Source organism: Mesoplodon bidens (genome assembly GCF_964165515.1).
Source record: "Mesoplodon bidens genome assembly, contig: HAP1_SCAFFOLD_312, whole genome shotgun sequence".
NCBI classification, from domain to species: Eukaryota; Metazoa; Chordata; class Mammalia; order Artiodactyla; family Ziphiidae; genus Mesoplodon; species Mesoplodon bidens.
The window spans coordinates 385,405-529,583 of NW_027672635.1; the positions used below are offsets into that span (position 1 = coordinate 385,405).

At 38.1% G+C, this 144,179-nt stretch overlaps 1 protein-coding gene and 1 pseudogene across 2 annotated transcripts; one reads left to right on the plus strand and one right to left on the minus strand.

Moving 5' to 3' along the window:
- The first annotated feature begins 17,577 nt into the window (after nucleotides 1-17,577).
- On the plus strand, nucleotides 17,578-21,115 carry LOC308609868 (UDP-N-acetylglucosamine--peptide N-acetylglucosaminyltransferase 110 kDa subunit-like). Its single transcript, XM_081259152.1, has one exon. The coding sequence runs from the start codon at nucleotides 17,751-17,753 to the stop codon at nucleotides 20,889-20,891; it is 3,141 nt and encodes a 1,046-aa protein (XP_081115278.1). The 5' UTR covers nucleotides 17,578-17,750; the 3' UTR covers nucleotides 20,892-21,115.
- An 11,128-nt stretch (nucleotides 21,116-32,243) lies between these two features.
- LOC308609866 (ferritin light chain-like) lies at nucleotides 32,244-61,938 on the minus strand (annotated as a pseudogene). The gene is made up of 2 exons: nucleotides 61,877-61,938; nucleotides 32,244-32,934 (listed from the first exon to the last, which is right to left on the minus strand). The product of its transcript is annotated as a ferritin light chain-like (transcript).
- Between the last annotated feature and the right edge of the window lie 82,241 nt (nucleotides 61,939-144,179).

The following is a 144,179-nucleotide window of genomic DNA, read 5'->3' on the forward strand; positions in this document are numbered from 1 at the left end:
ACAGAAAGTCGAGGGGAAAACATGTCAATATATACATTGCGGTAGGGTGAACTAAGCCTTAGGCTAGCAACAGTGTGGACGAGCTGACCCTTAGATACTTACAACTAATCTGGAATCTTCAAAAAGTTCAACTATTTATAACTAAAAAGATTTCTTAAAATTAATAACCAAGTGTTTTAATTGACATCAGAAGAGTAAAACAATAAACCCTGAGAACATAGAAAAATAGATAATAAATATATGAGCAGAACTTAATAAAACAGAAAAAAGTATAAAATTGAGGTGATTTAGTAAGTCAAAAGAATATTCTTTGAAAAGATTTAAAAAACACACTTTGATTAAGCAAAACAAAAACATAAGTAAATAATATACAGAAAGAATCAGGACAATGTTAGAGCAGAGAATATATGAAATGCCAGTAAATTTGAACATTTCTGTAAAGTGGACAATTTCCTAGCTCCTAAAGTTTACCAAAACTGACACAAGAGGAAATTTATAGCTGGAGTTCTTTCACCAGTAAAGGAATTATGTCAATAGTTTACAATCTTTCACCAAGAAAACACCAGACCCAGCCAGATCATTTGGGAGGTGAATTCTATGGAACTTCTATTAAACAGATAACATCAATATGAACAAAGAAAAACTTCTAGAGATAGCGAAGGAAGAATTCTCCTTTATTCATCTTATGAAGTCTATAAAATCCTAATACTGAAAATAGATTAGGACTGTAAGGAAAAAGAAATTTACAGGTCAAATTTACTTGTAAATATAAAAGCAAAAATTTTAAACTATGATATTAGCTACCCAAGTTCACTAGAGTAAGAAAAAGCATGAGCAAGTTAGGTAATCCAATGAATGAAAAGGTAGTTTAATGTCAAGGATATATATCAATAGATTGAAAACACCACATTTTATTTCTTTCATCTGTCTCTTTAAAAAATGATAAGTACTGGGCTTCCCTGGTGGCGCAGTGGTTGAGAGTCCGCCTGCCGATGCAGGGGACACGGGTTCGTGCCCCGGTCTGGGAAGATCCCACATGCCGCAGAGCGGCTAGGCCCGTGAGCCATGGCTGCTGAGCCTGCGCATCCGGAGCCTGTGCTCTGCAAGGGGAGAGGCCACAACAGTGAGAGGCCCGCCTACCGCAAAAAAAAAAAAAAAAATGATAAGTACTTATATTGATCTCTCTTGTACTAGGCACTGTGCTAAGTCACTTACATATTTACTCCTTTAAACTTTCTATCATCCCTGCGGGAAAGTTCTATTTTGCTTCCATTTCTTAGCTAAGACTCTAACCCCCAGGAAAGTGAAGCAACATTTGTAAGTTTTTGTGGATGGTCAGTGATGGGACCAGTACAGGAACATCCAAAGTCTGTGCTTGGAAACAGTGCCCCATGTTGACACTCACATTACAGATGAAAGGAAAGGAACCATGCACTTACCATATAGATTAAGTCTCACATTACAGGTTAAAGGAAAGGAACCATGCACTTACATTATAGATTAATACCCCCATAACAGGTTAAAGGAAAAAGAAACATGTGCTTCCTCAAAAGTTGTAAAGAAAGCATATCCATTTCTTAATATATTTCCCAATTTCTTTTGCTTGTTTTCTGACCTTTGTAGTGCATTTTGCCATGAGGCAAATTTTATTTCTTATATAATTAAATGTATCCTTTTTTCTTTGTATCTGAGAAAGGTATTCCTCATGAATACTTTATTTCATGTCTCCCAGGTTTCTGATACTTTTACAGTTTCATTATTTTTTAACTTTTAACTACTTGCTGTATCTAGAATTTAGTAATGATAGCCATATTTTCCCACTTTTGTTGAATAATTTTTGCTACTGATCCAAAATGTGAATTTTATTTTAAACTCAATTCCCTTATGCTCTTGCATCTAATTTTAAGATGCTTCCTATTCCACTGGTTGTTTTGCCTATCTAAAACAAAATGCTACCTTAGTTATAATGTAATTATAATATAATAAATGTAATTAGTAAACATAATACGACATATAATAAATAGCATATATAAAATAACAAAATATAATTTACCATATAACAAGGTCCAAGGAGAGCAATACTATACAATCACTTGAAATATCCCGCAAAAGATAGTTTATAAAATTCAATATTCATTTGTAATTTAAAAGAAAGAGTAAACTAGGGATTGATGAATGCTTCCAAAATAAGAAGAAATTATATGTCTACAAGAGAAAGAGGTAAATGATAAACTTTAGTAACACTGGCAATAAATGCAGGACAAGATGAGGATGCCTGATATAATGTTAAAGAAAAAGTATTATGTAACATTGTTTTTGCAGCACTGATGAGTTCAGTGAAAAGAGAATCTCATAGAAAAGAGTATCTCGTTCTTCTTAATGTCTGTACACTTGTCCATTGCATGAACATAACAGCTTATTTAGCCACTATGTTACTGATCTGCATCTGGATTTCTAGGTTTTCATGGAGTATTTTATTATGCACAATTGTTTCAAACACTAGGACTTCCTCTTATGTTTATATCTTTTGAAAGAAACAATATCTCCACAGATGATTTATCTGTGCTGGCTGCTAGCTGACTTTGGGTACTTCTCAGTTCTTCCCTTTACCTTCCTTGTCAATATGAAAACGGAAGGCAAGAAGGTCTCCTGTTTAGAGGCTGTCAAGATAGATCTTGGTGATAAAGTCTTGGTGGTAAAGGCTAAAAGTATCAACCCAGAACAAACGTTTTTCCAGCTGTAACTATGTGTGATTCCCTTGGCTTGATTCCGTAGAGGATGTCAGACAAGACTGTAGAATCTGCCGTCAAAGTGCTTCCAGTAGGATGAGCTAAGTCAAGTATGGTGGCATATGTAATTCAAGATAAAATATAATGTCTCCTTTTCTCTCCTAGCAAAACTTGGTGGAGTGAATGTAGAAGTCACTGTATGCTTTGAATTAAAGGAACACAATAAATCTTGTTTTGGAAGGTAAGTATTCTGGTCTCTTTGTGGAGATGAATTGGAAATTGTCTAGAAGAAGGAAAATGAGGTTAACCAAAGTTAAACTCATAAATAATTGAGCATTAATTAGATATCTGTGGTCTATGTTTGTCTTTGATCATAACTTCTCCCAATTTATAGACCTCTTTGATACTTGATGAATCCTTGTCAAAGATGCACTTAACAATGGTTATCACTTGTGTATTAGGTTTGGCCTGGGCCCTGAAGAAACTATCCTAAATTACCAGCTATGATTGTCACTTGATTTCCTCACAGAGAACAATCAGAACTCCTTGTCTTAAGTGGCTTGGAATGTGAAACTAGTTAGTCTCTTAGATATTGTTAGAGGACCCTACAGAGCCCATTGGTGAAAGTTTGGAAAACATGGGGCTTCTTAAAATTGATTCTTGTAGTGCTATAGGAAAGATCACTGAACCAAAAGGATAACGGTGTTTCTGGTTCTGTTGTTAGCATTCTCCATGGAAACACTGCTGAAGCTTCTGGACTCAATTTCCTTCCCCATATGTGAATGTCACTGAAAATATCCAACTCCATTCTATCCCCATATAACTTCAGGAACTAAGCAAAATGAAGACTCAAAATTCATTTCAAATAATGAAATGAATATATAACGTAGAATGGAACTGGGAAAATACCTGGTTTAAATTCTGGAAAGTACCAACTATACAATTCTGGATAAGTTGCTTACTCTTGCTTAGTCTAATTTAATGCCCATCTCACAGGATGTTATGATGATTAATTTAATATCTTTGTATAACACAGAGTGTTATGTAATTTCTTCTTGTTTTTCTTGAGTAAATACATATCCTTAAGCAACTCACTGTAAACAATAGTTACTTACTTGCTTAAATTACTCTTATCTTCTATTATCACCTGAACTGTGTCCTGCTCAAGTTAATATGTGGAAGTCTTAACCCCCAATACCTCGTAATCTAACTGTATTTGGAGATAAGGCCCTTAAATAGGTAACTGAGTTCAAATGAGGTCAAATGGGTGGGCTCTAATTCAATATGACTGGTGTCCTTATAAAAAGAAAATATTAGGACACAGACATGCACAGAGAGAAGACCATGTGAAGACCAAAGGAAAACATGGCATCTACAAACCAAGAAGAGATACCTCAGAAGAAATCAATCCTGTTGACACCTTATCTCAGATTTCTAGCCTCTACACCCGTGAGTGAGTAAATTTCTGTTGTTTAACCTCCTCAGTCTCTGGTACTTTGTCATGGCAGCTCTAGGAAACTAATACAACTTTTTATGGCCTCCTTGTCTCAAGTTGAAAGTTCAATATTTGGCATCATAGCTAAGAAACAAAAATATCATCTACATTCCTTGTTGTAGTCTTTCTTCCCCATTCTCATTGCTAGTAATTTCCATATTTGGGTCTGTTTTCTGTATCTTGTAAACAGAGCATTATGCTCATTTCTTGTCTTACTGCTAATATACAATAAATGTGCAGATACGAAATAGATTTTGGAGGAGTGCAACATATAGTTGGTACATGTGTGATATGTGTGTATTCATATAATTTATACTTTTTCTCTATTTTCTTCCTTTGGTGTGAGCTAAGATTCTCTGCTTTTGTGACTAGCGCTCCTGAATACTAATCCCTGAATTTAATTCACCAAAAATTGTCAAAAATAATAATCATATGGGGAAAGAGAGAGTGATAGAGGGAGAAGAACAAACAATCAGGCAAGGGCAGTACTGTGAATTATTAGGCTCTTATTAATAAGATTATTTTAGTCTAGAGGAAATGACCGTAAGTACCATCAGTGAGCCCAGTTGGTCTTTACTGAGTGCTAGACACATCCCTGAGTTCTGTTCTTAGTCTCCAACTGTATGATGACTACTGTCTGGAAGTATTATCTGAACAACTAAAGTCACTTAATGGAAAAGGAATATGTCTTTAGAGAAGCAACAGTAATTTTTCTATCTGATTAAAAAGCAATGTTGACTGTCTGGAAACCTCAGTCATATTTGTAAGCAGAAAAGCATTGGCTATTCAAAGTGGATGACGTAAAGAGATGAGCAGAAACTTTGGCGATAGGTATACCTGGATTTAATTCTCACTTCTACCACTTGGCAGCTGGATAGCCTTAGGCAAGTTTCATACCTCCCTGAAATTCACTTAATTCAGTCTGTAAAATGGCATAATAACTTATTATAGCATCCTTTTAGGAATTTTAAATCAGTTATTGAAATAAAAGTACACACTATATAGACAAGTATGGATTCCTCAATAGGTGTTTGACCTTTCATTTCTCCAGTATCCCACCCCCATCAAATAAAGAAAAATACTTTTTTAAATTTACGAATATTTCATTATTCTAAAGTTAAAGCCATAAAAATAAAAATAATCAAATGGCCTACGATCATACCATTAGAAGAACAAAAGAATAGGTGTTCATGAGAGTTCCAAATTAGAATACAAGTTTTCATTAGGCACCTGTTTATGTATGCTATTCTGCTCTTTAAAATAAATAATTAAATTTGAAAGACTTATTTCCTCACTTTTAAGACTTTATTAGTTTACAAATTACATATCGACCTATGCTAAATATTATACCAACCCATGCTAATGAATTCAGTACAGAAAACGAAAAACACTGCACTCAAGCAAACTACATATATATGTGTGTGTGTGTGTGTGTATATATATATATATATATATATATATATATATATATATATTACTTAAATGCATTTATATCCTAGCGTGTCTCATAAAGCATTGTGGTAACTCACCGGAATACAAACAATCAAATATAATGGCAAAAGCACTTAATATAAACAGGGCCAAGGAAACATAGACAGAAGATGAAGAAAAGATGAGGGAAATGTGAACAGGAGGAAGTGTAGTTAATCGAGTTGTATGTTTTGACCTTAAGATTCTCTGTGCGGGGACTTCCCTGGTGGCACAGTGGTTGGGAATCCACCTGCCAGTGCAGGGAACATGGGTTTGAGCCCTGGTCAGGGAAGATCCCACCTGCCGCAGAGCAAATAAGCCCGTGTGCCACAACTACTGAGCCTGTGCTCTAGGGTCCATGAGCCACAACTACTGAAGCCCGTGTGCCACAACTACTGAAGTCCCAGCGCCTAGCCCATGCTCCACAACAAGAGAAGCCACAGCAATGAGGAGCCCGCACACCACAACGAAGAGTAGCCCCCACTCGCCCCAACTAGAGACAGCCTGTGTGCCACAACAAAGACCCAACACGGCCAAAAATAAATAATAAATAAATTTATTTTAAAAAAAGATTCTCTGTGGATAAAACAACATGTAAATAATTGGTTACAAAGCCACATTATTTGAAGGTGCCAGACTGCATATTAACAGTCTGACACAAAGGGACAGCACAGTAAAACGATTCAAAGATAGAGATTTTTAAATATTTGCAGTTTGAAACCTTTTAGAGCACGTGTAATGAGCTCGACACACATTTCAACACTCAACATGTTAATCACATGTTCAAAATATGTCTCAAAGTCATTGGAAATAGCTGTTGTCTCTGTCCCTGGTATCCAAAACTGATCTGTGATGTGTAAAACTCAGGAGGTATTGATATCCACTTTTTGGCATCTGAACAGGAAACAAAGTTGTTTCGCAGTGATAATAAAGAATGAACTAAATGCAAAAGGATACAAAAGACAAAGTACTGAGGGAATGTATTAACAGAACGAGTCAAACTAAATTCTGGTGAACTGGGGCCTACGATTGTACACACTCCATGGAAATACCCCAGCCTAAATACTGGCATAGGAGGAAGGGTACTGCGAAGCCCATCACAGTATAATCCTTTAAAATGTCCCTTTCAAGGTTGGCTCCACTCAACACTGAGTATAGGAAATCTTCCCATCAGGCAGAAACACTGGCTGCCCAATGATTGACCAAGAAATTAACACACTAATGAATAAATGATGCTAATTTATTTCTATCCCTGACAATGGGAAACAGCATACACTCTGTGTCAATGGTATGTCCTCCTTCCCACTTTTCTAAGTGGTAAATTATGTTTTTCCCTTCATTGCTTTATATCATGTGTGGCAGGCATGATGGGAAATGGCTATCAATGGTTCTGTTATTGATTTCTACCTTCCTTTCACTGTGGCTAAAGAAGATACTTTGTATGATTTCAATTTCTTAAAAATGTATTGGTACTTGTATTGTGGCCTAACATATGGTCTTTCCCGGAGAGTGTTCCATGTGTACTTGAGAAAAAGGTGTATTCTGCTGTTGTTGAGTGGAGTGATCTATATACGGCTGTTAGGTTTAGTTGGTTAAATGTGTTATTCAGTCCCCCTACCTCTCTACTGATCTTCTGTCTAGATGTGTTTTCCACTATTGAAAGCAAGGTATTGATCTCCAACTATTATTTTAGAACTATCTATTTCTTCCTTCAATTCTGTCAATGTTTGCTTCACATATTTGGGGGTTGTTTGGTACATATATGTTTATAGGTGTTCTATGTTCTTGATAGATTGAACTTGTTATCAACATATAGTGGCCTCCTTTTCCTCTTGTGATAGTTTTTGATTTAAAGTTTATTTTGTGTGATAGTAACATAGCCATCCCAGATCTATCTTCCTTCCTTCCTTCCTTCCTTTCTTTTTCTGTGTCTCTTTCCTTCTTTTTTGTTACTATTTGCATGGGATATTTTATTCTATGCTTTAACTTTCAAGCAACTTGTGTCTTTTGAAATCAAGTGAGATTTTTGCGGACAGCATATACTTGGATTATGGTTGTTTTTAAAGTCCATTCTGCCAATGTTTATCTTTTCATTGGAGAGCTTAATCCACTTACTTTTTCAAAAATTACTGATGAGGAAGAACTTAATTCTGTCTATTTCCTGCTTGTTTTCTGTATGTCTTATGCATTTTTTGCCCCTCATTTACTCCATTACTGACTTCTGTGCTTAGCCGATTTTCTTGTGGTGAACTCTTGATTCCCTTTTCATTTCTTTTTGCATATGGTCTATTGATATTTTCTTTGTGGTTATCAAGAAGATGACATTTACCATTCTAAAGTTAAAACAATATAATTTCAATTGAAACCAACTTCAGTAGCACACAGAAACTCTGTTCCTCTACAGTTCTGTTCCTCCTCTTTACATTATTATTGTCACAAATTACACCTTTTTACTTTGTGAGCCCAATAACATGGATTTATGATTACTTTATACATTTGTTTTTTCAATCATGTAAGAAATAAAAAGTAGAGCTACAAGCCAATAACACAATACTAGCTTTAGTATTTGCCCATGTATTTATCTTTACTGGAGATTTCTATTTCTTTCTACAGCTTCGAGATGCTGTCTAGTGTCCTTTCATTTCAACCTGAAGGTTCAATTTAGCATTTCTCATAGGGCAGTGGTAGGAAGTTGTAAAATAAATGCCCTCAGCCTTTGTTCATCTGGGAATGCATTAATTTCTCCCTACGTTTTGAAACCAGTTTGGCCAAATATAGAATTCTTGGTGGACAATTTTTTTTCTTTCAGCACTTTAAATATGTCTGGCCTCTTGCTTCCATGGTTTCGTATAGGAAATTAGCTCTAATCTTTTTGAGGATCCCTGCTTTGTAACAAATTTCTTTTTTCTTTCTCCTTTGGGAGAAAAGATTCTTTCTGTGTCATTTGGCTTCTGAGAGTTTGATTATACTGGTTTTTGCTGTGGGGTTCTTTGAGTTTCTCTTAGTCCTGAAATCAGCCAAAGATTTATAGCAACCAAACACATAGTGAACCAGGGAAGAGGCAATTTGAAAATGGCAGGAAAGCTTTGTGGCATTTTTACTTGCCCTTGCCCCATCCACTGTTAGTGTAGTGATGGTCTTAAAGTGGTGGAGTCTTAATGCAGTGATAGTCTTAAAGTAACAGCAGACCATTCCTAGAATGGGACCCTCAATCCTGCTTCAGGAGGGAGCAGAAGAGACTGTACTCTCAGATTATTATGTGTATCTGTTCTAACCTGTCTGGGAGCTACCTGAAGGACTGACACAAGATGCTTATCTCTGTCTTAGCTAACTTGGAACACAGTCTGGAAAAGCAGCGGTCAATGCTCAAAAAAGTGCAAGTTGAACTAACAAAGCACAGATGGCTGGGGCAGAAGACTGTGCATTGAAATACAGTAGACCACAGAAGATGCAGGAGCCAAAGTTGGGGGAGATTCTTTGGGAAATTAGAACCTACAAAAAGTACACATGTGTCCAGAGAAATTAGGAAAGCCACATGCATACTCGAGATAAGATGCATGTTCTGAAAACACCAGAGGAGTCTCTAAGCTTTTACCATGGGCTGAGCCCTGAACTCAATGCAGGTCAGCTAAATGTTGAAGGAGTGATCCAGCAATCTGCACAATGGGCAGAGGTGTGTGGTTTTGGGTGTGCATGTGGATGTGCTTGTGTGTATTTATTTTTGTTTGTTTTAGGTGCAGGAATTCAAGGAAATCTCTGTCAAAACATTAGCTAAACATGAACTAAAGGAACAGAGACTTCGGTGCATACATACGATAAGGAAAACAGTCATTGCAAAAATAGTTTGGAAAGGTCCCTAAACAAACAGACTACTACAGCCTCCAACAATCAAAAGCCCAGGAAACCCTGGGAAAGTGGGAGAATCTGATTTCCATAGATACCACATTATAATATTTGAAAGACAAATTTTCAACCAAAAAAATCACAAGGTATACAAAGACATGGAAAAGTATGGTCCATTTAAGAAAACAAATTAATTGATGAAACCATCCCTAATGAAGCCCAGACATTTCTCCAGTGCATATTCTTGCCTCCTTTGTCATAGATTCATTGACCATAAGTGCATGGGTTTCTTTCTGGGCTCTCTATTCTGTTCCAGTGATCGATGTTTTTGTGCCAGTACCATGCTGTTTTGATTACTGTAGGTTTGTAGCATAGTCTGAAGCCAGGGAGCATGATTCCTCCAGTTGTGTTCTTCTTTCTCAAGACTGTTTTTGCTATTCAGGACCTTTTGTGTTTCCATACAAACTTTAAAATTATTTGTTCTAGGTCTGTGGAAAATTCCCTTGATATGTTGATACAGACTGCATTGAATCCATTGATTTCCTTGGGTATGATGGTCACTTTAACAATATTAATTCTTCCAATCCGTGACCATGGTATATCTTTCCAGCTGTTTGTGTCATCTTTAATTTCTTGTATCAGTGTCATATAGTTCCCTGGGTACAGGTCTTTTACCTCCTTAGGCAGATTTATTCTTCTGTATTTTATTCTTTTTTACGCGATTGTAAATGGGATTGTTTCCTTAATTTCTCTTTCTGATAGTTCACTGTTAGTGTATAGAAATACAGTAGATTTCTAGATATAAATTCTGTATCCTGCAAATTTACCAAGTTCATTTTTGAGCTCTAATAATTTTTGGATGGTGTCTTTCAGATTTTCTATGGATCATGCCATCTGCAAACAGTGACAGTTTTACTTTTTCCTTTCCATTTTGGAGTCCTTTTATTTATTTACTTTTCTTGTCTGATTGCTGTGGCTAGGACTTCCAAAAGTACCTTCAATAAAAGTGGTGAGAGTGGGCATCCTTGTCTTGTTCCTGATCTTAGGGGAAATGCTTTCAGCTTTTCACCATTGAGTATGTTAGCTATGAGCTTGTCGTATATGGCCTTTATTATGTTGAGGTATGTGTTCCCTCTATGCCCACTTTCTGGAGAGTTTTTACCATGAATGGATATTGAATTTTTTTCAAAAGCTTTTTTTTCATCTATTGAGATAATCATATGGTTTTTAGTCTTCAATTTGTTACTGTGATGATAAGAGACCTAAGAGAGCTACAGAGGCTAAGTGACCTATCCTTCCCTGAATGGGTAGGTATCCTTGTTCTGCCTTCTAATTGAGTTAGTATCTGAGTAAAGAACTGCCAGGTGTCATTTAGTTCACAATACACTGTTGTGGCAATATAGAAATGAATTTGTCTAAATCATTTGGCTTTTCTAAATTATAGTAAATGAATATACTGAATGAATACTTCAACTTAAGGAAATGCTCTTAAAGATATATTAATGTAGGCACTTCAGCGGAGAATTGAAAACAAAACAAATAATTCAGGTAAAATTAAAGTACACTCAGTTGTATCCAGTTTCCTCTTGTAAATCTCTCTTTTTCATTTGAGTGGACAGTCACTGGAGAATATCTGACTTGGGGCTAAGGAAATCTAAGCCTTCTTGGCCACACTGTATTCTCTTATGTCGTTTAATAAAGACACCAGTTGGGTTGCTGAAAAAATAGTGGGAAAAATCAATGCCTCACATCCAAAGGGCAGCTCTTGAAAATATGTGGATTGTTGTAGTCATTTTGCTCTTCTGGCCTCAGAAGTTCTAATCTTAACCTTAGCCCCTCATGCAGAGAGATTTTTTAAACCAATTCGCACATTACTCATTATGTGACTGTTGAATAAGAGAAACCCAGCTCTTTTCCTGTGCTTTCAAGCAGTTATCTTCTTCAAAACTTTGTTTGGATTGTTATACCTTAATCTTGCCTGGCAAGGGACTTATGGGAAGGTTGTTATTGTTTGAAAGTTTGGTGCCAGTATCTGCAAAGAAAGAAGAAAGTAAAGAAGGAAAGGTGTGTTTATCAAACATCCCAATAGTGAAAGTGTGTGAAAGCAACTTTTGAAAAAGTGAATCTGTCAGAGTTCAGCCGTATTATTACATTTTATTTTATTCATTGAACATAAATAATTATCAGTGAATCCTTTCTAGATTTTCTAGTTTCCCAAAGTTCCCTGTATTCACATTCTAAGGTGAAAAATGGTATTTTAAGTCACTGCTCTCCACCTTATATTATTTATAATCACTCCTCATGACCTCTTCCTTCAAAGAAACGTGATCCTGAGAAGTGTCCTTTGTTTGTCTTTGTGGAATAAGTGATGGGGATGCATCCTGGAGACCTGTGAGATGTTTAAATTGTGGCCTAATGAAACTAGGATGGAGAGTTCTGGAAAGATCTGGAAAGATGGCTGGTAGAGTGTGGCCAGATGTGGGAGAAGAGACACGTACCGAGAGAGGGAGAGGAAATTTTCAGAGGGAGACAATTAAACAAATAATTCAAAAAGTTTTGTTGTGTGGTGTGGGATGCAAGCCTTTCTCTCCCCCTTTCCTTCACAATCTCTTTGTTAAAGACTGTGTTTTTCATTAGTTTTACTAAGATAGGATTTGCCGTTTTGTTTGGATACTGAGAATGAACCCATGGAAACAGTTACATTTGGGTTATCTCTGACTATCTTTAATGAAGAACATAAATATTGGCCACACTATCTATGCACATGCTATCACCATGCCTTTTTTGTTCTCTGTTCATATATCTAAGTCCTCTTCTTTGAGGTCAATCTCAAATCTCATCTGAAATGTACATTTATTGATAGATTCAAGCCATAATGAACTGTCCCTTCTTTGTGCTCCTTAGGCTCTGATTATTTATAAAAACTCATTTTTGAACTTAGACACTGTCCAATATGATATATTAGTTATTTCATCCGCATATGTTATATCCTCAACACAGTTATAAGCTTTTGTGGGGCTGGGATCATACATTCTGTAATTTTTCTCAGTACTTACACTTACTTTGATAGAAAGCGCATTAATTCATCTAAACATCATTTATTGAGTGTTAATTAAATGTCTCAACTCAGTCAATATTGTTTGAGTGAATGCATGCATGAATGAGGGAGTATGCAATAGGTAGCCTAATGTACCGCCCGATGTGAAAAAACCAAAAGCATAAACACAAAAGCAAGCCGAAAAGTGGCCCAGGACTTTCTGTAAAATATCCTGCTTTTGTTGGATGAGGCCATGAAAATCAAGATGCTCCTGAAAGGTCTTAAGAGCTGACCAAGAATAGTAAACAATTGAAATTCTCTCAGGCTTATTCAACCCTATCACTGGACACATTTATACCTCTCAGGAATGTTATTAAAAGAAGAGATTAATAAAGCTTTTATAGATGAGTTGATAAATCTCTAAACATTTAAATCTTCATTTCCTCCTAGGTTTCTCTAGTTTGGGTTTCCAAAAGATTTCAAGAAACCACAGGATAATTAAAAAATTAGACATTATCTTTCTTACCTTCATGTTTTTTGATGGTAAACACATTTTATTTTCTCCATAGTGCTGCCCAATTTCCACCAGTACAGTTCTTAAGTGAATTTTGCTCTGGATGGTGGGATATATAAGATGTAAATGAATTGTTTGTATATGTTTTAGAATTCTTCTAAAGGGCCTGGCCATGGAAATGCATTGAATCTTACTTAAATAAGTAAAGGAACTTCCTCAGAATTATTATTTTATTCTGGTTAGGATACTCTCTGCCCTGGTTTGTTAAAATTTCCCTCTAGAGTGGTTTTAATTTTGTTTCTGATAGGGTCCTAGGATTTATTGCCACACCCATCCTGCATCTGGTTTTCTTTGAATTCCTCTCCTTGCAGTTTCTGATTCATACAGGGCCTTACAGGTTAGTGACAACCTGGCCATCACAACTCTGGGAAGGACAGGCCTACTTTTCAGAGGTGCTGATGTTTTCTGTACCTGAAGGTTTTCAAGAGATATCAATCTTCCTCACCACCTCCCTTGGCCCTCTTAATGGACTAAGCAGTTCCTCATGAAAGTTCTGTAGGATATCTGTACTAACTTCTCCATATTGTTCCATCCTGAGTCTAAATTCCTGGCCTCAAGGTAATGTTAGATTTCTAGCTCCAGCCCCTATATACATAAGGCCTCTACTAAGGAACAGAACGCATACACATCAGTCTGCTCTTATTTCTCTGGATTTAATTTCTCTGTTACTTTCTGAAACATGCAGGTGCTCCTTTCTTTCTTTTAATCTCAGCTATGTGCTTTTAACATTTTCAAAACTGACCCAGAATTTACATGTGTCTCCAGTAAGAGTACATTAAATTGAGCTTAGTCTGCTCTTCTACTGGCATATTTGAGATCCAAATAATTTGCTACTTAACTGGATTCAGTTACCTGTATATTTCAGGCACCTAAAACTCACCATGTTCCAAATTTCCCCCTTTATAGTTAGTAATTTTCTTGGGAATCTGGATAACATTAGATGGAATAAAGTTAGTGAGTGGCCCAGGATTGTCTGAAATTTTGTTTGTCAGAGTGGCCAGGGAAAGTTAAGCAAAGAAGCAAACCAAATGAAAAACAGAATCACATTATTATGGCTGAGACAAGATTCCATGCAGAACTCTCTGTAGAGCTGGGTTGGGTCATAACTTATGCCAGAGCTCTAGGTGGGGTTGACACCATCTCATGCCAAGCTCTCAGTTCTGGGCTAATGTCATCTCTGGTCCACTCTATGGAGTGGAAACTTTGGAGGAATGGCCAATGTGTTCCACAGTGTAGGAAGAGGGAAATTGTGAACGTTACTTTCTAAATTGTGGAGGAACTAACCACTGTAAATGTGCCTTGAACTATGGTGTTTAATTTGACCAGTCAGATCAATGACTTTCCCCTTGAATGAAATGCTGCTACGTATATGAGCAGAAAAACAAAACTGGTATAAGGAATAGATAGCTAGTGGGAAGCAGCCGCATAGCCCAGGAAGATCAGCTCTGTGCTTTGTGACCACCTAGAGGGGTGACATAGGGCGGGTGGGAGGGAGGGAGTTGCAAGAGGGAAGAGATATGGGGACATATGTATATGTATAACTGATTTACTTTGTTAGAAAGTGGAAACTAACACACCATTGTAAAGCAATTATACTCCAATGAAGATGTTTAAAAAAAAACTAGTGTAAGGAGCTGGAGAGACTGGGAGTCTTATTTTCCCAGCAATTAACTTTTCCTCGACCATGACCTTCCTTTTGAGTCTCCTAGACCTTGGGGATGATAGCAACCCCTTGGGTTGGGTGATGGCAACCCCATCTTCACTAGAACCTCTATAGTTAACTTTGATTTTTCCCACACCGTCTATCCATCCCATGTATGCAGTCAGACATTTGATCTTGGACTTTTACTGACAAAATATCATTGAATATAACCATTTCTTTTCACTGCCACTGCTACTACTTTTGTCACTGCCTTAACTAGAGCTTTAACTTTAAGTTCTTTATATAAATATCTAAATATCTATATATAAATAAAATATACAAATAAATAAAATGTAATATTAATTTTGATGATTTAAAAGTCTTTTCTTGATAAAGACTTTTCCTGATAAATATACACAATATCTTATATAAATATTTGTGTATTATCTGTTCTTTTCTTAGAATTTTAGTCATATGATTCTATCTCTTGGTATGTCTAGAACTTTTTGATTGAATGCTGACTATTTTATTTGGCTTTTAAAATTTTTCTCAGTGGAAATGTTGTTTTGCTTCAAAATATTTTACTCTACCTGGAAGTAGCAAATCTTCAAATTACAATTTGTTAAATGCTTTGAAATATCAATACTATAGGTGTCACAAAATCTAGAAAAATGACATTTGAAAATTAACTACTGCCAGATGTGTCTCTATAAAACTTTTTCCCCACTCTTGTAGCTATATATTCTTTAACTGCCTCCTGTTTTAGAAATAAAATTTTAAGAAATAAACTTTGTAGTTTATAGACATAGATTTCTTTTCACATGGTTGATTAGAGTTTGCTTTTAGTTATTAATAGTTTAGAAAAGTTTATTTCAGCATCACAATTTATTATTGATAATGTCGCATTAATGTTCATTGTTAACTTTGAGAAAACCTCTATGGATTACTTCCTCATAAATATTTACTATTATAAATGCATTACTGATTTCAGTACTGCTATAGGTTTGTGCATTACAGGAATTCTGATAAAATACTCATTCACACCATTCCATTACACACATTATTGATGGGGTATATTCTTTTATTTCTTTCTTTATTTATTTTTGACTGTGTTGTGTCTTCGTTGCTGTGCGCAGGCTTTCTCTAGTTGCAGCGACTGGGGGATACTCTTTGTTGCGGTGTGCAGGCTTCTTATTGTGGTGGCTTCTCTTGTTGCAAAGCACAGGCTCTAGGCACACAAGCTTCAGTAGTTGTGGCTCGCAGGCTCAGTAGTTGTGGCTCACGGGCTCTAGAGCGAAGGCTCCATAGTCGTGGCACACGGTCTTAGTTGTTCCGCGGCATGTGGGATCTTCCCAGACCAGGGCTCGAACCCGTGTCGCCTGCATTGGCAGGTGACTTCCTAACCACTGTGCCATCAGGGAAGCCCCTGGAGTATATTGTTTTTTTTTTTTTTTTTGCGGTATGCTGGCCTCTCACTGTTGTGGCCTCTCCCCGTTGTGGGGCACAGGCTCCGGACATGCAGGCTCAGTGGCCATGGCTCACGGGCCTAGCTGCTACGTGGCATATGGGATCTTCCCGGACTGGGGCACGAACCCGTGTCCCCTGCATCGGCAGGCAGACTCTCAACCACTGCACCACCAGGGAAGCCCTGGGGTATATTCTTGACAGAAGGAAATTTCCGTTTTGACTAAGCATTGAAGAAAACTGAATCTTTGACTTATCCTTCACATGCCTGATGATTGAAATAATTTTCCACAGAATAACTTCTGGTTTTATACTTTTCAGTTCTTTTTTTCTTCTTCAAACGCACATGCTTTGAGAGCTGTGAAGTGCAAGACATGGCTATATTGTAAGGTGGTTTTTGTCCTTACGCTTCTGTGTCTTGTGCTAGTTAAGTCAGTAGAGTAGTCAGTAAGAGTACTGGAAGTTATTCCTGTAATGGGATATTATATAGTCAGTTACATATGGTGGTGTCTGAAAATCACATAATAGCCTCACTTAAAACATCTCCTTAGCCAGATTTCAAGAAAGCCTGTGACCAATCCAATATGATCCAACATAGCAGAATATGATAGAAGGAAAATTGACAAAGAAATAGACGCTGGACTTACCTGATGGAAATAAAAATATCTCACTTTTGACAATTTTGCAAAAACCTATAATGACATGAACTAATTTCTAGGGTTCTTCGTAGGACCTAAAAAGGAACCCATAGAGTTGTGGAACAACAATAGAAGCTACTGTGATGAGAAGCCCGGACACCGCAACAAAGAGTAGCCCCCACTCGCCGCAACTAGAGAAAGCCTGCACGCAGCACTGAAGACCCAACGCAGCCAAGATAAAAATAAATAAATAAATAAAAATAAATTTATCTTTTAAAAAGTAATACTCAGGTTTGAGGCATGAGAAATTTGATGAGGAGAAATTAGCTCATGTTTGCAGAACTTTTAAAATATCAAACTCAGTCTCTAAGATTTTAGCATTCTATACAACATCGGTTACTTATTAGTGGTTTGGGAAGGCCAATTTAAAATTTTCTCATCTTACTGTATTGAAATTCACGGCCCTAATGTTCTCCACGTTGACTATATGAATGATGAAGAAAAGTCAATCATGTATTTCATTTCCAACTGGACAGAAAACAATATTTTGAAAAGTGTTTGGCCTACTGACTTTTGATTTCTTCTAAGGCAAATGGATAGGTAATTTTTATTCCCTGATTAGGAGAAAAATGGGGGAAGAGGGCAGGGTTAAGAATTAAGATTTCAAGAGCATGAGAGGTAGATGGCCAACCATAGTTCCTAAGGTTCGGTGCCTGTAACTGTTGCCGCTGCTTAAGCGTGCCAAAGCAGTGGTATGGCTGCTGCGCTCGTGTTTGCTACCACTAGAAACATTCTTGCCAGTAGTGGCGGCAGCGGGACTCAATTACTCCCTTTTTTCACTCTCTCCAGAAGCTCCAGATGGCGTCTTCCGTGGGCAACGTGGCCGACAGCACAGAACCAACGAAACGTATGCTTTCCTTCCAAGGGTTAGCTGAGCTGGCACATCGAGAATATCAGGCAGGAGATTTTGAGACAGCTGAGAGACACTGCATGCAGCTCTGGAGACAAGAGCCAGGCAATACTGGTGTACTTTTATTACTTTCATCTATACACTTCCAGTGTCGAAGGCTGGACAGATCTGCCCACTTTAGTACTCTGGCAATTAAACAGAACCCTCTTCTGGCAGAAGCCTATTCGAATTTGGGGAATGTGTACAAGGAAAGAGGGCAGTTGCAGGAAGCAACTGAGCATTACCGGCATGCATTGCGTCTCAAACCAGATTTCATCGATGGTTATATTAACCTGGCAGCCGCTTTGGTAGCAGCAGGCGACATGGAAGGGGCAGTACAAGCTTACGTCTCTGCTCTTCAGTACAATCCTTCTTTGTACTGTGTTCGCAGTGACCTGGGGAACCTGCTCAAAGCCCTGGGTGGCTTAGAAGAAGCCAAGGCATGTTATTTGAAAGCAATTGAGATGCAACCGAACTTTGCAGTAGCTTGGAGTAATCTTGGCTGTGTTTTCAATGCACAAGGGGAGATTTGGCTTGCAATTCATCACTTTGAAAAGGCTGTCACCCTTGACCCCAATTTTCTGGATGCTTATATCAATTTAGGAAATGTCTTCAATGAGGCACGGATTTTTGACAGAGCTGTGGCAGCTTACCTTCGTGCCCTAAGCTTGAGTCCAAATCATGCAGTGGTACATGGCAACCTGGCTTGTGTATACTATGAGCAAGGCCTGATGGATCTGGCAATAGACACCTACAGGCGAGCTATTGAATTGCAACCACATTTCCCTGATGCTTACTGCAACCTAGCCAACGCTCTCAAAGAGAAGGGCAGTGTTGCTGAAGCAGAAGATTGTTATCATACAGCTCTCCGGCTGTGTCCCACCCATGCAGACTCTCTGAATAACCTAGCCAATATCAAAGGAGAACAGGGAAACAGTGAAGACGCGGTTCACTTGTATCGTAAAGCATTAGAGCTCTGCCCAGACTTTGCTGATGCCCATTCAAATTTAGCAAGTGTATTGAAGCAGCAGGGAAAACTGCACGAAGCTCTGATGCATTATAAGGAGGCTATTCGAATCAGTCCTACCTTTGCTGATGCGTACTGTAATATGGGAAACACTCTATGGGAGATGCAGGATGTTCAGGGAGCCTTAGAGTGTTATACTCGTGCCGTGCAGATCAACCCTGCATTTGCGGATGCCCACAGCAATCTGGCTTCCATTCACCAGGATTCAGGGAATATTCCAGAAGCAATTGCTTCTTATCGCACTGTTCTGAAGCTTCAACCTGATTTTCCTGACGCTTATTGTAATTTGGCTCATTGCCTGCAGGTTGTCTGTGATTGGACAGACTATGATGAGCGAATGAAGAAGTTGGTCAGCATTGTGGCTGACCAGTTGGAGAAGAATAGGTTGCCTTCTGTGCAGCCTCATCATAGTATGCTCTATCCTCTTCCTCATGGCTTCAGGAAGGCTATTGCTGAGAGGCATGGGAACCTCTGCTTGGCTAATATAAGTGCCCTTCATAAACCACCGTATGAACATATAACAGACTTGAAGCTCAGTGATGGTCGACTGCGTGTAGGATACGTGAGTTCTGACTTTGGGAACCATCCTACTTCTCACCTTATGCAGTCTATTCCAGGCATGCACAGTCCTGATAAATTTGAGATATTCTGTTATGCCCTGAGCCCACATGATGGCACAAACTTCCGAGCGAAGGTGATGGCAGAAGCCAATCATTTCACTGATCTTTCTCAGATTCCATGCAATGGGAAAGCAGCTGATCGCATCCATCAAGATGGTATACACATCCTTGTAAATATGAATGGTTATACCAGGGGTGCTCGAAATGAACTCTTTGCTCTCAGGCCAGCTCCTATTCAGGCAATGTGGCTGGGGTACCCTGGGACTAGTGGCGTGCTTTTCATGGATTATATCATCACTGATCAGGAAACGTCACCTGCTGAAGTTGCTGAGCAGTATTCTGAGAAACTGGCTTATATGCCCCATACGTTCTTTATTGGTGATCATGCTAATATGTTCCCTCACCTGAAGAAAAAAGCCGTCATCGATTTTAAGTCCAATGGGCACATTTATGACAATCGGATTGTGCTGAATGGCATCGACCTCCAAGCATTTCTTGATAGTCTATCAGATGTGCAAATAGTCAAGATGAAATGTCCTGATGGAGAAGACAACGCAGACAGCAGTAATACAGCTCTTAATATGCCTGTCATTCCTATGAATACTGTTGCAGAAGCAGTTATTGAAATGATTAACAGAGGACAAATTCAGATTACAATGAATGGATTCAGTATTAGCAATGGCCTGGCAATTACCCTGATCAACAATAAGGCTGCCACTGGAGAGGAGGTTCCCCGTACCATTATTGTAACCACACGTTCTCAGTACGGGTTACCGGAAGATGCCATTGTGTACTGTAACTTTAATCAGTTATACAAAATTGACCCATCTACTTTGCAGATGTGGGCAAATATTCTGAAGCGTGTTCCCAATAGTGTACTGTGGCTGTTGCGTTTTCCAGCAGCAGGAGAAGCTAATATTCAACAGTACGCACAAAATATGGGCCTTCCCCCAAACCGTATCATTTTTTCACCTGTTGCTCCTAAAGAGGAACATGTTCGGAGAGGCCAGCTGGCTGATGTCTGCTTGGACACTCCACTCTGTAATGGCCACACCACAGGGATGGATGTCCTTTGGGCAGGGACCCCCATGGTGACTATGCCAGGAGAGACTCTTGCTTCCCGAGTTGCAGGTTCCCAGCTCACTTGTTTAGGCTGTCTTGAGCTGATTGCTAAAAATCGGCAAGAATATGAAGAGATAGCTGTGAAACTGGGAACTGATCTCGAATACCTGAAGAAAATTCGTGGCAAAGTCTGGAAGCAGAGAACATCTAGCCCTCTGTTCAACACCAAACAATATACAATGGAACTAGAGCGGCTCTACCTACAGATGTGGGAGCATTATGCAGCTGGCAACAAACCTGATCACATGATTAAGCCGGTTGAAGTCACTGAGTCGGCCTAAATAATGACTGTGTGCCCAGGAGAATTACCCCTGTAGCTGAGCCTCAACCTTCTGGGGGAAAGGGAACTACTTTTTCAATATCATGGTGCAGATGGGTGACAGACAATGATAAGAAATAGCACAGCCAGACTTGCTTCCTGCATGATCACGATAGGGAGAAACCCAAGAGATGCGAAACTGCTGTTCCACAAGGAGTCTCCATCGAATTTTGCAGCAGCCAGGTGTCTGGAAGGTCTGGAAGGTGAGTCTGGAAGGTAAGTCTGGAAGGTCTGATCTCCCTTGGTCTTCCAGGGGATGGATGGTTAATGTGGAAGGGAGATAGAGATTGCCCGGCCGTTTTGTGATTATCACGGATTGATTGAGTCTTCTGAATTAATTTTTTTCTTTATATTTTGGGTATTGGAGCTTTTAAAAATGTTTGGTTTCAGGTATTTTTATTCATGTGAAGTGTATATGATTCTCTTGAGATAAGGTTTTAAGCTAAAATATTCCTTGTTTTAGTTTCTGAACTCTACCGATAAATGGGGACTTTGCTGGTGTAGTCTTTTTATAGGTTTTATAAACCACTTGAGCCTCTATCAGTCACTTTAGTGTCTGACATAACGTTTGGAACTCTCAGTGCTTTGTTGGTCTGTAGATGATGGCTTCAATTCTTTTTCTGGTCCATTTCCTTCTTCCCTTCCCCCCACTTTAAAAATTCTCCTGTAACTTGGCTAACAAAATACCAAGTGTGATTCAAAACCTCCCAGAATGTTTCTCTTCAACACATCATCTGGTGCCAAATGAAGATTGTTAGGAGTGCTTATTAATTATGAAGGGCACAGTTGTGGTACTGTCACTGACGATAATAATAATGGATTTTTGGCCTAGAGTTTTGACCTATTTCACCAGTGTTTTACCATTGACTGCCCCTCTATGCTGCTTCCAAAAGTGAGAGTGTGTGATAAGATTTTTACTTTCATTTCTAAAGTTTGTTTTTTTTAGGTGAGTCCTGTTCTTCCTTTTTCTTTCAGCAGAAATGAAATCCCAGGTAAGTATAAGTATTCAAATATTTGATCAGTAAGTCACAGTTATCTCCAGTACATTAAATAACTTTCATCAAAAAACATGTTATAGGTGAAAAGCTCTGAAGGACCAGCTATGTATATGATAATTATGTTTCAGGCCTTCTAGGGTATTATATATAATAACTTGTCTTCTGGTCGTGGTCTTGAAGTCTTTATGGATTCAGCCTCAGTAGTAGCGAACTGCACTGCTACTTGGTTTGGAGTACAAATTAGACTTTAGCCCTCCTGGAGGTTGAGTTTTTGGTATTGAAAACCATAGGAATGAAATTATTGTATTTCATCAAAGGATCGAGGGCTTGAGGCTTAAACAAGCCAACATATGTGTGGGAAGCAGTCAGCCTTGAGAGCAGGCTACGGACATGCCAGGCATGCCGCCGCTGCTCGAAGGGACTGTCCCTACTTGTTCCCCTCCTTGTTCCATTCCACGGGAGATAAATCACCAGGGCCCAGAAATCAGAAAGAATGTAAAATGAGACAAGCCAATCTGTCTCCACCCTGCACGTGCAGGTTATTTTGGATGATTCTGGGTTTATGGGTTTTCTCCCAGGGAAGTTATCCTTGAGCCGAGACAGTCATTAGATGATGTAAACCACCGTCTGGCAACCTTCCCTTTTCTAGTCGATATAATCTGCAACTGTAGCATAATAAAACTTGCCTTGCAACCGTCAGTTGTCTTGGTCCTTCTGACCCCATTTGTCGGTGCTACTTCAGTTCCTTACCCCGTCCCTTCTGACCCTGGGCGGTGAAATCCTCTTTTTGAGGCTGGTCCGCGGCAAGTGGCGCCTGAACAGGGACCTGAAGCGTGAAGCCAATGAAAAGAAAAAGAAAGTGCAGGTAAGAGAACCCTTATGCAAAATATGTGTGGACACGAGTAAAAGTGAAACTAACAGAGGCATAAGGCAACAGTCAGAAGTAAAATAAGATGGGGCAAAAGGGCTCAAAGGAGCGTGAATTATTTGCTCCGGTTTTACTTTCGATGCTTAAAGCTCGGGGTAATAAAGTTTCTACCTCACAGTTGACTGAATTTTTGCAGCATATCCATGATGTATCTCCCTGGTTTCCTGATGGCGGCTCTGTGACATAGAAATCTGGCAGAAAGTTGGAGAAGATTTTAAAAATTATTATGAGTCTCGAGGGCCTACTCATACTGCCGTTGTTACATTTAGTTTGTGGAATCTGATAAAAATATGTTTAGGTTCTTCTCATGATAGTGTTGATTTGAATGTAAAGTCAGAAAAACATAAGCCTCTGACAGAAGAAACGACTGTATTATCAGCTACTGTGTCGCCACTTCCTAAACCAAAAGAGCTAATAAATTTAAATATTTCAGATGAAGAGGAACATTTTGACTTAACAGATGAGGCTTTTAAACATAAAAGAGAGAAGTATCCTGAAGATGATTTTCTAATGGCTATAATAGATAAGTCAGTGAAAAAGCTGCAAATTAGTAAGGACTGTCTTCCTCAAAATTCTCCATCTGTAAAACTGCTCAGTCCCTTGCAACGTGCTGTACAAGCAGCAATAAAACGAGGAGAAGATCCTATTTTCTGTTGTCCTGTCACGGAAAGACCTGATCCTAATAATCCTCAACAGGCTATTAGGGAGCATCAGGCTCTTCCTTTTAAAGTTTTGAAAGATTTAAAATCTGCTTGTGCTCAATATGGGCCCACTGCTCCTTTTACTACTGCTATGGTTGACACTATTACAGGAGAAGCTCTTCCCCCTGCTGATTGGCAGTCTATTGCACGAGCTTGTTTAAATGGTGGAGATTATTTAATATGGAAGTTTGATTTTTATGAACGGGCTGCTGAACAAGCAGAAAAGAATGCTACCCATGATATTCCAGTTGATTATCATATGCTGATTGGGGAAGGACCATATATTTCTTTACAAGTTCGATTAACTTATCCCTTTGTTGCTTATCCTCAAATAAATCATTTGGCATTACAAGCCTGGAGGAAATTATCTTCTACACACAAAACTGAGGATCTTTCAAAAATTAGACAGGGACCTGATGAACCATATGCTGATTTTGTAGATAGATTGTTACAGCCGGTGGGGAGACTCATTGTGGATGGACTCACTGGTACAATTGTAGTTAAGCAACTTGCTTTTGAAAATGCTAATAATGCATGTCAGGCTGCGATTCGACCTTGGAGAAAACGGGGAACATTGGAGGATTATATTCGCCTTTGTGCAGACATTGGGCCTGCTTATATACAGGGTGCTGCTATGGCTGCAGCATCAACTAAAGTGGGGTTTAAAAACAATCCGAAGAGAACAAAGACTAGTTTTAAATGCGGAAAGGCAGGTCATTTTGCTGGAGAATGTAGATCTTTTCACTGTAACCCTGGTCCTTCCTTCCCTACTCAAAACCCTCCAGATGGTCAGAAAATCCCTGGTTTATGCCCTAAATGCAATAGGGGAAAACGTTGGGCACGCGATTGTTGGTCGCTCAGTGGCCCACAAGGATGGAACACCACTGTCGGGAAACTCCTCCCGGGGCCTTCCCCGGCCCCAACAGATAATAGGGGCAATGTCTGTGTATCCTCCTCAAACTATCAATCAGACATTAACCAAAAACAAAAACATACAATATCTTTGCTCTCCAGAGAAACAGCAGGAAGCGCAGGACTGGACCACAGTACCTCCGCCCGATATGTATTAACTCCTGAAATGGGTCCTCAGGCCTTCTCTACGGGCATCTATGGACCTTTACCCAAGGGTTTGATGGGACTACTATTGGGAAGAAGTAGTGTCACCATGAAGGGTTTAACTATTATGCCAGGAGTCATAGATTGTGACTACGAAGGAGAAATAAAAATCATGGCACAAACTATTAAAAATATAATAATGATTTCTCCTGGGGATAAAATTGCACAATTGCTACTTTTGCCCTTTGTACCTCATGGACAAATTTTACAACATCAAAAGAGAGACACAAAGGCTTTTGGATCATCTAATGCTGCCTACTGGATTCAGAAGATAGGGAAAGAACATCCAGAAAGGAAATGAACCATTAATGGAAAGGTTTTTTCAGGTTTGTTAGACACTGGAGCTGATGTCTCTGTTATGACACAGATTCACTGGCATAAACATTGGCCCGTTAGTCCTACTATTACAGAACTTCAAGGAATAGGACAGAGTTCTTCTCCTATGCAAAGTAGTCAGTTATTATGGCAAGATAGTGAGGGCCATTCAGGATACTTCCAGCCTTATGTTTTGCCTAGGCTGCCTTTAAACCTCTGGGGCCGAGATATATTAAAAGAAATGGGAGTATTACTTTATAGTCCAAATTCTCAAGTCTCTAATATGATGTTGGATCAAGGATTTCTTCCCACAAAAGGGCTGGGAACAAATCAACAAGGACCTGTCTATCCTATTGATGTGAAAATAAAATATGATAGACAAGGTTTGTGTTTTTCTTAGGGGCCTTGGATTCTCCTCCACTCACTGCCGATCCAATTACTTGGCTGAGTGATGACCCTGTATGGGTGGACCAATGGCCCCTCACAAAGGAGAAATTAGAAGCTGCAGAACAATTAGTACTGAAACAATTAGGGCATTTAGAAATTTCCAATAGTCCTTGGAATACTCCTATTTTTATTACCAAGAAAAAATCTGGAAAATATAGGTTATTACCGGATCTAAGAGCTGTTAATAAAACTATGCTAATAATGGGAGCTCTTCAAGCAGGCCTACCCTCTCCAACAGCCATACCACACGATTATCATCTTTTAGTTATAGATTTAAAAGATTGTTTTTTTCACTATTCCTTTGTTTCCTGAAGATAGAAAACATTTTGCTTTTAGCTTGCCTTCCTTAAATTTTAAGGAGCCCATGAGGAGCTTTCAATGGAAAGTATTGCCTCAGGGCATGGCAAATAGTCCTACATTATGCCAAAACTATGTGGCTCAGGCCTTAACTCCTGTGAGAAAAAGGTTTCCAACGTTATATCTCATACATTATATGGATGATATACTTTTAGCCACTGATAATATTTCTTTATTAGAGACTGCTTTTCAATTTTTACAACAATCCTTACAATCATTTGGCTTGGTCATTGCCTCAGAAAAAATTCAAAGACAATCTCCATTTTTCTATTTGGGAAAATATATTGATAACACTACCATTAGGCCTCAGAAACTGCAAATTCGAGTTGATAATTTAAAAACATTAAAGGATTTTCAAAAATTACTTGGAGATATTAATTGGCCAAGGCCTTCCTTAAAACTTACTACTGCTCAATTAGAGCCTTTGTTTGATATTCTTAAAGGTGACTCAGATCCTTCTACTTCACGCTCTATGACTCCAGAAGCACTTCAAGCTTTACAAGTAGTTAATAGAGCTATCAGCTCTGCACAGTTAACTCGAATGCATACTCACCTGCCAATTTCTTTAATTGCTTGTCCAACACCTCATGTGCCTACTGCCATCTTATGGCAAACTGTTGGCATTATTGAATGGATTCATATGAAAACTACATCCTCTAAGGTTATTAACCCTTATTTTGAACTTAGTAGTAAGCTAATAATGCAAGGTACAACTAGATGCTTACAACTTCTGGGTATAGAACCTTCTCAAATTATTATCCCTTATTCAGTTAGTCAACAAAATTGGCTTTTTCAACATAGTAATGAATGGGGTCTTGCTCTTGCAGGATTTTCAGGTGCCTTGGAATGCCATTACCCTGCTGATAAATTGATCCAATTCGACAAAGTTAACTGTTATATCTTTCCTTCTATAATTAGGCAACAGCCTATTCCTCATGTACCTTTGGTTTTTACAGACGGTTCTTCTTCAGGAGGGGCTACTGTAATCACTGACGACGGAACAAAACTCATTAAACAAACTTCCTTGACTTCAGCTCAACGTGTTGAACTGTATGCTGTCATGATGGCTTTTAAACATTTGCCTTCTATATCTTTTAATTTGTTTTCTGATAGTAAATATCTTATCAGCTTATTATTTCTTCTGGAGACTGTGACCAGAGGACATACTAATGACCCTGAATTATCATCCTCTTTTCGTTTGCTTCAACAGCTTATTCGTTCCCACGATGGCCGTGTTGCAGCTCTGCATATCTGTGCTCATTCTAACTTGCCTGGTCCATTGTCTAAACTTAATGTGACTGCAGATGTTTTAACTCGATCTAAACGTGATCTTTATCCTGTGCGTTTTCCTCCCAAAAATAAAGTTAAAGTTACTCTTCCTCCTCAATCTCTTTTCCCTAAAGCAGGACATATCCCAAATTACCGTCCTCCTCCTTTCCGTTCGTCATGCTGTCAAGAATGGCTAAGGTATTGCATTCATTATCTTCATACTGTTGATACTCATGGTCCATGTCCTGGACACCCTCATATTATGGTAAGTTATGATCAAACTGCTTCACAAGCAGCACAGCAGTCGCATGCTTTACACCATCAGTCGGCGGCTACGTTACGCAAAGAATTTTCCCTTACTCGTGAAGCCACCCGACAAATTGTTAAGCAATGCCCACAGTGCTTACCTCACCTTCCTGTTCCACATTATGGTGTTAATCCTCGTGGATTATTACCTAGTTATTTATGGCAAATGGATGTTACTCATATCCCGTCTTTTGGGAAATTACAATTTGTTCATGTCACTATTGATACTTATTCTGGTTTCCTCTGTGCTACAGCACAGACCCGAGAAGCTACTAAACATGTTATCACTCATTTATTACACTGTTTTGCTTTTGTGAACCTTCATTTTACAGGAACCAACATTACTCTTACAGGCCCGGCTACCAGCCGACGAGAGGATCTTAAGGATACCATCATTTGGTATAAAAATGGGCAAGCTATTAATATTAGAGGTCGAATCTCATATGCCTCGCCACTTTGGGATTCCGCTATTACTATAGCCAAGGTTCCAGGTGAAGATTCAGGAAATTATTTCTGTATGAAGCATTTACTTGGAGGACAAGGGATACTTATAGTTGGACATAAGGTTACTATTCTTAACAGAAAATCAAAACCTCAATTTCCTCCTTTTATGACCATTAACTTTGCTGGATCCAATTTTGAATGTTGCAATGCATCTTGGAATAATAACCAAATATGGTGTACTACAGATCATACCAAGGGGTCAATTCTTCTCTCTTCTATTCCCATCATAGATAGGTTTATCACATTTCAAAAGAACTGGGATATATGGAAACTAGCTCTAACTTATTCCAATACACCTGTTATAACTTGTGTTGCTCCTCCATATACACTTTTGATTGGTTCTATTAACATTGGTAATTCTTCCAAAGGAGGATATAATATTAGCTGTGTTCATTGTATTTTTAGCAGTTGTATGTTCCCTTCTGCAGGAACACAATCTGTGCTTATACTAAGGCAACCCATATATGTTATGGTGCCTGTACATCTGAGAGAACCTTGGTATGAAGATACTGGAGTACAGGCATGGGTGGAACTCTCTAAAGCCTTGCAGAGAAGGAGACGCTTTATTGGGTGGCTAATAGTAAGTTTACTTGCCTTGGCTGCTCTGTCTGCTACCGCGGCTACTGCCCGTCTTGCTCTTTCACAGAGTATTAATCATGCTCACTTTGCTAATCAATTATCTCAAAATACCAGTCTTGCTTAATCTTTACAAAGTCACATAGATTTACAGATTAATAACAAGTTAGATGAATTTAAAAACGCAATTTTGAGGATTGGAGATCAGATGGCAGCATTAAAATTGAGGATGCGTTTAGCTTGTCATGCAAAGTATACGTGGATTTGTGTTATTCCTTACAAGTACAATGACTGTATTTGGGAATGGGAAAAAGTAAAAATGCATCTGCTGAATGTTTGGTCAGATAATAATATTAGTCTTGATCTTAAGAAATTAAATGCTGAAATTCAGGATATACAACATGCACATCTTGATGATATTTCACCAGAAGATGTAATTCAAACTTTACTGGATCATTTAAAGTGGTTAAACCCTTAGTCGTGGATTACTAGAGGGTTGTCAGGAGTTATTACCCTGGCCATAATTTGCCTATTATTGATAATAATCTTCTCATGTCTGTTTCGTATCCTCATGCTTCAGTATACTACTCTCGGCACTAAGCTTCATGGAATTATTTTGCAGCAAAAATTAAAAAATAAAGAAGGGGGACCTGTGGGAAGCAATCAGCCTTGAGAGCAGGCTACAGACATGCCAGGCATGCCGCTGCTGCTCGAAGGGACTGTCCCTACTTGTTCCCCTCCTTGTTCCATTCCACGGGAGATAAATCACCAGGGTCCAGAAATCAGAAAGTATGTAAAATGAGACAAGCCAATCTGTCTCCACCCTGCACGTGCAGGTTATTTTGGATGATTCTGGGTTTATGGGTTTTCTCCCAGGGAAGTTAACCTTGAGCCGAGACGGTCATTAGATAATGTAAACCACCGTCTGGCAACCTTCCCTTTTCTAGTCTATATAATCTGCAACTGTAGCATAATAAAACTTGCCTTGCAACCGTCAGTTGTCTTGGTCCTTCTGACCCCATTCGTCGGTGCTACTTCAGTTCCTTACCCCGTCCCTTCTGACCCTGGGCGGTGAAATCCTCTTTCTGAGGCTGGTCCGTGGCACATATGAATATGTTTTTGTCTTGCTGTACTGCACATATGCTGTCTAGTAACAGATATTTTGTCTGCTATTAGTGTTTTAGATTATGTCTTTCCAAAGCGCTGAGGCAGTGCACCTATTTTGATGTTGCAGCTGATGCCTGAACGTATCCTAGCTGACAAATTATTGATTAATAAAAACATGAATTTCTGAAAGATTTGTACTGTTAACCAAAATCTGAGCAAGGAGTCTCAAATGTAATTCTTAGCCAGAATTACATGTTAATGAACCATTTAACAGTGTAAATCAAGGAACATCAATGTAGGGATTTCTTTTCATTTATTTCTTACCTGCTTGAAATATCAGTTAAAGGTTGCCAGCTTGGTTGCAGATGAACAGACATTTGAAGTTCCCTGAACTACGTAATGTGGAATAGGATAGTAGACTTCCAACGCCCTCAAGGCTGTGACCTTGCAGCCATTTTACATAGCACATCATCCTCCTATAGGGATGAACCTTTCCCTGGCCCAAAAAGTAGCCACTCCGTTGAAGCTTTGCTTATTGTAACAGGCTTTTGTTTCCAGGTTACATGTCTGTGGAAGACTTAATTCTGAATAGAGATATAGATATTACTGGAAACTAATTGTTTTTGCTATTATACTCTGCTTTATCAAAAAAGTAAAACATTTAAATTGTGCTACAAAAATTCAGATGTCTTACAATCTTTAAACAATAAATGAATGAATTGCCCTTAAAAAAAAAGAATTAAGCAGTTAGTTAAGCTGTTGGTCCCACATCAGACAAATTATCCTTATACCTCCTGTCAATATTGTTAACAGAGACTGTTATTTTATTAATCCTTATGATCCCATGATTCTTTCTTTCATGTTTCGGGGCACAGCAGGTGAGAGAGTGGGTTTGTTAAGCTGGGTGGGTTCATCCTTCTTTTATGCGTTCATTCAATTTTCTGTTCATTTACTTATTGTATACATATGGCAATAGAAGCTGCTAAGGCAATCATTGCTATTCTGCAAAACAACAAGGCACAGAAGCAGATGTCTTATTTCCGAGATTTCTCCCCCCAGGATTATTATGATTAAAGATCCTTTCCCCCCACTCCCTGGAGAGGACAAGGGGCTGCTCGCTGGAGGATTTTTAATGACTTGGGGAAAGGCTCAAATATCCCCCCATTATGGTAATCCACCCCAGGGGCAAACCACACAAGAATATTATGAATTTATTTTATTTTTCTATCCTTGCAAAGGTAATACTCAGCTCATTAGAATATGAAAACTATACTGTCAAATTTCAGAATTACATGGATGAAGAAAATCACCAAAGTGGCATCATATCATGTGTGTTATAGCTGTATTTACTATATTGACTATATTAAATATGTTGTGTTATCAATGTATTGTATAACTATATATTGAAAAGGCAAAATGCTGTAACGTATTTCAGAGAAAATAATTATGTTGGCCAACCCCAAATTGTACATTGTAGACGGGTCCTAGGAAAAGAAGATTCAATTCATAGTGAACAAGAGGTTAGCTTCTGTTTTCAGCCATGTGCTATTTCAAGAATTAAACATCATGAATAATACAGGATATAAGAGGAATAGTCTAAAGATGGAAAAGCACATTTTGATTAGGAAAGAGAATTTAAGTCTTTTTTTTTTTAAGGAAAACTGCCTTATTACTATGAGATAAGAAAATTGTTTCCTTCTTTTCTTCCTTGCTTTCTTCTTCTTTTTTTTAACCTTTTTAATTTTGGATATTTGACCTCTAAGCTGAGATGACTGAAAATGCCTCCTCTGGGCATCAACCTTTTTGAAAGACTTTTTCCCCCTCCCTGAGGGCTATTTGTCTCTTGGAGGCTTTGTCTACATTACTCCTCAAGAGGCAAGCATTTGTCCTTGCACTAAATGCTGACATCTCCTGATAAGAGGGAAGCTGCAGAGTAGAAGAATTGAAGGTCAGTATGTTGATATTGGTCTCAAGCGCATTGATGTACATTTGTGTATTGGGGAAGGGGAGTGAAGCTTGAGAGTGGGCCAGTGGGGAGGGGTAAATATTTTGTGATGCTGTCTACCTATGGGCTTATAAAGTTTATGGCTGCATTAGGAGGACAAGCATTACCATTAGCATGAAAAGTAGGGCAGACCTCAGTTGCAAAAGCTTCTAGCCATACACATAGGGCAATACGTAAATGATACACCTTATTGCATTCACCCATTCACCCTCCCCTGTTCACGCTAATTGGAAATTTCCATCCATTTCAGAGAAGTAACACAACTATCAATCATTTTCCCTGGCACGAATCTTCCAGGAGAAAGAAAATGGAATACACCTAGCGACAGAGCTCACGCACTAGTAGTCCATGTGTCTTAGATTTAATATCTGATGACTAGCTGCATTGAAGCCAGGAGGTGGTTCACAAAGTTGCTGCACATTAGAATCACCTGGGGAACTCTGAGACCTTCCCGTGCCCAGGCTCCTCCCTAGACCTACTGAATCAAAATCTCTGGGGCTGGGACCCAGACACCAATGTTTTTCTTCAAAGCTCTTTAGGTAATTCAAACGAGCAGCAAAGCTTGAGAACCAGCCCAATAATGGGAACAAACTTATTTCACACAGATAAAGTGGGGCAATTCATATGTTAAAAGAACGTGAATATATGTATATATTTCTTTTTTTCACTTTATTCTGTTTGTATTTCAAATAGGCTTTTTTTTTTCCTTCTGCAAAAAGCATTATTGTTTCCATTTGGTCCAAGGCTTGGGAGAGGGCTCCAGGGCGGTTACAAAGCTGCCTAGTGGCTGCAGAGCGGGGCTTCAGGCAGAAGCTCTGACGCCAGAGGGTCTCCTCAGACGCGGCTGGACTTCAGAGACTCCTGTTTGGCTCGAGGGTGAGCCTTTCAAAGAGATACTCGCCCAGCACAGCCTGCGGACCAGCCAGCCTGCGGAGGTTGGTCAGGTGGTCTCCCATCTTCTGGATGAGTTTTACCTGCTCCTCCAGGAAGCGGCTCTCCAGGAAATCACAGAACTGGGAGTCTGCACGGGCAGGACCCAGGGCGCGCAGATCCGTTAGTGCCTGGTTCAGATTCTTCTCCCTAAGAATGGCGGCTTCCACAGCATCCTGGGTTTTACCCCACTCATCCTGAGAAGGCTTCTGCGCATCCTGGAAGAGGGCGCGGCCGCAGCACTGGTTTTGCATTTTCAAGAGGCGCTGGGCGCCCTCACACTTCTCCTCAGCCAGTTGGCGAAAAATGTGGCCCATACTGTCCAGAGTCCCATTGTTGCTGTCGAAATAGATGCTCAGAGAGAGGTAAGTGTCCACAGATGCATGTTGAACAGGCGGTGGACGGCGGCCTCCACCTCGGTGGAATAATTCTGACGAACCTGTGAACTCGTGGTTGATCAGTGATAAGGAGCTAAGCTCAAAAACTGGTGTTGGCCTGTCCTGGAGGCTGAGGATAGCTGAGTGTCTGATTCCAAAGGTTGCGAAAGGAAGAAAGGTTGGAAGGTGGTCGGGGGCTGGAGCAAGGAGCGTCCCTGGGTCTGTTCATTCCAAACACTGTTGAAGCAAAAGACAGATCTGCAGGACTGCCGAACGCACTGCCTCAAATAGGCTTTGATATAAATGAACAAGAAGTCCAAGCAAGGACAAAACTTACCCTTCCTCCCACCAAAATAGCTGGTGATACTAGAATCTAGATCTGGGAAGGGATTCTTCCATTGCTTTCTTAACATTCCAAGCCACTAGAGCAGTGGTTCTCAAAGTATGGTCACCTTGTAACCAAGCAGTACCCTATGGGGCCTTCCTAGGACAGACCCATCCCCCATATCCTCTATTGTAGTTTCTCTCTGAAGTACTCAGATAATAGTATCTCAGGCATATTTCTTGAGTTTTCAGATGCTAAAAACCACCACCCAATGGAAGAAATGAACTCCTTGATGATCATGAGCACGTAGCCCTCAGACCTCCTGGCACCTAAGGATGGATAATGTTACCTGCCTTGTGGCCTCAACATCAGCCAATCAGAGGATTGTGCACGAGCTGATCACATGCCCTGGGATGTCCCTCCCTCACCTGGCCTTTAAAAATGCTTTGCTGAAATCCTTTGGAGATTTCAGGGGTTTTGGAACACGGACCACCCCTCTCCTTGCTCGATCCTGCAATAAACCTTTCTCTTCTCCAGACTCCAACCTTTAGGTTTGTTTGGCCTCACTGTGCTTCAGACACATGAACCTGCATTCAGTAACAACTTGACCAGCTTTACCAGCGTCCCCTGATAATGTGTCAGATATTCAAGTTTTAGGGCCCTATCCCAGCCCTATGGAATCAGCAACTCTAGTGGGGCTCAGTGATCTCTGTTATAACAGGCCCTCCATATGATTTTTATTCACCTTAAAGTTTGAAAATATCTGCATTGTCAGCTGGCCAAAGTGTCCACCAGCAGGTGAAGGGGAGTGATGCCTGGAAAAGATAGGGAGTAGCCAAGGCAAGTACAGCAGCATTTGCCGTGGTAGTAATGGAGAATGCCTTTTCTCCACTGGTTGGCACAGACTAGTATCTGGGAGCAGTGGCAGGGTTATTTAGGATGCTTTACAATTCAATGTAGTGACCGCTGTCCTGGTTTGCCAGGGACTTCCCCTGTGTGAACACTTAAAACCTCATCCTGGCAAACCCCTTAGCCCTGGATTTGAAAAACTTAGGGAATAACATGAAATTTAGGGGAAACATGATCTAGGATTTGGGCGAGTCACAAGTGCTAATTACAGCTAAGCAAGTATGGTCAGCATCTAGCCTTCTTTACCCCTTTGTGGGAAGGTAAATCTGATTGGGTGAAAGGACTTATTGTTAAGAAATCTTTGTAGAAACATCCCCTTCTGCTTAGTCTGCTGGTTCTCAGTTCTGGCTAGACACTGGCATCGTCTGAGGAGATTTAAAGTTATTTTATTGGTCTAGGATGACCAACAGTCAGTGTGAGGGTTTTTAAAAAGTGCTTCAGATGATTCTAATATGCAGCCAAATTTAGGTGCCACTGCTTAAGCTTTTGAACCACTGCTACATATTTTCACCTCATCTTCCTATGAGAATATCCAACTGTAGTTGAGGTTTGTTTGTTTTTCTTTTTCTTTTTTTAACTCTCTTATTATAAGATTTACTGTCTTAAATAAGATTGAATGTACAGAAAATCCTGCTAGTCCATCTGGTACAGCTAGATACTTAGAATAATATCGTTAAGATATATACCATTTAAGTACTGTGACTGGCCTTTTTAAAATTAACATATGCATTGAATTAGTACAATCTCTTTTGAAGTTGTCATGTTGGGGAGCTATACCTGTAATCTGCTGCCATTGCTAAATATCTGGACAACTCTTATTAGGAATTGTTTTTAAAAATCTTTAGGGATTAAAACCAAGAGTGCTGTATTATTTGTACTGGGACCACAAAAACCTCACAAAGTTTCCCCACTGTACCTTCTACCCCCATCTCTAACCCTTGGCAACTTCTAATCTGTTCTCTATCTCCACAGTTTTGTTATTTTAAGAATAATACGTAAACATAATCATGAATTACTTAATCTTCGGAGATTGGCTTTTAAAAATTTTTTCTTCAGCATCATTCCCTTGAAGTTCATTTTAATTTTTGCATATATTAATAATTTGTTCCTTTTCGTTGCTCCGTAGTATTCTATCATAAGATTTTATCACAATTTGTTTCAACATTCATCCATTGAAAGACATTTGGGTAGTTGCCAGTTATTGGCTATGATAAATAAAACTGCTATGAACATTTATGTGTAAGTTTCTGTGGGAACTTAATTAAGTTTTTGTTTCTTTTGGATAAATGCTCAAGAGTACAAGTACTGCGTTGTAGGGTGAATCTACTTTTAGGATTAAAAGAGACTGTCAAGCTGTTTCTCAGAGTGGCTAAACCATTTTATTTTCCCACCAGTGACGTGATATAACTTTTCTACGTACTCGCCAGCATTTGATGTTGTCACTATAATTTTAGTTATTCTCTGATATCTCATTATGGTCTTAATTTGCATTTCCCTAATGCTAATGATGTTGAGCATCTTTTCATGTGCTTCTTTGCCATGTGTATATTCTCTTCCATGAAATGTCTGTTCCTGTCCTCTGCCTATTTTCTAGTTGGATTTTTTTAAGTTGTTTGGAGAGTTCTTTGTATATTATAGATACAAGTCATCTGTCTCATATGGGATTTTCAAATATGTTTTCCCACTGTGTAATCTGAGTTTTCATCCACTTAAAAGGATCTTCTATGAAGCATTTTTAACTCATTTTGATGAGATACAATTTATCAGTTTTTGCTTTTATTGATCATACTTTCGGTGTCAAGTCTAAGAATTATTCACCTAGTTCTAGATGCCAAAGATTTTCTATTTTTTTTCCTAAAAATGTCCTGCTTTTACATTTAAGATTATGATCCACTTTGATTTAATTTTTGTGTAAGGTGTGGAGGTTTAGGTTAAGGTTCATTTTTTGTTTGTTTTTGTCAAGGGATGTCCAACTGTTTCAGTACCATTTTTTGAAATGTCTATTCTTCCTTGATAGCTTTTGCACTGCTGTCAAAAACAGGTTAAATGTATTTATGTCAGTCTATTTCTGGGTTCTCTATTCCATTCCATTGATCTATGTATCTACCCTCCAAAATTACTGCAAAGTCTTGAAATTGGGTGGATTAATTCCTCCCATTTTAATCTTCCTTTACAAATTGTTTTAGCTATTCTTCAGCCTCTTCTTACCATACAAATCTTAGAAAAAGCTTGTCTATATCCGCAAAAACCTTGAGGGCATTTTAAGAGTAATTGTGTTAAGCCTCTTAACTTGGGGAGAATTGACATCTTTATTATGTTGTGTTTCCTAATCCATGAACAAGGTATGTCTCCCTATTTGTTTGGGACTTTAAAATTTTTCTTCATCAGCATTTTGTAATTTTCAGTATAGAGGTCCTATAAATGTCCTATTGGGCTTGTATTTAAGTATTTATTTAGGTCAGTTGTAAATGGCATCACATATTTTAATTTAAGCTTCTACACATTTGTTATTAATATATAATGTGATAAAATTGTGTTGATCTTGTACTCTAAAACATTTACAAACTAATATTATTTCTCAAGCTTTTTGTGGATTCCTTGGTATTTTCTCCATTTAGATTATCATGTCCTCTTCAGACACAGACAGTTTTACTTTTCCTTAGGCAATATAATAGGATATATTACTCTTCAACATTCAGTAGGATATATTCCTTCCTATTCAACATAGTAGGAATAGTCCTTTTATCTTTTAAATGAACTTTTTAAAAATTTAACTTTTAAATGTATGTATTTATTTATTTTTGCTTTATTTTCTTACTAGAACCTCCAGTAATACATTTAATAAAAGTGGTGAGAGCGGATATCTGTGCCTTGTTTCTGATCTTACAGAGAAAGCATTCAGTCTTTCACGGTTAAATATAATCTCGGTATAGGTTGTTTGTAGATCATCTTTATGAGTTTCAGTATGTTCCTTTTCTATTCCTAGTTTGCTTGGAGTTCTTTTTTCTTCTTTTTTTAAAATCATGAATGGGATTGGATTTTGTCAAGTGCTTTCTCTGCATTATTGGATAGGATCACATGACTTTTCCCTTTAATCTATTGGATATGGTGGATAACATTGTTTGATTTTAAAATATTTAACCAACTTTGCATAACTAGAATAAATGCCACTTGGTCATGGTATATTATTCTTTTTATATATTTCTGGATTTAATTTGCTAATATTTGGCAGAGGATTTTTACAGCCAATTTCATAAAAAATATTGGTCTGTAGTTTTCTTCTTTCTATCGTATCCCTGTCCGGTTTTGGTATCAAGGTAATACTGGCTTCATAAATTTAATTAGGAACTGTTCCTTCTACTTCTATTTCTTATCAAATCATGTAAAATTGGTGTTAATTCTTTATGTCTTGGGTAAAAGTGAAACATCTAAGCCTGAATATTCCTTTTGGGAGTTTTTAAATGAAAAACCAGTGTTTCTAATGGTTACAGGAAAACTGAGATTATCTATTTCATCTTGGCTGAGTTTTGGTAGTTTTGAGTGTAGAAGCATTGGCCCATTTCACCTACATTTTTCAATTTATAGTGTAGACTTGCTCATAACAACTTGTTCCTCATTAACCTGCAGGATATGCCATGGTATCCCTGGTTGCATTTCTGATATCTGTGATTTGTGCCATCCATCTTTTTATCTTTATCAGTCTTGCTAGATCTTTATTGATTAGATTGTTTATTTCCAAGAACCAGCCTTTTGTTTCATTGACTTTCCCCCCTATTTTCCTGTTTTCAGTTTCATGGATTTCTATTTCATCTTTATTATTTCCTTCTTTCTGCTTGTTTAGTGTTTTTTCCTCTTCCTTTTTTACTGTTGTAATATAGAAAATTAGATTATTGCTTTGAAACACTTTCTTTCCCAATTTAGTGCTATAGACTTCTCTTTCAGCATTGCTTTCACTTCATTCTGCAAACTTTGATCTGTTATATCTCCATTTCCTTTTATTCTATGCATTAAAAAATATTTCCTTGATGCTGTCTTTTTTACCCATGAGTTATTTGGAATTGTGATGTTTAGTTTTCACGTGATTGAAGATTTTCCTGTTGTCTTTCTGTTATTGATTTCTAGTCTGATTCCATTATGGCTAGAGAACATACTCTATGATTTTAATTCTTTTAAATCTGCTAACTTTTTTATGAATATATAAATGAAAGAAATAAGAAAACCTCTGAGTCTTAGCATCCAACACTTAGGCACATTACAATTTAAATCTGCTAAGGTTCTTTTTATTGCCCAGTATATAGTATATGAGTGAATATTCCATGGACACTTGAATATGTATTCTGCTGTTACTGAGTGTGTTCTTTAAATGTCAGTTATATCCTATTGATTGATGATGTTTTCATTTCTTCCATATTCTTGCTGATTTTTCTCTCTGGTAGTTCTATAAATTGCTGTGCTGAAGTCTCAAATAATAATTGTGGATTTAAAATTTTCTCCTTTTACTACTTTTTTCAGTGTTTGCTTCATGTATTTTGAAGTTCTGTTGTTTGGTGCACACACATTTTGTATCATTGGGTCATCTAGGTGGATTATTCCTGTTATCTTTATGTAATGACCCTGTTTGCCCCTAATAATTTCCTTTGCTCTGAAGTCTACTTTATCTGATATTAATATAGCCATTCCTACTTTTTCTGATTAACGTTCACATGATATATCATTATCTTCCTTTTACTTTGAACTCCCTATATCATGATGTTTAAAGTAAACTTCTTATAGACAGTATATAGTTGGATCATGCTTGTGAATTTTTAATCTACTCTTCCAATCTCTGTCTTTGACTTGGTTATTTAGATCATTTACAGTTAATGTAATTATTGCTATGTTAAAGATTAGGTCTACCATTTTATTTTTTGTTTTGTCTTTTACCTTAGTTTCTCAATCCTGTGTTTCTCTTATTTTGCCTGGTGGGTTACTTAAACATTTTTTAATAAGTCCATTTTAATTTAATTTATTTATAATCATTTGTGTATACTGTTTGTATAGTTTTCTTAGTGGTTACTTTTGGCATCACAGTATACATATGTAACTTACCATAGCCTACTGGAATCAGTGTTTTATTACTTCAAGTGAAGTTTCAAAATTTTACTTCCATTTAGTCTCTTAATATTCCCCAGTTTTAAAGTATGATTTTCTGTAGTATTTCCTTTCTCTACATTGAGAACCACATCAGATGGTGTCATAATATTTGCTTTGACCATCAGATAGTATTTAAGAAACTCATGAGGCTAATGATAGTCTCTTATATTTACCCCATTTGTTTTCACCCATTCCATTGTTCCCCTTTTCTTTCTGAAGTTCCCAGTCTTCTGTTATTGTTTTTTTTTATGTTTTCATAACATTAGGTGATATCTGGGCTTTCCAGTGCCATTGGATATGAGTTTCAGGAAACACTGAGTCTGGCTCACTTAATGCTGCTGAGTTGGAGGGTTTGTGTATGTTGGGCCTGTTGGCGCAGCAGGTGCTAGCAGATTAGACTAATGTTGATGGGACTAGTGCCACAGGAGGATGGGTTCCCATTCAGGCTATGCTGCTGCTACAGTAGATCAAGTCCCCCTCTACCCCAAGTGTGGGGCAGTGACCTGCTGCTGTCACTGCTTTGTATTAGGCTGCTTTTGCCTCAGGTGTGTGGTGGGATCCCTTGGAAGCTGCTGCTGCTGTCAATCACAAGGTTAAATTCATTTCAGAAATACTTAAGTATAAATATATAGCCTGGCTCCTGTAGGACCCCTGTAATAGTTTTTTATTGCTTTCATACAAATTACCACAAATATAGTGACTCAAAACAATTTAAATTGATTACCTTACAAGTCTGACATTGGTCTCAATTGAGTAAAGTAAAAGTGTTGGCAGGATCGACAGATGAATGGATAAAGATGTGGCACATATATACAATGGAATATTACTTAGCCATAAAAAGAAATGAAATTGAGTTATTTGTAGTGAGGTGGATTGACCTAGAGACTGTCCTACAGAGTGAAGTAAGTCAGAAAGAGAAAAACAAATACCGTATGCTAACACATATATATGGAATCTAAAAAAAAGAAAAAATGGTTATGAAGAACCTAGGGGGCAGGGCAGGAATAAAGACGCAGCCGTAGAGAGTGGACTTGTGGATACAGGAAGGGGGAAGGGTAATCTGGGATGAAGTGAGAGAGTGGCATGGACTTATATACACTACCAAATGTAAAATAGATAGTTAGTGGGAAGCAGCCGCAAAGCACAGGGAGATCAGCTCTGTGCTTTGTGTCCACCTACAAGGGTGCGATCGGGAATGGAGGGTGGTAGGGAGATGCAAGAGGGAGGAGATATGAGGATATATGTATACGTATAGCTGATTCACTTTGTTATGAAGCAGAAACTAACACACCATTGTAAATCAGTTATACTCCAATATAGATGGTTAAAAAAGAAAAAAAAGTGTTGGCAGAGCTACATTCTTTTCTGGAGGCTCTTAGGGGTGTTTCTGTTCCCTGGACTTTATCCGCTTCCAGCGGTCACTTGTAGTCCTTGACTCAGAGTCCCCTTTCTCCACCTACAAAACCCAAAATGTTGAATCTCTCTGATTCTGCTTCTATTAAGACATCTCTCTCTTTCTCTTTCTACAGTTGGGAATGGTTTTCTACTTTTAAGGACTCATGCAATTAGATTTGTTCCATGAGGTAATCCAGGATAATCTTTCTCAAGGTCTGTAACTTCAGTCATATCTGCAAAGTCCTCTTCACCATGTAAGGTAACATATTAATAGGTTCTAGGGATTAGGGTGAGGGCATTTTTAGGAGCCATTATGCTGCCTACCACACCCTTAACAAGTGACCTTGAGAAAATTACTAAGATTTTTAAAGCCTTACTTTCCTCAAACATAAAATGGAAAGAAAGCTAACTAGTTAATATCATGAAAGTGAAACAGTATATATGAAATCAACTAATTCAAAAAATGAGATTTCTTCTTTTTCTTTATGATTTACATGATTCTCAGAGTTCGGTTACTTGAAGAGTTACTTTTTTTTTAAACAGAACTAAGGAATTTCAGGGTTCAGGTGCTGTAAGATTGTCTGAATTATCTGAGTAACAATTAGCTAAGCACAGGTGTAAAGCATTTGATTTACTCCCTGGTTTTCTTTATCTTCTCATCCCAGTAAATGCATATCCCTTTTCTAGCTCCAGCCAGTAGAGTCAGAGCTTGTTGTACTGTTTAACTAAAGTTCAATTTAAATTCTCTCTACATCTCCAGATTCTCAGCCCTGGTTGCATATTATAATCACCTGGGGAGATTTCAAGAACTACCGATGCCAAATTTCTACCTATCATGGATATTTGAGGAGGGACCTGGAATGAAATGCTCTAGCTTATGGTTTTTGGAACCAAATCATAGTCTACACTGAGCCAAATTATTTGTGAGATCACCTCTAAAAAGGAATTTATCTGTGGTGACTAATGCTCTTCCTTTGTCAGTATGCTTGATTTGTCCCTCTTTGGGGGAAAAAAAGAGGGGGAAAAAACCCCCAGCAGTTGTGCTCCCTGAATTATAACCTGATGCTTTGGAATTAGTGTTGGCTTAGAGCGCACATCTTCGGATACCCATTCTCTCTCCTGCTTCCTTGCATGAACTTATATCCTTGGGCAGTGTTTCATCCACCACCCTCTTTTGCTTCTAATCTTAGCAAGTAAAGTCTCCCCTTAATGAAATAGCATTTCATGAGGCTTACTGGGAGCATAGGTCTGTTCCAGACCTATCCTATGTTAGCTAAAGCAGATATAAGTGATGTATTTTTGGCATTCATCCTTGTGGGTTGGAAAGAGAAGACAGAATTTTATCCTTTAGGTGTCATCGGACTGGACAAATGGGCTCTTTCCCTCTGCTGCCTATCATGTAAAAACCTGAGGGTGTTACCTCTAGAAGGTATCTTCTAGTTATCAAAATAGTTCAGATAAGTCAAATTTCTCAGTAAAAGATGACAAAACTATGGCTTAGGTGGTTAATTTTCTATGTCAATTTGTCTGGGCCACCATGCCCAGTTATTTGGTCAGATATTATTCTGGATATTTCTGTGATGGTGTTTTCGTGTTTTTTACAATTTTTATTTATTTATTTATTTATATTTTTGGCTGCGTTGGGTCTTCGTTGTCACACGTGGTCTTTCTCTATTTGCAGCAAGCAAGGGCTACTCTTTGTTGTGGTGTGCAGGCTTCTCATTGTGGTGGCTTCTCTTGTTGCAGAGCATGGGCTCTAGGTACACGGGCTCAGTAGCTGTGGTGCACGGGCTTATTTGCTCCACGGCACATGGGATCTTCCCAGACCAGGGCTCAAACCTGTGTCCCCTGCATTTGCAAGCGGATTCTTAACCACTGCGCCACCAGGGTAGTCTCCGTGATGGTGTTTTGGATGAAATTCATATTTAAATTGGTGTTGGACTTTGAGTAAAGCAGATTATCCTCCATAGTATGGGTGCGCCTCATCCAATCAGTTGAAGCTCTTAATAAAACAAAGACTGACCTCCCTGTCGCAAAAAGGAATTCTGCCAGAAGACTTACAGAAATTGAACTGCAACTCTTCCTAGAGTCTCTAGACAGCCTAACCTGCAGATTTTGAATTGACCAAGCCTCTATTATTGTGTGAACCAATTGTTTAAAATCTCTCTCTCTCTTTCTCTATCTTTATATAGATATGGATATAGATCTAGGTATCATTATTGATATCTAGATCTATATCTATCAATATATATGGGCACATTGTATACACATGCTGTTGGTTCTGTTTTTCTGGAGAAGCTTGACTAATATAGTGGCCCATATAAATAAAAGGATGAACCCAAGTTCACCCAGGTAGAAATTAGTACAATGAGAACTGGAACTTAAGGCCTCATGACTCATTCAGCTGTGAACACTGACCCAGAACTGGGGTCCTCAAACTCTGGCCCACTGATCAGATCTCGCTTGACTCCTGGTTTTGTACATAACATTTTGCTTGAACACAGCCACACCCATTCATTAATGTATGGTGCATGGCTGTTTCTGTGCTACAGCAGCAGATAGGCAGTTGCAACGGAGAGGTATGGTACACAAAATCCAAAATATTTACTATCTGACCCTTTACAGAAAAGATCTGCTGACCCTTGCTCTAGGATGCCATCTGATTTCTGATAACACAGAGGAGAATAATTCATGCACATTGGGGTTGATTGTTAATCTCCTGTCCTCCTTAGGTCAAAGATCTCTTAAATGCTCACCCTTGCAATAGCCAGCTTGGGGAGCATTGTCTGAGGATGCAGAAACATTTCTTGCCAGGTCTTTCCAATCCACACTGCTCCCTGACTATGGTTCTTAAAACCTATTTTTAAAAAAATTTTTATTGGAATATAGTTGATTTACAGTGTTGTGTTAATTTCACGTGTACAGCAAAGTGAATCCGTTATACATATACATATATCCACTTTTAGGTTTTTTTAGAGTCATTTCCAAATAGCCCATTACAGAGTATTGAGTGGAGTTCCCTGTGCTAATAAGAAGAGCAGGTTCTTATTAGTTATCTATTTTATGTATAGCAGTGTGTATATTTCAGCCCCAATCTCCCAATTTAGCCTCCCCACCACAATCCCCTGGTAACCCTAAGTTTGTTTTCTACATCCCTGCCTCTACTTCTAAAACCTGTCTATTTTAACCAACTACCACTCATTGCTTACTGTCTCTGGCTTCATGTACTTCATAATAAATCTGCCTCTTGTTCAATCCTGGATGACATGTTCCAAAGACTGAGATAATATCTTATTCTACATAACTTGTGCTTGATATTGTCTAACTTGGGGTCTTTATCTATGTCCCAAAGAAGACAGTCACACTCTGTCTTCTAGTACTACTAATAATACCACATTTTATGTCATGAATTTGACCCAATGCACTGAACTATCCCTTTAGAAACTGTATGCAACCTGTCACTGGGTTTTAGCACCGGGATAGAGCTCAAATTAGTGTTCATATTTAAACAAATCTACTTGACCAGAAACTTTTTGTCTCACCATTTATTTTATTACACAAGTAACTTCTCTCTTTGCATCTATGATGTAAATATTTTTGATTTCCTAAATTATCTGGAAAATTATTTAGAGCTTCCATTTCAGTAGGCATTGGAATTGCTGTGTTATGACTATTTCATTATTTTATTTCCAATGTTAAATTAGGCTTCAAGCTTTGGCCAAGAGTAGACAGGAAAGGGTTTTAAAAGAAATGAAGAATGGGAAAGACTTCTGATGCAACGGAGACTTAATAAAGATTTGCTTTTGAATCAAGAATTTATAATAAAGGTTTGAATTTGAATCAATAAGTTATGTCATTGCAAAATAGCTCCCTGGTAAAATTCCATTCTTTTGTAATCATTAAGTACAGAAATTAACCATCAAAATATGCAGTGATCTTTTTCATTTTCTAAAAACAAACCTATATCTAGATGAGAGGAGAATTCATTTCATAACTCAGGCTCTGGACTTACAACTCCAAGTCCTGTTTTCTTTCAACCATGCCTGCTAAGTTTCTGTCTACCTTCTTGAGCATGAGGTAATGGCTTCAGCTTTCATCTCCTTACTCAGTATATAGCTTGGTGACTAAGAGTAAGGGATCTAAACCTTGAGAACTTGGGTTCCAATCTTGACTCTAAAATTTACTTGTTGAGTACTCTTGAGCATGTTATCTGTTTTTGCCTCAGTTTTCTCATCTATAATATAGAGATAACATTACTTCTCTCAGCGAGTTGCTATGAGGGTTAAAAAAATTCATACAATGCAAGAATTTATCAGTTCTTGGAACACAATAAATACTGAAAAGAAATGTTAGCCATTATCAAGGGCCCCTCATTTTATGGATAATATAGATTAGTTTATATAGGTCTAATATTTACATATACATAACTATTTTGTACCTATATGTGTGTATACGTTCTTCTTAGAAATTGAGCAGTCAACATTCACATCTAAAAGTATGTGCTCTGTGAAATGTAGATCTCCTGTGTACAGACACAGTGCTGTAGTTATCTATTGCTACATAATAAAGAAGTCCAAACTTAGTGGTGAAATAAACAAAAATTGTAATATGTGCCCAGATTCTGTGGGTCAGCGATTCAAACAGTACGCAGAGGAGATGGCTTGTCTCTACTCTGTGACTGATGTCTGAAACCTCAGCTCATGAGGATTCAAATGGCTGGGGCTGCAATCATCTAGATAATTTTAATTCACATGTCTGGCCCTTGAGATGGGATGACTTGAACACTGTGCCCAACAAAGACTGTTGCCTGGAGTGCCTATAGATGGCTGCCCATGTGGCTTGGACTTCTCATAACGTGGTAGTTAGGATTCAAGATAGAGTATCCCAAGAATGAGCGTTCAGGGTTGAAGCATTCCAGGAGAATCATGCAAAAGCTGCATGACCTTTTATGACCTAGTCTTAGATGTTACATAGTATCACTTTATACTATTGCAGGCGTTGGAGACCTTTTTCCATAAAGTGTCAGACGGTCAATATTTTAGGCTTTACACGCCATACAGTCTCTTTTGCAACTACTTAGCTCCGCTGCTGTGATGTGAAAACAGACACAAACAATACATATACTAAGGAACATGGCTGTGTTCCAATAAAGCTTCATTTATAAAAGCCGGTAGAGGCCTAGATTTGGCCCACCAGCCATAATTTACTGACCCCTGCTCTACTGTTTGAAGCCATGGAAAGCCTGCCCAAATTCAAGGGAAAATGCCCACATCTGGATGTGAAGAATGGCAACGAATCTGAGACCCTGTATTAAAACCACTACATATGGGATACTTAGAAGAAGATCTGTCTGCATACCTTGTTTCTCCCATGTATGGTGGATATGAGGTATTGGGACATGTTACATCTCTGTAAGCCTGGGTCAAGGTCAAAGTTGGAATCTGAACTCAATGACCTTGATTTCTGGAAGAATTGGTAACTCTACTTATGATATCCTTACACTCCTTACCCATATAAATACACCACAAAAGATAGATTTCAAGTAAACAGTTGCTTTATGGCAGCTTTTTATTATGTCTCCATTGACTGAATTATTCCATTTTGGTTAGAAACATGAGTTTTGTTTCTTTCCTAAAGAGATCTGCAACTTTTCAGATGCGGCATTTCATTCTAATGAGAGGATGATGTAGGTTTTTATAAACGGAAAAAGCAGGGCAGGCTGAGTTCACTCAGATCATACCAATGCTTACAGGAATAACCGAAGCTGGAACACAGGCTTCCAGGTTTTCCTGTCCTGTGCTCTTTTCAGTAGGTGCCATTGTCTGCTGGGCCTGGCAGTAATAAGTTTTGACCTTTACCTCTCTACGCTATTGTGAAGTGGTTTTGGGCTTTGTTAGCTTTCTTATGAGTTTGTACTAAATTGTGTCCATAAAGTAGGCTGAATTCCTCAGGGAAGGATGATAGCTGTTACTGTGTTATTACTGCAAATGTTGTGTTGGTTACTTTTTTTTCTTTTCTTTTGTCCAGTTGTATCCTGAACTTAAAAGTTATATTATCTGAAATGAACGATGTGCATCTGGTGGAAAACACTAATTTAAGGGATGAAAATTCCTGATGATTGCTTCAGTCAACCCTTAATACACACTGAGCTTCATTAGTAAATAGACAACTCTCAGACCTTTCCCTTGGAAGAGGTCACATAATCAGGCTTTGTGTTGATTTCGCATTCTGTTCGTTAGAGACAGAACAAAGTAGAATAATTGGCTGGTACAGGGAAAGCAGAAAGAACTTTCTTCTATTTTGGTGATGCATCCCGTAATAAGGGTTGAAAATGAGACTGGAGGTAAAAACGTGAAACTCAGAAGAGCAAAGGAGAGAGGATATTGTTTCTTTGAAAATATTCTTTCAGTGTTGGCCCAGATGAAATATGAAGCTGAGGAAATTTTTTTTTAAATGATGATTTTTGTGTTAACAATGTGAGTGTGGAATTAGTAAGAATCAGAAAGCAAGCATCCTTTTCCACCAAGGACTTGGGAGCAAGTGAAACCATAAATACTCCCGGTTCTTGGAAACCCTTTTGGAGCAGTAATCAGAGAAGGGTAAAGGCAAAGCCTCAGAGCAGAGGTGTTCAGAGCAAAGGGATAGGAGGAGAACAAAAGGAGAGTGGATATTTTTAGAGCTGTCATTTTGAAATTTACCTGCTTCTGATTCAGTGCTGCTTTGCTACTGTGTTGATCCCGTGGAAATCCTCAAAGCAGGAGCAGCCCTATTTTAAAATAATAAGGTTAGAGCAAGTGACTTGAATCCAGGTCTCTTTAGCTCAAGAGCACAGAGGAGAGTGTGAGGAAAGAGTGAGGCCACAAGGAATTGTTCACTGGGTACATTTTCCCCAAACCTCACTAACTGGGAGAAACTGACCACTGGATTATGTGGCTTGAAGGAAAGCAAAAATGTTGAAAGCAAAGAGTGTGGAGCTTGTTTAGAAAGCAAGCTCTATCATTTGGTCACCTGCTGATGATAATAGCATTGGCTGAGTCCTGACCATTTACAATGAAGGCACTTCTGTAGGTCATAAGTTCCAGGAGGGCCAGAACTGAGTATGTCTGTTTCAGCATTTAGCATGGTGTAGCATCTTAGAGCCCGGTACATTATTGGCATATAGTAGACTTAAAAATGAATATTTGTGGATTGTCTGAATGAGTGGATGAATGTGTGTGATTCATATCCTATTTGCAGGTCCTATGCCCTACAGTGGATTTTCAGTGTCAGATTGGGAACGTATTTATGATGGGGATTGGCATTGTTCCCTATCTAATGGATAAAGATTACACATCAAAGGACTTTACATTCACATCCCAAAAACCTCATAGGAATTACTTAACAAAAAAATAAAATTGGATTCTGTATAATTTCTAATTTATAAGCTGGCTAGACCACTGGTATTTCTGCCAGTCCTCTGGTAGTTCCGATGATGTCCCCATGATGACCCAGGCATAATCAGAATGGCTTTAGGATTGGGGAGCCAAAATTTTCCTCAGTATTTACTGCTTTGCTAGTCCATTTAAGAAAATGGACTATTGAAAAAATAGCTTCAGACACAATATGGCATTTTATGATTTAGCATAAAATCTGAGAAATATAGAGGTTATCTGAAGCCTGCAATGGTAAAGTTCCCTCTGCTATTGAAGTTATTGTCTTTAAATAAAGATTCTACATCAGTAATGCTATATATATATTTTTTTTTCCGATATTCAGGTTAATTTCCTATTCTCTATAAGGAAGTAGTTGGTTGGTTGATATGAGAGATAGTGTGGCTTCCAAAAGTGAAAAGTATTATTTTATTGTAATTTCCAGCTACCTAAGGATGGGAGAGGCCCAGGACACTGCAGTCAGTATATTATGTGGAGCAGGTTATATTGTGGTTTATTTATGACCTTTTACATGTTTATTTTCTATGCAATTTTGTGTGCTCCTTTTTGAGTTTTGGTAGATAAGTGCTTTGTAACTTCGGAATACTTGGAGTTATATAGATATATATATGACATATATATATATATATATATATTATCATAGTAGTTAAAGCCGTGGACAGTGTACTAGTCTACTTAGGTTCAAATTCTGGCTTGACCCTATGACTTCCCTGTGGCTTCCTCTGCTCACCTATTTAAAAGGAGTATAATAAGACTGCTGTGGTGAATTATATACTAAGTGCTATTTAAGCATTTGCTATAATGATTATGTATACTCGAAGGCAAGGGACTTGCCCCTTGATTGTCTCTGTATTCCTAGTGCTTAAGAATTCCTAGTGCTTTCCTAGTGCATTGTCTTAGGATAGAGATAGCTCAGTATAGTTCTTCTCACTATAAAGTACTGTTACGTTGAAAGTCTTTGCTTGTGTACTAATAATCTATGACATATCTGCTGAGGACAAGGAAAGGAATAGTTTTAAAACTGCAATGGATAACAAAAGATTGTATGATGTAATGCCTTTATTATGTAATTATAAAACTAACAAATGATCATGGTAGAAAATTTGAAAAACTCCTAGACAAAATAGAGATCAATAAAATTTGGAGTAGCGTTCAGAGTGTAGAGTTGTCCATGAATATTAGTGCTTTCACATTTTCCAGGACTTTAAGTAGACTCTGCTTCTTAAGAGTCTATTCATGATACTTTATTTTAATGATGTTTTCATCATGGGGACACACACACACACACACACACAGAAATCTGTTAAAAAAAAAAGAAAGACATGTAAATCACTGATGTTTCAGATAGCCACATGAAATAAAGTGAGAAAGGTCAACAAGCTGAAAGAATGTGGAGTAGCATCTCCTTAATTGCTTACATAATTCTGATAATTACCTCTCTGTGGATAATGTAATTAATGGGGAATCTAATTCAAGAAAAATGTATGAACTTCAAGCCTTCTCGAAGCCAAGTATTTCTTTCCACAAAAGTTTAATTTCCACGGCCGTGCTTCCTTATTACCTGACAGGGAAAGTGTATTGTATGGCAAAGGATCTTCCCGAAGGAGGGTGCTTCCCACACTGATCGTCATAAATGACTTCGGAATTACTGTTGCTATATTACCAAAATCTTAAACTAGGGTATTTTTGACAAATGCGGTCCTTAGTTAATTTTTAGAGCTACAAACTGTCAGATGGCTCTGCAATAACAATTGTCTGGCTGTTCTTCAGGGTGATCACAATATGGTAATGACCTTGCGGTACCACTAAAAAGCAGGAAGGTGTGAGTCTTCCTTTGGTTCCAGAGTGAAATGCGAGTTGGAGTTGGAGTTGGAAAAGAGGCCGACAACCAAGTGATAGAGAAGGAAATGTGAGGTCATTAATGAAAAACCAGGTTTAAGTTAAGGTGAAGAGGCATGAGGAAATGGTCAGCTGTTACAGTATTACAAAGATCATGAAGAAACATATCCATGAATGTGGTTTGTATTGCAATCTGCTGAAAAAGAGACAAATATCCTGGCCTGGCCTTCATGGAGATTATTTTTATTGATTCTGATAATAGATTATTGTTGAAAAGGGCTTCCTATAAATTATAACCATGCAAAGGCAGCAAGATAATTTGTTTTTTCTTTATGTATGTGTTTCTCATTCCTACTCACTTCTCTCTTAGGGGAAGAGAAAATCACAAAACACAAAAATGTCAAATCTCAGCTATTCATTTTCAAAATAATTTTTTTTCCAAATTCCAAAGGAGGCAATAGGTTAACTTTTAAGATTTGTAAGGCTCAAAAAACTAGATTTTTACAAAGTGTAGCCAAATTTTGTTCCATAAATAGTAGCTTTGGAAAGAATATGTGATGATGCAAAGTTGGAAAAAGCTGGTTTTTCTTCCGTAAATGACTTCACCGTGTGGGAGAAGAGGCAGAGAAGAAATCAAAGTAATTAAACATGGGGTGAGTTTTTCTGATAGGGGACTCTAGTGCTTTCAAATAGACTAGATAATCCTCGGGATAATCTGAGGGTAGAACAGACCAGTGCCTCATTTCCAATCTGGTACCCTGGAAGAAAACAGTGTATTTCCTTTGAGGTCTTGAGAGGTTTTTCTTCTTCTTTGTTTTGTTTTTGGTTCATTTTGTAATCAACTTTATTAAGGTATCATTTACACACAATAAAATGCAGACATGTTTAGTCAACGGTTCAATGACTTTTAATTAATGTACACATTTGTATAACTACCACCCCCATAAGATCGATAACAATTCTAAAACCCTAGAAAGTTTCCTCCTAGGCTTTTGCAAAAGTATCCCCATCTCCCACCCCAAGGCAACCACGGATCTGATTTTTATCTTTAGAGATGAATTTTGCCCAGTTTAGAATTTCATGTAAGTTGAATAATATGGTAGGTGCCCTTTTGATCTGGCTTCACTTGCTCAGCATATGGTTTTTGAGATTCATTCATGTTGGGATGTTTTAAACCAGGACTTTAGCCTGGGTGACTGATGTTGTCTGAAGGCACCTATAGGTACATCTGAGTCTCTGGCATTGTCACTGTCTGTTCTTGGCTCAGTATTTTCAACTTTACTAAGAAGCACAAGGTTGAAGTAAGGAAGATCATTGTCAGTATAATGGAGGTGAAGTGGGGTCTGTTATATAATATTCTCAGCATAAATTGACCTGCTTGGAATCATTGTGTTGATAATCGACAAGGATACTCTTCCTCCAAAAACCTTGATACTATAAAACTTCTAAAGGACGCTGTCCTAGGACTCTTTTAGTTTTCATTTTTGGGGAAACATTTCTGGAAAATTGAAATGCTCACAACCTGAAAGAAGCAATTATTCACCTGAAGGCTAACTCTGCTAAAGTTGAGTTGTCCGACCTTTACCTGCTGATAGAACCCAAATAGCCTTGCAAAACAATGCTCTTATTGGATATAAGCATATAGATTGTTTAAGACGGACGTGTATATGCAGTAAAGTAAACAAAAAAAGAATCTTTGAGTTTTCCTTGCTGGTTTTTTTTTTCATTTATGCTTCTATATCATACGCTAATAGTTTAGGGTAACCTCAGGTTAGTTTTAGGTCCACTCTTTATGTAAATGTTGATGTACTCCATACGCAACTTTTTTCTACCTTCCTTCTTTTCTTCCATCTTTCCTTTCTAACTTCTTATAATCCATTATACTTAATCCTGCATTTGTTGAGGTGGCAATTACTGTAGGAAATTGAAAGCAGTGTGAAATTTTGCTGTTCAGAATGCATGTTGACCAAATTCTATATTGAGAAAAGGTCTGAATTTACCCACAGTAACCGTTTCTCAGCGTCTCTGAATAAAGGCCGTAGAAACTGGACTATATATAATATCCTGACAGGTATGTAGAATTCATAGCAATTACCCTCAAAGAGCTTACCTAGCGTAGATGCCTATGAATGCATTTAATGATTGCTTTATTGGCAGCAGTGCCAACACACACAGTCTATTTTGTTTTATATGATTATCATTACCTGCTGTTTACCACTGTATACATTGCTAATGGTGTGGTTTCTATGGCTTGTGAATTTCACGGCCCAATATTATGTAATTTATTGCACACTTTAGTGTAGAAGATGGAGACTCCATAAATTTTCGTGTGCTCTTTGCCCCTTTGGAATGTATTACACTGAGATCAGGCAAAGTAATAAATTTATTTCAAATGTGCGTGATAGCTAAACATCAATTAGGACTTGATGGGAAATATTTCTTCTTCCAGCAACATAACAGTTTTTAAAGACTAAGCCATTGAACGTGGAGTTCCTGAACATGGGACTCAGTTCACTGGGATCCCTTCTTAGAAAAATAAAGGAAAACTTGAATTGGATATGTGTGGCTTATTCAAGTAGTAACTAATCAGCTACATCTTGGTTAACTTAATTTGTCACAATGGTTTGGTATTTTATTAACTCTCTTCCCCTTCTTCCCCTGACTCTCACTAGAATGGATCATGAGTATCTTAAAACATACTAAGTCGTCTTCCATCCCTGTTAATCTAACTACAAAAACACACTTTCCTTATCCAATGTAACATACTGTCTTTTAGAGTAGCTGTGGTTTTAATTCTCTACAAAATTAAAACCAGCAAAGAGAAACATTTTCAAGGAGCCACCACATTGTAGAGCTTTAGAAAGAAGACTTTAGAATTAAGAGCAACTATATCATTTTATAGCTAAAGCACCTGAGACCTAAAGTAGGAAGGTAACCATCGAGGTCAGGGAAAGGGGTTGAAGATCAGGTTTCAAGCTGAGAAAGAGTCTACAGGGACTCAATCTGAGCAGGTCAAAAACTGAAATGAGACCACGAATGTTCTGGGAAGGGTGGCACCTGGCCTCAAGGGTGGGATTCAAACAGGGAGTGGGCCTGGGGGAACTGAGCTTCTGCAGTAGGCAGAGAAGGCCACCTCATCTGTGGAAAGTGCCACTGACATCAGGGAGTTGAGGGGAAAGAGCAGTGAATTCCAGTCCCCCTGAGAAAGCAGGCCAATCTGATTAACTCTGAATTTAGGCTTATTTCAGATACTTCTAATTTTTTTGTTTGTTTGTTTGCGGTACGCAGGCCTCTCACCGTTGTGGTCTCTCCCGTTGCGGAGCACAGGCTCGGACACGCAGGCCCAGCATCCATGGCTCATGGGCCCAGCCACTCCACGGCATGTGGGATCTTCCCGGACCGGGGCACGAACCAGTGTCCCCTGCATCGGCAGGCAGACTCTCAACCACTGCATCACCAGGGAAGCCCAGATGTGTAGTTCTTTAAAAATATTTTTAACATTTTTCCAGCTACATGTAGACTATAACTTAGCATAAAAACAATATGGGTTTTATTTTAAGTAATTTAACATTTTGACATCCTCATAATGAAATTAAATCCAGACGGTTTCTCTCCATGTTCTCTTGAAATAGTCCTTGATCATCCACAGTATTTCCCATCATCACAAAGGTGGTACCAAGGGCAGAGAACTCCAACATTATTAAAGTTTCATAAAGCAAAGTCAATTTTAAGAATATAATGTCCCCTAACTGCTAAAGGTCTTGACAGATAATTTCAAGGGAAGCATAAATTATTTTCTGTTTGTCAGAGGGCAAAATTATTTAGGTTGACTTAATGAATAGTAGAGTTTTTGAGTGGAGAGTGTTCTTAAAATATTATGTAGATCTGTCTAGCATCTGTCAACAGATGCTAGCCACGTGGCATTATTTATGTGGAAACAAATTTTAAAATAAGGTTAAAAATTCAGTTCCTCAGTTGCATTTGCCATATTTCAAAGATGTTTATTAGCTCCATGTAGCTATTGAATACTGCTTTGCATAGTACAGATATAGAATATTTTCATTATCACCAAAAATTCTATTGAGCAATACTAAAATTATACCCAGATATTCACAGAGAAGGCAACCAAGTCTCAAGGAAATAATATAACTTCCCCAAGGTCACACAGCTATGTTTTTAAAGAAAAGCAAAATGACACAAAGGAAATAGTAACAGAGGCATTAAAGAAACCTAGTAAGTTTCTGGAGCAGTCAAAGTAGGGTTTAAAAGTGCACACTTAGCTGTTAGCAGGGTTGAAGCTCTTGATGGTTGGTAAGATCTACCTGCCTGAATTTGGACATTAGCATTTTATGCAATGAATTAAAAGCAAAAAATCATTTCAACGAATGCCTTCCAGCTCCATATTTTTAGCCACTGCCGTGCTTCCAGATTATGTTTATCACTTTCATATACAGGGCACCACTGTGAAATGTGATGGTTTATCTGACCCCAGAGAAATCAGGAAATCTTGTGGGGGTTATGGCTCTATTTGAAAACGTTGATTTTTAAATGCATCATGCATACTGGCCCTGTTTTAAAAGGGATTCCTGCCATCAAATAATCAAAATGTAAACCTCTTCTCAGCTTGCAAAAGTCAAAGATAGTCCCTGCATCTTTATTATTTCATTGAAATCCAAATATTATTTTTCCTTTCTCTAACTTGTTTTCCTCACAGTGTGATCAACTATTGCCAAGGAAGGAAAGGTTAGATTTATCAATCAAAGTTTGCTAAAGGCCCCCTAGGTAATTGAACCCTCAGGAGAAACAATCCTCATGTATTCTTTTTCTGTTGTTTCAATAGCTTTGTAAAGAGTCATTTCAGTATGTTTGGTTCTGTAGCAGAGGTTCTGTGAAGTGCTTGTCGTCCTCAGAGGTCCAGAAAGTCTGCGAGTCTGTGGGTAAAGATGGGTAAGGAGAGAGAGGGAAGGAGGATAGAGAGAGGCTCAGGGCTGAGATAAGGACAGTGATCTAAAGACTCCTGGGGGTGAGGCTGGGGTGCACAGACACCCACGACTAATCTAGACAGAAACTGAGTAATCAAGGGGATGACCACTGTGAGGTCATGTGGTCACCTCTCCCTCTAGAAATAAACATTGCCCTCAGTAAGTCTCCTCCCACCCCAGAAGAGCATTAGGAAGGTCTGGAGAGGGGGCTTATTGGCAGAAATGGAAAAAGCAGGTTGAAGGGATTAGCCTGGAGCAGAGAGACCAAGAAACCCAAGCCAGTAGGTGGAAGGCAGACTTTTCATGGAAGTCTCCAAGCCCAAGTCAAGTTCTGGGACCACCAAGTACAAGTCAAAGAGTGCTCATTTAACCCCTTTGGGCCCCCATGGGTGTGGAGGAAGACTGGACAGAGAGGGAGAAGGGGCCAATGAAGGTACAGTATTTACTATGGGATTTAACACCTGAAAGGCCTCCCAGTAGCTTCAGGTCTGCTCAAGAATCCTTCATGTCCTGCTGGTTTGCAGTGAGTGGCTCACAGCTTCAAGGCCTCCTCTGCCAGATAGAGAACTATTTCAACCATCCTGCCTCTATTTTGGACTGTAGCAATGCAGACAGGAAACCTGACCCCATTTTCAGGTTCTAAAGAGAAATTCTAAGTACCTGAAAGACTGAGGAACATGGTGGCTTTTATTTAAGATGGGGAGCTAGAGAGCACATACCTGGACTTGGGCCTGCAGCAGCACCAAATTCCACCAAGAGTTCCCTTTATTTTCTCTCGCATCTCTGTTTCTCCTTTTCTCTCTGCTGGATTAGCCACGGGGACTCCAAGTTCTTCATTGTGTGGTCCTGGTACCAAGATTCTCCTGGGAATTATAAAGCTATTCACCTTCTACATCGAGCACTTCTTATTTTTTCCCCAGCAAAGTTAAGTCATCCTTAAGAGGAGTCAGGGTGCTAGCTCTTAAATATATTTTAGTCATCCCTTTGTACATTAAATGCTCTTTCTTGGAGACTGCTCCTGACGTGGCGTTCACCGTGCTCTCAGCTGGCCTCCTGAAGTTCTGCCCTGCCTTCCCCACCAGGTACAGTTCAGGAGCTGCCTACCTCAGGGTGATAGGTTATCTTCTAGTTGCTTTATTCCTTTCCCTTTTACATTTAGAAAATATAATTTGAATACATAAACTTCTCTGTGGCCACAGCTTTATTTGCAACCCACAGGTTTTGTTATGGCATATTTTCATTATCATTCAATTAACAAAATTCTAATTCCCATTGCGACTTTATCTTTGACTTACATAATGATCAGAAGTATGTTTTTAATATCCAACTATTTGGCAAAATATTGGTTATATATTTTTTAAATTCTTGCTTATTCGGAGTCTTGTTTTATAACCGGAATATAGTCAATTTTATAAATGTGCCATGTGCACCTAAAATTTTCTGCATAATATATATATTCCATCATTGTTGTTGCAGTGTTTTATGTAAATGTAGGCCAAAGTTTTTAATGATGGTATTCAGATCTTCTCTAACCTGCTGATTTGTTGTTGTGGTTCTATGTTACTGATCTAGGTAATTTAGATTTTTCTATTTCTACTTAGTTTTTTGGAATTTCCCTTCATCTATTGCATTGAAGTTTAGATTTATAATATATTCCTTGTAAAGTAACAGTGGGTTTTATTATCCTGCCTTATCGCCAGTGATACTTTTTGCTTTCAAATTTATGTTAATATTAAAAAATCTTCTTCAATTTTACTTATTGTTGTTAGGACATAATTTTTGAATCCTTTAATTTTCAATCTGACTCTTGTCTCTTGTAGGTGGCATAGAATTACGTTTTTTGTTTGAATAATCCTTGTCCTTTAATTTGAGTATTTACAGTTAAGGTATTTTCTTGTAGACCGTTTACTCCTCGTTTACTATCTGTCCCACCTTGTTATGTTCCTTTTGCTCTTCTTTCTTCCTTTTAGATTTCTTCAAATTCCATTTTCCCTTGTATTAGCTTGTTATTTGTACATAAGTAGCAGTTACACATGTACCATGACTTATTAGCTCTTTTACTGCTTCTCAAGCAATGCTGAGATCTTAAATATCTTTTACTACTTTTTCTCTTCCATTTTTTTAATGCATTTTAATTTTTGATATATTTTATTATTACTTTTTTGTGCTGTTAGATTTTATTTAGGTTTATCCACTTATTTATTCCTTCTGTTATACATAATTCTTTATAAAGTCCTTATTTTCGTCTATGATAATCTTCCTTCAGCCTGCGGGTCTCCCTTTATAATTTAATTCAGGCAGTTCTGATAAGAACATATTTTCTAAATTTTGTTTGTCTGCAAATTTCCTTATTTCATCTTTCCTTCCAAACAACATTTTCTCTGCCTCTAGAATTCCCAATGGGCAGTTCTTTTCTTTAGCACTTAAAAATATTATTCCATTATTTTCTAGTATCCAGTCAGTTTCGTTGAGAAGAAAGCTGTAATCTTAATCCTATTGTTCCTTTGAAAGTAATCTCTCTCTTTTTCGTCGGGCAGCTTTTAAGATGTTATGCTTTTCATTGCTATTCATGAATTGTACTGTGGTGATCTCATGTGTGGTTTTCTTTGGATTTGTTCTTGTTGCATTTTTTAGTGCTTATTGAATTTATGGCTCCATATATTCTTTTTAGTTTTAGAGAACTCTCAGCTGTTAATATTTCTGAAATATTGTTTTCATCCCAATCTCTCTCTCCTTTTTTCTTTGGACTCCGGTTTACACATATGATAAAAAATATTTACTGTGGCCCATGTGTCTCAAATGCGCTTTTGTCTACTTTTTATTCTTTTCGTTTCCCATGCTTTACTCTTAATATTGTTACTACTCTATCTTCCAGTTCACTTACCTCTCTTTACCTGTGTCCAATCCAGTACCGAGTTTTAAATTTCGTATAGTTTTTAATTCTATCAGTTCAACTTCAATCAGTTTGTAGTTTCTACTCGTCAAGTTAAGTTCTCCACCTTGTCATCTATTTTCTTGAACTTGATAATATTTACTGAAATATGTATGAACTTTAATGTTTAGGTCATCTATGATTCTGATTCTGTTTTGTTTTTTATTCTAATTCTCCTTTTCTTGGTTGTCTTGGTGGCTCTTCAGTGAATACCAGACTTGGGATATGACAAGTTGTATAGAATCTGAATGACATTACAGTTGCCCTTTGAACAACCTGGGTTTGAACTGCACAGATGCACTTATACATGGATTTTTTTTCAATAAGTAATACAGTACTACATGATGTGTGGTTGGTTGAATCCTCAGATTCAGAACCACAGATAAGAAGGGCCGACCATAAAGTTATATGTGGATTTTTGACTGCACAGGGAGTCAGTGTCTCTAACCCCTACATTGTTCAAGGGTCAACTGTATTTTCTTGAGGAGAGAATTTCCTATTCTTAGGTAGGGAGCAGAGGGGAAGATCACCTCAGTCACTGGACCAACTTCATACTCATTTTCCTTCTTTATAAGGTTCAATGTAGATGTTGCCTCAACCTTCCTAACACACACACACACACACACACACAAACACAGACACACACACACACACATATGTAGAGATTTCAATGTCCTAATTCATATCATTAGTTTACCATTGGGCCACAAATCTTTCATAGGTTCTGAACCCCAATTTTGTCTCTTCAGCATTATGAACCAACTAAGTCTTTGTTTTGACTTCAGTTAGCTTTTGTTTGACTTCTTAGCATCTTGCCTTGTCTACCTATTATACATGGAAAATACTGCAAGGGAACACTGTTGCTGAATCCAGCTCTGTTCTCTGAATCTTTACTCTCTCTGTGATTTTGGTCCTTAAAATTCTAGCTGCCTTGTTATTTCTCAATTCCAATTCTGGTTTCCTTAGTCCTATGACATTGTCCTAAGATCTACTGGCTTTTCTACCTCTTAGGAGCCGCATTTGGTTTCTCAGCCTTTTGCTCTTCATCAGTAGTTTCTAAATGTCTGGGCTAGAAAAGCATGTGCAGAATATTGTTCTCACTTCAGTGAGTTTCTTTCTCTATTTTACTTTTCTAGGTCATGGCTACCTCAGTAGCTTTCTAACGCTCACAGTCAAATGTTGCTTATGATTTATCTGCCCTTTCTAGTGTGTTTTCCTAAGGTAAACTGATATAGTTGGAAACAGAAGTTCATACCCACCATTTAAAAAATGCTGTTTTGTCTTTCTATGAATTCTCTTTTCGTCCCATCTTCTGTCGCTTTTTCCCACCAAAAATTCCCATTCTCCCAGATAGATTATTTTAGACTAAAAATTATTATTAAGCTAATATGTTAATTTTGAAAGGAATTAATTTTGCTTTGAACAAGAACACAGATTGGTGAATGGAATATGGAAGATTCCTTAAGACCTTTTTCATCTCTAAGAGTAGTATCCAACCATCGGTACCATAATAAGTTTGTCAACAATGGAAGAAAGCAGTCTTTATAAAATCAGCATTATTCAGTAATCTCAAAAACTGCTTCACTTTCCTGCTCATGCCACCAATTTCCAAATGTTCAATAGGAGCAGAGAATCATGGGATAGGATGTGGAGAAATGGCCTGTCATAGTAACTATAAATATTGGAAAAATGGAATTATAAATAAAGAGGGTTTTCTATGAATATATTTGAAGTGTTTGTTCCTACAGAACTTCTAGAATAAGACTCAAAAGTTTAACATAGAAACACCTCTTAATAAGTATGAAAATCACTAAAATTTATCTCATAATACTTTTTTCTTTTGTGTTATGTGATTGTCAGAGTCACACAAAACTATTTTTATCTGGACTTCACAGATCTTCTTATTTTTACTATGGGATCAGTTACCCTACATTTTTGAAATTTGGCAAAATACTTAAAGTTGGAACATTTCCCCAAAATCCAGGGCATATGACTTACATTTCTGTAGAAGGCAATATTATATTTCTGTCTAGTTCTGGGGTAAACATTTTCATACCTGCCAATCCAATTTGACGAATGTATCATTTTTCCAGTGCACTAGTGTAAAGTAAATGGTAAATTCAGTCAAACAGTCATTTCATACATCAAAAAGGAAAATCAGTCAACACAACTGTCTGACTGAAATGAATGAAGAAAACAAATCAAGGCAAACAACTGTCCCAGTAGACTTGTATAAATACAGTAGTGGTGTCATGTGCAGGATTAATCTTCCCTCACCCTTAACTGGAGAACACTGGGCCAGCCAATTCAGTCACTCAAATGATACTGAATTATAATATTCCAGTTTCATTTACTCTCAGTTACTGCTGACTGCCCTTCCTTCTCCTTCATCTGTCCATCAGTGGAGAATGTCAGAGCAGGAGAACAGTAATATTGGCATATTGTAATGTACTGTCGTGAATTCTACAGCTTCAAAATTCTTAGGATAACTCAATGATCTTAAAGAGTCTGGTGCAGAAAGGATATGTGAATTAAATCGCAGACCACTGTCTGACCCTACCAGCACTAACACCCCTTATTCCTGGTTCTAATATATCACAGAATACTCAAGAGGAAGGTTTTGAGTGGTCAGCAGAAATATGGCTCCAAAGCAGCCACATGGAAAAGAAATGTTGTCATCTCTGATCCACTTTAAAGTTGACTTGTCTTTTACTCATAAACCAGATTCAGTGTGAACTCTGTTCTGCTAAATGTTAGAGAATCTATTGGAGGAGTGTGGCCAATTCTTTTGAATTGTTTTACTCTCTAACTTTTTGTTTTTTTAACATCTTTATTGGAGTAGAATTGCTTTACAATGCTGTGTTAGTTTCTGCTTTATAACAAAGTGAATCAGCTATACATGTACATATATCCCCATATCTCCTCCCTCTTGTGTCTCCCTCCCACCCTCCCTACCCCACCCCTCTAGGTGGTCACAAAGCACCAAGCTGATCTCCCTGTGCGATGTGGCTGCCTCCCACTAGTGTGTGTTTTACATTTGGGAGTGTATATATGTCCAAGCCACTCTGTCACTTCATCCCACCTTACCCTTCCCCCTCCCCGTGTCCTCAAGTCCATTCTCTACGTCTGCGTCTTTATTCCTGTCCTGCCCCTAGGTTCTTCAGAAGAATTTTTTTTCAGATTCCATATATCTGTGTTAGCATACGGTATTTGTTTTTCTCTTTCTGACTTACTTCATTCTGTATGACAGTCTCTAGGTCCATCCACCTCACTGCAAATAACTCAATTTCATTTCTTTTTATGGCTGAGTAATATTCTACTGTATATATGTGCCACATCTTCTTTATCATTCATCTGTCGATGGACACTTAGGTTGTTTCCATGTCCTGGCGATTGTAAATACTGCCACAATGAACATGGTGGTACATGTCTCTTTTCGAATTATGGTTTTATTAGGGTATATGCCCAGTAGTGGGATTGCTGGGTCGTACGGTAGTTCTATTTTTAGTTTTTTAGGGAACCTCCATACTGTACTCAATAGTGGCTGTATCAATGTACATTCCCACCAACAGTGCAAGAGGGTTCCCTTTTCTCCACACCCTCTCCAGCATTTATTGTTTGTAGATTTTTTGATGATGGCCATTCTGACTGGTCACAGAAAGAACTTTGGCATGGTGTTCATCATCTAACTTATCCTAACATGCAGACATTTATGAGAGTAAAGTCATGTCTTTGCCAGAGTGGGTTGGTTATCTGGGCAACTGGGTCAAATCAAGAAGGGCAAATGTAGGCTGCCAGAGTAAATAAGGAGAGGAAAAACAAAAAGAACGAGCCATATCATTCATCAGTGATTTTCCCCCCAATATTCTTAGACTCCACCTATCTCCATCTTACTGGTAACACAGGAACTAGACTGAACAATCAGGTAAAAGGTCTCTACAGAAACTGAGGTAATATAGAAAATTTAAAAAAACATAAAATTGTAAATTTTCTTCCTAGGGCTAATTGAGATGATACTTCAATAATAACATAAGATCAGGTGAAGTCTAAAGAAATTTTAGAAAACCTGGATACAGTAAGAAAACATGTGTTCGCCAGCATCCAAATGTTAGAGAGACACCAAGACATGTGGGCCAAGTTCTGGAGAGAAGGGAAACACAGACGCAAGCTTGACATTTGGTGCAGCTTTTCTCCTTGGGGCATTTGCTGATTCAAATGTTATAGCCTAGGAGCTGAAAAGCCAAGGAGTTCAAAAGACTGTAACCACAGAAGCCAAACGGCAAGAGCTGAGGCTAAAAGCAACAACTAATGGAATGACAAGTTACACGTATCCTTAGTCTCACAGGGCTGGGGGAACCATTACATTTAAAGCCTAACAAATACAAGGGTAGTTGGGAATAGGGAGAATCCAAACGTTCACATGGTAATCCCAAACGGCAACACCCGTAGAGGAAGGACAAGACAGAAATAGAGCACCCTTCACACAGACGGAAAAAAAGGCTTTGAATGAGCTCAAACTGAGAATGGACTAAGGTTTCCAGTCCCTATGGTAACTGTCTGCCATGGGCAAAAGGAAATCTTTTCAAGAGAACGATAACAACATCCAGAATATGGAGGTATCTTTATAGTTTCCTAAAATAAGTTAAGCCCAATTTTAATATAAAAAATAATTGGACATACCAGGAAAAAGACTCAATGATCAAAAGCTCAAAAAAAAAAAGAAAGAAAAAAGACAATATAAATAGACACAGGAGGACAAGAGTTAGTAGGCATTGGCTAAAAAACAAAACAAAACAACTATGATTAAACAAAGAAAATAGACACATGGCAAATAAGCATATGAAAAGATGCTACACATTCCATGTCATCAGGGAATTTTAAATTAGAATAACGAGATACCACTACACACCTATTCAAATAGCTAAAATCCAAATAATGAGATACCAAAGTTGTTGATGATGCAGAACAACTGAAATTCTCATTTGCTGCTAGCAGGGTACTTGGCAGTTTCTTACAAAACTAAACATACTTTTACCATACAGTGATCTAGTAATCATGCTCTTTGGTATTTACCCATAGGAACTGAAAAGTTATGTCCACATAAAAACCTGCACATGGATGTTTATAACAGTTTCTTTCATAATTGCCAAAACTTGAAATCAACCAAGATGTTTTTCAATAGGTGAATGGATAAACAAACTATGGTATATCGGTACAAAGGAACAACATTGAGCAATAAAGAGAAAATGCTATGAAGCCATGAAAAGACATGGAAGAAGCTTAAATGTATATTGCTATGTGAAAAAAAGCCAATCTGCAAAGGCTACATGCATATTATATGATTGCAGCTATATGAAATTTAGGAAAAGGCAAAAGTGTGGAGACAGTCAAAAGATCAATGGTTGCCAGAGGTTGCGGGGAGGGAGAAAAGGATGGGTGAAGTGCGGAATTTTAAAGGCAAAGAGACTTCCTGTGTATGGTTCTGTAATGGTGGATACAGGTTATTGCACATTTGTCAAAAATCATATAATGTACAAAACAAAGAGTGAAGTCTAATGTAAACCATGGATATTAGTTAGTAATAATGTATCAATATGGGTTCATTAACTATAACAAACATCTTACGCTAATGTAAGATGTTAATAATAGGGGAAACTGGGTAGAGAGCTAAGGAGTTATGAGAACTCTGTCCTTTCTGCTTAATTTTTCTGTAAACCAGAAACTGCTCCGAAATAGTCTGTTAATTTAAAAAACAAATCTAGACCTGCATACATAACTTGCACGTAAATCCAACCACAGCAGCATTATTCATAAGAGCCCCAAAGTGGAAATAACCAAATGACCATTTATTGTGAATGGATAAATGAAACATAGTAATATCCACACCATGGACTATTATTCAGCCATAAAAAGACATCAAGTACTGATGCATGCTACAACATGGATGAACCTTGAAAACATGCTAAGTAATTGTATGATTCCATTTGTATGCAATGTCCAGACTAGACAAATCTGTAAAGACAAAGTATATTAGTGGCTGCCTAGGGTTTGGAGAAATGGGGGAGTGAGTGACCTATAATAGATTCTTTTTCTTTTGGGGGGTGGATGAAAGTTCTAAAATTGATTGTGGTGGTAGAGCATAACACATTAAATTGTACACTTTAAATAATATGGAAAGTAAAATATATCTCAATGAAACTATTATTTAAAATTATGATTAATGTATTAAAAGAAGGGCAACATGTACAATTTAAGCAAAAATTATCTGTGAAATGCAACCAAAAGAAACTTCTAGAATTAAAAAAGTTGAAATTAAGCACTCAGAAGATTGGTTGAACAGTACCTTAGTCAAACAAAAGAAAGGAATACAAATGTCAATTAAAAAATAACTACACAAAAATTTGGAGGGAAAATGATGGAAAACAGAGAAATAAGTACTTAAGACATATAGAGTATATGTGAAACACTGTGTCTAGCCAGCCCCAAGTCACACAGCCTAGGAAGGAGACACACAGCCTACCTGAATCACAAGGACTTCTCCAAAGTAAAAATGAGGTTCTGAGGCCAGAAGTGGAAGGAATGAATTACAAAGGAAAAGAACAATGGTAAACTATAATGTAGATATACATCGGTAAATACATAGGTTCCCTGGGGTTGTGATCTGGTACAAACAATAAAAAGAAAAAAGATAATACTCATAGTAGAGGCTGCTAGATTCTGCTGAGGAAAATGTCCAGGGAGGGAAGAGTTGATTTATTTCATTATTTTTCTAGAGTCCACATATAAGTGACATCATGCACTATTTGTTTTTGTCTTATTTCACTTAGCATCGTGGCCTCCAGTTTTATCCATGTTGACTTAAATGATAGGATTTTCTTCTTTTTTAAGGTTGAATAATATTCTATTCTATATATATACCATATTTCCTTTATCCATTAATCTACTATGGACACTTAGGTGGTTTCCATACCTTGGCTCTTGTGCATAATGCTACAATAAACATGGGAGTACAGATATCTCTTCAAATTATGATGATATTTCCTCTGGATATATACTCAGAAGTGGGCGTGAGGAAGAACTTAGGACACAAATCGACCCTATGTAAAAGATGTTGTAGGAATGAAAAAGTCTGAACACCTAGAAAGAGTGTGGAGTATTTGGAAAGGTCATTGTTCAAGGTCATACATAGTTTAAAGTTATGACATTTCAGTGAGCCTGTGTGCATGAAGGCTTGCTCATATTTTGGGATTTGACTACAGTGCAAAGAAGTGTTGCTAAATTTTCGATCAACATCAAAAAAAGGGTGGAAATGTTTTTTCTTTGATTATGAAACTGCAGGAAAGGCAAGCCTAGAATTCTAGGCCCACTAGAATTTTCCCTGATGATAGTGCTAATTTAGGAGAAGAAGAAGGATCCAAGGCTATAGAACAATTTTGAAAGCAAAATAAGACCGCCGAGTCTTCACACAGTGTATGAGATTAAGTTTTAATGGCATATGATGAAGTGGCCATGACACAGCCAGCAGAGCTCATTGAGTTGTGGAAAATGGCTCTTGAAGCTACAGGAAATGGACCGTAGACATAGAAAAAGAACAAGGTAAATCCCAAAGAGTGGAAGGACAAAATTAATCAAGAGAAAAGTCAAAAATAGAGAAGAAAAGCAGTAAACGTGACAAAGAAAACCAAAAGCTTGCTCTTTACAAACACCAATAAAATAAGCAATATTTGGCAAATATGATAGAGATGGGACTAGCTATAAAACAGAGAGAATTTTTTTTTAATTACAAAAGAATACTATGGTAGCTTTATACCAACACATCTAAAAATCTGGACAAAATGGCTGATTATGATTAGTTATATGCAGCCATTATTTACTCCTGTTTTGAGTAGAGAATACAAGAAGCTTTATGAAAATAGAAAACATAATCAAAGATATACACCTTAGAAAGACATCAGTTATTTTCCAATGTATATAAAAAATTAGAAGAGTCCTAATACGAAAATCAGATACGGGGCTTCCCTGGTGGCGCAGTGGTTGAGAGTCCGCCTGCCGATGCAGGGGACACAGGTTCGTGCTGCGGACCGGGAAGATCCCACATGCCGCAGAGTGGCTGGGCCCGTGAGCCATGGCCGCTGAGCCTGCGCGTCCAGAGCCTCTGCTCCGCAACGGGAGAGGACACAACAGTGAGAGGCCCGCGTACGGCAAAAAAAAAAAAAAAAAAAGAAAGGGAGTGACAACTTAAATGATATATGGAATATTTTGCTGACTTACAAGAGCATGCAGAATTAACTATGACCCAGTTGAAATGTTAATTTTATTTTAATGTGTATGTTGGGATGGAGTCTTCAAGGTGCCAGAAAACAACCATTCATCCATGCTGTTTGGAACTGCAGCACACAGACACCTTCAGTTACCAGTTCTGTTCATGCCACAGAATCATCTTCAGAAAACATACTGTTTTTTATGGACCTGGTATATATCTTAATTAGTTTGAAGAATTCCCCAAATACCTGTTAATATGTAGTGCTCCAATTCCAATCTTGCCACGACCTGTACCAGTGACACAGCACATAGGAGTTTTATTTCTCTTTCTTTCTCTGGGTTGTTCAGAACCCAATGAAAGAACAATGGAATGGCATCAAAGAGATCAGGGTTCTTGTCCCAGATTTACCATAAAATAATAGTGTCCTCTTGGGAAAATTATAGTTATTCTAGGCCGCTTTCCTTTTCTTTACTTTGACAGAGCTGCACCAGATGACCCCAAGTAACATTGCACTCTTTGCAGTAGTAGCTTAGATGTTATTGGTTTTCTGAAACAAATGAAGACAATGACACATGAAACTGTGCAACATCTCTGTAACTATGTTTTCTTAGAGTTGCCTCCATTTTACAGATGATAAGATGGCTGAGCACAGAAGTAGATGTCTTGACCAGAGTTTGCAGAGTAGATGGAACGGAACCACAAGTTTCCTTCTTTCCTGAAGCTCACTTAGCCAAAACATAGGCTTCTGAATATTAAGCTGTAAAGCATATTATCAGTATGCTTTAAAAGAAGCGGTTCTTCTAGGATTTCCAATTAATAGCAGGAGGTTTTGAAATTCTTCAAAGATCATCTAATTTTGTGAGATTTACAGCTCAATTTTCCTGTCAAGCAAGTTGTATTAGTGCCAATCATCTGAGCTGCTGGATGCTTCTCTGAACTTCTTGAAGTTTTCTTCTTGCTCTCTGAAATTCATGCCAGATAAGCCTTTTTCTAGAGCGTATATACAGACTTGTGTATTTTTTATACAGAAAAGCAATGCAGTGAGTCAGGACGGGGGTTAAGCCCTCATTCTCAGAGTGGTATTGAGCTCCTGGTGAAATATAATCATCATTTCCTCAGAATCGAAAAGCAATTATCTCTAGTTTTTAATCCCATTAACTATTTATACATTTATGTATGATACATGTATTTATTGTACCTACTAGGTGTGTTCTCTTTGGGAAGTACAAAGCTCTTTGAGATATAGGTAGTTCATTTTTTTGTTTTCCCACAAATACTGTGACCTTTTGAGCAGGAAGGTCTATATTTTACTAACATCTAGAACCAGCAGTTAACACGGTGTCTAAGATGTAGTCAATAAATATGAAATACATAAATGAACACATTTTTAAGGAAGGGCCAGGAAATGAACAAATAGAAATTTTTCATTTTCAGTCACAAAGCAACCAGAGACATAAAAATGATACAGACAACGAGTGCTACGGTCATTCAAATAAGGCATAGAATAGATACAACAAGGATCTCCTTATTGGCACAGGGAACTCTACTCAATATTTTGTAATAACTTATAAGGGAAAAGAATGTGAAAAAGGAATCACTGTGCTGTACACCTGAAAGTAACACAACATTGTAAATCAACTATACTTAAATTAAAAAACAAACAAACAGACAACAACAACAACAAAAAAACACAAAAGAGGTCATAGAAGTTTTTATGAGATTCCATAAGAGAAGCCAAATGAGGACGGGAGAGACAGCTTTTGAATCAATTCAGAGGAGAGGTCACAGAGAAACTTGTCTTTGACCTGAACTTGAGTTTCCATTAAGATTGCAACGCAGGGATATTACAGATGAAGGTAATCACATAAACTTACTACACTGAAACTTGCAGAGGTTATGAGTGTTGTTCAAGATCCCAAAGCAAGTGCATTGTGGAATCAGAATTTTAAGTGAGACCTAATGAACTAAAAACAAACAAACAAAAAAACAAACCTTTTCTGTGATACCATGTTGCCTTTGAAGTCGTTATTTTGGTGGGTTGGTAGAAAGTGGTTCCCGTGTTTCTGGCAGCAATGACTAGTTCTGTGCCCCCTGCGGCCCCCCACCCCCGAGTTGATCCTCAAAGTTTCCTTTAGAATGGACTTGCTAAAATGCAGACATGCAAGTATTCATGACGCCTGTGTCCAATCATTTCTCTTGCCATTGCCTACTTCACTTCTGGATTATATGAACAATTCACTATCTTCATTTATGCTTTTCCCTCCTCCAAGAATTCCTTTCTCCCTATGGGGCACCTGGGAAACCCACTTCATTTTTCAAACCTCAGTTTACATATTATGTCTTTTGTGCAGTCTTCTTTTTAGTGTTGTGATCACATGCTCCTTTTTGCTACCCTTGCACTTCTGCATGCCTGATTGTTGCACTCGCTACACTGTATTGTGATTGTGTTGTTTACATATATCTGTGTTCTCCTGGACAACGTTCCTTGGGGCCAGGTACTACCGTTTTTCATCTATTGGTGTTGCCTTAGCATGTTGCTTGTTGCGAAGTAGTTAGTTATAAAAATGAGATTTGTTTAAATTGAAAATTGTTATGTACATATTAGTTATTATCATTTACAGATATAACAGGAAAAAATATTAATGCTGGTGCTGAAAGTTCACTTCTAGTAAATGATGGTGGTACTTGACTTCACTTATATTATTTTCCCCACTATTTTATATCTTTCTACCTGATATCTCTTCTTTATTTCCATCTCTTTCTTTATTACTAAACCAAGAAAAACAGGGATGAGGGTAGGGCTAGGCCATACTTGGCTGGAATAGTAAAGAAATTGTGTGGGGTTTTGGTGAGAAAATCCTGAAGCATACAGGTCTGCATCTTCCTTTTATTTTTATTTTTTTGCGGTACATGGGCCTCTCACCATTGTGGCCTCTCCCGTTGTGGAGCACAGGCTCTGGAGGTGCAGGCTCAGCGGCCGTGGCTCACGGGCCCAGCCGCTCCACGGCATGTGGGATCTTCCCGGACCAGGTCACGAACCCGTGTCCCCTGCATCGGCAGGTGGACTCTCAACCACTGCGCCACCAGGGAAGCCCCTGTTTGAAGTTTTTTGATAAATTAGATTTGATAACACAGTTTTATAAAAACTTAGTTTGGACATTTCTGAACCTCTTTTTTTGTTTCCTTATGTAAGAAAGCTGCTTGCTTAGGGTTAATACTAATTCAATGGGGGTAAGATTTACACAGGACTAACCCTAACATTCATAGTGTGTGGCACAGGAAACAACTTTGAATGGCCATTTCAAGGAACAATATACTTAAGTGTATACAATGAGTAAAATGGATGAACTACACAAATTTATGAGTTGAAAACCATAGAATCATAGAATTTTCTCACTGTAAAGGCTCTTACTTTTCCAACTGCTTAACTTCAACCTCTGTTAAAGCACTTCAGTAACAGGGAGTTCTTGAGTTTAAAATGCAGTCGGTCCATTTTATAGTTGAAAGGTTCTACTTGTCAAAATATTCATCCTTTTATCAACCTAAACCTGTCTACTTGGTCTAAAATCTTCAGTGTGGGACAGTCTAAACCCTTTTTCATAGGACAACTCCTAAAATAGTTTAGAGCGACCACCTACTTCTCTCCTGGTCTTGCTTCATGTCATCTATTCCCAGTTCCTTCAATTACTTCTTATTTTAGATTCCAGACACTTTACTGAATTCATCACTTTCTTCAGTATAATAACTCATTTGCTGAATGTGATATTTTAAGCCTAAAAGGATTTGTTTACTGTTTTCTGTAAAGAATTAAAACATAAAATGTCCAATCAACCAATAATTCTTCACCTAACATGATTCATATACACCAATTGATAAGGAAAATTTAAAAACTCAAATTACTTCATTCTTAAAGAGTGATCATAGTATGTCCTTATTTATAATGTACAGGAAATATGAATTTTCTTTCTGTGCATCTATAACAGTGCCCTCTTGCAGGGTACAGAGGATCCTCCATTGATGCTGCCTAATGATGCGTATGTGATATCCTGATATTTACTAAGAAGTTAGATATTCAGGAGGATTTTTTGTTCCCAGCAGACATACACATATGAATTTTTCTTCTCTATTTTTGTGTGTTTCTAACTTTTATTATTCATCTATTGGCACTTCAGTGTATTCACCAAACTGCACCATAAACATCAAAGTAGATTACTTCACTTCTCCTTTTATGAGATTATTATACTTATCAACCAATATTTGAGCCCTTAATATGGGCAAATCATCCTAGCCTGTTAAGCACAGAGGTAAAGAGCATGGAGTTGAGAGGGCACACACCAAGATTTGAACAAATTACTTAATCTCTCTAAGTCTTCATTTTTGTATGTGAAAAATGAGAATAATTACAATGATTGAACTCATAAGGTGGATCGTAGAAAACATCTAGGTGCTACATGCAAAGAGCTTGTTTGACTACCTGGCAAATATATCCATTCTTTATTAACATGATGGTGATGATGTTGATGGTGATGATGATGATGATGCAGCTACCAGCAGGTGTCCTTATTAGGTTGGTAAGGATGGTGAATAAACCACAAGATCATGTCTGTGAACATTTGCATTCTAAGGCTACACTGCCTTTGCCTTCTCAACTCCGGCTCCACTCCTCATCTGTTTAAACATCTCCCAAGATAGCTCAGGTCTTCTCCTCTATGAAGCTATTCTGAACTACTCCTCTAGAATGAACTTAAAATACATTGCTTGCACTTATATTAATTTATATCAAGTACAAACTTCTGCAGTGGAATCACTCATCCTCCGTCAACCTTATATGGACCTTTACCTCCAACACTGATGCCTAGCAAATCCTTCCACTACATTATAAATTATTAACCATAAGGTTTAGCATGTTCTCTCTTCCAAGGTGTTTAGAACTTTAAAGGAGAAAGAAGCCTGCCCAAGTGGACAAAGCTAACACTTATCAAGCATGAGCTCCCAACATTTGCACCAGACAATTTCACATCATCTCATTATAAACTGACAATAATCTTTGTGAGGTTGGGGTCCTAACCTTCTTTTTACTGTGAATCCCTTTGACAATATGGAGTAGCCCATTTAAATAGTCTTAAAATAACACTTTTAAATTCATAAAATATAATACATAGAATCTCAAAAGAAACTAGTTACTATGTTTTAAATGTAGTCATTCGAATATTTTAAAAACCAAATTTGTGATATAGAAATGAATGGGTATTTAAACTCATCAAATAACAAGATATAACAGAGACTCTATTAACTACTATACTTAAAAATAGTGATGTTGGGGAGATGGGTTCACAACTCTGATACATGTGTACTGAAATTGGAACAATTAAATAAATAGATGGTGGATGGTGGTAGCCACATTTCTCAATATTGAAGTATGAATTTACAGATAAACAAGAGGAGAAGGCTAAACTAATCTCAGCGTTAATGCATTATAGTTGCAGACATCAGTATACACTCAGCTCAATATAGATATAGATAGTTATATATAGAAGTATTTACTGATATGTGTATATACATGGGTTAGTATACATATATATTTCTTTGTTCTCTCAGTTAAGAGAGCCTAATCAAATAATAGCCCACTAGCAACAGCACATCTAGAGCCCAGATCTTGGTTTCTATTACTACTCTCCAATAAAAGGAATCAGGGCTCCTCAGAGAAATGACTGATTCTAGGACTGGGGCAGGAAATACACAAAATGAGCCTGGAGCATCTTGTGGTACCAAAAAGTCAGGAAGTATTAAACACACACACAAACATGCATGCTAAACACAGATACACACAGATACACACACACACACAAACTCACACACCCCAAAAGGAGTATGTCAAAGGAGCACAGGTGCCAAAAGCAAAAGCTCCCAATGGCCAAAGCTGGAACAATTCAAACAACAAAATAAAGTAGTATTGGATTATAACCCAAAGGATAAAATAGATATCCATGAGTCTATACTGATATAAATAAATATCAATAATTGAATAAATTAATGTTTAGGGGAAAATAGACAAATCTGTGTGGAAGAATTCCAAATACTTTATGTACATACTCTGTCCTCAAGGAGGTGGATCATAACTCTCCACTTTTTGGGTTTGTGCTTCACATAGTGACTTCCTTCCAACAAGTGTAGTGTGGAAGGGGTGGAGGAGTAACTTTACAGTGGAGAAATCTGAGACACGACCTCAGCCAGGTTATCAAGGTCAACATCAACAGGCAAATCACATTGATAGCATGTACCCTTGATAAGATGTTATTAAAAAGGCACTTTATCTGGTTGTCCTCCCAATAAACCATAATCCCAGTCTTACCGTGAGAAAAGCATTGGACAGTTTACATTAGTGAGGTATGCTACAAAACACTTGATCACTGCTCCTCAAAACCGTCAAGGTTGGGGCTTCCCTGGTGGCGCAGTGGTTGAGAGTCCGCCTGCCAATGCAGGGGACACGGGTTCGAGCCCTGGCCTGGGAAGATCCCACATGCCAGGGAGCAACTAAGCCCGTGAACCACAAATACTGAGTCCATATGCTGCAACTACGGAGGCCCACGCGCCTACAGCCCGTGCTCCACAATGAGAGAGGCCACTGCAATGAGAGGCCGGCGCGCTGCAACGAAGAGTAACCCCCGCTCTCCGCAACTAGAGAAAGCCCGCACGTAGCAACAAACACCCAACACAGCCAAAAATAAATAAATTAAATAAATACATTTAAAAAAGAAACTGTCAAGGTTATCAAAAACAAGAAAAGCCTGAGAAACTACCACAGCCCAGAGGAGCCTAAGGGGGCTTGATAACTAAATGTAATGTGGTGTCCTGGATGGAAGCCTGAAATGGAATTAAGGACACTAGGCAAAAGCCAAGGAAATCTGAATAAAGTACAGACTCTGGTTAATATTATTGTATTAATATTGGCTCATTAATTGTAAAAAAGGTACCACACTGGTGTACGGTGTCAATAATCGAGGAAATTGGGAATGAGATATATAAGAACTCTGTATTATCCCCTTAATTTTTCTGTATATCTAAAACCATTCTAAAATAGATATAGTCTATTAGATAAAACAAAAAAGGTAATGATGATTTGATTGTAACATCAGACTAGTGATACTTTGAGATATCTATAAAAACTGCCTTAGGAAATTGTCTGTGGTATCTGCTGGGGATATAGTCACAGGTACTCCTAATATTATTGTGGTTTGTTGTCTGCATTTAGATTTAAAGGACATGCTAAATACTAAATTGCAGCTAGAGGTTAGTGAAATTAAAGATGTAATATTCCCATCCAGATTCCACATACACTTTGATACATATTAAGAATCCCCTGCTCTTTGGTGAGGTCTAATTTTATGAAAGTGAAACTCAGAGAGATGAATTAGGTTGTTCCAGCTTTTTAAAAGCCCGCATTCTAGGGTCAAGAATTCTTACTGAGCCTTGTTGAAACTGTTTGCTACACTACCTCCTAATTTTGGAACTGCTAAACAGAGAGTTGGGAACTCTTCCTAGATTAAAAGTACTGCCTTGGCCTTGTGCAATTATACTGTTTAGGTTGCTGGACAAATCCAAGGATAAAACTGGCCTGGACCTAGTGATGGGCAATTCCAAAAGCAAGCTGAATGTGAGAAGTTCACTCACAGAGAACCCTAGGGTCAAAAAGCCTCTCTACTTGGGAATGGCTGAACACCGGGAAAATAAGCCCTGGTTCAGCTGTAAAGAGAGCACATCCTTGGCCTTTTTTTCCCCCTTAAGTCCGGAAACTGATGATCTGGTCAGCTTAGGAGAGGGAGGAAGGGAAGGAGGGAGGGAGGAAAATGAGAGAGAGAGAGAAACCTGTTAATAGCTGGTGCCAATTTAAAGAGAAGGAAAGGGTTTATTATATACGTATATGCTAATATTATTCCTAAAGCCAATTCTGATAAATCCTTCGGGAAAGAAAGAGATGCAGCCACCTGTTAATGTGGCTTCAGCTTCTTTGTGTCCAAATGTTACAGCGGTCACCAGACCAGCCATTCCACTTGGGGCGGGGCCAGGGGGTTAGAGGGGGAACATCTGTCCACTAAGGACACTACTGAACAGCAACAAAATCTTGGGGCGACCCCTCTCTCTTTCCACGAGTGCTTTCGCTAGCCGGTCCTACTTCCCCACTCCTTTGGGAGTTTCCTGTTCCATTACGTAGGCAAGAGGGCGAGAGGTCCCAGCTTTCCTAATTGTGAGTGGTTTGGCTGGGTGTGTACGTGCGAGTAACTGTGTGTGTGTGTGTATGTGTGTGTGTGTGTGTGTTGAGGGAAAGTGGAGCTTGCTACAGGGGCTTGGAAAAACTAGTCGCCAATTTAAAATATTTTCGGAGTGTTTGAATGATATCTTCAAAGCTAATCCCACTCTCAAATTCAGCGAAATGAACAATACAGATAAGGAAGATGAAGAGGGTGGAAAACCCACACAGCGGAATGGAGCTGTGCATGCCGCGGGAGTGACAGGGGAGCGCTCAGAGGTAAGGCGCTCTGCAGAGAAAGTCACTCTGGCTCTTCTCTCTCGGTCCACCAGCCGGCGACGCTTCTTCTGTAAAAGCATTCCTAGAAAATAACCCTACAACCGGGAAGGGTAGCGATCTTTGAGCGCAGTTTCCAGGAGCCGGTCCCCGCAGCAGGAAGAGGCCCCTCTCCCCCCGCGGCTGGCGCGGAATGTGGCGATCCGGCCCGGCGCGGGGGATGACTTCCTGCGGCCGGAGCTCGGCGGCGGAAGCGGTGGGAGCAGCTGCTGCAGCTGGCAGGTGGGGTGGGGGCCGGCCGAACTGACCAAGCACAGACCCGACGCGGCGGCACTGCGGCCCCGGGGCAGCCGGCGCGGGGACATGCGCTGATTCGATCCCTCCGGAGAAGGTAAGCAGCCCGGCTATTATTAGCCTCGGCCACACTAATGGGGTTTGTAATACAGAGGGAAGAAGGGGAATATCCCTGCCGCCTTCTGCAATGGGAAAAGGAGCAGCAACTGGAATTGAATTATCAATCAGCCAAGTGCTTGAGATTATTGGAGGAGCGGTGTTAGTGGGCAAACAAAGAAGGCGGTCAGCCTCTGTAATCTTAAGATAATCAACCATTGCTGTGCCACACTCGCTTAGATATTGAAGAGGATTCAGAATGTAAAATAATTTGAGTTGCACTTTTACGTTGCTACCTTCAACCTTCGCTTGGTTATTTTTGGTTTGCGAGCAGCAGGTTCTTGTCAGCAGCCTGGAGAAGTAATCGGAAATCTTCCCTCTTCTTTTGCCTTCCTCAGTCTTCTCCCCTTCCAGTTATTAGAATGGGTCTGCACATTTCAACGTCAAACACCCACTTCAATACTGAACCTTTAGAAAGAATCTCCAATTAGAGGAGAAACTTACCTCCTGGAGTTCAGCTTGGGTTGAGCAGCACTTGTCCCCACTTCTCCCTTCATTTACCATCTTCTCTTGTCAATCATTTCATGGATTCCCCCACCCCCCACCCCGGGGATGCTGTGCTCATTAACAAGCCAGCTCTTGTCAGCTCCTGTCCACCACCTCTGTTCCGTGACTGATTTTTCAAGGACCCAGAAAGGGCATTGCCTTATACCATGTTTGGACTATTATCTGTGTCCTTCCCCAAAATGCATGGCATGAAAAATCCTTTAAACTCAGTACCAACATGGTTTCAGATAACTCCCTTCATTGTAGTCACTGCAGCTACCAGATGGGTTTCGAGGACAGCAGGATCTGTTGGGGTGTGAGAAAGAGGGCTATACCTACATATTTTGCTCCACGTGCATAAGAATAGGTGGAAGTAGAAATGCAAATGTCAGTCTGTCCCGTTTTTCTTGAAGCTTTTTTAGTCCAGCTAGGTTGTGAGACACCTAGCTGGGTAGGGTATGGGGCAAGTCCTCCTGCAAAAGCAAGCAGTGTGTTTGTCCTAGGATTCCCCCAATAACCTCAAAAGAGTTTCCAGAGAGGCTTTTCCCACAGGCAGTCAGAAAGCCAGGGGAGGTGGCCAAGGTAAACCTCAGGTTATTTGGGCATCCTCAAGTTAGTCTCCCCTTTTGGGGGTTCTGACCTAGGATTTCCCCACAAACGCTTTGCTGCTGAGCTCAAGTGCCCATTCTTGTTGCCACCTAGGGATGTACAATTGAATGATATTCTGTGAAATAGTGAAGATTGCTATGGTGGGGATTACAAATGTGCCACTTCACCAACAGAGAACAGTTGCAATAAGCCAGACTGTGTGGTGTCTGTGTGCCAATATTCCATTTAAGAAGAGATTTGTTATCTTTAAATCTGAAATTAAAGAGACAGTTTGACTCAAAAGGCCATGGATTTTATTTTAACAAATTAAAATAGGAGATCAATGAAAAAGAGGTCCAGGGTTTATAGCTAACCTTCTTTTTTATATATTGCTTTAGAACAAGATACTGGTTCTGAAAAATCATGTTACTTCTATTATATATTGTTATTGTTTTTCTGATTACAAATTCTCTATTTATAAATACACTTTGGAAAGATTTGAGTTGGTTTCTTTGTCTCTATCTTCAGTATATGAGGCAGAAGGAGTGGAGGGGGGTGGGCAAATCCCACTCCAAGTGGCCCACTCAGAGAATTGTTCCCCGGACCATGCAAACCTCTGGACCGATATTGTTTTGGCTGGTTGTTATTATTATCTTTAAATGTGGTTTGGGTTTGAAATATTAAATTTTCAATATTCTAAAATTTTGACTCAGGCACACCAACTAGAAGAGAGAACAAAGAACAAGAATAGCAAAACTATTTTCCACCTTTCTTTTTTTCTTCCCCCAATGTATTTATTTATTTATTTATTTTTATTAGTTTCTGCTTTATAACAAAGTGAATCAGTCATACATATACATCTGTTCCCACATCCCTTCCCTCATGCATCTCCCTCCCTCCCACCCTCCCCTTCCCACCCCTCCAGGCGGTCACAAAGCACCGAGCTGATCTCCCTGTGCTCTGCGGCTGCTTCCCTCTATCTATCTACCTTACGTTTGGTAGTGTACATATGTCCATGCCTCTCTTTCGCTTTGTCACAGCTTAGCCTTCCCCCTCCCCATATCCTCAAGTCCATTCTCAAGTAGGTCTGTGTCTTTATTCCCGTTTTACCCCTAGGTTCTTCATGACATTTGTTTTTTAATTCTGTATATATGTGTTAGCATACGGTATTTGTCTTTCTCTTTCTGACTTACTTCACTCTGTATGACAGACTCTAGGTCTATCCACCTCATTACAAATAGCTCAGTTTCGTTTCTTTTTATGGCTGAGTAATATTCCATTGTATATATGTGCCACATCTTCTTTATCCATTCATCCGATGATGGACACTTAGGTTGTTTCCAGCTCCGGGCTACTGTGAATAGAGCTGCAATGAACATTTTGGTACATGTCTCTTTTTGAATTATGGTTTTCTCAGGGTATATGCCTAGTAGTGGGATTGCTGGCTCATATGGTACTTCTATTTTTAGTTTTTTGAGGAACCTCCGTACTGTTCTCCATAGTGGCTGTACCAATTCACATTCCCACCAGCAGTGCAAGAGTGTTCCCTTTTCTCCACACCCTCTCCAGCATTTATTGTTTCTAGATTTCTTGATGATGGCCATTCTGACTGGTGTGAGATGATATCTCATTGTAGTTTTGATTTGCATTTCTCTAATGATTAATGATCTTGAGCATTCTTTCATGTGTTTGTTGGCAGTCTGTATATCTTCTTTGGAGAAATGCCTATTTAAGTCTTCTGCCCATTTTTGGATTGGGTTGTTTGTTTTTTTGCTATTGAGCTGCATGAGCTGTTTATAAATTTCGGAGATTAATCCTTTGTCAGTTGCTTCATTTGCAAATATTTTCTCCCATTCTGAGGGTTGTCTTTTGGTCTTGTTTATGGTTTCCTTTGCTGTGCAAAAGCTTTGAAGTTCCATTAGGTCCCATTTGTTTATCTTTGTTTTTATTTCCATTTCTCTAGGAGGTGGGTCCAAAAGGATCTTGCTGTGATTGATGTCATAGAGTGTTCTACCTATGTTTTCCTCTAAGAGTTTGATAGTTTCTGGCCTTACATTTAAGTCTTTAATCCATTTTGAGCTTATTTTTGTGTATGGTGTTAGGGAATGATCTAATCTCAAACTTTTACATGTCCCTGTCCAGTTTTCCCAGCACCACTTATTGAAGAGGCTGTCCTTTCTCCACTGTACATTCCTGACTCCTTTATCAAAGATAAGTTGGCCATATGTGCGTGGGTTTATCTCTGGGCTTTCTATCCTGATCCACTGATCTATCTTTCTGTTTTTATGCCAGTACCACACTGTCTTGATTACTGTAGCTTTGTAGTATAGTCTGAAGTCAGGGAGCCTGATTCCTCCAGCTCCGTTTTTCGTTCTCAAGATTGCTTTGGCTATTCGTGGTCTTTTGTTTTTCCAAACAAATTGTGAATTTTTTTGTTCTAGTTCTGTGAAAAATGCCAGTGGGAGTTTGATAGGGATTGCATTGAATCTGTAGATTGCTTTGGGTAGTAGAGTCATTTTCACAATATTGATTCTTCCAATCCAGGAGCATGGTATATCTCTCCATCTATTTGTATCATCTTTAATTTCTTTCATCAGTGTCTTATAATTTTCTGCATACAGGTCTTTTGTCTCCTTAGGTAGGTTTATTCCTAGATATTTTATTCTTTTTGTTGCAGTGGTAAATGGGAGTGTTTTCTTGATTTCATTTTCAGATTTTTCATCATTAGTGTACAGGAATGCCAGAGATTTCTGTACATTAATTTTGTATCCTGCTACTTTACCAAATTCATTGATTAGATCTAGTAGTTTTTCGGTAGCATCTTTAGGATTCTCTATGTATAGTATCATGTCATCTGCAAACAGTGACAGCTTTACTTCTTCTTTTCCAATTTCGATTCCTTTTATTTCCTTTTCTTCTCTGATTGCTGTGGCTAAAACTTCCAAAACTAAGTTGAATAAGAGTGGTGAGAGTGGGCAGCCTGGTCTTGTTCCCGATCTTAGTGGAAATGGTTTCAGTTTTTCACCATTGAGGACAATGTTGGCTGTGGGTTTGTCATATATGGCCTTTATTATGTTGAGGAAAGTTCCCTCTATGCCTACTTTCTGCAGGGTTTTTATCATAAATGGGTGTTGAATTTTGTCGAAAGCTTTCTCTGCATCTATTGAGATGATCATATGGTTTTTCTCCTTCAACTTGTTAATATGGTGTATCACATTGATTGATTTGCATATATTGAAGAATCCTTGCATTCCTGGAATAAACCCCACTTGATCATGGTGTATGATCATTTTGATGTGCTGTTGGATTCTGTTTGCTAGTATTTTGTTGAGGATTTTTGCATCTATGTTCATCAGTGATATTGGCCTGTAGTTTTCTTTCTTTGTGACATCCTTGCCTGGTTTTGGTATCAAGGTGATGGTGGCCTCGTAGAATGAGTTTGGGAGTGTTCCTTCCTCTGATATTGTTTGGAAGAGTTTGAGAAGGATGGGTGTTAGCTCTTCTCTAAATGTTTGATAGAATTCGCCTGTGAAGCCATCTGGTCCTGGGCTTTTGTTTGATGGAAGATTTTTAATCACAGTTTCAATTTCAGTGCTTGTGATTGGTCTATTCATATTTTCTATTTCTTCCTGAGTCAGTCTTGGCAGGTTGTGCATTTCTAAGAATTTGTCCATTTCTTCCAGGTTGTCCATTTTATTGGCATAGAGTTGCTTGTAGTAATCTCTCATGATCTTTTGTATTTCTGCAGTGTCAGTTGTTACTTCTCCTTCTTCATTTCTAATTCTATTGATTTGAGTCTTCTCCCTTCTTTTCTTGATGAGTCTGGCTAATGGTTTGTCAATTTTGTTTATCTTCTCAAAGAACCAGCTTTTAGTTTGGTTGATCTTTGCTATAGTTTCCTTCATTTCTTTTTCATTTATTTCTGATCTGATCTTTATGATTTCTTTCCTTCTGCTAACTTTGGGGGTTTTTTGTTCTTCTTTCTCTAATTGCTTTAGGTGCAGGGTCAGGTTGTTTACTCGAAATGTTTCCTGTTTCTTAAGGTGGGATTGTATTGCTATAAACTTCCCCCTTAGAACTGCTTTTGCTGCGTCCCACTGGTTTTGGGTCGTCATGTCTCCATTGTCATTTGTTTCTAGGTATTTTTTTATTTCCTCTTTGATTTCTTCAGTGATCACTTCGTTATTGAATAGTGTATTGTTTAGCCTCCATGTGTTTGTATTTTTTACAGATCTTTTCCTGTAATTGATGTCTAGTCTCATAGCATTGTGGTCTGAAAAGATACTTGATACAATTTCAATTTTCTTAAATTTACCGAGGCTTGATTTGTGACCCAAGATATGATCTATCCTGGAGAATGTTCCATGAGCACTTGAGAAAAATGTGTATTCTGTTGTTTTTGGATGGAATGTCCTATAAATATCAACTAAGTCCATCTTGTTTAATGTATCATTTCAAGCTTGTGTTTCCTTATTTATTTTCATTTTGGATGATCTGTCCATTGGTGAAAGTGGGGTGTTAAAGTCCCCTACTATGATTGTGTTACTGTCGATTTCCCCTTTTATGGCTGTTAGTATTTGCCTTATGTATTGAGGTGCTCCTATGTTGGGTGCATAAATATTTACAATTGTTATATCTTCTTCTTGGATCGATCCCTTTATCGTTATGTAGTGTCCTTCTTTGTCTCTTCTAATAGTCTTTATTTTAAAGTCTATTTTGTCTGATATAAGAATTGCTACTCCAGCTTTCTTTTGATTTCCATTTGCATGGAATATCTTTTTCCATCCCCTTACTTTCAATCTGTAAGTGTCTCTAGGTCTGAAGTGGGTCTCTTGTAGACAGCATATATATGGGTCTTGTTTTTGTATCCATTCAGCCACTCTGTGTCTTTTGGTGGGAGCATTTAGTCCATTTACATTTAAGGTATTTATTGATATGTATGTTCCTAATCCCATTTCCTAAATTGCTTTGGGTTCGTTATTGTAGGTATATTCCTTCTGTTGTGTTTCTTGCCTAGAGAAGTTCCTTTAGCATTTGTTGTAAAGCTGGTTTGGTGGTGCTGAACTCTCTCAGCTTTTGCTTGTCTGTAAAGTTTTTAATTTCTCCATCAAATCTGAATGAGATCCTTGCTGGGTAGAGTAATCTTGGTTGCAGGTTTCTCTCCTTCATCACTTTAATTATGTCCTGCCACTCCCTTCTGGCTTGTAGAGTTTCTGCTGAGAGATCAGCTGTTAACCTGATGGGGATTCCCTTGTGTGTTATTTGTTGCTTTTCCCTTGCTGCTTTTAATATGATTTCTTTGTGTTTAATTTTTGACAGTTTGATTAATATGTGTCTTGGTGTATTTCTCCTTGGATTTATTCTGTATGGGACTCTCTGTGCCTCCTGGACTTGATTCACTATTTCCTTTCCCATATTAGGGAAGTTTTCAACTATAATCTCTTCAACTCTTTTCTCAGTCTCTTTCTTTTTCTCTTCTTCTTCTGGAACCCCTATAATTCGAATGTTGGTGCGTTTAATGTTGTCCCAGAGGTCTCTGAGACTGTCCTCTGTTCTTTTCATTCTTTTTTCTTTATTTTGCTCTGCATCAGTTATTTCCACTATTTTATCTTCCACCTCACTTATCCGTTCTTCTGCCTCAGTTATTCTGCTATTGATCCCATCTAGAGTATTTTTCATTTCATTTATTGTGTTTTTAATCGATGCTTGATTCATCTTTAGTTCTTCTAGGTCCCTGTTAACTGTTTCTTGCATTTTGTCTATTCTATTTCCAAGATTATGGATCTTGGAAATAGAATCTTGGATCAGCTTTACCATCATTATTCTGAATTCTTTTTCAGGTAGACTGCCTATTACCTCTTCATTTGTTAGGTCTGGTAGGTTTTTATCTTGCTCCTTCACCTGCTGTGTGTTTTTCTGTCTTCTCATTTTGCTTATCTTACTGTGTTTGGGGTCTCCTTTTTGCAGGCTGCAGATTCGTAGTTCCCGTTGTTTTTGGTGTCTGTCCCCAGTGGCTAAGGTTGTTTCAGTAGGTTGTGTAGGCTTCCTGGTGGGGGGGACTAATGCCTGTGTTCTGGTGGTTGAGGCTCGATCTTGTCTTTCTGGTGGACAGGTCCACGTCTGGTGGTGTGTTTTGGGGTGCCTGTGGCCTTATTATGTTTTTAGGCAGCCTCTCTGTTAATGGGTGGGGTTGTGTTCCTGCCTTGCTAGTTGCTTGGCATAGGGTGACCAGCACTGTAGCTTGCTCGTCGTTGACTGAAGCTGGGTGCTGGTGTTGAGATGGAGATCTCTGGGAGAGTTTTGCTGCTTGATATTATGTGGAGCTGGGAGGTCTCTTGTGGACCCGTGTCCTGAAGTTGGCTCTCCCACTTCAGAGGCACAGCACTGACTCCTGGCTGCAGCACCAAGAGCCTTTCATCCACCCGGCTCAGAATAACAGGGAGAAAAAGTAGAAAGAAAGAATTAGTAGAAGAAAGAAAGAGAGAGGGAAAGAAAGGAAGAAGGGAAGAAAGGAAGGAAGGAAGGAAGAAAGAGAGAAAGGAGGGAGGCAGGAAGGATGGAAAGAAAGAAAGGAGGGAGGGAGGGAGTGAGGAATGAAAGTAAAAGGAAGAGTGAATGGAAGAAGGGAGGGAGGGAGGAAGGAAGGAACGAAAGAAAGAAAGACAGGAGGGAGAGAGGGATGAAGGAAAGAAAAAGAAAGTGGAAAGAAGAAGGGTGGGAGGGAGGAAAGAAAAAGAAAGAAAGAAAGGAGGAGCCGAGGGAGGGAGGGAGGAAGGGAAGGTAGGAAAAAAAGAGCAGGTAAAGTAAAATAGAATAAAATATGAAATATAGTAGCGTTATTAAAATTAAAAAGTAATTATTGAAAAAAAAACGGCCCGATAGAACCCTGGGACATATGGTGGAAGCTAAGCTATACAGAGAGAATCTTACACAGAAGATTACACATACACATTCACAAAAAGAGAGCAGGGGGAAAAATCAAAAATCTTGCTCTCCAAGTCCACCTCCTCAATTTGGGATAATTCGTTGTAAAAAAAGGAAAAGGGCGAGAAGTCTGAAATCTTGCTAAGTCCACCTCCTTAATTTGGGATAATTCGTTGTAAAAAGAGGAAAAGGGGGGAAAGTCTTAAATGTTGTCCTCAAATTCCACTTCCTAAATTTGGGATGATTCGCTGTCCATTCATGCACTCCACAGACACAGGGCACATCAAATGGACCGTGGAGCTTTAATCCGCTGCCTCCGAGGCTGCACAGAGAGATTTCCCTGTCTCTGCTCTGTTCTCACAGCTCCCGGGTCTCAGCCTTGGACCTGGCCCCGCCTCTGCGCGTAGGTCGCCGGAGGGCGTCCGTTCTTCACTCAGACAGGACGGGTTTAAAGGAGCCACTGATTCGGGGGCTCTGGCTCACTCCGGCAGAGGGGAGGGAGGGGCGCGCAGTGTGGGGCGGGCCTGCGGCGGCAGAGGCCGCCGTGACGTTGCAGCAGCCCGTGGCGCTCCGTGCGCTTTCCCGGGAAAGCCGTCCCCGGGTCCTGGGACCCCGGCAGTGGCGGGGTGCACAGGCCCCCCGGAAGGCGGGGCGGACAGTGACCCGCGCTCGCACACAGGCCCGGCGGCGGTGGCGGCGGCGGCGGCGGCGGCAGTAGCCCCAGCATCTCACGCCCGTCTCCGAGGTCCGCGCCTTACCCGCGGCTCGCGCCTGTCTCCGGCGCTTCCCCAAGCAGCCCTCTTAATGCCCTCTCCTCGTGCACCAGGAAACAAAAGGGAAAAAAGTCTCTTGCCTCTTCGGCAGCTCCAGACCCTTTCCCCGGACTCCCTCCGGGCTAGCCGTGGTGCACTAACCCCTTCAGGCTCTCGTCCTTTCGCCAGCCCCAGTCCTCTCCCTGCGCTCCGACTGAAAGCCGATACCCGAGCCTCAGCTCCCAGCCCCGCCCGCCCCGGCGGCCAAGCAGACAAGCCTCTCGGGCTGGTGTGTGCCTGAGGGCACCGATCCTCTGTGCCGGAATCTCTCTGCTTTGCCCTCCACAACCCTGTTGCTGTGCTCTCCTCCGCTACTCCTAAGCTTTCCCCCTCCGCCACCTGCAGTCTCCGCCCGCGAAGGGGCTTGTAGTGTGTGGAAACCTTTCCTCCTTCACGGCTCCCTCCCACTGGTGCAGGTCCCGTCCCTATCCTATTGTCTCTGTTTATTCTTTTTTTCTTTTGCCCTACCCAGGTATGTGGGGAGTTTCTTGCCTTTTGGGGGTCTGAGGTCTTCTGTCAGCGTTCAGTAGGTGTTCTGTAGGAGTTGTTCCACGTGTAGATGAATTTCTGATGTATCTGTGGGGAGGAAGGTGATCTCCGCGTCTTACTCTTCCGCCATCTTCCTCCGAAATCGGATTTTCCACCTTTCTTACCTAATTGTAAAATATTTAATTATATGAATAATTATTCTGAATAATAGGTGAAAAACATATTAAAATAATAATTCATTTTTTTGAAAGTAGCCCAAGGTTTATGAAATACAGGTTAGTGCAATTGATCTTAAGTACAGTAAAAATTTCTGTAATTTTGAAAGGTGTTTTTATGTTGAGTATTAGTACATGAAAATATGCTAATGATGGTTAGAAATTGAAATGTCTGTTACTTGGTTTCTGAAGAAACTGAGTTCTTTGGCAAGAAATGGGTCAGGATTAGGCGACTGGAGCCGCCAAAGCCGGCATCATACCTGCCAGTGATTTTATAGGTGAGATGAATGCATTAAGTTATGGATTAGGGTTGGAGAAGCCTTCTGGGGAAGAAAGAAAACAAGATAGAAAATAGAATTTGTTATTTTAGTGCAACTAAGATAATTCAATTTAAGGTATTTCTGAATTTGGACTTCGTTATATTTAAACAATTTCTGAGGAAAGTTTCTAAATTCAAAGCCCTAGGTAGAAATAGTTGTATGATTTCCTAACCGAAATTAATTTATGACTCTATTTCCTTTGTTAAAAGCGTTTCCCAGAGAAAGGAAAAATTAATTGCCCCGTGTTAAGGAGGAGTAATACCAAATAGAAGGATGTATTCTATTAGTTGCTAAATGAACTGTAGGAACTTTTTTGTAGATATGACAAGATAGAATTGAAATCAATCTGTTGCTTTCCAATCACGTAAAAAAAAAACATTTAGTCTGGTGGGTGGTCAGTGTTATCAGTAATTTAAGACTTGAGTACCCACTTAGGATTCACAAAGTTGCCCTCTCTTTACAAAAGGCATTTTCTGGTGCTGCTTTACTGCCATTAGCTACAATTGAAGTAGACTTATCCTGAGATTTTGAAAAACAGAAAAAGAAATAGTAGGATTCATAAGGCTTTGCCTCCACTGAGAATAGGTAGAAAAAGTGCTATTTTGAAAGTTATCAATGGCCTCTTAATTGCCAGATTTCTGCGCTGTTTCAACCTGCTCTTTATGTCTTTATTTTTAAGTTCTCTTCTAAGTTCTTTTTTAAAACTTTTACTGCTTAGTGTTTTATTCACTAAAATAGCATTTTTAATTGAAGTATAGTTGATGTGTAATATTATATAAGTTACAGGTGTAAAATATAGTGACTCACAATTCTTAAAGGTTATACTCCATTTATAGTTATAAAATATTGGCTATATTTTCTGTGCTATGCAGTATATCCTTATAGCTCATTTTATAATAATAGTTTGTACCTCCTAGTCTCCTATCCCTATATTGTTCTTTTTTTAATTAAATACTTGTGTTCAAAAGTATTATTAATAAGTAATACATAAAGAGATATCTCTTTATCTAGTTTCTCACTAATCCCCTTAAATTACCTCATGACCAGCCTAGAACAAGTGCTGTTTATTTCTAGTTTGTGCCTCATGATATCACGACTATATGTCTTCATTTGTTCCTTTCACTCACCCTGCTACACGTTGAAACCTTGCTCACAGCATACACTGCCTCTTCCATGAACCCTTCCCCATACCCACCTTCCTTCTCATTTCAGATGTGTTTCTCCCTTGTCTAAACGCCTGTGGCACTTTCTATTTTGGTCTATCCTTTAGTTTGAACATGATTTGCTGTTGTAAAATAACCCTAGGGAGCAGAGTCTTTGACTAACAACTTTTTATTACCTGAAACTCATAATACAGTGCCTAGCTATGTATATGCAAAGTAGATGTTCAGCAATTTGATTTTAGTGAAGAAATTAGCTATTATTTTCCAGGGGTGTATATCCACCTACTCAAATATCCAAGTTAGGCTCTAAATAGTGTGTGCAGGTACATTTTAGTTTAAAATCCCTATATAATAATATAGTGAAAGTACATTCAAACAGTTATATTCAACAAAAGTTATTGTGAGCTTACATGCCCTTAAGTGGATATTGGCTCATCCGTATCAAAAAGCATAGTAAGCATTACAAAAGAAAACTTTAAAGAAGACATTGTACCAGCTTTCAGTATGCTTTCATTCTACTGAAAACAAGTAAGCAGGGGAAGATGTCTTGCATAAATAAGTACTAGTCTTAAAGCGCTCTGCTAGGTACTTTCATCTATGGTGTATAATTTCATCCTTCCACTATATGCTAATTTTACACTGAGACTCAGAGATCTTACCTAAATGGCAGAGATTCTTTCCACATTCACATGCTGTTCTTTGAAGTGTTAACGAGTGAAGGAAAACTATAAAAACATAATCAGAGTAGTTTAAAATGGTTTTGTGGTCAGGCTTTCCAGTGCTTTTTAAACTTTTGGGTCTTAACATCCCCTTTAATAATTCACTAAAGGCTATGCGTCCACTCCCCAAGTACATACACAACACACACACATAGAATTTTGCCTGTAATTGCAGGTGTTCGCGGACCTAATAAAGTCCTCCTTTGCAAATGCTTTAAGGACATCTACGCTGGGCTCAGTTTTTCTTTTTGCTTGTTCTATGCTTAATATTTATTTTTGTACCTATTAAAATTAAACAAATTGTTATCTGTTATAGATTGAGATATAAACCTAAGCAGCTTCATACTTTACAACTTTTCTTTTTGCATTTTTGTATTCTGTCCTTCTCTCTCACACAAACACACAAATTTATATAAATGAGATCAAATAATACTTTTCTGTGAAGAGAATGCTTAGAATTTATTCTTAACGATTTTTCTATATATCACACCTCAGTGTTAGCTGTAGTCATCATGTTGTACATTATGTCCATAGTATGTATTTATCTTACAATTGGAAGCTTGTACCTTTGACCATCTTCCTCCAATTTCCCCTCCCCTGACCCTCTGTCTCCTGTAACCACAGGTCTGATCTCCTTTTCTATGACTGTTTTCTTTTTTTTTAGGTTCCACATATAAGTGAGATCATATAGTGTTTGCCTTTCTTTCTCTGACTTATTTAACTTAGCATAAAGCCTTCAAGGTCCATTTCTGTTGTCTCAAATGGTAGCATTTCTTTGTTTTCTTACAGATGAATAATATTTCAGTGTGTGTGTGTGTGTGTATACATATAATACGTATATATCTATAAATATATAAAACAACCTCTTTACCCATTTGTCCATCAATGGGCACTTAGATTGTTTCCATGTCTTGGCTATTATAAATAATGCTGCTATGAACATGGGGGTGCAGATATCTTTTTGAGTTAGTGTTTTCATTTTCTTTGGATATATTCCCAGAAGTGGAGTTGCTAGATATATGTAGTTCTAGTCTTAATTTTTGAGGATCCTCCATACTGTTTTCCATACTGGCTTTACCAATCTACAATCCCACCAACAGCACAAGGCTTCCCTTTTCTCCACATCCTCACGAGCATTTGTTATCTCTTGACATTTTTGAGGATGACTGTTCTAACAGGTGTGAGGTAATATCTCAATGTGGTTTTAATGTGCATTTCCCTAATGACTAGTGGTATTGAGCATCTTTTCATGTACCTGTTGGCTTTTCATGTGTCTTCATTGGAAGAATGTCTATTTGGGTCCTTTGCTCATTTTTTTAATTGGGTAATTTTTTTTTTGCTATTGATTTGTATGAATTTTTAATTTATTTTGGATATTAACCCTTATCAGATATATGGTTTACAAATATGTTTTTCGCATTCTATAGGTTGTCTTTTCAATCACTTTGTTGATTTGTTTTTGTTTTTGTTTGCTGTGCAGAAGCTTTTTAGTTTGATGTAGTTCCATTTGTTTATTTTTTATTTTGTCGTTTGTGTTTTCAGTGTCATATCCAAAAAGTCATTACCAAACCCATGTAATGAGCTTTATTCCTATGTTTTCTTCTGGCAGTTGCATAGTTTCAGGTCTTACATTTGAGTCTTTAATCCAATTCAAGTTAGTTTTGTGAGTGGTATAAGATATTGGTCCAATTTCATTCTTTTACATGTGAATATCCAATTATCCCAGGGTTCCCTTGTATGTAACTTCTCTCTTTTCTCTTGCTGGTCTTAAAATTCTTTCTTTGTTTTTGACTTTTGATGATTTAATTGCAATGTGTCTCAGAGTAGCCCTATTTGAGTTCAACCTATTTGGGCTTGTTTGGACTTCATGGATATGGATGTCCATTTCTCATCCTAGGTTTGGGAAAGTTTCATCCATTATTGCTTTAAATATACTTTTTTTCCCTTTCTCTCTCTCTTTTCTTCTTCTGGAATTCCCATACATGAACATTGTTTACTTTATTGTGTCCCATAATTTCCATAGGCTTTCTTCACTCTTTTTATTCTTTTCCTTTTTGTTCCTTTCACTGGGTAATTTCTAAAGTCCTGTCCTCCAGTTTGCTGATTCTTTCTTCTGCATGGTCGAATCTACCTTTGAAACTTTCTATTGAATTCTTCAGTTCAGTTATTGTATTTTTAAAATCTAGTGTTCCTGTTTCTTTGATGTTGCTATTTCCTTGTCAAACTCCTTGTCTTGTTCATGCATTGTTTTCCTAATTTCACTTAGCTGTCTGTGCTTTCTTGTAGTTCACTAAACTTCCTTAGGAGGATTATTCTGAATTCTTTGACAGTTCATAGATATTCTTTTTTTTTTTTTGCGGTGCGTGGGCCTCTCACTGTTGTGTCCTCTCCCGTTGCGAAGCACAGGCTCCGGACGTGCAGGCTCAGCAGCCATGGCTCATGGGCCCAGCCCGCTCTGCGGCATGTGGGATCCTCCCGGACCGGGGCACGAACCCGCATCCCCTGCATCGGCAGGCGGACTCTCAACCCCTGCGCCACCAGGGAAGCCCAGATCTTCATTTTTTTAAGGTCAGTTATTGGAGTTTTATTACTTTCCTTTGGTGGTGTCCTATTTGCCTAATTTTTGTGATCCTTGATTCCTTACATTGGTATCTGCATATCTGAATAATTGGGCTCTTCCTCCAGACTTAACTGGGTATTATATTCAGTAGTAGTAGTACATGGGGCTATGAATTAGTTTCCTGGCAGAGAATCAGAGCTTGTATAGGACCTGGCTCTGGACAGGACCCAGAGCCTGTATAGTTCATTGTTTGGGAACCCAAATCAGGCCAGAGTGTGCACTTAATTCCCTGGTCAGGTGAGGGCACTGGTTTTGCCCTGCAGAAGGGGGAGGCCACAGGCTGTGCTGTCTGTTCAAGTGCCACTGTATCTAGGGCTGTTTAATGGGCTGTACAGCTTCCCATGTTCTCTGGTTAGGTTCCCCAGTTGGACGTGCTGAAGGCTGTATTCAGTGATGAGTAGGGCTATGAATTAGATTTCCTGCCTGGGTGCAGCAGGAGAAGCAGCTCTAAAGCCAGTAAAGCTCTTTGTTGTCTTAACTCAAGCTGATCCACACTCCACGTTCTGTGGCTGAACAAGGCCACTGGCTTTGCTTTGCAGACTATCAGCTCTGTCTACCCTTCTCTAGGCTTGAGCACTGCTGGGCCGCACAGTTTCTAGGAGTTGTCACCAATCCTTCTAGTCAGATGGGCCAGGAAGACACTCTCCACAGCAGATGGGATGGGGCTAGTCCCAGTTCCTTTGCCTGGGTGGGTTGAGGAGGGACCACTCCAGGCGACTCTTAATTTCTCAAACAGACTCCCCAGTTGGGAGGAGCTGGGAGCTCCTCTCAGCCTTGGATATGAATTAATCTCCCTGCCTGTGCATGGTACAGGATCCCTCCACACCTGATACTGGCTCTGCTTTGTACCAGAGCCAGTGATGAGCTCTGGCTGCCTGCCTCTTGGCTGGAGCACGACTGGGCCAAATAGCTTCCAGGATTTATTGCCAGCCCTTTTGGTCAGATGGCCAGAAAACACTCTCCACAGTGGGTGGGCTGTGACTCTGCTCTTTCCCTGGGTATGGGCAAACCAGGTTCAAGGGCCAGATGCGTATCAGGTGGATCTGTACCCTGCTGAGTTCCCCGGTTGTAGTGTCCCACCAACCTGGCTCTGTAGATAAGCAAAGGTGCCAGTTGTGATCACTACTTGGGCACTGCAGGTATGAATTCCATCGGTCACAATCCATGTGCTGGCTGTTGCATGCCCCTTCCCCCTTCATCACAGTCCAACTTTTAGTGGTCAAACCCTGCAGATTCCCCTGCAAACCCAGTGGAGCAGATTAGAGCAGTGGCTCCCACAAAGCAACCCCAATGCTAGTGGTGGTGCTTGCTGTCCCCCAGTTCTCTTCCCCTACTGGAGGAACCAGAGGTTCAGGGGAGACCTCACCCATGGTGCTCCACTGGCTTGGGGGAGGGGCAGTGTGGTCAAGCTCCTTTTCTCACCCTTCTAATGCAGTCTGTCTTGGTCTCTGTGGTGCACGGGGGTGCTTCAGCCTCACCTCCATGTTCTAGGATTCTCTCAAATAGTGTCCTGTTTCCAAATAATTGTTAGTTGTTCCTCCTGTGGGGGACGTGGAGCCAGGAATGACCTTGGTGATGTCACCCCACTCTGGGCTTACTTTGACAATATGTGTGTCCTTTATAGCCCAGACATTTCTGGTACTTGAAATGAGGTTCTCCTTTTATTGTTCTCCCTGCTTTAGGACCTAAAGTGGGAGCTCTTCATTAGCACTGGCACAAAGGCTGCTGAGATGACTAGGAAGCAAGTGCCAAGGAGGATAGTGAATCAAAGAACCTTGATTCATGGAAAAGGAATCCCAGAAGGAGCTCTAAACGTTACACATTCCAAAGGATTTATTCAGGGTTTTCCAATCAAAATCATTTTTACAAAAAAGAAACAGTTCTCAGACTTCGAGTAGTATACTGCCAAGTATGTGGAAGAACATTGCCAGCAGTTGAGTGGTGTGGTCTGCTTTGAAATATATTCAGTTTGCTTAGGATGGACATATGTCTACTTCAAAGTTACTATTTCTTTCTAGTAATGCTGTCTACAGTACTATATTTGCTTTTGGCAAGTTAAGAAAACAATGACATCCCTCCCAGGTTCTAAAACAATTACCAGCATAAAAATACATTAAACTTTTTAGCTGATACTTAAGTAAACGAGTACTAGCTAGCATTCCTACTGATGCTAGTATTCAAAGAGAGGCGTGACAAAACCATTAATCTAGAAAACACCAGGTTGGAAAGATGGAGAGAAAGAACTCAAGAGGACTACTTAAGCTGTTGCTTTCTTTACACGTCTCCAAATATGATAATAACCATATAAGCTCCTAAAATAAGTGCAATTTTATGCAAACTTCATAGTATGCCTAGTATGAGGTAAATTTTTACTTTATTTTATAGTATATTTTTATTTTTTATTTTGGTAAAATGTCCCATAATGTAAAATTTACCATTTTAACCATTTTTAAGTGTATCATTTATTGGTATTAAGTACATTCACAATGTTGAGCAACCATTACCATTATCCATTTTAAGACCTTTCTTGTTATCCCAAACAGAAACTGTACTCACTAAACAATAACCCCTTATTTCTCCCCTCCCCTTAACCTCTGGTTAACTCTATTCTATTTTCTGGGTTTATAATTTGCCTATTCTAACTACCTCATATAAGTGGAATCATATAATAGTTGTCCTTTTGTGTCTGGCTTCTTTCACTTAACATAATGTTTTCAAAGTTTATCCATGTTATAGCATGTAGCAGCATTTCATTCCTTTTTAAAGCCATACAATGTATAGTGATTTTTAGTTGCAAAACACTTTTAGTACATTGTGTTTCTATTATATTAATGATATCTAGCATATATCACTACCATATTACCTTTAGTAGATGCCCAGTAATGTGTACTATGAGTGAGCCATAATTTCATTCAGTCAAAACCCATTGATAAACATTTATTAAGTTCCAGACAGTTTTATGATTTCAAGAAATGTGGTAATGGACATAGAGGTTCATGTCTTTATGTCCTGGAGCCTTTACTTTTGATGGAAGAATTCTTGGAGTGGCATGGAATGGTATTGTTGGGTCAGAGATTATGCAGAAACATTTATCATTTGAATACATACATTGACTATAAAAACCATCAACTTCTTCAACAGATAATATTCCTGTATTTTATGTAACCATTTATGACTATCTTAAAAATGAATGCAAGTAATGTAAGGGAATCCACTTAATGTGATTTGAGCAAGGAAACATTCTCACTTTTTTCATTTCTAGTTCATGGAAGAAAATTCCTATACACAAGTATTGAAATATTTCAAGTCTCTGGATCACACATTTCATCATTTCAAAAATATTACAGAGTATATCACGGATGTCAGTCAAGTCTTGTAACAGCAGTGTAGAAAACTAGTAACATTTATAGCTAGTTTGTTTTTAAGCTTCAGCAATGGATCAATTCTATCCAGCCTAATCTGTAATTTTAATTAGATTAATTTTTAAAATAAAAAAGATTAATTTTTAATTTAAAAGTATTTTTAGTTCATATTTATGTACCTGCATTATGGTAAATCTTTTATTTTGTTGTTTTTTTTCTTAGTTTCTCTTCAGAGTATCTTTTAAAATTTATTTTTAAACAGAATAATTAAAGCCCAAAGATGAGAATGTCTCATTTAAGATAAACTAAAGAACGTTGGAATAGCTGAAGTACGAACACAATTGGCACAACTTTTCACCACCCTCCTTAGAAGAAGACTGTTTTGATTTGCATGGTCCAAGAAAGGAGAAACAGATAACTTGCTGGGGATTGCATCCTGCTTTACTTAAGTTAGACATTAACAGGCTAAAAGGGCAAGGATGAAGCAACATGTTTATAACATATTTTTGAAAAGCTACTTAAAGGTGAAGGCTGGCAAGAACACAGACAGACACACCCTAGACATTACACTACAATATTTTAAGGTATGCCTTTTCTTTGGTTGATAGGGATGGAGGGACCTATTAATAAACATTTCTCCTATTTACTTTTGTCTTTATTGCTGTCTAATCAAACCCTCATTAAAAAACAGACATAAAACAAATAAGCATTCTGACTTTTGCCTGAATAAGCAACAACAAGCTCACATCTTAAACAATGGACTGCAGTGGCTATGAGACTGAGGATCCTTGGTCATTGCAACAGTAGCAACAACACAACCTGCTTTGTTCCTTCTGTTGTATACTGCAGAATCTGAGTAAATAGAGAGAAGTCAGTGATACCTTTAGTGCCATTTCTTACACTTCTCTCCATGATCTTTCACACTCAGGTTCTCTGGTCATCTCAATGTAGTGAAAAACCACCAGGATGTTAATACCCTCTATCCATTCACAAAACTTAATGCTTCTGAGACTTGCAGAAATAATGTTGAATCTGAATTGGTGGTACCCAATAGAGTCACTAAGAATAATCCGTCAGACTCACCAAATCCAAATTCAGATTTAAAGGCCATCAAATTTTAAAGATAATGAAGATTTTAAGATTTCCATATTTATTATATATGGTCATATGTAAAAATTTAGAAAAGTAAAATTACATGTATAGGTTTTTAATTATAAGCTATATTCACTGGAGAATTAATGCATTTTTAAAAGGATTCATTCTGAAAAGATTACATTAGCACTTTTTTTAAACGACTACCCTCAAAAATAAATTGTGACAAATCACTGTTCACCTAAGTTTATGTCTCATCTCAAGGAAGTGAGTTGTTCTTGGGGAAATTGCTTTCATCTAATTTGTGCTTTCCTGCAGTGGATCAAGCTGAAATGAAATGGGGCTGACATTCTTAACTATTATTACGCGCCCACATTTACCGGAATTACCTAATGATCAGTACCGAAGAGTTTTATAATAAATAAATATGTATGTACTGAGAGTCTCCACTGATAAAAGTTAGTTGAGACATGGCTGGTGATCCCATAGAAGAGATATCTAGCTTATATTTCTTACATCATCTCCATAGTAGAAAGCAATCCAGGATTGCAAAGCAGGGCATGAGACAGTAGCATTTGGTGTATTTTATAAATGTTTAGATTTCTAGGGAGCTTATTGGTATTACATATTGTGGTAAGCACTCAAATGTAAACTGTTACTTTAAAATAGTAAAATATCAAGACCATAAAAATTCCTGCAACTTAAATGGTCAGTTTGGTATTTGGCTTTATGATAGGCATCTGCAAGATATTTATTAAACAACCAAATGAACCAATACCATTTAATTTTGAAAACTGCCTTCCTAATACAAAAGAATTGGTATTCTACACAAGTTCCTTGTGATTATTTTTGTAGGTGTGGTGGGAATGAATTATGGATGGCACTACCCTTTCTCCTGTTTCTTGTCTGAGGTTTTGGTAGGGTGGAAATTAGAGATGATGGACCTTAAAGTTTGAGCAGTTCAAGACACTCAACCAGTAAGTCAGAAAGAGAAAGACAAATACCGTATGCTAACACATATACATGGAATCTAAGAAAAAAAAATAGGTCATGAAGAACCTAGGGGTAAGATGGGAATAAAGACACAGACCTACCAGAGAATGGACTTGAGGATATGGGGAGGGGGAAGGGTAAGCTGTGACAAAGTGAGAGAGTGGCATGGACATATATACACTACCAAACGTAAAATAGATAGCTAGTGGGAAGCAGCCACCGTGCTTTGTGACCACCTAGAGGGGTGGGAAAAGGAGGGTGGGAGGGAGGGAGACGCAAGAGGGAAGAGATATGGGAACATATGTATATGTATAACTGATTGACTTTGTTATAAAGCAGAAACTAACACACCATTGTAAAGCAATTGTATTCCAATAAAGATGAAAAAACAAAAAGCAGTGAGTAGAATTCAAATAAGTAATAGTAGATATAAAAATAATAAAAAAGAAATTTTGGCAAAAAAAAAAAAGACACTCAACCAAGCACAATCCATTTACCCAGGACAAGAAAACATATGACATTACTCTTCTTTTTTCAACCACCATGGATTTGAACTTTTAGAAAATTGAAAATGCAAGATACAGATTTTATTTATTTTCTTAAGTAATTTATTTATTTCTGACAGCGTTGGTTCTTTGTTGCCGTGCCTGGGCTTTGTCTAGTTGCTGGGAGTGGGGACTACTCTTCGTTGTGGCGCACGGGCCTCTCATTGCGGTGGCTTCTCTTGTTGCACAGCACGGGCTCTAGGGCATGCCAGCTTCAGTAGTTGCAGCGCATGGGCTCAGTAGTTGTGGCTCGCGGGCTCTAGAGCGCAGGCTCAGTTGTTGTGGCCCATGGGCTTAGTTGCTTTGTGGCATGTGGGATCTTCCCAGACCAGGGTTCGAACCTGTGTCTCCTGCATTGGCAGGTGGATTCTTAACTGCAGCACCACCAGGGAAGCCCAAGATACACATTTTAATAAGAAAATATGAGTCAACAGTTCTCTTATCTCTGTGTCTTTTTCTATCTCATTGATTGTGAAGAATACAATCATAGAGAAAGCAAAATCTACATCAGTTGAAAATTTTTTCCACCTGCATGCATGTTATAGTGGATGTGTAACATCTTCACAGGGTTTGTGAAATCACTATTTCACCACAGAAATTAAATATGACACTAAAGTGATCTGACACTAATTAGTCCATTGAATAAGGGGAGGAGGATCGGCATCTTGGTCATCGTTTAGAAGAAAAAAAAATCATTAACCTGTTAGGCAAAATACTTGTCTTTAAATTATCCCTTAATAAATATAATAGAAAATGAAATAAAATGGCAGTACGGTGTTATGAAAGGAAAGCAATTGGGTGATCTCAAAGTGAGTGAGTATAAAAATATTTTTTGTTTAGTTTGTTAATAATTTTATTCTTAGAGCTCTCAGGCAGCTAGCTTTTGGTCATTTTTAAGATAAATCAAAAAGTTCTAAACATTATTTTTAAGGTATGCAGATCACTAGGCCCTCCTCCCCTCCTTTCTCTCTTTCTTTTAATTTTTTAATTTATTTTGGGGAGTTTTGGCTACCATTTATGTTCTAATCATGTTTTTCAGGAAGTGAATTTGAACTTTGAACCTCACCTAGTTTGAATCCTACCTCTATTGTTTTCTATCTCTATGACTTAGGGTAAGTTCCTTAGCCACTGTGAATTGTTTCTGGATATTTAAAACAGGAAAATCACAGGGTTGTTGCGAAGATTAAAGAAGATAACATAAAAGGGAACTTACTGCAGTGTTTGAGACATAGTAAGGGTTAGTAAATATTTCCAGTTTTTATCTTTCTAATTCTCGTGAGCAGTTTACAATGAGATCTCATTACCACAGATTTTCCCTAAAATTATGAACCTTTTCCTACCCCTCTCCATTTTAAAGCAAACCTTGAAATAACTGAACCTCATAGGAAGATGTCTCAATGCAGGGAATCCCAGTAGCAGGAGAGGTTGAAGCTACCACAATGCAAAGTTGTCAGGCTCTGATCTGGCAGTAGCTGTGGGAATTAGTCTTAGCTTCTATTTTTAACTCTGCAAGGAGTTGATTGGATGACCTGGGAAAACTCAGTTGGCATCTTATTTTCTTTCTGAATTTCTTTCTGCATCTTATTTTCTTTCTGAATTGTACCATTTGTCTAATCACTCTTTTCACTGACTCATTATCAGAAATGATATCAAGGTTGTTGAATAAGGGTGTTGATTTCAGAAGTAATGTTATAGAAAATGGGAATTGTTCCCTTTCTTAAAAGCAATAGTTGACAATTTTATTTTATTTTTTTCTGATACAGTATTGAAGTTCCTGGGAGAGGGCAACTTTAATTTATAAAGAGTTGTTAACATTCACTTCCTCTAACAAAAGCCTTTAAAGGTAATACTACTAATTATCTGCCTTGTACCCCAGTCTTTTTTTTAAATATGTAACTGTTGAAATTTTTTAATGTTAATCAATATCATTAAGTTGTCCAAAAAGGAAAATTAATCTGTTACTCCATTGTACATCATATACAAAGGAATCTTCTTGGTATATGATATCTTTCTATTTGACTGAATCTCAATGAATTGAGAGAGTACATGTAAGAATTTTAATATTCAGAGTCTTATTCATAAAAGTGCACTACTGAGTAGATTCAATCACTAGCAACACCTTTAAACTGAAATCAAAAGTAGAGCCTCAATTAATGTGAAAACTTTAGTAGCAGAAACACCTGCCTATAAAAACTGCACTGTTAGTACACAGGCGAGCTTTAGTATGATAACAATTTTGTTGAGCTTGAAAAGCACATAATTTTACATTTTTTTCTTATTTAACTTTTTATCATTATGTGGACCATTTAGGTCTAAGGAAACAAGTACAAAAACTGCCTAAAGCCTTCCATTTAATATGTAAGCCATAGTTGTCCGCAAGAGAGAATTTTGTGGTGATCAACAACTCTAGCCAAATCGGCAATAATTTATTATAGTTGGTAGAGTCTAATCATGTGTACCTAACTATGTTCTTTTAAGTAAAAAGTGTAAAACATTTTTAGTAGTAAGTTTGTCCTGAATTTCCAAGTCAATATTTTTAATCCCTGTTTGAATACTGAATTCATTAGCTATTCACCAAAGGCTTGAGGCATAGATTTTGGGCACAGTCTGCTTCTAAGATGAGATGTAGCAAACAGTCTAAATTCCAGTTTTAAATATACACGTGCAAACACATATACACATATATTATACAAAAATTTATATACAGACATTCCCCGCATTACAATGGTTCGACTTACCGATTTTTCAACTTTACCATGGTGCGAAAGTGATACTCGTTTAGTAGAAACTATAGTTTGAATTTTTTCATTTTTTCAAAGTATACTTTGAATTTAGAGTAGAAACTATACTTTTCCCAGACTCCTGATATGCAGCATGATGCTCTCTTGTGATGCTGGGCAGCAGCAGCAGCAAGCCACTCCTCCCACTCAGCGACTCGATCACAACTGACACACTTACAACCGTTCTGGTTTTCACCTTCAGTACAGTATGCAATAAAACAAATGAGATATTCAACAGATTATTATAAAATAGGCTTTGTGGTAGATGATTTTGCCCAACTTTAGGCTAATGTGAGTGTTCTGAGCACATTTAAGGTAGACTAGGCTAAACTATGACGGTTGGTAGATTGGGTGTAGTATAAGCATTTACAATTTATGATATTTTCAATTGATGATGGGTTTATCAGGATGCAGTGCCATAGTAAGTTAAGGAAGATCTGTATTTTATGTGTATTATACATATTCATTATATTATCCAATTATGTGTATATATGCATATAAATGCATGTATATATGTCTGCTTTCATGAACATTTGCCTTCTATTTCAAATATTTGATTATATTTATTTACTTTTTATTTTTATTTTTTTATTTGGTTATATTTAAAATAAACAGACAAGTTCTTGGAGAAGCATTTGAAGAATCTTTGTTTCCAGAGTCAAGTTTTGCAAAGAAAACTTATTTTTTCACTAGCTGTTTATTTTTCAATAGTTAAAAAAATATTTTTAAATTTTAAAGTGATTCTTTAATATATGAATATGAATATGTATTTACTTCAGGTGCTATATATGTTATTTATACATATGTGTATTTATATATATTTAAATGTTTTTAAACCTGATCTTACTGGGTTATGTCTACTATCCAATTATGTGAGAATAGTGAGATTGTTGCCTTTCAGCTTGGAACATGCTTCTGTTTCATTTGATTATATTTTATCCATTAAGTGCTCTGGCCTTCCATTAGCTCTTTTGCTTTGAGGAATACATTTTATAGTGCATTAGAAATATTCTTCTATTTTTCATGCCATAATTTTCCAGTGTCTCACAAAATCATAATTTGGAATGTTCTGACTTGAATAGTGTTTCAGAATAGAGACTTGTCCCTTTTGGAATCATCAGATCTGTTGGTTAGGTACAGTATTTCTTATTTTTTCTGTTGGGGAAAGGGAGGAAGGAAACTGCAGTATGGAACGTTCCAGTTTTTTTTTTTTTTCCTTACGCTTATACCAAAAAAATGCACTCTTCTAGTAAAACTAGAAACATGAGAGTGGCAGTTACATAGTTCCAAATTAGGACAACCTAATATACTGTAATTTTTTCAAGTAAAAGAATAACCCAGGTAGTATATACTATTAACGAGATTTTTTAAAACAGCCATTTGTTGCTTAATAATTCTACTTTTTCCATTCTTAGTTTCACAACATTTTTACACAAAGGTTTATATTAACAAATGCCATCAGTTGTATTGTTGTTTTCCTCCTGCTTTCTGATGAGTTCTATAATTTAATAATGCTTAAAGTCCAGACTTCTCAACTAGAATACATAAGCACAGTAAAAGCAGTGTTTTTAAAATTAATTCTGGAATATATTTCTCTTGATGGTAAAGACATATAAGATTACAGATGTGTATGTTTGGATGCTTTATAAATAAAAGTAATATGATTAATCATGTATTAATTTATACTACCAGAAATTCCCTCTAAATCCTTTCTAGGACACCAACATTTATGACATTTCTATATTATTCTCATTTTATTATCTTAATGAAATATTATATAGGTAGTATTTCATAAAAACATTGCATCAATTGTAATACAAGTTTAGGAATCTTAATTTGGTATGTAAATATACTAACTTCTGTTGAAATTGCTATAGCTTAGGGTCAAAATTAATTTGAAGGTTATTAGTGTTATTATTCTGGTTTTTATTAGCTGCTGTCTCAAATTAATTATAAAGACAAAAATATCCCTGGCTTAGAGTTTCTGCGCTATTAATGACATACCGAGATGTCTCTTGGGTATCGGTAAATGATATATTTTAGAGCATAACTTACGAAATGACTTGCCGATTGGCAGACCACCTTTGACAATAAAATACATTTGATAGTCTACCTTTGCAAATTCATTGTACCACACAAATGTGATCTTGGTAATTGACATATGACTATTAAGCTTCAATCATTCTCCATAATATTCCTATTAGCAATTATTAACAGAATAAAGGGGAGATAACAATTCTATAGTATTTATTCAGATTTTTATTTAAAGTCAAGTATAATCTATATATCTATTGTGCTTTTTTTATCTAACACCTCACTTAAGTAGAAGGACGTGTTCTAGAGGTTTGTTATCAGCTTTTAAATGAAGTCATCTTTATCTTTTATTTAAAAATACTAAAAACAAGTTTCATGGTCTTTAATTAAATATAAATAGTGGAATTGTCTATGAAACTTTTGAAATGGTCAATCACATAAAAACATAGGGATATCCTTTAAAGCAGGGGTCCCCAACCCCCTGGCTGTGTGAGGAAATGGGCCGCCCAGCAGGAGGTGGGCGGCCAGCGGGCGAGCGAGCGAGCGAGCGAAGTTTCATCTGCTGCTCCCCATGGCTCGCCATCGCTCGCATTACAGCCGGAACCAACTATCCTCCCCCCACCCGCCCTGTTGGTGGAAAAATTGTCTTCCACGAAACCAGTCCCTAGCTCCAAAACAGTTGGGGATCACTGCTTTAAAGCATATGAATTTCTAATATATTTATTTAGGTTATAGATGCTGAACTTTTTTTTACATAATAGCTCATAGGTAACCTTCACTATTAAGTATTTTATGATGCTTAGAAATGGAAACAATACAGAAGTTAACAAATTAAAATTGTTTTTTGTAAAATGTCAAGTGAGAAGAGAAGAATGTTAAATAATAAATACAGCATATTCACAACTTGGTTTTGAATATCACACACATAGAGAAAAAAGACCCAAAGAAAATGTAAAAATTATTTATCAATGGTTAACTCAAGACATAAGAGAGTCAGGGTGACCTTTACTTCCTCCCGTTCTCATTCTGTATTTCCAAATTCATTGCACTATGTATGTATTACTTTTAGAACTGTTTAAGAAGAAATGTGCCAGTTTGGATAATTTTTTTTTTAACATCTAAACATTGCCGAGTATTGTTAAAATGTTCAGTTTTTATGTAGCTTTCTGGAAGATCTAGGTGGCCATAAAAAGCTGAATATATTAGCGGAGGGGGAGTTTTCCCTCATCTTGAAATAATAATGATAAATAATATTTTTAAAGCATTAAATAATTTTCAAAGCATTTTTATGTACATTTTCTCCTCAGACCATCCTAACTCTCTAGAGTTGGTAGAAAAAGGATTTTACGCATTTTGCCCAGGGTGGGGGTTGGAGAGTGGGAATTGAAATTCATGAAGTTTAGCAAATTGCCTATTTAAGCCGTACACAGTTATTAAGTGGCAGGGCCAGAATCCTAACCTGGCCATTCATGCCATGGCCAATCTAGTGCTTTCCTCTATGCTGTAGGAACTGGACATATCACAAAAATGGAAATAGGTCTGAATCTTGCTCTAGTTGCAAATTTGCCTATAGACCTCACTGGAGCCTGAACCAGGAAAATCTATATGAATTTCTTTCTTCAACCCAAAGAAATGGCCATGTTAAATAATTCCTAGGTTTAATTTTAAAAAATCGATACTGTCTGTTTTTTCACCATATTCCAGTTTGTGTATCTTGTGTCTCTCAACTTCTCCAAAGAACCATGCTTCCTACCTAAAGGATTGCATTGCTTAAGAAACAAACATTGACAATTCTGACGCTAACCTGAATTAAATAATATACCAATCATTTATGAGATCCGCCTTAGTATTTTTACACTCCTGAAATATCATCTCTATAACCTGCTTTTTAAAATAGTCTGACACCTACTGAGTACTCTTTCACTTCCTACAAGAAATAAAGAAAAATAAAGCATTTGTGTTTTTAATTTTAGTGAAGGGTTCTTGATTTAAGAATTAGTCATTTAATGTCATTTGAATTTCAAGTGTGCCTCAAGTACTTGAGGTTCTTTCTGTATGACTTCTCCAGAGTTTTCACATATATATCATCATTAATTTCATCTTTCACTTGGGATTAGTACCAGAAAAGTTTTATTTACTACTATTTCTTAGTTTTCTTCATTTCGAATATTCAGTGCCTTGTCAAAAATAATATTACAGTCTTATACTGTTCATTGATAACAGATAATACCAAGAAATTGTGATTCTGGTTTTCAGTTAAAAAAACAAAATGAGAAACTAAAGAAATAATTACTATAACAATGTTTTTCTCCATTTAGCCAATCAGATATTCACATCAGTGAGTGTTAGATTTTGAGACTATGAATCCCAATACTAAATGTTTTATATATTCAGAGAAGTGAAAAATAATAATTATTATGCTTCCTCTGTGCTAAATACTATTTTAAAACCAGTTGGAATCCCCCCTGACAACAATCCTAAGAGGTAGGTACCGTTTGCACCTATTTTACAGCCGGACAAACTGAGGCACAGAATGATTAAATTATTCATGGTCACACAGCTAGTAAGGCACAGATACAGTATTTAAAATCAAGTCTGTTTTTGTGAGAGTCCACATTCCCAACCCCTGTAATGAAAGCGTGTGACCCCTACTATTTTCTATGTACCCATTTACTTGCTTTGTGGAAAGAAAGGGAGTGAGGGAAGAGGAGGGAAAGGGAGGGAGGGAAAGAGGAAAAGAAGGCGGAATGGAGGGAGGCAGGAGAATTGTCAAAATTCTGCCAGCTTGTTGCTACTGTGTTTTATTTCTTATAATAAGGTTGAAATTAAGGACTTGTAGAGATTTACATAGAAGAAATAATTTTAAATTTCCTTAAGGGAAGTCTCTGGTAATATTATCAGATGGTGACAGCAAGTGAATTTCTGTTTAATTCTATTCATAATTAAAATGCTATAGCAGGCTCATATTTGGAACAAACACAGTTCTGTTAATTCTCATAGTAATAATTCTACATTTCCTTAAATTTGTTATCATGTTTTTCACCCTCAACACTCTCAGCTTATTTAATTTTAGTACCTACTCTTTTTCAAAAGTCCATAAGTTGTAGTTAGGCTTAAATCATAGGAAACTTGAAGAAAGTTTAGAGCTTGTAACAGAAGGAAACCACCCCCTTCCCACCCCGAGCCCAGCTCTGTCCATTTCTATCAGAGCTACTCCACCAAGAATGGAGGAATTATTCTAATTGGTCAGATTTAGGACACATTCTATTACGTAGGGTGACTGTATTTGTTTAGAGGTACACAGCAACAGTTCCACATTTCTTCTTGTCCGTTGCCTGGTCCTGTGACAGCAGGTAAGTGGAGTGAAGATCCTCAAAACCTCGACCTCAGTCTCTTGTTTCTGTTCCATTCCGTTCCACCAGGGTGAGCTTAATCCAGCAGAAGAGTGAGCTCTTCTGTGTTTCGCTGGGTGGTTCCATGCAGATGAGTCAAGTTCCATTTTGAGCCTGGAAAATCTTGCATGCTGTCTCATCAACTTCTTCCTCGTCCGAGTGTGTCCTCAGAAAATGGTACCATGCCCCCAGTAAGCCTTCACCACAGCTCCGACTCAGGGCTATTAGGAAGGAATTCCAAATCTCAGACATGTTCTGTATTTTAATCAACAGATAATTTGTACGTATAGTTAACATTTACTCTGGATTAGTCACGTGTTCTTATGCAGTTGGAACCTATTTCTGTCTTCATGTGCTTAAGGCTAGGATGAGTATGGATTTTAATCAAGATAATTTAGAAATTTTATTAAGTGTTTCTTATGTGGCAGGCACGGTTCTAGGTACTGGTGATAGAGTTTTAAACAGAGTGGTTACAATCCACACTCTAAGAAAGGGTACTTAACATGAAAATTCATATAGGAAAGATGTACAGAAATCATACGCAAAAAACAAGAGTCCGTTTAATATGCATGGTTGGCATCTTGGGGATAGAAGAAATCTAACACAAGGCGTTTTACAAGACTGATGGTATTATAGTCACTTCAGTTGAACTTTGTTTTATTTAAAACAAGCAACCTTTTTTCAAACCAAGTAAAAAAATTATTGACAGTAATTGTACAACTTTGTAGCTCCTTATTTAGTAAGGAGAGGGTGCTTTGACTTATGATATGAGGCAATTTCAGTATTTTGATAAACTAACCTTCAGCATTTTAGAAATTAAGCTTTTTCACTGATGGAAATTCTAATATTTGCCCATCAGTTTTATTTCATGCCTCCGAAATTAGATTAAATTTTCCAATTTTAAGTGAAAACCTGGCATATTATCTATTGACACTACAGTTCCAAGTTTTATCATAAGAAAAGGTGGGTGAGAGGAATCCCCAGCTCAAAATCCTATCCAAATTTGAATTCTGAAAGTCTTTTTTTGATTGATTAGTAGATGTTGGTATCACATTATTTGCAATGACAGAGGACATTGTCAAGTTGTTACTAGCATTCATTGCAGCACCGGCTTCTGAGAATTCAGTGGGTTTTTTTAAACCACGTTTTCTCCTCTTGACCCATGAGTCCAACTCTCAAAATATCTTGACTCATTCATACATCATACATTCAAGAAATAATTACTGATCACATATACTATTCCAGATACCAAGCTGGTCACTAGGGAGTCAAAATGACTAAGGCACAGGCTTGGCTGTCCAGGAGACCCCAATGTAGTGAACCTTTGCTTCTTACTCTTCAAGTGGCATTGATCCTGTGTAATCAGAAGTAATAGGGAATTAAGTAGCATTCATATTGTAATTAAATGTAGATTGAGCCAGATGATTTTCCAAAATCAGGTTTAATCAGAGATAGGGCAAGAGTGTTCTTTGGGATTTTTCCTTGATGAGCATTGTTAACTATCCTTGAGATGCAATAATAGAAGTCAGTGAGTGATTTATCAATTTGGTTTCCTATGGGAACCAAGATGAAGGACGTTTCCTCCTTTAGTCATTGACTTTCTACAGAGATAGCAAAGGCGCTTCAACTTTCCCAGAAAAGCAATCACCAGTAAACAGCAGTGATGGTAGATGTGGGTTATTTACTACCATGGGGTTGAGAATATTAGTGAGCTGCATTTTGACCACTTGTCAAACATTTTGACATCTTGGAACAGAAAGTGTTATTTAAATATAAAAAGCATTTCCTGGGCTTCCCTGGTGGCACAGTGGTTGAGAGTTCGCCTGCCGATGCAGGGGACACGGGTTCGTGCCCCAGTCCGGGAAGATCCCACATGCCGCGGAGCGGCTGGGCCCGTGAGCCATGGCCGCTGAGCCTGCGCGTCCGGAGCCTGTGCTCCGCAACGGGAGAGGCCACAACAGTGAGAGGCCCGCATAACGCAAAAAAAAAAAAAAAAAAAAAAAAAAAAAGCATTTCCTGTTGAATTGCTGTTAGTCATCCCCATGAGGAAATGACCTATTAAGTAATAGATCGGGAATAAGATTGATTTCTGCTAAAGAGTCCTTAAAGTAGCTACATGTTTCAATTTGTGGGTGTTTTTCAACCATTTGTAAGTTACCACAGTAAAAACCCCATATAAAAAGCTCTCTGAATTTACTTTCCAGCATTCTTTCCTGGGCTTTCTCTATCTTTCCCCCACCCCTCGCTCTCTCTCAGATCAGAAGAAGAGCAATGGGTCTCAAGCTTTAGCTAGAATCAGAAGGCTGTCAAAACAATGATTTCCGGAGCCTCAGCTGGGAATTTGCATTTCTAACAAGTTTCTAGGAGAAGCTTCTGCTGCTGTTACATATTTGATGAACCACTGCTCAAGTAAAAGGAATGGGAATTTAGGAAGTAGAAAGATGGAGAGCTATGAAAAGCTGAAGTCAGCTTCTGATCTTCTTCACCAAGCTGCCCAAGCTATTGGGAAGATAATCACTACTGCCCCAGGGAAGCGTATTGAAGGTCACACCGATTAGAATGGGCATCATCAGAAAATCTACAAGCAACAAATGCTGGAGAGGGTGTGGAGAAAAGGGAACCCTCTTGCACTGTTGGTGGGAATGTCAATTGATACAACCACTATGGAGAACAGTATGGAGGTTCCTTAGAAAACTAAAAATAGAATTACCATATGACCCAGCAATCCCACTACTGGCACATACCCAAAGAAAACCATAATTCAAAAAGACACATGCACCCCAATGTTCATTGCAGCGCTATTTACAATAGCCAGGTCATGGAAGCAACTTAAATGCCCATTGCCAGACAAATGGATAAAAAAGACGTAGTACGTACATAAAATGGAATGAACTTGGGTCATTTGTAGAGACGTGGATGGACCTAGATACTGTCATACAGAGTGAAGTAAGTCAGAAAGAGAAAAACAAATATCGTATATTAACACATGTATGTAGAATCTAGAAAAACGGTACAGATGAACCAGTTTGCAAGGCAGAAATAGAGACGTAGATGTAGAGAAGAAACGTATGGACACCACGGGGTGAAAGCGGGGCAAGGGTGGTGGTGGTGGGATGAATTGGGAGATTGGGATTGACATGTATACACTAATATGTATAAAATAGATAACTAATAAGAACTTGCTGTATAAATTAATAAATTTAATTTAATTTAAAAAGTAATTGGCCCTCCTCTGAGTAAGTGATTGCCCGAGGGCATCATGTTGAACACTCTCGACTGTCCTCTTAAGCCCAGGTTTGCAGTGAATGAGCCATTTAACCTCTCTTTACCCCAGTCTTTCTAGATTACAAACAGTAACGGTAATTTCCCTTCCCTCTTGTTAAAAAACAAGACAAAACAAAAAATACGCAAATCCTGATGGTGCTTTCCCTTTGTGGAAAATTCTTTGGATTTATCCACCTATTACTCTGATGTAGTAAAGAAGAAATTTAGCAAAATTTCTCTCTGTCCATAAAGATTTTAGGCTTTTAAGCTTAACTCTTTAGCAAAAACTATCAAATGCCTATTCTCCACTGCCAGGGGCTAGACAGTTCCTTGATTCTGTCTAAGAGGTGGGGAGCCACAAGGGAACAAGTACTTAAAGAGACTCTAAAAAGCCCTATCTTTTCTGCACCCGCTTCGCCACCACCAGCTCTCCAGTTTATCCACTGCTCTTCTCACTCTTTCCACACCAGGAACACCAGCCTCTTAGTTTGTACTTTCAACACTCAACGTTCTCCCATCCAAAGGCCCTTGCATTTACGATTTCATCTTCTGGAAATGTTCTAGAAAAGTAATCCATACACATATAAATGGAATATGATACTAGAGGTTATGATAATAGATAGGATATGACTACCTTCAAGTCTCTGGTCAAATGTCACCACATCAGTGAGACCTTGATCATCCTATAAAAAACAGCTGTTGTGCATCCCCATGCAGGTGCACACATTAACCTACACATGCTCCATTCCATCTCTGATATAGTTTTCTCCATATGTTTGTTCCCGTCTGCCAAACAATATATCAATATTTTGGTATTGGTTTATTTTCGGTCTCTTCCCTAGGTAGAATGCGAATTCCGTGCAGGTAGAGTCATGATTTTTTCACTGCAGAACCTACAACAATCATTGGCACATAAGAGTCACTCAGTAAATATTTCTAGGGTGAAAAAAAGAAAGGTGATATATCCTTACCTTAGATTATCCACTGCACATTTTGGTATCCTTTGCATTACTTGCTCAAATGATCTTACACTCCAGCCATACGTACCTATTGGCAGTTCTTTAGGCCCACCATTGCTCTGTATGCCCTCGTGTCTTTTTTTTAATTTAATTTTATTTTTTTACCATCTTTATTGGAGTCTAATTGCTTTACAATGGTGTGTTAGTTTCTGCTTTATAACAAAGTGAATCAGCTATACATGTACATATATCCCCATATCTCGTCCCTCTTGCGTCTCCCTCCCACCCTCCCTATCCCACGCCTCTAGGTGGTCACAGGACATATATACACTCACTACCAAATGTGAAATAGATAGCTAGTGGGAAGCAGCCACGTAGCACAGGGAGATCAGCTCTGTGGTTTGTGCCCTCTTGCTTTTTAAATCTTGCTGTAGCCTCTGCCTAGAATGTTCACTTCTGAAACTTTTTTGTTGTCTTTCACACTTCTACATTTCCTTCAAAACACAAATCAGGTGTCCTGTTCTTCAAAAATATTTCATGATGAACTCATTCTTTCTCTGTGTCCTCCTTCCCACCCTGGCACCCTGTCCTGGCACTTATCTACTCATTATGTTATACTATTCTGTCCAGTTGAAACTCCTCCCAGCTTTACCAGAGACCACTTGAAAGCAGGGACTGCTTCTGACGTCAAAAGCACAATGCCCCAATGCCTGGCATATGACAGCTACTCATAAATGATCAATAAATGAACAACAACCCACCTTATTCTTTTTTCTTATCGTAAGAAGCTACTCTTCATTGCTTTAAACTTCTAAAATTGCCCTGAGGGATATAATAGTAATGAGTGTTCCTGAAAATCAAGAGAATGGACACTTATGGTAAGTAGCTTGAAGATCAGCCAAGTGAAAACTTGAATAGCTCCCAAGGAAGAGGAGTGAGGCATTCAGGCTCCTTTAGGAGTAGCAAGTAGCAGTGATGCTGGTGTTCACACTGCCATGAAGAAAACCACTGCCATGTGAAGCTCCTAACACAAGTAAATATGTAGTATCTCTGAGGTATGTGATAGTATGTGAGAGTAGATCATGACAGAACTCTTCAGCAACCTTGTTTCTGGATTTTACCTCATCCAGCATCACTTGGTGTATGTTGAGGTAATGCACAAATTTTACTAGGTAATTAGTCTAGGACTTATTCCTCTAGGGTAGAAAGATGCTATCTTACTCCAATCATGTTGCTATAACAAAATACCACCAACTGGGTAGATTATAACAACAGCAATTATTGCTCACAGTTCTGGAGGCTGGGAAGTCCAAGACAGAGGTGCTAGCTTGTTTGCCTTCTGACACCAGGAGGAAAGTGGAAAGTAGTCATGTATGTCCCTGCAGGTATTTGTAGGTTGTCTTCCACCCTGAGATTTCTCTGCTGCCTCCCCTCCCTTAAACAAGTGTCAGAGAGGATTGGAGCTCTATCTTCACAGCGCTTGCTGACTTTTCAAGAGAAACATTTTTATTGTACAGATAGACCCACAGACATACTGAAATAGATATCCGCAGCTCTGTTGGATGTGTAGTATTTAGCTTCTTCGGTCTGTGTGTGAAACACTTCTAACATGCTTCCCCTCCTCCAATGCCCACAGGGCCACCAGTTTTCAGCCTGTTTTCTCTGTTCTGTTAAACACACCTCTTTTTCTAGCAGCTGAATGGGAAGGAGGACCCCCCTTTCAGTTGTCATCTTCCTCGAAACTGTTCACTCTAAACGAATTCTCACATTTCCCTTCTGAATCTATCTACCATCTCCCTCTATGTCCAAACTCCTCCTGGTAGACAAATTTATTGAGCGCTTAAATGTATACCAGTTACCATTTGTCAGTGGCATTTAACCCTCACAAATATTATCCACACTACACAGTTAAATATTGAGGCTTAGAGAAAGTAAGAAACTTGCCAAAAGTTGCACACTTAACAAGTGACATGTCTAGGATTCAGGCACAAAAGATTTGAGCCCAGAGGCCATGCTCTTAACCGTGAAGTGAAACCCTCTAAACAGGAAGAAGTTAACACCTGTTCAAGGGAAATGGAGGGTCCATGCTAGCTCCCTTATTTATACCAGCTGCCCGAGGGGAAAGTTTAACAGAAAAGTGTTCCCATTTAATTTTTCTGTTTCTTTAACCATTGAATTAAACAATAACACATCCTCCTTAAATGCAATCTCTCTTTGATTCAAGCTTTCTGATTATTTCAGAAACTTCAGTGAATAGTTTATATCTTCATAATTTTTTCTTTAATTTCAGAACTTTGTGAGAAGGATAATGCTATTTTCTTTTAAGTGATTAGATAATTTTGTAATTTTCTATGCTAAAAAGTATACTTATACTATAGTATATATAAATTCTATGTATTTAGTGTGTACTTTTGTTAAAGCATTGTAAAATAACAACTGAATTGTACTCCAATAAATACATCATTTTCCTCAACATTGACTTAATGTGCACTATAGTTCATATTTTTTTCTGATTAGTTCAGAATTAGAGAATTACCATTTTGAGACTGGTTTTTACTAACTCTAACTTCCATGTTCCTAATTTCCATGTTCCTAATGAATAAACTAAGCTTTATTTATCCTTAATATTTTCTGACCTCTTCACTTCAATTGAAATCTGGATTGTTTCAAATGATTCCCCTACCATCTCCACCACAAATTTAGCTTTCTCTTTCTCTAGTATAAGAAGAGCCAGCCTGCTTCTTACATTTAGGCCACTTTCTGATTATTATTCTATAATCTCTGTATTCCCCTAATTTTAACTTACTGTTAGGAAGTAAAGTTGGCCCTCTCTCTATTCAAACCACTCCTGTATCCTCCAGAACCAGCGCCTACTTCTACTTTCCTGAATGAGGTCAACTACACTTCACCAAGCTTAATGTTTTTTTAATTTTAACTAATTAATTTTTTAAAAATTAATTTTATTGAAGTATAGTTGATTTACAGTGTGTTAGTTTTAGGTGTACAGCAAAGTGATTCAGTTATACATATCCATATATCTATTCTTTTTCAGATTCTTTGCTCATATAGGTTCTCATAGACCAAGCTTACCAATTTTATAGTTTCATTGCCTGTCTTCATCTATGCCATGACCTCATTTCTCATTCACATCTCAAAATTAAACTTTCAGAACTCCATTGCAACAACGATCAGTGGTCTAATGAACTTGTATAAGATGACCAGAAGTTGAAGTATTGTAAGCATTAGTAATATAAAAGTCCAACTTCTGTCTGTTCTGCAAATGAATATATGTTTAATCCTAAATATATGTTTAGTACTAAAAGTTTCACCATGGTAGTGTGAGTCTTTCCAAAATTTATTACATTCCTATTATATGCCAAGCACTGACTTACTCTTTGATTTCATTTTCCCCCCAATTTTGTTTTCCAAACACAGAATGACAACTTGGTGAAAAAAAACCCTGCGGTATATACCAAATACCAAGATGTGCATCCTCTGCCCATCCTCATTTCTGTATTCCCACTCATCCCATCGTAATTAGATTCTGCCACTTTTCTCCTGAGCCCTATAATAGTCTCATGTCTACTCACTTCCCATCTCTTCCCCGTCTTTTAATCTCAAATACAGTTCATACATACAGAACGTCACCTGAATGATGTTCATAACTGATGGCTGCTTGCTTTCTTAAGAATGCTTAAAAGATGCAGTGTTGGAAGAGAAAGCTGTCACCACCTGCTGACTTGTGCCCAAAGTCTCAGAGGCTGAAACTTCTGCTTTCATAAATGGGGAGGTCCAGCACAGAAGTGAATTGAAGAAGTGCCACAAAAGAGCTTATGAGCCTTTTAAAGACTTCCCAGGAGATATACACACACACATACATGTACACAAGATGTTCAGTGTGATTTCAGAGAAATTCTCAGAGACCTCATATGTCTCGAACACTGGGTAAGACCTCTGCTTCCAGACATTCTAAAATTTACTCTTGAATAATGCAACCCAGAGAGTGGAGTACTTGGACCAAATTACTTATATCCCTTATAGTATTATTTCTGGCAAATTACCCCATCCGCTTTTGGCTTGCATAACACACAATTACAAGAACTTCTTTTCTATCTATTGGTAGAGGTCCTCTTCCATCACATCCTGTATACAAAGACTATATAAGTGCACATAATGTCTTACATATTATTTCATAGGGTTAACAGATACTTGGTGTCCAATGTAGAATAACATGGACTATGGGCTAACAGTGTTCTATAAAGAATAAAGTAGTTCTTTGTAAACTAGACTGTTTATATATTTCATACACACGCTTTGTTTCCCAGTTATTCTCTCTTATCACTTAATAAATTCTTTTGATGTCTTTTCTATATCATTTGTACTAAAGTGAAACAAAGCAAGATGTTTTTGATTGCTCCATACCTGGACAAAAGTGTTAGAATGGAAGCCTAGAGGCTGCTATGGTGGTAGCAGTCATAATGAAAATGAGAGAACCCCTAAATGGATGTGGTTTTCCTGCTTCAATTACCTGGAGATTGTTTTCCAGTGCTGACACCAGGATGTTCTGCATTTTGCTTTAGTGAAAGGAATGAGTGTTTCCTCTACAGTTTTAATTATAATTTTGTTTCCTCTAAAATGGCTATGTAATTTCATTGACCATTGAGTTAATACAAAGTGAACTCCTTGGCCTGGCCCTCCAGGCACTCCAACTGTTCTAACCTATCCCTGCTGCTCCATCACCTCCCCTTCTCCTACACATGGGCCTGTGCTGCCATCAAACTGCACAAACCTCTCTTCTCTCAAGTGCTGGGGAGTTTTCTAATCTCTGTGTCACTTTTCATTCTGCTGATTATGTCAGGAATCGGATTTTCTTAGATGCGATGCATACTAAATCTACTTTACACGTATAACATGCTTATATAGTTAGTAAATTTGACAAAAAATTATTAAATGATACCTAATGATGACTACATTATAAAATCATATATATATGCTTTTTCATATATATTCATGTCTTTCAACACTAACCTCACCCTCTCCATTCTCATAATACTTAAAATATGCTTGCTTTATGTTGTCCAGGCCATTGCACGTGGTGCTCTCTTTGCCTGGACTTCTCTCCTTCCTCCGTTCTTCTACTTGCTACCACTTCCCCATGTAATGACCCGATTTGGAGAAGACTTGTTTCTGCTTCTCTTATGGGTTCCCTTAGTACCCTATTCTAAGTTCTATTAATTCAGACTGCATTGTAACTCCCTGTTCATTGTCTTACTTGCTCATTGTGTCCCCAATGCCTATACAGCACCTAACGTTTGGAAAGTACTCAAATAAATGAAAGTTGGTGACATTGAAATACATGTATAACTGGTTTAGAAGAGTTAAATGATCATTGTTATTGAAAGTCATAAAGATACTTACGCCTTTGAGCCAGTAATCCAGGAGTCAAAAATTCAAATGCTTTCAGGGTCAAGCAGGTAATCTAAATGTACAATGTTGGCCTGGGGGAAGGCAATGGGAATACAGGTTACTGTACTTGCCTCACCTAAACACATTCAGATTTACACTTTTATAAATACTGTCGATACAAGCCAAACAAACCATAACCCCTGTCTCATTCAAAGAAACAATTCTGTAGAGGAAAAAAATATTCATAATAATATTATTTGTGAATCTATCTGTAATAAGGAAAAAATGAAGACAAATAGCTAGTAATAGGAAGCGGATTAAATTAAATATAGATTGTATCCATTAAATATCATGTATTCTTTAACATTAAAATAATCCCCCAATTGTAATATATGAAAAATGCTTTCGTTATTGGAAATGGTGAAGGAATAACACAAAACTCTGTGTTTGCTGTAATTGCAACCATGTAAAAATATACATCCTTGTTAAAAAAAAAAGGATTATGCAAAATGAAGATAACTATGTTAGGGTGCTCAAAATAGAAATGATTTTTGTAAAGTTCAGCATTTAATAATGCCGTCATTTTTCCAATCCTAGTCTCTGGAGAAAGCTTTGGCAATATCTCTTGGAGTCTTAGAAGATGATACCTAGCAAGCAGAACCAGGTTACTTTGGGTAAAAGCTGAAGAATATGAATTGTGGGCTGAGCTACAAATAACATTGTCATAGCAACCTCCAAAGATTTCATAGAAAAGGCATGACTTGGATTTCTCTTTTTTTTTTTTTTAAGGAAAATGACTAACAAGATCCCTTTTAAAACAGTTCCGATATAGTGCAGGATAAGATACAATAAGTTTGATAAAGAGTTTTGTTGAGAAATTGGGATAAACTGGCAGAACCTTGAGATCAGAAGTGAGACTCCCTAGTGTAGCCTTAGCACATTATTTTGTGTGTGTATTGATTAGTTTTCAGTGACGTAACACTTATGTGATGCCAATCTGCCTTCCCTGCAGATAATATTTATTTAATAATAAAATATTAAGAACAATATAATAATTCTATAATGATAATAATGGTTATTGTTAGTAAAAAAAGTTCAATTCTCCTTGTTAAGAGACATTTAATATATTTCTCTGATTCTTTATAAAGGCTTGATTATCTGTTCTCAGGGTTCTTCTGTGATACTATATATAACCTCCTGGCAACAGAGGACTGTGGAAATACTGATAGTGTCAACGGAAATCATTGTAACTTCTTTGGAAAGGGCGTATTCCATCAGTCTCATTGCCTCATTTGTTAAGCTGAATCGCCATCCTCAGTGACAGATCTTTTCAGTGTCCAAACTTCCTGCAAGGATTTATGTATTAACCCCATTCTGTTTGAGTTTAGATCAGGAGTGTCCCTTAGGTTATTTTAGGAGCCCAGGTTTCCTGTAGTTTGCAAAAGCTGGCCCAGCCCACTGGCAGAAAATCTGCTTCTGATAGCATAGTCCTGTGGTAACAACTTTGGTATCTTGCACAGATAAGCAGCCTTGATATAGGTCCATGTGGTTAAGGAGGAAGACATTGTCAGTAATTACTTTTACGGGGAAAATGCTAGTTAGCAATTTTTTTCCAGTTCGAGGTAAACATGTAAATCTGGGCTTATCATAAATAGCAATATATCCAAAGTATCATTCTCAGACTACACACAAATTTTTGACTCTAGCTTTCTGTGTAACGTTAGAAAAACAAACAAACAAAAAAGCATAGTCAGATCACCTGTTACCTCAAAATAAGGAGCTGTGTGGCAGCATCGGGAAGCATAATGAGTGAAGCCAGAATTAACAAGTAGCAGGGCTGAGTGTGGAACCCCTGCAGTTCAGGCCTGACCATTGAAACTGGCACCTGATTGCCCTTACAAGTACTACCTGTTCACTCAGTTCTTGAAACAATCAAATGTATACCGTAAATATCATGGTTCTGCTAACACCTTTTGTGTGTTTTCTGAAGCCACTGGTAGAACTAACCTTTTTAACCATCTGCTGAGGACAGAAGTCACGTTATAAGTCAAGTGGAACTTTGAGTTCTATTTCCATTTCTAAACATTTGACCGCAAAATTAAACCTCAGATTCTTAAAGAAGAATTCAGTCTTCTGGGTAAGTGGGATCTGTCCACTCGTTCATTCAACAGTTACTGAGCTGCTGCTTCATGTAGAATGTACAAGTGGGTTAAAAGATGTTTGAGGAGATTACTGTCTCGTTAGCAATCCAACTAATCATCACTCATGCTGAAGTTTTGAATCAGAAAAAAAAAGAGTTGAACCAATATTTGTTAAATTTTGCACACAAATAGCCCTAGGGAGCACAGAAGGGAAGATTTTTTCCATTGAAAAAATGTATGACTTTTCTGAATAAATTAATATGTATCTTAATCATCTACGTTTCAAATGAGGAAAAGATTAATTTAACAGAATCATTCTGTAAAACCCCTACTGCTTTGAATCCTATGAGAACTTGTTGCTAATTTGAGGCTTTCAAATTTAAAGTCATAAGATAAGTTGAGCAGTCAATAACCTTGAAATTTAGGAAAGTGACTGACATGGACTAGCCAGAACGTTTTTTGCAGTAATTTGATTTATAACTCTGCCCTAATCACTCTTAAAAATCAGCTAGACAGTAAAAAGTTCTCTACCTTCAAACCTCTTGATGCAGTTTTGCAGATTAATCTGAATGGGTTGAAAATTTGATGAAAGGATGGAGAGCATCTAAATTTAGTTTTTCTGGATAGCCACACACAAAAGAATGAGACTAGACCACTATCTTATACCATACATAGATATCAACTCAAAATGGATTAGAGACTCCAATGTAAGATCTGAAACAATAAAACTCCTAGAAGAAAACATAGGCAGTATTCGCTTTGACTTTGGTTTTAGCAATATCTTTCTGCATATGCCTCCTCAGGCAAGGAGACAAAAGCGTAACTAAACAAATGGGACTATTATCAAACTAAAAAGCTTCTGTACAACAAAGGAAACATCAACAAAATGAAAACCTACCAAATGGGAGAAGATATTTGCAAATCATGTATCTAATATCCAAAATAGATAAAGAATTCAAGCAACTCAACAACAAAAAAGCTAACAATCCAATTAAAAAACGAGCAGAGAAACTGAATAGATATTTTTCCAAAGAAGGTATATAGATGGCCAACAAGCATGTGAAAAATGTTCAACATCACTAATTATCAGGGAAATGTAAATCAAAACCACAGGGAGATATCACTTCACACCCATTAGAATGGCTATTATCAAAAAGACAAGAAATAAGTGCTGGAGAGGAAGTGAAGAAAAGGGAACCCTTGTGCACTTTTGGTGGGAATGTAAATTAGTGCAGCCACTATGGTAAATCACATGGAGATTCCTCAAAAAATTAAGACTAGAACTATCATATGATGTAGCTATTCCACTTGTGGGTGTTTATCCAAGGAATACAAAAACACTAATCTGAAAAGATATATGCACCCCTGTGTTCATCACAGCATTATTTAGAATAGACAAGATGTGGAGACAACCTAAGTGTTCACTGATGGATGAATGGATAAAGAAGATACACACACACTTACAATGGAAGAATAGCCATAAAAAGATGAAATCTTGGCATTTGGGACAACATGGATGGACCTTGTGGGTATTATGTTAAGTGAAATAAACCAGATGGAGAAAGACCAATCCCATATGATTTAACTCATATGTGGCATATAAAAACAAGCAAAACAAAATGAATGAAGAAACCAAACTGAAACAAATAGATACAGAGAACAGAGTAGTGGTTAGCAGAGGAGAAGGGGGTGGAGGGAGGGCAAGATGGGTAAAGGGGGTCAACAATATGATGACAGTTGACAACTAACCTTTTGGTGGTGAGCACACTGTAGTTTATATAAATGTCAAAATATAATATTATACACCTGAACCTTATGTGTGATAAACCCATGAAACTATAAATAAATAAAAATTTAATAAATAAATTTACTTTCATTAACTTATGAAACAGCAACATACTTTGCCCAATTTACTTAGCTTCAGAATTTTCATTTGTACAGTTTGAACCAGAAGAAGTACCTTTTTATTGGTTTATTTTTTTTCTAAAATTCTAAGACTAAATTGTTATTACAATGTCTTCACAAAATTATTAATAGAATGCCTTCATAATTATCTCACGTAAATATTTAGATAAATAGCTATGTAATAGCTGAATTTTCTCAAACTGTTAAAATATTATTTCTAAAGGTATATTTCAGGTTAAGAAGGATTAAGCTGCAGAGATATAATGTTTAATGATATTTCTCAAGTGATAAGAACTTACTGTCAGAAGCATGTAATGTATTAGTACCCTCATTATGGAGTTCAGATTCTCTCTTCAGCAGAAAATGCTCAGGGCATATGTGAGTGATGATAATTTTTTTTTCTATGCCTATATTCCTATAGCATTTCTTATCATGATGTCATTGGGTAACTGCATTTAAAGTGGGCTCTTAGGGACTTCCCTGGTGGCGCAGTGGTTAACAATCCACCTGTCGGGGCTTCCCTGGTGGCACAGTGGTTGAGAGTCCGCCTGCCGATGCAGGGGACACGGGTTCGTGCCCTGGTCCGGGAAGATCCCACATGCCGGGGAGCGGCTGGGCCCGTGAGCCATGGCTGCTGAGCCTGCACATCCGGAGCCTGTGCTCCACAACGGGAGAGGCCACAGCAGTGAGAGGCCCACGTACAGCAAAAAAAAAAAGAATCCACCTGTCAATGCGGGGGACACAGGTTCGAGCCCTGGTCCGGGAGGATCCCACATGCCGTGGAGCAACTAAGCCCATGCACCACAACTACTGAGCCCGTGTGCCACAACTACTGAAGCCCACGTGCCTAGAGCCTGTGCTCTGCAACAAGAGAAGGCACCGCAATGAGAAGCCCGCGCGCCACAACGAACAGTAGCTCCCACTCCCCGCAACTAGAGAAAGTCCACGTGCAGCAATGAAGACCCAACACAGCCAAAAATAAATAAATTAGAAAAAAAGATGATTCTTTAATAAATCAATCAATCAATAAATAAAGTGTGCTCTTAAGCATTTGCCAATTAAAGAAACTCAACATAAAGACCCAAAGACCCCATCTGAGTTTGCTAAGTGATGCAGTGTTAATAAAACTGTGGCTCATTGGAATGTAGTGTGTTACAGGATTTTTTGCACACTTAGCTCTTCAACTGATTTGGTTTGGATTTTAGTCAAATTACTTGGTACCTTGGTTAAGTGGGCTTGTGAAAAATACCTGATATATACAACCACTTCCTATGGAGCTAATAGCTATGTGTTTGCTAAGTATTTTGTGAGCAGAAAAGATCAGAGAGCAAAGAAAGCTGGATTTCCTTAAAAGCACTGAACTGTAACATGTATGTAAAGACTGGGTAATTACTGGGCAGAAACAGGCCCGCCAGTAAAAGCCAAATATATGCAGCTCCCTTCTTCTGCTGAAAATCTGTCCTAGTTTCATGTTAAATTATATATTAAAAGAATACTGCATTTTTCTATAATGATGTTTTTATAATATAGAGGGTGTTTCTGACCAAAGACTCTACATCCACAATATATGATAAAAGCAAAGGTATAATGATAAAATATCATACTCAACTCATTTAAGTAGTAAAGTATATTCTAAACCTCATAATGGACAACTACAGTCACTGTGAGGTGGTTCTATAAGTCTCTAATATATTTCAAAAAGGTATATATCATGTTCAAACCAATTTCTACTATATCTTAAATTATAACTATATAAAATGAACCCATTAACTTTAATGACCACTTATTTACACTAATATAAGTCTGTTCCCCAACAAGAAAGATGTACATATGTATATGGGTGTTTGTATGAGTTAGATAACTGGCATCTTTTAAAAAACTGCTCAAGAAAGTTTGAAGTAATGAATTTTCATGTAGCATGAGGAGGTAATCAAAATCATTCTCCCATATTTCCTTAATTCTAAGGTGCCATATGTTGTATATGTCCTTAAGTTAGTGAAACTTTTTTTGGAAAGAAAAAGCAAGTACACCCAATGCGCACATTAGAAGGAAAATTCTGGTTTTATAAATTTTATAATGAAAAAAAGAAAATGGAGTACATATTTTTATTTACCTTAGAATTAAATTTGAATTTAAGCTTAATTTCTACAGTAACCTTTAGAAATTTTTATTATGCAGTCTTTCTTGATGATAATTTGTAATTTGCTATGATTGATTTAGAATTTCCACATTTCCATCCATTTTTAGAATTCAAAATTTTGGCTAAAACCATCAATTATTGGAAATCCTCTCAATGTAGACTGTGCATGAGGCCAGTACCTGAGCTGATCCTCTAGGGAGCTTCATGGAGAGTATAATAAGGGGAGCCCTTGTTGAGTAATTTATAGTTGATTAACATCATCATGAATTGCTCCCAACTTTATTCATGATTCTGAACACTTGAGATAATTGAAATACCAAAAGAACGAGTATAAAGCTATTAGGACGAGTGGATACTTGAGCCTACTCACAGTCTCTTTGAGGCAGAGGCTCATTTTGTGCATAAGTGTAAAGAAATATATTTTTGGAAAAATAATTCTAGTTCCAGTTAGAAGATGGTGAACTCAGAGATTTCATTGATCACTGCTCAAAGTGTTTAGAGCCATTGAAAACATTTCCCCCTAGACATTGACATGATGGACTTATTTTAATCAGCAATTACAAAAGTTGACCAAGTGCCAGGCATCAGTGAGTAGATTATTGGGCAAAAATCAGTCTTTCCCCCTTGTACAAAACCTGGATGCATCCTGTCCAAGGACAGACTTAAACAGGCAAGGGAAAGTTTATTGAAAACGATTGCAATTGGAGAGAGAGATTGGACTAAACTCTGCTGAAACAAAAGGTGGGACAGTTTACCAATTCTGGAGTGAGCTAGTGGACTGGTACTGGAGGACATTAGGAGGAGACTGGTTAATGTGATTAGGCCATCTGTGTTTGCTAATCAGCACTTATTGAAGTTAGACTCTTGCCCTCCCACAGAGAATGCGGTGCTATCTTTCTTGATGATTACATTTCGAAAAATGGCTCCCATGTCCGTGAGAAAGACATTCCTGGGTTGTAAATCTGGCAAGATTACTAGAAGAAGATTTACGTGTCAAAGGGGTGAAAAAAGAATTTGCATGTTTTTTAGAGTGAATGTTCTAAATAAGGGGAGGTCAAGGGCCTATAAGTCAGGAAGAAACCTGTCTAAAGTTTTATTAAGCTGAAAGGAATGTGAAGGCTGTCTTGGTCAATCTAAACCTTGAACACAGGTAAAGATGTTTGCCAACTCTAGAGAAAAGCCTACAAGTACGGCAAGCTCCTTTACCTTTAATCTCCCATCCTCCCTAATCTGATTTAGATATTTCCCTTGTGTTGTCACAGGCTTACCAATATCACAGAATTTATCAGGTCAAATTGCAATTTTTTGTCTGTTTACTACTCTTGACACTAGACTGTAAGGTACCTGAGAACAGGGATCCTGTTGACATTTGTAACCACAGGACCTACTGTAATTCCCCTTACCTCAATTCATGCCTGCTAAAATAAACTGAATTCTAAAAAAATAACAGAAAAGTAGCTGAGATAGGAAATAAGAATGTGGGAATTACAAAAAAATTAAGAGCCTTTAGTTTAGTAAAATGAAGATGGTAAGGGAATATGATCAGAAGCCATATATTCCTAGAAGGTATGAAATTTTCTAGTAAATCCTAGAAAACTAGAAGTTGGCCACACCCAGTGGAGATAGGAAAGAGGGCTCACATTTAATGTACACTATATGGTAGACACTATGTTAGCATATCAAATTTAATCCTTTATCTGTGAAGAAAGCACTGCAAACCCTATTTTATAAGTAAGAAAACTGATACCTGGAGTGGCCATATACCACCTCCAGAACAGTGAACCAAGATTTAAACACTCACCTTTATGGCCCCAAAGCTGTTAAATTTGGCTGCCTTAAACATAAATTATAATAGTTTAAGTTTAGGAGAGAAAAATGACCAATACTTTTAACTTTGCATATGAGATGATATCCCTAAGAAGGGATCACCCTCAAAATATAAATAGAATCAATAAGTATCAGATGTGTCTTTAAATACTAGAGACAAGCAAGGTTGTAAAGAAAACTGGTGATGTTTGGGGGTACCTTGCAAAACTTTTGAAGGTGGTGTCACCACAAGGAGACTCTGTCTCTTGGTAGCACCATCAGCTCTGCTTCTGGATTGGATGGATTTTGAGATGACATTAGAAGTGCTCTTCTCTTAGAGTTAGGACATTCTCGGATTCTTTAGTAATGAAATACCTTTGATTCTTTGCTTTATCACCAAAAAAGATGGTTTAAAGGAACAACCTTTTTGTTTTTCCAGATACACACTGGGAATGCTATTTACTAACTCTCACTACATGCTAGAGATATGATGGTAGTCCCCTTATATATCGCAGTATACCGTACAGAAAATATTAAGGCTACTGGCATCAGTCCCATATGGTTAAATAAGCTATTTAAAGGAGGATATTCCTGAACTGGAGAGGGATGTCTGGGACAAGAGCAAGCAGGATGAGGATTTAATCAACAATTTAGTTTTCTCTGGAAGCCTGATAAAATTCAAATACCCATGTCTTGCTTACATGGGACTTATTTTTCAACATAGTATGGCTTGACAATTTTTCTTAAGAATTTGGGATGAGAAGGAAAAACATAATAATTTAATCTAGTCAATAAAAGGAATATTGATGTTCCTCATATTTCTTTGAAGTCCTTTGGTAAATTTCTTGACTTTTCATCTGACTGACTTTTACCCTTTTCTAGAAAAAAAGCATACCGGGAGGAAGTAAGACCTAGTGCTTTTTAGTGTACTCTTGGCATTCTTCCAACTCTTCTGGAAAACATCATTCTATCACTTATATTCCTGTAGAACTGTAAGTTGAAATGAAGAACCCTCTTACCCAGCCTCTTACACAAAAGTATCATGATATTCTTTAAAAGACTCTATCCAAACAGACACATTTTAAATAATTATTAGTTCATCATCATGAGCCAAAAAGACTGCAAGGTTGCTTAGCAACAGAATCAGGCACTCTTAACAGGAACATGCATGGGAACAATGGTGAAAAGTGATGGAGATCTTACAAAGGCAAATTCTTTGAATTAAATCTTTGTGAAAAGACATCACGGGGAAAATGAGTTTTTTAACCTAAGAATTGTTTCCTGAGATTGATACATTATTTCATAGCTAAACATCAACCACTTTCCATAGAATAGATAGAACAATGGAAGTTTTAGTCTTTACATAATTTAGGGCACTTACAAAACATTATTTATCAGTGTTAGCTTGAAAATGAATAATATTTCTGTGTTGTCCCATTATCTTTAAAACTGTATAGATACATAAAGAAAGGAAGTTACTTACAAAAATAAATACTGCAAATGTATTTGATTAATGACGTTCTATTTTTATGTCATACATAGACTATAAAAAATTGTATTCTTTTAAATTTGAACAAGATATAAGTATATATATATATATATATATATATATATATATATATATATATATATATACACACACATACATACATACACAAACATGCATTATCTATCTAATTCCCATTTCCAGTGGAAAAAGAAAAGAAAAGAAAAGAAAAAGCCTGCAAAGCATTGTCTCTTTGGGACTCCTAGATTGACTAATTTTTGACTAGTTTGACTGAATGGGCTGATTTTATACTACAATACCTGTAAAGGCACTAACTTGCTTCTATTAGTAAATGGAAGAAAATCCAGTACATATGGGCTCTGTTGATGCAATATGTAAACACCCAGCAAGTTCAAAGAGTAAGCTCAACATCCTGGCAGAAGACCTCAACTTTGACCCTAGTCCCATCTCTGGCTTGGACAATTCACTTAACCACCATAGACCTCATATTCCTCATCTATAAAAGGAGGCCTCCAAGATTACTTTCAGCTCTAAAATTCCTAAAGTTCATGTCCATCAACTCTAAGTAGCATCATTCTTTTTTTCTCACAGAAGAATTGTTTGTTTTACTGCATTGGTTATTTGACTACTGTCTTTATGTAAATACTAGAAGTAGCAGGCTTGTTCACCAATACATTCAGGTATCAGGCAAAAATCTTTCAATACTGGGTTTTTGTTTGTTTCTTTCTTCATGGCTGATTGCATGTTGCAGAGCTGATTTTTAGTTTCTGGAAGTTAAAAACATGCAGGTGTAGATATAATATGCTGCAGCCATTTATATCACCAGCCATAATGTTTTAAAACAACTGGCTTTTTTGCATAGTCTTTAGAAGAGGGTTAGATGAGCACTTCTGTTTTCCTTTTCTTGAGAAGTTTTATAAAAACACCAAAAGGTCATCTTTAAAAGGTCAGACAAGATTAACAACAAAATCTTGGAAGACAGCCAGTCCACCAAGGAAACAAACCCAAAGGACTCTTTACAGATGCAAATCTTAAATAAGCAACAGAACCTGAGAGTGGGGTGAGGGCAGGGGAGAGAAATACGTTGTAGCAAAGAAATACATTCAAGAGATGCCTCGTGGCATTGAACTGTTGGAAAGGAGTAGCAGTAAACAAACCTGGCCCCCAGCAATTGCTAAAGGGCACATTCATTAGGAAGTTGGAAGCAAGAAGTCTAAGATCATGAGTCAGAGAAGCAGAATCATGAGCCACACCCACACTGGGTTCTATATGCTATTGTTAAAACAAAGAGAAGTTGATGTAAATCTTTTAATTGCAAGGCATTGAAAAAGTGGTTATTAATCCCACTAGTTGATGCCAGGCCAGGTTTCTGATTATACAACTGAGGATGTAGCTCTATAGTCCTGACAGCTGGGTAGTAGAGAAGATGCAGTTTTCTTCCCACAAAAGTACCACTTCTCCTACTAACAATTCTAAAGGGAGAGAAAGCCTTTAACAGAGAACACGTTAAAGGAGAGTCACAGTTATTTAAAACCAGAAACTTAAATATTGATGGAAGAAGCAAGTAGGTTTAGGAAGAGAGCAAGCTACAGAAATTGATAAAAGCTTTGCACTTTTAGTTGAAATTTTTAAAATTATAAACAGAAATGGAGAATTCTCTGCCATTTGTATTTTATCCAGTATTCAACTAAGTGGCCTATTAGTTTAGTAGGATGAAAAGTATCTTGCTGGCAAATGTGGAAACTAATACTGAAACAAAAATATAAGGCAGAGACATATTTTTGTAGCAAAGGATTTCACCAGCTTTGTCAGGGTTGACACAAGAATCATATTATAGGGGCTTCCCTGGTGGCGCAGTGGTTGAGAGTCCGCCTGCCGATGCAGGGGACACGGGTTCGAGCCCTGGTCCGGGAAGATCCCGCATGCCGCGGAGCAACTAAGCCCGTGCGCCACAACTGCTGAGCCTGCGCTCTAGAGCCCGCAAGCCACAACTACTGAGCCCACGTGCCACAACTGCTGAAGCCCGTGTGCCTAGAGCCCGTGCTCCGCAACAGGAGAAGCCACCGCAATGAGAGGCCCGTGCACCGCAACGAAGAGTAGCCCTTGCTCGCTACAACTAGAGGAAGCCCGCATGCAACAACGAAGACCCAACACAGCCAAAAATAAATAAATAAAATAAATTTAAAAAAAAATCATATTATAGTTATACTTAATATAAATGTTAGATTATGTAATACATACATGTATATTCAGTAGAAATAGTCAATAAATTGTACATAATGTACTACAGTAGTAAATGTTAGGTTCTTTTCAATGAATACTTTATAGTGTTTTTGCGATCTTTATAAAGAACCTGGTTTTTAAATAAATACTATTTCAAATTTGGGGAATGAGAAGTTTAAAATAAGATGAACCAGATTTCTACAATCCATTTTCTGATGCTCAAAGTGGGCAGACTACAAAATGGAGCATGGCTGAGGCCATGTGGTCATCTGTGTGTTCCTTGCACTGTTTGAATTTTATGATACATCCGTAATATGCAGGGGCACAAATCACTCATAGGTTATGCTTTTTAGGCAAACTTTTACACACGAATAACAACTAATTAGAATAGACCTTAGCAAAACCGTGATGTTTGCTTGTTTCATCAAGCTCCACTTTCTGAGTTTCCCCTGTGAGTCTATTTATTGCTCTGTCTTCTCTATTCCCTAATACCCTCTGCAGAACCCTTATGCCCTCAAGTTCTCTTCCCTCTTGCACATCATCAAAACTTGCTTTTGGATCATTCAGGCTGAGGTAAAAATGACTACGATCTTAAAGCACAACCAGTATTTGAATTTTAATGGGAAAAAAAGATTTAAGCTAAAGGGATGAGATTCTGAGATAAAAGGATGAGAGTTGAGCGCCAACCATCAGTTAGTAGATGAGAAGACATTTTTAGGCATCAAAGCTTTTCCGCGGGCTTCCCTGGTGGCGCAGTGGTTGAGAGTCCACCTGCCGATGCAGGGGACACGGGTTCATGCCCTGGTCTTGGAAGATCCCACATGCCGCGGAGCGGCTGGTCCCGTGAGCCATGGCCACTGAGCCTGCACGTCCGGAGCCTGTGCTCTGCAACAGGAGAGGCCACAACAGTGAGAGGCCCGCATACCACACACACACACACACAAAATGCCCAGATAAAACATTTCATTTTCCCATTAGAGAAATGCAAATCAAAACTACAATGAGGTATCACCTCACATTAGTCAGAATGGTCATCATCACAAAATGTACAAACAATAAATACTGGAGAGGGTGTGGAGAAAAGGGATCCCTCTTGCACTGTTGGTGGGAATGTAAATTGATACAGCCACTATGGAGAACAGTATGGAGGTTCCTAAAAAACTAAAAATAGAACTACTATATTACCCAACAATCCCACTATTGGGCATATACCCAGAGAAAACCATAATTCAAAAAGATGCATGCACCCCAATGTTCACTGCAGCACTACTTACAATAGCCAGGACACGGAAGCAAACTAAGTGTCCATCAACAGAGGAATGGATAAAGAAGAAGTGGTACATATATACAATAGAATATTACTCAGCCATAAAATGGAACGAAAACGGGTCATTTGTAGAGACGTGGATGGACCTAGAGTGTGTCATACAGAGTGAAGTAAGTCAGAAAGAGAAAAACAAATATTGTATACTAACACATGTATGTGGAATCTAAAAAAATGATATAGATGATCTTATTTGCAAAGGAGAAATAGAAACACAGACATACAGAAAAAACATATGGATACCAAGGGAGAAGCGGGGAGTGAGACGAATTGGGAGATTGGGATTGACATACATATACTATTGATACTATGTATAAAATAGATACCTAATGAGAACCTACTGTATAGCACAGGGAACTCTACTCAGTTCTCTGTGGTGACCTAAATGGGAAGGAAATCCAAAATAGAGGGGATATATGTATAGGTATAGCTGATTCACTTTGCTGTACACCTGAAACTAACACAAGAGTGTAAAGCAACTATATTCCAATAAATTTTTTTAATTAAAAATAGAAAAATATGGGGAAAAAATCAGGGATTTAGGGGGAAAAATTTAAAGAATCATTACCATATGAAAAAGTGATTAGTGTCACTAATGATAAGGAACATACAAATTGAAAGCACAGAGAGATATCACTAAGAGATGGCAGGGAAGTAGTGCAACTGTTACACACATTAGTGTTCTGTTGGGTGAATATGGTGATCCAAGAGATTAAGAAAATATTTTTTTTTAAATGGGGGAAAACAGAGCCTTTTTTATTTTATTTATTTATTTATTTATTTTTTGCGGTACGCGGGCCTCTCACTGTTGTGGCCTCTCCCGTTGCGGAGCACAGGCTCCGGACGTGCAGGCTCAGCGGCCATGGCTCACGGGCCCAGCCGCTCCGCGGCACACGGGATCTTCCCGGACCGGGGCACGAACCCGTGTCCCCTGCATCGGCAGGCGGACTCTCAACCACTGAGCCACCAGGGAAGCCTCAAGAAAATAATTTGGCACAATCGAATTTTTAAAAACTGAAAATATCACACTATGCTGCAGACATTGTTATTAGTTGTTTGCCTAACTGTTCTTGCATATTTAACACTAGGAGATATGTCAAAAAAACAGAAAAATAACCCATAAATTCTCTCAATTTATTTGGTAAAGCTTAAATTCATAGCAAACAAATTTTAAATGCAAAACTGAAGATAGTGGTTACCTCTGAGGGGATCAGAAAAGAGGAAAGGTCACCAGAGTCATGCAAGTGATATCAAGGTAAGAGTCATGTTCAGTTCTTAGACTGAATGGTGAGTCTTTGAAAAGATAATCTGGAAAATTAGAAGTCACTGCCTCTACTCTCAAGGTCAGAAAATACGTAACAGACCCAGAGAGATTTTTTTTACCACACGTGGTTGCAATTTTATAGATAATAAAAAATGAAACCTCATTCTTGCCATTAAATCCATGTTATTTTTTTAATTTGAAGAAAAATGAGGCTATATAAATTTTTACAGTGGTGAACCCTGTAAAACTGCTCCTTTGAACATTACAGTGGTAATTTCAAGTCTTTAAAACACAAGTTTGAAGAGATAGGAAAATCCATTACATGTTCTTTCATACTTTCATGTAAATTAATATTAAAACAGCTTTATTAAGTTGTTTATATAATAAAATGCACATATTATAGTATGCAATTTGATGAGTTTTGATGTATGTATAAAACCATGAAACTATCACCACAATCAAAATAATAAACAGATCTGTTGACAAAAAAGTTTCCTCATGGTCTTTTTAATGTATTCTTTCCAACTCTACCTACCCCTCTAATCCCGGGCAACAACTAATCTGTTGTCACCATGCAATAATTTGCATTTTTCTAGAATTCCGTATATGTTCAATTCCACCATATATACCCTTTTTGTCTGTCTTCTTTCTGTCAGCATATGTGAGATTTATTCATGTTGTGTATGTCAATAATTCATTCCTTTTTGTCATTTTATTACTTTTTATGAATATAGTAAAGTTTATTTACCCCTTTGCTTATTGTTCATTAAACTTTTTTTGACCATATTTAGTTTGTCTTTAATTACATCCAATTTATTTTCATCTTGGACATTGTAATTTTCATCTCTAGAAATTTGAAAGTCTGTTTTGCATTACTTTTTATCTTCTTTGTTTCTACTTCCTTTTGGACATAGGCAGTACAGGTATAATAATTGTTTTAATATCAGTGCTTACTACTTCTAACACTTCCTTGGTAACTTTTCATTGGTTTTCTAACACTGTGAATTTTACATAGTGAGTGTTAGATATATTTATTTCTATAAACATTCTTATGCTTAATTTTGAGATTTATTAAAATTCCTTAGGAATGTTTTGATCCTCTGGATCTGGTTTATAAGATTTGTTATTTGGAACTTTTGCAGTTTTGTTTTAGGCTAATTTTTTTCCCACTACTGAGGCAAAACCCTTCTGTGTACAGCACCCTGTAAACTTTGAGGTTTTCCAGTCGGGAAGGTGGGGTGAGAACATGCACTATGACTGTCTTTGTGTGAATGCCATGCCTTGTTACACCCAATCCTTGAGGTGGTTTTCCCTAACCTCAGACACATGCCCTGATCAGCACTTAGCCAAATGCTGGAGGGGAGCACTCTGCTGCCATCTGGAATTCTCTCTCTGTGCAGCCCTGTCACTGTTCCTCTGACCTACGAATTCTAGTCTTGGTTTCTCTGAACTCTCAGCTCTGTGTCCTCAACTCATTCCTCAGTCCCCATCTGCACTCAAGATCTGTCTGAAATCAGAAGGACTGACACCAACATGCACTGCAGTGCGTTATCTTATGTAAAATTGGGTTTAAAACAATAACTTACAATTAAGGATGCTTATAATACTAGTGATAAGTTTCTTACAGTAGTAACAATTACACACAGTAGGTAATATATTCAAAGGGCAATTTTCATCTAATATTCACGTTATTTCAAATCATTTTTGGAGTCATTCCAAACATGTTAAATACTATCTCAAATGTAGTAAGTTTTCTTTCTATATAGGACAAGTAATAACTGTCTTATACATATGTATATATCAGACAAATATGAATTGATCTTTTTTCTAGGGTATACTCATATATTACATAAGTTTAACTATACAATAATTGTTCTTTACTAATTTCCCCCTTTTCAATAAGAAAATGTTATATTTCCTTACATATATTTTTATATATTTTATATATACTACAAATATGTATTTATATATAGTCTTATGATGTATATGTGTATATATACATAGACTAGAAACATATATATATATATATATATACATAAAATACATATACATACACACATAGACTAGAAACAATTAATTGCATCAATTGATAAAACACTAAACTCAGGAAAATCTAACGCTTCTCTAACAGTGCTCTGTACCTCCTCTCTCTCTCAGCATACAAATTAGGCAATTTTATATTAAGTCAACTTCTAGATCAAAGCATTCATCACTTAGCCAGAGGAAATATTTTTGGCACAAACTTCCTTTCACTTCTACAGATGGTTCCATATTGAAACTGTTCTTTTGTTCCAATCTCAAACACTATATTAAACAAACTTGTAACAGGTTTAAGATACCTTATTATTTGATAGTTTGTGTTGGGGCCACTCAAAGTATATTTGTAGTCATGAAAGACACTGAGACGCTTGACCCAAGGGTTAAAAATTTCCAGAATCTCTAGTGACAGGATGAGATAGCATTTACTGAAAAGCTACCCTGCTGCAGCCTACCGCTTCATTTACACATCACAATAGCTCTGAAAAGTAAACAGGATTTTCCCAGTTAGAGATGAAGAACTGTAAATTAAAAGTCAAGGAGTCTACCTTTGGTAAGCGATTAACGAAGAGCCTTGCTGAGATTTTAATCCAGCTGTATTTTGGAGCAACATGGATGGACCTAGAGGTTGTCATACTAAGTGAAGCCAGACAGAGAAAGACAAGTATAAGATATTGCTTATATGTGGAATCAAAAAAAAGAAGATACAAATGAACTTATATATGAAACAGAAGCAGACCCACAGACATGGAAAACAAACTTATGGTTACCAAAGGGGAAAGAGGGAGGGAATAAATTAGGAGTTGGGGATTAAAATATACACACCACCATATATAAATTATACAACTAACAAGGCCCTACTATATACCACAGAGAACTATACTCAATAATTTTTAATAACTTATAAGGGAAAAGAATCTGAAAAAAATTAGGTATATATGTATGTATAACTGAATCACTTTGCTGTATACCTAAAGCTAACACAACATTGTAAATCAACTATACTTCAATAAAAATTAATTAATTAATTAAAAAAGAAACCAAAAAGCTCTAAATGGCATACAGGTAATTTGACTCAAGGTAGAGTGAGCAATAACTGAAGTATCAAAATTTATATAACTCCACTACATAAGCCTCTTCGAATGATCTCTGCTCCCTATCAGCTCTGTGTTCCTACCTCTATCTTTAGTCTCAGGCCTAGGTCTAATGTCAAACAGTGCACAGTATATTGGAAAGAGGGTGGATTTTGGAGTCTGAGAGTATGAAAATCTCAGTTTTATTTTTTTAATAGCCATGTGAGTGTTATGAACTTAATATTGTCCTCCTAAATTTTTTTGTTGAAGTCTTAATTCCTAATAGCTTACAATGTGACTGTATTTCTCGATAGGGCCTTTAAAGAGAAAATTAAGATTCAATGAGGTTATATGGGTGGGCCCTAATGCAATGTGACTGGTGTCCTTATAGGAAGAGGAAGAGTCACTAGGGATGTATCTGCACAGAGAAAAAGCCATTAGAGAACCCAGTGAGAAGGCAGCCCTCTCCAAGCCAAGGACAGAGGGCTCAGGAGAAACCAACTCAATCTTGTACTTCAGCCTCCAGAGAAAATAAGAGTTCTGTCTTTTGAACAGCTTAGTCTGTGGTATTTTGTGATGGCAGCCCTAGCAAACTAAGACAAGACCTTAAAACATTTTACATGACCTCTTTGAATCTAAATTTCCTTAGTTATTATTATAGTTTATAATTATAATAGATTGTATTGACTAATAAGTGAAATAATCTAGAGTGCAATGATGTACATATTCATAAATCTTATTTTCTCCTGGTATGTTTTTCTTGTGACTTCCAACTCCAATAAACTACTTATTAAGCTCATTCTCAGCAGTGGTTCATGAAACAAATCTAAGGGCAGAGAAAATAGGAAGAGAAATTAATAGTCAAAAGCATCTCGAGAAAGTTCACTTGCATAAAATTCACAAAACATTATTATTATTTTTACTTTCCTCAAGTTCTGGTCATCTCATTCTTGATGAATATGTCTGTGAGAATATTATTTTTTTCTTTAAATGGAAAATTTCAAAATGGATAAACCCTTAGCATTTCTTAAATTCGGACAATATTTGAGTGAGTAAATATAAAATGAAAAATGATTTCATCTTATTGTATAAGCAATTAATGCGTTTTTTTTGTTTGTTTCTTTTTTTTTTCTTTTGGTCTCACAGATTTACATACCAATTTGTTTGTGTTCCTGAATCTTCTCCTTCAAACTTTTGAGTCATATTCAATTGTGTTGTCTACTCAACAGAAGGGATCTTTCTCTGCCCCAATTTGCTTCACTCCATAGTCCCACAGACGCCTTACAGTTTTTTTTGGGGGGGGTTTGGCAAAAAGCTGATAATCATGATTAACACCTCACTTTCTTTCACTTCCTATTTCACATCTGCTAGTTCAACCATCAGAATATCACCACCATCCCCACCTCCACCTCTACCAATTCTAAATTCAAATCTCCCCTGAATTATTTTTATTTATTTATTTATTTTGCGGTACGCGGGCCTCTCACTGTTGTGGCCTCTCCCGTTGCGGAGCACAGGCTCCGGACGCGCAGGCTCAGCGGCCATAGCTCATGGGCCCAGCCGCACCGCAGCATGTGGGATCCCGGACCGGGGCACGAACCCGTGTCCCCTGCATCGGCAGGCGGACTCTCAACCACTGTGCCACCAGGGAAGCCCTCCCCTGAATTATTTTAATAGCGTTAGCTGTTAATTATTTTAATAGATACACAGCTGCTACTTCCCTTTCCCTCTTTCTCACCCTTTCCTTACCTTCAGTTCTTTTCAGGCCTTGAACCAGGAACTCTTCAAGGGATCAGACCACACACCTCCACTCTCCACTGGGAAGTGAGCTTTGCCTCACAAGGCAGGTCCTGCGCATGCTTTCTTTCTGTCCATCAATTTCCCCAAACCAGGTTGAATCCCCACTTGATCTCCATCTCCTAATTGAAGGAAGGGAGAAGACGGGAACTAATATTTATTATTTTCATCTGGGGATTCTAGGCTAGCTTCCTTATATATGTTAATCTTTACATACATGATATTATTATACTCATTTTACAGGCAAATGAAACTAATAAGTGCCTGGGATATTTGCATGACTATGTTAACAAGTGTTAACCTAGCCAACGAGTAGCAGTACTAGAATTCAAACCCAGATAAATCTGGGGCCAACTTCCAAGTCATTTCTACCTTGTGTTTCTTTGAAGGCATACATTAGCACTTTTTGTTGGCCACCCTGGGATCCCAGAATGACTGTTTGGGCAGGTAGCAAGAGGATATGTTTAGGAAGCAGAAAAAAACAGAATTTGTGGACCATTTCTTCAACTGTATAATAGAAATAAAAATTCCTAACAGTTCTTTTAAATAATAAAATCAAAGAATTTAGTACTGTTTTTAGGAAAGAATAAACACACACACGCAAATAGATACACACCTGTTATTTCTCTTCCCTCTTTCTCATTAAAAACAAATTCTAAAGTATCACTTAGGGATGGAGAGTTGAGGTGTGTGGCCTGAACACAGAGTTCCTGGTTCAAGGTAAATACATACACACACAGCAAATTAAGTCACTGCCAGTTGTCCTTTTGGTGACCCCTCCAACTTCACTGCCTACCACCTTACTTTGTCTTCATCCACTACATTGACTTCCTCACACTTCCAGGCACACACAATGCCCCTTGGGGCCTTTACTTTATTGATTGATTGATTGATTTAATCTATTTATTTATTTGTTTATTTATCTATCTATCTTAGGCCTTCTCTTTATTCACCTATCTATCTATCTTACGCCTTCTCTTTACTTATTTACTTATTTATTTATCTATCTATCTTAGGCCTTCTCTTTATTTATCTATCTTAGGCCTTCTATTCATTTATTTATTTATCTATCTTAGGTCTTCTCTTTATTTATTTGTCTATTTACTTATTTAGTTCCCGTATTTTTTTGGCTGCGTCAGGTCCTAGTTGCAGCAGGCGTGATCTTTTCGTTGTGGAGTGTGGGCTTCTCTCTCGTTGTGGCTCACGGGCACCAGGGTGCATGGGGTCTGTAGTTTGCGGCCCTCAGGCTCTCTAGTTGAAGCACGCAAGCTCAGTATTTGAGGTGCACGGGCTTAGTTGCCCCGCAGCGTGTGGGATCTTAGCTCCCCGACCAGGGATCGAACGTGTGTCCCCTGAATTGGAAGGCAGATTCTTTACCACTGGACCAGCAGGAAGGTTCAGGACCTTTGCTTTAGGTATCCGCTCTGCCTGCCAAGTTTATCCTGGAGCCTTGGCTTGTTCATTTAATTTCTTCCAATGCCTTTTCAAAGGTAGCTTTATTAGAGAAGTCACCCTACATTATTCTATTAAAATAGCTCACCACATCTCACCACAGGGACTGTTACCCTAACTTATGTTTGTCCCCCTAACTTTCATCACAATCTAACACACAACATGTTTACTTTTTTTTCCCCATAAATATCTGTCTTCTCAAAAGAATTCTTGTACCATAAGGTAAAGGGGTCTCTTTATGTTTTATTTACTTCTAGATCCCAAATGGCTAGATTAGTGCCTAGGGCTGATAAATAAATACTCACTGGATAAACTTAATGAAATAATCAAATATTTATATTTGTTACTGTGCAAATAAAGACTTTAAAAAATAAGATCAGTAAATCTCTGGCCACTTCATCTGACAATTGTATCTTCTTCTTTTGTCTTTGTCATATTAAGGACTTTTAGTAGAAGCCTCAGCTGATTGATCATTTGCAGTAGAGGTCAAAATTGCAATTATTTAATTCCACAGATTGCCTTGGAGGGCAATGAAACAGACAATTGATGCTGCTTGATCTTTTACACAGTTGTTCCTTTATGAAAAATAAACCTTAAAAAATGCTGTTGTGGAATATAGTAAAGTGCTCTGAATATTTACAATTGTAAGAAAATGTCCAAGAATGGTGTATATGGCAAGTATTTCTATGTTGTACACAGTTTATTAAAATTTAATAAAATACCATTTGTTATCATTTTTTTAACAATGTCCAAAAGGTTTCAAAAATTGGTAATTTTTCTTAATCTCTCTGCTTTCAATATTGTTTGCAAACTAGAGTTTTTAAATTTAGTTATGATAAATACAATATCTTTTAAGGAATCCCTTTGACTTATGGACCACAAGGTATGTTTCACCTTATTTTTTATATTATTTCAATATTAAAAAAGAATCACTGGCCCTTTGGCTCTGATCAATTAGATAAACAATTCTGACTCCCTTTTTTAAAATCTGTCTAATTTTTGTATGGTTTTATGATAAGGCAAGTTTTAGGGCAATATTTATCTTGAAGATATTTGAGTTGTTAAAGTTTCCACTTTTCTTAGAAATGTGTTTTCCACTACCAAGAAAGGAGCACTGAGTAGTACAGGGACATTTTATTTTATTATTCTTTTTCTTTTCTTTTTCCCAGTGGAATTTCTCAGCAGAGTTGGAAATTCCCCAGATTTATAAAACATTAATATTAAATGTATAATAAATGATTATGCTGCAAAATCCAATCACATAGGAATTGGAAAATACCCTTTCTCCGTTAAAACTATTTTTAGGAATGGAGAGTTTATAAAGGATTATCTCTTGAATGCAGGAGAAAAATCATGCCCCACACTCCATAACCAAAAATAGCATTATCAAAGGCAAACACCATTATTCAGTGTAATGAAGATAAGGCTGAGAATTCACAGGACAAATTCTATGAAAAAGTTAAATCATTTATGGCGTTTCTATTGCAGTGGAAGAGAGCTCAGCTACATATATGTATATATATTACCATCCAATTAGATCTATCATGTGGTGGTTGGTGTCCAAGAAAATTTTGATGTGACAGAAGAACGCTTTTTCTTTTCTAGTGGGTCTGTGTCTTTATTCCTGTCTTACCCCTATGTTCTTCATGACATTTTTTTTCTTAAATTCCATATATATGTGTTAGCATACAGTATTTATCTTTCTCTTTCTGACTTACTTCACTCTGTATGACAGACTCTAGGTCTATCCACCTCATTACAAATAGCTCAATTTCATTTCTTTTTATGGCTGAGTAATATTCCATTGTATATATGTGCCACATCTTCTTTATCCATTCATCCGATGATGGACACTTAGGTTGTTTCCATCTCCGGGCTATTGTAAATAGGGCTGCTGTGAACATTTTGGTACATGTCTCTTTTTGAATTATGGTTTTCTCAGGGTATATGCCCAGTAGTGGGATTGCTGGGTCATATGGTAGTTCTATTTGTAGTTTTTTAAGGAACCTCCATACCGTTCTCCATAGCGGCTGTACCAATTCACATTCCCACCAGCAGTGCAAGAGTGTTCCCTTTTTTCCACACCCTCTCCAGCATTTATTGTTTCTAGATTTTTTGATGATGGCCATTCTGACTGGTGTGAGATGATATCTCATTGTAGTTTTGATTTGCATTTCTCTAATGAGTAAAGATGTTGAGCATCCTTTCATGTGTTTGTTGGCAGTCTGTATATCGAGAAGAACTCTTAAACATGATGCCCATGACAAGCACGACTGTGTTCTGGGGTTTAATTAAGTCTTTTTTTTTTTTTTTGGCACACTGCATGGCTTGTGGGATCTTAGTTCCCCAACCAGGGATTCAACGCAGGTCGTCAGTAGTGAAAGCGTGGAGTCCTAACCACTGGACTGCCAGGGAATTCCCATAATGTCTTAACAATGCTAATATGAAAGTAGTCAAATTTAGGACATATGACTACTGAGAGTGCTCCCCAAATGGTCGAAGCTGTTAGACCATTAATTTAAACTGAGGTGGCAACATTTTTCAAGGACATGGAACTTAAGTCAGTTCCTTGCATGACTGACCCAGAGTTACCCTCCACTAGAAAATTAAAATAGAAGACATACTGTTTGTAATAATTAAGTCTATGAACTTTGTGCCCTCCTAGGGCCAGACCACTGGCAATGCAGTTATGGTTGATGGATTAGATGAATAATAACAATCTGCTTACACATTGAGGTTAAGATGCTTCAGAAGCGGCATGTTCTGGAAACAACTGAAATTTTAAGAATTCAGTTCATTTGAATAGTTAACAATAAACAGTGGAGCAAAGTCTTGAACTTTGCAATTTCATTTATCATACTGATCTCAGTTTCATCAAATCAGAGTCATGACCAAACTAAATTACAAAATAGTGGGGTTAAAACTTATCCTTCTTCTCCCTCCCACCAAAAAAAAAAAAAAAACAGCTTAAAAATTCTTCAGGCCACTGTTCTCAATATTGAAAGTTTGTAAAAAGACGTACAACTGTGAAGTTACTGAATTGAAATTTAAATACTGTGCTGAAAGCTAAATATGGTAATGATGCAGAAATAGAGGAATTCTATCTTTATGTAACTGAGTTTTTTTAATTAATTTAAAATTAAAATAATTACCCTAGTTCTATCAATATTTGGAATTACATTCTAAATTCCTTCCCCTTGATAAAAGAAAAGAATGAAATTATTATATACAATTAAAGGTAAAAGAGTTTACTATAGGCCAGATACTCTTATTGTTATTTATATGTTCCATGATAATCTAACTGAATTTTAACAATTCTGTGAGGTAGATGGTATTATTATCTCCATCTTATCTATAAGGCTACTGAAGCACATGCTAAGTAGTTAGCCTATGTCTCACAAGGAGCAAAATGTAGGGTTAGAATTTGAATCTAGACAATCTGGTTCTAGGATAAACGTTTTCAGGTACTAGACTATAGCTACATTACTAAATAAATAAATAGGGTCTGCATCCAAACTAAAGTAAAACAGAATTAATACAATTCCATTTCTGGGCTTCCCTGGTGGCGCAGTGGTTAAGAATCCACCTGCCAATGCAGGGGACATGGGTTCGAGCCCTGGTCTGGGAAGATCTCACATGCCACAGAGCAACTAAGCTCGTGCGCCAAAACTACTGAGCCTGCGCTCTAGGGCCTGTGAGCCTCACCTACTGAGCCCACGTGCCACAGCTACTGAAGCCCGCGCGCCTAGAGCCCAAGCTCCGCAACAAGAGAAGCCACCGCAATGAGAAGCCCGTGCACCGCAATGAAGAGTAGCCCGAGCTCACCGCAACTAAAGCCCGCGCGCAACAACAAAGACCCATCGCAGCCAAAAATAAAATAAATTTATTAAAAAAAAGAAAACTTCATTTCACGAGAAACCACTAAGCACTTATCAGAATGGCTAAACTCCAAAACATGGAAAACACCAAATATTGGTGAAGATATAGAGCAACAGGAAAGCTCGTTAATTGCTGTTGGAATGCAAAATGGTACAAGCACTTTGTAAATTTCTTATGAAGCTAAATATAGGCTTACCTATCATACAATCCAGCAGTCACACTCCTAGTTAATTATCCAAATGCAAAACATGAAAGCCTATACACAGATTTTTAGAGCAGCTTTATTCATAATTGCCAAAAATTTGAAGTAATCAAGATAGAGCTTGGGAAGATGGCGGAAGAGTAAGACGCGGAGATCACCTTCCTCCCCACAGATACATCAGAAATTCAACTACACGTGGAACAACTCCTACAGAACACCTACTGAACGCTGACAGAAGACCTCAGACCCCCAAAAGGCAAGAAACTCCCCACATACCTGGGTAGGGCAAAAGAAAAAAAGAATAAACAGAGACAATAGGATAGGGACGGGACCTGCACCAGTGGGAGGGAGCCGTGAAGGAGGAAAGGTTTCCACACACTACAAGCCCCTTCGCGGGCGGAGACTGCAGGTGGCGGAGGGGGAAAGCTTAGGAGTAGCGGAGGAGAGCACAGCAACAGGGTTGTGGAGGGCAAAGCGGAGAGATTCCGGCACAGAGGATCGGTGCCCTCAGGCACACACCAGCCCGAGAGGCTTGTCTGCTTGGCCGCCGGGGCGGGCGGGGCTGGGAGCTGAGGCTCGGGTATCGGCTTTCAGTCGGAGCGCAGGGAGAGGACTGGGGCTGGCGAAAGGACGAGAGCCTGAAGGGGTTAGTGCACCGCGGCTAGCCCGGAGGGAGTCCGGGGAAAGGGTCTGGAGCTGCCGAAGAGGCAAGAGACTTTTTTCCCTTTTGTTTCCTGGTGTGCGAGGAGAGGGCATTAAGAGGGCTGCTTGGGGAAGCACCGGAGACGGGCGCGAGCCGCGGCTAAAGGCGCGGATCTCGGAGACGGGCGTGGGACGCTGGGGCTGCTGCTGCCGCTGCCGCCGCTGGGCCTGTGTGCGAGCGCGGGTCACTGTCCGCCCCGCCTTCCGGGGGGCCTGTGCACCCCGCCACTGCCGGGGTCCCGGGACCCGGGGACGGTTTTCCCGGGAAAGCGCACGGAGCGCCTCGGGCTGCTGCAACGTCACGCCGGCCTCTGCCACCACAGCCCCGCCCCACACTGCGCGCCCCTCCCTCTCCTCTGCCTGAGTGAGCCAGAGCCCCCGAATCAGCAGCTCCTTTAAACTCGTCCTGTCTGAGCGAAGAACGGACGCCCTCCGGCGACCTACGCGCAGAGGCGGGGCCAGGTCCAAGGCTGAGACCCGGGAGCTGTGAGAGCAGAGACAGGGAAGTCTCTCTGTGCAGCCTCGGAGGCAGCGGATTAAAGCTGCACGGTCCATTTGATGTGCCCTGCGTCTGTGGAGTGTATAAATGGACAGCGAATCATCCCAAATTTAGGAAGTGGAATTTGAGGACAAGATTTAAGACTTTCCCCCCTTTTCCTCTTTTTACAACGAATTATCCCAAATTAAGGAGGTGGACTTAGAGAGCAAGATTTCAGACTTCTCGCCCTTTTCCTCTTTTTACAACGAATTATCCCAAATTGAGGAGGTGGACTTGGAGAGCAAGAGTTTTGATTTTTCCCCCTGCTCTCTTTTAGTGAATGTGTATGTGTAATCTTCTGTGTAAGATTCTCTCTGTATAGCTTTGCTTCCACCATATGTCCCAGGGTTCTATCTGTCCGTTTTTTTTTCAATAATAACTTTTTAATTTTAATAACGCTACTATATTTCATACTTTATTCTATTTTACTTTACCTGCTCTTTCTTTTTTTCCTACCTTCCCTTCCTCCCTCCCACCCTCCACTCCTCCTTTCCTTCTTTCTTTTTCTTTCCTCCCTCCCGCCCTCCCACCGTTCTTCTTCCCACTTTCTTTTTCTTTCCTTCCTCCCTCGCACCCTCCGCTCCTCCTTTCCTTCTTTCTTTTTCTTTCCTCCCTCCCGCCCTCCCACCATTCTTCTTCCCACTTTCTTTTTCTTTCCTTCCTCCCTCCCTCCCTTCTTCCATTCACTCTTCCTTTTGCTTTCATTCCTCACTCCCTCCCTCCCTCCTTTCTTTCTTTCCATCCTTCCTGCCTCCCTCCTTTCTCTCTTTCTTCCTTCCTTCCTTCCTTTCTTCCCTTCTTCCTTTCTTTCCCTCTCTCTTTCTTTCTTCTACTAATTCTTTCTTTCTACTTTTTCTCCCTGTTATTCTGAGCCGGGTGGATGAAAGGCTCTTGGTGCTGCAGCCAGGAGTCAGTGCTGTGCCTCTGAAGTGGGAGAGCCAACTTCAGGACACGGGTCCACAAGAGACCTCCCAGCTCCACATAATATCAAGCAGCAAAAATCTCCCAGAGATCTCCATCTCAACACCAGCACCCAGCTTCAGTCAACGACGAGCAAGCTACAGTGCTGGTCACCCTATGCCAAGCAACTAGCAAGGCAGGAACACAACACCACCCACTAGCAGAGAGGCTACCTAAAAGCATAATAAGGCCACAGGCACCCCAAAACACACCACCAGACGTGGACCTGCCCACCAGAAAGACAAAATCGAGCCTTAACCACCAGAACACAGGCATTAGTCCCCCCCACCAGGAAGCCTACACAACCTACTGAAACAACCTTAGCCACTGGGGACAGACACCAAAAACAACGGGAACTACGAATCTGCAGCCTGCAAAAAGGAGACCCCAAACACAGTAAGATAAGCAAAATGAGAAGGCAGAAAAACACACAGCAGGTGAAGGAGCAAGATAAAAACCTACCAGACCTAACAAATGAAGAGGTAATAGGCAGCCTACCTGAAAAAGAATTCAGAATAATGATGGTAAAGATGATCCAAGATTCTATTTCCAAGATCCAAAATCTTGGAACTAGAATAGACAAAATGCAGGAAACAGTTAACAAGGACCTAGAAGAACTAAAGATGAATGAAGCATCGATTAAAAACACAATAAATGAAATGAAAAATACTCTAGATGGGATCAATAGCAGAATAACTGAGGCAGAAGAACGGATAAGTGAGGTGGAAGATAAAATAGTGGAAATAACTGATGCAGAGCAAAATAAAGAAAAAAGAATGAAAAGAACAGAGGACAGTCTCAGAGACCTCTGGGACAACATTAAACGCACCAACATTCGAATTATAGGGGTTCCAGAAGAAGAAGAGAAAAAGAAAGGGACTGAGAAAAGATTTGAAGAGATTATAGTTGAAAACTTCCCTAATATGGGAAAGGAAATAGTTAATCAAGTCCAGGAGGCACAGAGAGTCCCATACAGAATAAATCCAAGGAGAAATACACCAAGACACATATTAATCAAACTGTCAAAAATTAAACACAAAGAAATCATATTAAAAGCGGCAAGGGAAAAGCAACAAATAACACACAAGGGAATCCCCATCAGGTTAACAGCTGATCTCTCAGCAGAAACTCTACAAGCCAGAAGGGAGTGGCAGGACATAATTAAAGTGATGAAGGAGAGAAACCTGCAACCAAGATTACTCTACCCAGCAAGGATCTCATTCAGATTTGATGGAGAAATTAAAACCTTTACAAACAAGCAAAAGCTGAGAGAGTTCAGCACCACCAAACCAGCTTTACAACAAATGCTAAAGGAACTTCTCTAGGCAAGAAACACAACAGAAGGAATATACCTACAATAACGAAGCCAAAGCAATTAAGGAAATGGGAATAGGAACATACATATCAACAATTACCTTAAATGTAAATGGACTAAATGCTCCCACCAAAAGACACAGAGTGGCTGAATGGATACAAAAACAAGACCCATATATATGCTGTCTACAAGAGACCCCCTTCAGACCTAGAGACACATACAGACTGAAAGTGAGGGGATGGAAAAAGATATTCCATGCAAATGGAAATCAAAAGAAAACTGGAGTAGCAATTCTTATATCAGACAAAATAGACTTTAAAATAAAGACTATTAGAAGAGACAAAGAAGGACACTACATAACGATAAAGGGATCGATCCAAGAAGAAGATATAAGAATTGTAAATATTTATGCACCCAACATAGGAGCACCTGAATACATAAGGCAAATACTAACAGCCATAAAAGGGGAAATCGACAGTAACACACTCATAGTAGGGGACTTTAACAGCCCACTTTCACCAATGGACAGATCATCCAAAATGAAAATAAATAAGGAAACACAAGCTTGAAATGATACATTAAACAAGATGGACTTAGTTGATATTTATAGGACATTCCATCCAAAAACAACAGAATACACATTTTTCTCAAGTGCTCATGGAACATTCTCCAGGATAGATCATATCTTGGGTCACAAATCAAGCCTTGGTAAATTTAAGAAAATTGAAATTGTATCAAGTATCTTTTCCGACCACAATGCTATGAGACTAGACATCAATTACAGGAAAAGATCTGTAAAAAATACAAACACATGGAGGCTAAACAATACACTACTCAATAACGAAGTGATCACTGAAGAAATCAAAGAGGAAATAAAAAACTACCTAGAAACAAATGACAATGGAGACACGACGACCCAAAACCTATGGGATGAAGCAAAAACAGTTCTAAGGGGGAAGTTTATAGCAATACAATCCCACCTTAAGAAACAGGAAACATCTCAAGTAAACAACCTGACCCTGCACCTAAAGCAATTAGAGAAATAAGAACAAAAGACCCCCAAAGTTAGCAGAAGGAAAGAAATTATAAAGATCAGATCAGAAATAAATGAAAAAGAAATGAAGGAAACGATAGCAAAGATCAATAAAACTAAAAGCTGGTTCTTTGAGAAGATAAACAAAATTGACAAACCATTAGCCAGACCCTTCAAGAAAAGAAGGGAGAAGACTCAAATCAATAGAATTAGAAATGAAAAAGGAGAAGTAACAACTGACACTGCAGAAATACAAAAGATCATGAGAGATTACTACAAGCAACTCTATGCCAATAAAATGGACAACCTGGAAGAAATGGACAAATTCTTAGAAATGCACAACCTGCCAAGACTGAATCAGGAAGAAATAGAAAATATGAAGAGACCAATCACAAGCACTGAAATTGAAACTGTGATAAAAAATCTTCCAACAAACAAAAGCCCAGGACCAGATGGCTTCACAGGTGAATTCTATCAAACATTTAGAGAAGAGCTAACACCCATCCTTCTCAAACTCTTCCAAAATATAGCAGAGGAAGGAACACTCCCAAACTCATTCTGCAAGGCCACCATCACCTTGATACCAAAACCAGGCAAGGATGTCACAAAGAAACAAAACTACAGGCCAATCTCACTGATGAACATAGATGCAAAAATCCTCAATAAAATACTAGCAAACAGAATCCAACAGCACATTAAAAGGATCATACACCATGAACAAGTGGGGTTTATTCCAGGAATGCAAGGATTCTTCAATATACGCAAACCAATCAATGTGATACACCATATTAACAAATTGAAGGAGAAAAACCATATGATCATCTCAATAGATGCAGAGAAAGCTTTCAACAAAATTCAACACCCATTTATGATAAAAACCCTGCAGAAAGTAGGCATAGAGGGAACTTTCCTCAACATAATAAAGGCCATATATGACAAACCCACAGCCAACATTGTCCTCAATGGTGAAAAACTGAAACCATTTCCACTAAGATCAGGAACAAGACCAGGCTGCCCACTCTCACCACTCTTATTCAACTTAGTTTTGGAAGTTTTAGCCACAGCAATCAGAGAAGAAAAGGAATTAAAAGGAATCCAAATTGGAAAAGAAGAAGTAAAGCTGTCACTGTTTGCAGATGACATGATACTATACATAGAGAATCCTAATGATGCTACCAGAAAACTACTGGAGCTAATCAATGGATTTGGTAAAGTAGCAGGATACAAAATTAATGCACAGAAATCTCTGGCATTCCTGTACACTAATGATGAAAAATCTGAAAATGAAATCAAGAAAACACTCCCATTTACCATTGCAACAAAAAGAATAAAATATCTAGGAATAAACCTACCTAAGGAGACAAAAGACCTGTATGCAGAAAATTATAAGACACTGATGAAAGAAATTAAAGATGATACAAATAGATGGAGAGATATACCATGCTCCTGGATTGGAAGAACCAATATTGTGAAAATGACTCTACTACCCAAAGCAATCTACAGATTCAATGCAATCCCTATCAAACTACCACTGGTATTTTTCACAGAACTAGAACAAAAACTTTCAAAATTTGTTTGGAAAAACAAAAGACCCCGAATAGCAAAAGCAATCTTGAGAACGATAAACGGAGCTGGAGGAATCAGGCTCCCTGTCTTCAGACTATACTACAA

Coding starts and splice junctions, on each gene's coding strand:
- LOC308609868 (XM_081259152.1), top strand. CDS start 17,751: ATGGCGTCTTCCGTGGGCAACGTGGCCGACAGCACAGAACCAACGAAA.